Source organism: Xenopus laevis, chromosome 3S, assembly GCF_017654675.1.
Source record: "Xenopus laevis strain J_2021 chromosome 3S, Xenopus_laevis_v10.1, whole genome shotgun sequence".
In the NCBI taxonomy this organism is placed as follows: domain Eukaryota; kingdom Metazoa; phylum Chordata; class Amphibia; order Anura; family Pipidae; genus Xenopus; species Xenopus laevis.
In genome coordinates, this window is record NC_054376.1 from 11,673,201 (window position 1) to 11,817,379 (window position 144,179).

A 144,179-nucleotide genomic window follows, 5' to 3' on the forward strand; every position below is an offset into this window, starting at 1 on the left:
GCTTATATTAAAATATTTTTTTTATATTCAAATATTAAAAAAGAAATAATTAAAAATGTAAAAATCCTGCAAAGAAGTGAATGCAGCCGTGGGCAGGCAGAGAAACAACTTGTCCTTCAGTTTGCTGCATATTTACATTTTTCTAGTTCTATCTTCTGTCTTGTATTCCTTCCATGGTTTTCAGAAAAAGGTATTCTCATCGATTGTTACAAGAGACGAGGTTGTTCGCAGGTTATTTTCCAGCTGCACTTAAAGGAGAACTAACGCTTAATTAGCTAGAAATGTTCTACCCAAGGCAACCACAGCCCTTAAGCAGGGAATATACGCCCCAAAAGATGCCCCAGTAGCTCCCCATCTTTTCAGCGGATTCACTGCACATGCACTGGGTTGCTTTCTCTTACTGAGTTTAGGGACCAACACAATATACAGTACACACAGAATATAAATATAAATTGCTACACTTAAAATTGTCCCTAGCGTGTAAATGTGATCAGGATTGTAGACTGTAAGCTCTACTGGTGCAAGGAATATGAGCTATGAACAAATTCTCTAAAGCACTGCATAAATGTGCCAGCACTATATAAACAAAGGACAGCAGGTAAAATAGTAATAAAATAATTTATAACCCTTCTTTAAAGAAATACGGACCCATTCATATAATCATGAGAAGTAGGCTTGTACTCTTAGGGCAGAGACACTGGCAGATTTGGGTACATTAGTCGCCCGGCAAGAATGATAATCGCGGGCAGGAATGCACCCGGAGCGTTTCGTTTTCTGAAGTCAATCGAAGTTGCCTCATGAGGAAACCAGGCAACTTCGGAAAATTAAGTGCTCCGAGTGCCTTACTGACAGAGATTTTCATTCTAGCTGAGGGAAGGCAGTTCAGGGCGATTAGTCGCCCCGAAGAAGAGGAGATTTCTTGCCGGGGACTGCACCCCGAATCTGCCAGTGTGTCTCTGACCTATTTATCAAAGGTTGAATTTCGAATTCATGTGATTTTTTTTTTAATCTCCCTTAAATTCGAATATACTTGAAATTCGACTGGGGGGTTATTTAAGAACAATATATAATATCTAAAACTCGTACGAATTTTGCAGATCCGAAAACTCGATTTGAATTCGACCAAACTCCGAAAAAAACCTTGAATTTTAGAATTACTACAAACATCTCCACATTGGTCACTGGACCTCTCCCATTGACTTATTCATGAATTCGGCAGTTTTTTGGGTGGCAAATAGTCAAATTCTTAAAGGACCAGAGTTTCCTTAGTTGAATTTGACAGTTTTGACCTTAGTAAAAATTCGAATTTTCAATTCAACCCTTAAATCTGCCCCTTAGTTTCTTTACAAGAGTGCTCTAAAGCTTCCCCCAGCCCAGCAGTACTTACCCCATTCCCACACTTAGACCAGGCTAATGTTTCCTTAGCACAGAGAGCTGGATGTCTATCATTCTGGGCTGGATGCAGCATGATCCTTCCATTGGTTGGACTTCTGTTCCAGATTGTGGAAACATTATTCTACCCACTGCTGAGCGTAACTGCATAGGGTCCATCTTTCGTCATAGAAGCAGTGTACATTGGGAGCAGGTAAGTGCTGCTTGGGGTACTTTTGTGACAAAATCACAATTTTTTTTATTTATGAACTAAATACTAAAAGTGAACATTCTGAGACAGATTTATCAAGGGTCGAATTGAAATCTTTTACGGTCAAAACTGTCAAATTCAACTAGGGAGTTATCCAGATTCAATTACAGTTTTTTTTTAAAAAAAAAATCGAATTGGATTTTCGAGATTTATCATACTCTGGCCCTCGACTATTAGCCATCTCCAACCTGCTGAATTGCTGATCAATTTGGAGATGTTTGCAGCCTTCCTGACTTTCGAGTGTTTTTCAGAGAAAAAACCTGAATCGAATTTGATCAAATTCGATTCGAATTTTCGGGTCGTGTAAATTCATCCGAGATGGGAAAAATTCAATTTGATTAATACATTTTGATTTGTCGAATTTATGGGAGTTTAGAGGAGTTTTAAAAAAAAAAAAGAAGCGTGAAATTGAAATTCGACCCTTGATAAATGTGCCTCTCTTTGTCAATCGCACTTGACAGATTTCCTTAGTTTAACTGCTTCTAATGAAGAAGGTATTCCGATGCGGAAAAAGAAACCTCTCTCATGTCTTACCCCTACAGTCCCATAATGTGTTGGTTTATCAGCATCTGTTTACAGGGGCAGAGACTCTTCCCTGTATTTTTATTATGCTATGTTCGTATATACGGTAACTGTATGCAATTGAGTAATATTTGCCATTTTTGGCTTCCCTGTCAGAGATAATTACTTCTCTGCTGTGAAGAGTCCTTTACGTTTTTGGAAGTGCCTCATCTGTGATATTAATACCTGTAAGTAGATTATACCTATAGAATAATTGATGTGTTCTAAACATTTCTAAGAAACAGACCTAAAGTAATTCGAAAGAAGGAAAACTCAAATGTTGGGCGATTTTATAGCCCCAAACAAAGAGCACCTTGACCAAATTCTTGATCTTTGTCATCTGTATCTTGCAAGGTATTGAAAATCTGGTGCAAGGAACCGGCAGCTTCAGGAAAACCCTATATAATTACCTTAGCAGTTCGTAGAGGGCTCTACCCATCCTGTATGCAATAATTCATTTAGAGCAGTGATCCCCAACCAGTAGCTTGTGAGCAACATGTTGCTCCCCAACCCCATGAATGTTGCTCCCAGTGGCCTCAAAGAAGGTGCTTATTTTTGAATTACAGGCTTGGATAAAATTTTTGGTTGCATTAAAACCAGTTGTACTGCTAAAACAAAACCCTCCTATAGCCTGCCAGTCCACATAGGGGCTACCAATTGGCCAATCACAGCCCTTCGTTGGCATCCTCTGGAACTATTTTCATGCTTATTTTGCTCCTCAACCATTTGAATGTTGCTCATGGGTGAAAAAAGGTTGGAGATCCCTGATTTAGAGACTCTAAAGTCATACTGATTGGGGTCACAACAAATTTGGACAGGGTAAAAACCTTGCAACTTTTTTTTTTTTTTGGTAACTGTGATTTGTAGTATATGTAGGTATTGGATCCTTTATCCAGAAATCCATTAATCAGAAAGCTCAGAATTACAGAAAGGCCATATCATATAGACTCCGTTTTATCCAAATAATCAAATCAAAATTTGTAAACAAGATTTCCTTTTTCTTTGTAATAACAAAGCAGTACCTTGTACTTGGTGTAATCAATCCTTATTGGAGGCAAAACCAGCCTATTGGCTTTATTTAATGTCTACATGATATTTAAGTAGACTTAGGGGCACATTTACTTAGCTTGAGTGAAGGATTAGAAGGAAAAATACTTCAAATTTCTAAGTATTTTTTTGGCTACTTCGACTACGACTTTGACTTCGAATCGAAAGATTCGAACTAAAAATCGCTCGACTAGTCGACCATTCGATAGTCGAAGTACTGTCTCTTTAAAAAAAACTTCGACCACCTACTTCGCCACCTAAAACCTACCTAGCACCAATGTTAGCCTATGGGGAAGGTCCCCATAGGCTTCTTAGGCAATTTGTGATGGAAGGAAAATCGTTCGATCGATGAATTAAAATCCTTCGAATTGTTAGTTTCGAAAGATTTAATCGTTCGATCGAACTATTTTTCCTTCGATCAAACGAATTGCGGTAAAGGATTTAACTTCGATGGTCGAATATCGAGGGTTAATTAACCCTCGATATTCGACCCATAGTAAATGTGCCCCTTAAGGTACGAAGATCCAAATAATAGAAAGATCTGTTATCCAGAAAACCCCAGGTCCCGAGCATTCTGGATAACCGGTCCCGTACCTGTACATATTACAATACATGGAAAATGTTGGACAGCACAGATTTAGAACGTACTCCGAGAATCCCATTTAATTATGAGGACTTCCAGACAGCCCCAAATAATTATTTTAATCCAAACAAAAGACTTCATCTCTCTGAAGAAAATGTCTGAAAACTTTATTTTTAATTTGCCATCACCGCATGTGGGATAATAAATATACTTTATGTATATATACAATTACAACAAATGTTTACATTCCATGTACAAACCAAAAAAAGATATATATTTTCTTCTTTAACAAGCCAAAATAAGAAACAAAAAATAGTTGCCATAACGTTTGCTTTTGTTTTTTTTGGTTTTTTTTCATGCCAAAGATTATATGTTTTAATTACAGCTTTTGTCTGTCTTTACACTGCCATTATATAAAATAATTGCATAAAGAAAGCAGTTTGCATGGTTCTTCATTGAGCTGGAGTATATGGAAGCACTTGGCAATACTGACATTGAGCAATTACAGATAATCCTGACCAAAAATGCTAGGACTATAAATGTCTCTCCCGCAAACACCAATGGCGTTACACTGTTGTGCTCCTGCATTTGGTCTTTTTTTATTCTTCTCTTGGGATTTTCTGATGCCATCAAGGGGGATGCAGCCTTGTCAGCCTAACCTGGAGTCACAACCAAAGACAATATTTATAATTTTACATGGTCACAAAAAATATGGAATCTAGGTTATTAAGTGGTTTGATCCTTATACTTGTATCAAGCTTATTTTACCAATATTCTTGTAACCACTAGCCGTTAAAGTGAGGAGTGTGCTTTTTAAAAACAAGGCTGAGGTCAGAGGTTCCTGTTTAATAATGCTAATGCAAGTTGAGTTTCCCCCTACAAGTCACTTGCTGAGCAATGTTAGACCGTTCTAAAGGTGGCCACAGACGTAACAATTACGATCTTTCTTGGAAAAGATCTTTCCAAGAAAGATCATTAGTTTCAATACACACGTGTAGAGCTGAGCTGTCAACAGGTAGAAACAATAGAATTCAGCACTAACTGCCCCATTTTTTAGTGCCTTTAAATTTTCTGTCCAGCCTGATGAGCCGACTGATATCCAAGTCTTCTGCCGATATTGGTCGGCTCTTTTCCCACCATACACGCACCAAATATCGTATATAAATTAGTATTTTCTGTGCGTCTATGGCCACCTTTAGATTTCATGACCATGAAATCCTGATTTTCCAGATTGATGCTATAACAAACACATGGATTATAAACTTGATTTCTAAAGCTCATATTTAAGGAGTTACTAATGTCGCTGAAATATGGGAAATGAGAATCGCATTTTGTACATTTTTCTTTTTTTTGTTGTGTCTTGAAAATTCAAGACTTTTTCAAAATTTTGCCTAAATTTTCATATGGCTGTAGAGAATTCTTTTAATACTGGGATCCAAGTAAATTACATCTAGGGAGTTATTTACTAAATTCCGAATGCAAAAATAATGAAAAATTCGAGATTTTTTTTCAATAAAATCGTACTTTTAAAACAGTTTTAAAGGAAATGGAAAAATCGGAATCTGAAAATCCGGCATCTCAAACCTGTCGAGGTTGCATATAAGTCAATGGGAGAAGTCCCAATGATTTTTTTGATGGGCGCTGGGTTTTGTGCAATACCCTGAAGTTTTTGGGTGGAAAATCGGATGAAAAATCAGAAAAAAATCTTGAAAATCCACCCAAGTGGATTTGATCGGAGTTTGTAGCAGAAAATATTGAGATAAATTCGGACTATGATAAATAACCCCCAAATGTTGCTGTTTTTATTTGATAAAACATGACCGAAATGAACGCAGTCAGGCACTAGGGAGAATAAGCAAACTAAACACAACAAAAGGATTTTCGATAGCTGTTCTTCGGGCAACAAAAAAAGGCAGTATTCCATAAAAAAATAAAATAACTTTTATTTAAAGTTCCATATTAAAGAAACATACATACAGACCCAATGTTATTTTGCCTTATGTGTATCATACCCTCTGGTACTGCCTGTGAGGGTATGAAACAGGTAAAGCAGAATACTACGGGGTCTGTATGAATAGTCTCTCTTTAATATGGATATTTAGATATTTTATGTATGTTTTTTGTTATTGGATACTTTTTCTTTTTTGTTGTTTGATGTGCCCTGGAACTTGGAGGCTGTATCCTGTTAACTTTGTCCCTTTTTCACTGGCCATTTATATCCCCCGCAGAAAATAAATAGAAATATTCTTCAGTACCATTAAAACCCACAGGGGTAATGAATATGTAGATTGAAACAGGGTGTAATGAATTTCAAATTACTTGTAGAGGAGGGAGGGCAGAAATATGAAGTCTTTATTCCTAAAATAGTGTTGTCAGAGGCTTTTAGTCAACAGAAAATGCTTTTTAGAATCAAACCTTTATGACCAAAATCTTTTACTCCCTGGTATTCACTTTAGATTTATAAACTATAAATTTAGTTCTGTATAAGTAAGTATAGTTCTAAATATGCACTAATGTTGTGTTATTAAGTGAGGATTGAAGGGAACACCGGTTTGCTTGTTGAACAAACTTTTTGTTATGTGAATACAGAGATGTACATATAACGAATGTTATGATAATGGCAATAAAAAAAAAATCGAAATATATATAACGCTCTAGGAGAATATAGTAAATCTGCTTGGATAGGAAAAACAACTTAATTACTAATGCACCAATATCAATATTCTTTTGCAAGCGGGTATTCACAATCGAATTCCTAATTGCAATTGAGAAATAATAAAGATATGTAAAGGTACGGGTTAATATGCGTTTTAATTCAAGCTCTCTCTCTCTCTTTATTTGTGTTACTGTTCCTTTAAATATCAACCTTTTTGATAAATTGATTACTTAGAAATCAATTTAGTATTTTTTTATGATAACCATAAGTCCTGTGAGTGCGTGCCTCTACTGAAATTCTACAGGAAACTTGTGAGGTTGGGCTGAATTCCCCATAAGATTGCCGGGTCGTGAACAGGCTTGGATTGAGCTCTTCCTTCCACTCTCCCGCCTGCGAGCTTACACTGATGGCTTCTAACTGGGGCAGCCTCTATTTATTGCTGCACACTTGCCCCACCCCCTTTGTGATGTCAGAGATAGGCAGATCTATATATATAGCTGCTGCATGGGGTTGGTTAGGGTTAGGGTTTGGGTTGGGAGGAATCATTTGCGGGTTCTATTTTTTTCCCCCGCATATAAATAATAACTACTGCTCAGGGACAGTTAACGTGTACCCAACCAGCTCCTACTAAACTGCTACTGAGGGTCAGCCAACCTGTTTCCCAATTATGCACCATGACCTAGAAACATGGGTGTGATGTGATTAGAACGGCAAGGGAAAGGCAAAAAAAGGGAAAGATCTGATTCTGCGGAAGATGGAGCAGACCGCTTGTATGACACCCAGGTAATTCAACCTGTACATACATACTATATACTACCCACTATATATCGACTACACCCACTGCACTGTGGGTCTTTGCTTATCCTTTTATTTCACTGAAAGTATTCTATACCTGAAAGAGCCCCGTCATTGGGGTAAAGAAATGCAGTCTAGATCTTTAAAACGGTTTTGTTCATTTTGCTTGTAAGAATAAAACACTAGCTTTGCACTTTGCATTCCGCTGGAAACATGGGTCATTCATGTTTGCCATGTTTGGATTATTAAATAACTGCATATATGTAAAATACTATAAATTATGGCTTAGTTGTTTTTTTATGCTCATACATTTTTTTTCCAGACTTCGCTGTGCAAAGACATCAGCTATTGTGTTTAAAGGAACCTGCAGTGCCCGGTGATACCATAAGATGGCAGAGCTGTATATATTTGACTTACTACTATACACAGACAATACAGTGAGAGCCACAAACATTTGCACAGTATGCAAGATCATTAAAAATTGCAGAATAATCCATTTCATTCTTTCCATATGCAAAAATATCCCTGCCGTAGGTAAGTCCATCAAATTAAACCAAAAGTATAAATACCAATGACTATTTTAAGTAGAAGGCTTTTGGCGACCCTAGTAATATGATCCTGCTGTTGCTCACTGGGAGTATCTGTAGGGTTGACAACTGGTTAGTATTTTACCAATCTGGCTGGTAAAAATTATGTTTGAAGCCAATCAGGGGAATGTAATAAAAGTCGCAAAGAGCAAAACAATTCGCACCAATAAGACTAAAAATCCACATCTCGCAATGTAATATGTTCCTCAAACTGTTATTGCATTGCGAATTTAATTGCGCACTCATAAGCAGTGCTTGAAGGTGACGTAATCTTTTGGAGCAAACATAACGACTTTTTCAGTAAGAAGTTTTATTACATTGACTGCGCATTGGCGCAAACTATAAAATTCGCAAACGGTCTTTCACTGTCGGAAGTGGTCGCTAAACAGTTTCCGGGCAAGCAAAAGCTATATTAAATTCGCACAAAGCAAAATTTGTTCGCGCAAAGGCATAACTTTTCGCATTGCGAATAGTTTTTCCGTTAGTGATTTTTATTACATTCCCCTAAATGTTTTTAATGGGGAGGAAGTTAACAGTGACATAACAATAGAAGGGATAAAACAGAGCTTGCACACAAGGTGCTGTGGGTCTTGCATTGTTTCTTTTTCTTGAAATAGTGACAACCCTAAACATCTGCCAAGCTGCTTAGCAATAGAGTCCTGCGCGGAATCAATTTGTTAAACCAGACCTGCATACTTACCCGCTACCTGACCCAACCCGCAAATACCTTATCCGCGACCCGATGACCGTCAAGAAACAGGAAGTGCTGTCATTGTAAACCAGAAGTGACATCATTAGAAGTAGGCGTGATCAGAAAAAAAGGAGTAAAACTCGCTATTGAGAAGACCTGACCCGCAAACCCGTAGAACTGTCGACCCGCGCCTATACCCGCTCCCGAAACTTCTACCTGCAACCCGCAGGGTACCGCAGGTTTTTGCGGGTACCCGGCCCCCGGCCCGCTGCAGGACTCTACTTTGCAATATAGTGGTACCACAAAATGGTAATTAAATACTGCTGTGAAGTAATTGGTGAAAATGCCAAAAAAAATAATTGATTGACACATTGCTTGAATCTATCATGATACTTATGAAGTTTGAAATTGTCCATAGCAGCATGGTCAGATATAACCATAGCAAGATCAATCCATGCAGGATAATTGCAGTTCACCATCCACCTCTTAAATATTGATTTGAAAAGTTGTTCTTTAATAATAAACGATCCATTTAAAGTCACATTACATACAGTCTAAAATGTAACCACCTGCAGTTTCAGACCTGATTTGCTACTATTCATTGCTCTGCAATATCCCTTCTATGGACTGTTAAAAGGTTACTTAATAGACCAGGAGGTGCATGGTAGTATTCCAATTATTAAGGCTTTTAGCAGAACAACATCGGATAATGTTATTACTCAAATTAAAAAGGGGAGGTGAAATCTTGTAGAACAACTAATGAACTCTAATTGGATTAGGTGTGTCACCTTCCCTTCTTGTCAGCACAGGGAAGCCGAGTCTGGTTTTATGGAATGGATGAAAAAGCTCGGGCTTAGAAGGGCAACAGTAGGTCTAAAAAAAAAGATTCCAAAATATCTGGAGGGTAGGGTGTGGTGATTAGTGAAATTTTTTGCCAAGGGTGGATTCTCTGTGAAAATGGTGGAAATTCATGAACCATGGCAAAATGTCACTTCAAAAAACAACACTGACTTCAATAAATTTTGCTAAGTTTCTCAAATTTTCCCTTGGTTTCGCTAATTTTTGGTACAGATTTGCTTCTCACTATAAGGGTAATATAGACTAGAAATAGAACTTAAAGCCCTGTTCTAAAGCCCTACTAAAGCCAAGAGTGGGCTTAAATACTGTATGATCTGTGACTTTTACCCTTTAACTATAGATGTTATTCAAATTTTACCTCCTTAAGGGCAGTACAGAGTAAATATTGGGGCATTATCTTTTCTGCTAAAACCACAAAACATAAATGTTTGTCATTTAAAATTATATTAAATAATTCCTGATCTCAATTTATTCCCTTAAGAAGTTAATGTAGGAGCATTAAGGAGCACCCTATGTGTCTTAATTCAGGAATAAAGAAGTTAATAGGAAGGAAGAGGAAGGCATTTCAAAACTACAAGACCGATGGGACAAAACATGTATGTTATGGTATTTATATGCATTAAACACCTGTTTAAAAGCAGCAATCCGGAAAGCAAAGATAGAAAATGAGGAGTGGAGTTCATCAAAGGCTAAGGCTTAACCCAAAACATTTACGGTTTTATATTAATTGTAAAAAAGATGATAGGGGTTTAGAGCATAGCTTCATTAAATAATGGTAATAATGCGGTTACACCAGATGCAGAAAAGGCAAATATACTAAATCAGTTTTTTTCTTCACTGTTTACTATTGAGGAGTCAGGGTTTCAAGACTCACCTGATATGGGCCCTGATGGCTCAACTCAATCTATTTAGTGGTTGTGGCAAGATATGATCGATAGAGGTTTAATCAAATGATGGAATACACCCTCAGGTACTTCGAGAGCTCGATTAAGTTTTTAGTCAGGTCTCTCTTTTGTATTTTCTGATCTAATTCCTATATTTACAATCTCAGCCTGACCGTTCTATGCCAGTAAGTTTGACATCTGTGGTGGGCAAGTTATTTAAAGGCTTGTTAAGGGATCACATTCAAAATAATTATTATTGGACAGTGGGGTTGTTAGTAGATGTCCAAACTAAGGTCTGTCAGGCTTAGTAAAGTTGTTTGTACATAATAGTAACCTGGCTACAGGATCAGTTGGGTGGTTGTTACTCTACTTGGAGTAAAGTTCTCAGTGGGTTCCCTTTAGGTGCAATTTTAATGAACTTCTTCATAAGTGACTTAGGGGAGGGTATTGTAAGTAATGTATCAGTGTATACAGATGACACAAAATTAATGCCTTCCAGGATATGGGATCCTTGCAGCAGGATCTAGAAAAAGTTACACTAAGGGGCAGATTTACTAAGCTCGAGTGAATAGTTCGAATGAAAAAATATTCGAATTTCTAAGTATTTTTTTGGGTACTTCGACAATCGAACGATTCGAGGTAAAAATTGTTCGACTATTCGACCATTCGATAATCGAAGTACTGTCTCTTTTAAAAAAACTTCGACTTCATACTTTAAACCTACCGAAGCCTATGGGGACCTTCCAGAGCACTTTTCGAAGTTTTTTTTGATCGAATAAAAATCATTCGATCGATCGATGTAAAGGATTTTACATCGAGGGTCAAATTCGAGGGTTTTTAAACCCTCGAAATTCGACCCTTGATAAATCTGCCCCTAAGGGTGGCTAAACAGCAGATGACATTCAATGTTTATAAACGTAAAATATGCAAGTCACTTATACCCTTAATGGGACTACACTAGGCAAATCCATAATGGAAAAAGATCTTGTAGATAATAAACTTGGCTGTAGCAAGCAATTCCAGTCAGCAACTACAAGAGTAAATGAGGTTTTGAGCTGAATTAAAACAGGCATAGATTTATCTGTCCAGCGTACAGAGTCCTGTATAATTTTGGGTCTCAAAAAGGATATTATTGAATAAGAGAGGGTCCAAAGAAGAGCAACTAAGCTGGTAAAGGGTATATACAGTCTCCATTATAAGGAAAGACTGGCCAAGTTGGGGTTGTTTATGCTGGAAAAGAGGTGCCTAAAGGGGGATGTGATAACTATAAGTATATAAGGGGATCATATAAAAATCTTTCTAATGCTTTATTTACTAGTAGGTTCTTTCAGCTGACATGTGGGCAAGGAGTGGTTCCATTTAAATATTCGGAAGGGTTTTTTTACAGTGAGAGCTGTGAAGATGGGGAATCCTCTCCCTTAATCAGTTTTACTGGCCAAACATTAGATAGCTTTCAAAAGGGTTAGCAAGTGAGAAAATAGAAGGTTATTGAAAATAACTAATAGTACAATTGACAGTTGATCCAGGGAGTTGGCGTCAAGAAGCATTTTCCCCCCTGAAAGGCCAATTATAGAGGCTTCACAAGTTTTTTTTTGCCTTCTATTGGATCAACTAAGTTAAGCAGTTTTGAATAGACCTGTCCATTCTTTTTTCAACCGAACTTACTATATTACTATGTTACAATGTAATTCCACCCTGTAGGTGTATTATAAAGGATAAGGCATGTTGTTAGAATCTGGAAGACCTTCTAACATGCTCTTCTAAAACAGAAAGGACTACAGTATGTGAATGCAAAACATCTCCGTTAATATGGAATTTGTGTCATCAGGTGAGAGGTAAGTAGGAATTCAAATGAATATGTGAATGCTCGGTTCAGATACAAATTACTATATACAGTAGCTAAACTACTGGGGGTGCAGGGCCCATACCCCCTCGGGGCGAAAATTGGTTTTGGAGGAGGGGAGGTGGGCCTGCACCCGAGCCCGAGCGGGTTAGTTACGTTACTGACTGTATGGGGCTAAATCTGGGATAAACATGAACATGTACACCAGTGGGATGTAGTGGGGCAGGCTGGAAGGCAGTGGTGGGTAGAGATGTATGTATGTGTGCTGCCCAAGGTAGGAATACAAGTACAATGGTCTGTATGCATACATTGTAGTGAGAACACCCAATGTATATATACAGATGATTTTGGCCATTGATAAGGTTTACCTGAAAACTTTGAGAAAACCAATTGATTCTTTTCTCCGCCCCTTCCTGTCGAGATTTTTTTAGTATTTCATTTACAGTCTTCTTGTAGATAATAAAATTCTTTTGTTTGGAAGTCAGGTGTTGGGGGGGGTCAAGTTTCTCTGATTTATTAAGGTTTATGTCAGTAAGAATAATAATAATTATTATTATTATTGAATAGTTTAAATGATAAGGTGCATCAGCGTTTTTGTGTATATATCTCCATAAACAATGGCTCACAGAGCCCAAATATCTCCTCTTAACCGCTCACTAAATGGAACAAGTATTATTACATGTACATATTAGATTACATTAACATATGACAGTAGGTTGCATATATATTCTCAATCACTGTGCATTCCAATGTTGCGGTTGCTATTGGGATACACAGCTGATATACAGTATACAGTATATATATATACATATATATATTAGGGTTGCACCGAATCCACTATTTGGGATAGGGCATATCCCCGAATCCTTTGTGAAAGATTCGGCCAAATACCGAACTCCGAACTGCATCCGAATCCTAATTTGCATATGCAAATTAGAGGCGGGAAAGAGAATGTCTTTCTTCCTTGTATTGCGATGAAAAGTCATGTGATTTCCCTTCCCACACCTAATTTACATATGCAAATTCGGTTCGGCCACACACAAGGATTCTGCCGAATCGGTGGAAAAGGCAGAGTCCCGAACCGAATTGTGGATTCGGTGCATCCCTGATATATATACTGTATATACTGATTACATGTATGTGTGTATGTATATATGTATATATGTATATATGTGTATATATATATATATATATATATATATATATATATATATATATATATATATATACATAATTTTTTTTTAAATACAATTTATGGACTGAGAACTTCTGTTCAGCTAACTACATGTATTATATATACATTTTGGAATACACTAAGGTATGACTATATAGGTTGTGTGTGTGTATGTATATATATATATATATATATATATATATATATATATATATATATATATATATATGTATATATATGTATATATAATTTAAGGACTGGGCACTTCTGTTCAACTTGCAAAGACCTAGTTGGACGCATCTGATTCCCAGCATGCCCCCTCAGAAGGCCTAGAAGCATTTATACTGCTGATCCCCAGCTTCATGGATTGAAAACCCAGATCCTTGTGATTGGATATAGATATTGCCACATTCTTAAAATCATGCATTGCTGCATTGCTATTGCACAAACTAAATACAGAGGGTTTTTTTCTTTTTTTTTTTGTCTATAGAAAGTCTTTTATTACTTTTACTTTTTTTAGCCACTTTCAGTTTATCGGGTCGCTCTGATATCTCTTCTTCCTCCCTTCATTGTCCCTACCTTGTATATCAGGCAGATTTCTGATCATGATATACCATACCCTCCTAATTTTTCTATGTCTTTAACTGCCTTTCAGAACAGTTGTGTCTTTTTTTTTTACTTCTGCTTTTTCATATTAGATACTCCACCTTTCTCCCAATATTTAAGACCATTTTGTCCCATTCCCTTCCCATCCCCACTACCATCTCATTGCTTGTGGACATCCTCACTCCGCACAATCTTGTATATGATCCAGTAGAATGTGTTGAATATCAGGAAAACCAAAGGAAAGCCAATTCTTGAAAATTTATCGATCTTCTTGGCTCGGGCAATGAAGAGCTTACGCATCTCATCTGAGGATTTGGAGGCTGGCTGGGTGGAGCTTGCAGGGTTGTTGTTGTTGTTCCCCTTCATGGAAATCCCATCCTTGGCTTGGAGACATGCAGGACCCATTCCATAGGCAGCAAAGCTGAAACGCCCTTCTGCATTTTCATCTTCCTGCAAAAGATTGAGATTACTAAAAATAAGACAAAGACGCTACACCCTCTCCAACAGGCTCCCACCTAATCTCTTTCTGCATATATATTTTCTATTTTGATTATGCAACCACATACCAAAGACTCTGCCACAGAATTATTTTTTCTTTGTATTTGTCATTAAGAAGGGTTCAGATGAATGTATACTTATATTAATTTTGCTTTGCTTTTCCTAGCATATGTAAACTTCTATTGACTCCACCTGCAGTTTCACTCTTGTATAGGATCCCATTGTCTGAAACTGGTTGGTTACAAATACTAAATACATATGTCAACAAAGCCCGGCAGATTAAGTATCCATATATCCAACTGTTTCTGAACGTGACATATTGAGTAAATATGGATGGGTGATTTAGCCACTTGGGCAACGCCAACAGAGTGCGTCAGAAGCCTCTCTGGAAAGAAGGCTAAATATTCCTGGTATAATCAGAATGAATACATCCACTTTTGCTGCTTTCAAGGATTTCAATTGATACATCTGGTGTTGTCTGTGATATTATGTCTTTAACGCAGGATAATAACTGAGCTTGGATTTCCTCTGTTGTTGCCATGGTACACTCTGCAGCTTTAGGAATTACTGGCATTACAGAGCAAATATTACAAAAAAGATTACAAAAACGTCAAAAGGGATAAGTCCATGAATTTTAACCAGTAGTTCCTGTTCTTTACTTGCCCGTCTTTCATGCTCAAGTTCAAGAGTACCAATATAAAAAGGGAGGCTTGAATTTCAAAATTCAGGCAAATAATTTTAGCACATATCCATTTAAATGTATTGCTGATTAAATGATTTTTTTATATAAACATAAATTTGTATGGATGACTGGAGGCACCTTTACAGATCCCATGATTAGCTGTATGAGTCACCTCCCATTGATAGCAGTATCTCAGAGCAGAATAACTAACCGATCCTTCCAAACAGGGCTGCCACCAGGGGGGCACATCGGGTACAATTGTACCAGGCCTCAAGGGGGCTGTGCTGCACTTTTTGAATTAGCCAGGCCCCCCATACCAGCGAGGAAGTGATGCGCAGCCGAAAGAGCAGATCCCGAATTGCCAAAGGCCGAAGTCCCGGACTGGCGAAGTCCCGAACTGGCAAAGAGCCGATGTCCCAAAAAGAGCCGAAGCCGCAAAAAGAGCCGAAGCCTCTAAAAGACTCAGAGCTGTGAAAATAGCCGAATCTGAAGACGTGAAAAAGACCCAAAGCCACGAAAAGACCCAAAGTTGAAGTCTTGAAGCAACGAAAAGACCCGAAGCCACAAATGTAGCTGAAGCTAAAGACCTAAAGCCACAAAAGGAGCCAAAGAAGCTGAAGAAGAAGGTAAGTTCCACTGAACAACAAATGTTTTTATTTTATTAAACCCCTGGCCACCAGTGTTTTTTTTAAGATAGTCTATGACCACAAATAATTTTTTTTACTTGTTTTTTAAAACTTTATGGGGGTCCCTGGCGCCAATGTTTTTTTAAAAAACTTTTATGGGGGGCCCTGGCTGTCATTTTTTATTTTAAAGGGATCCTGTCATTGGAAAACATGTTTTTTTCAAAACGCATCAGTTAATAGTGCTACTCCAGCAGAATGACAAGGGGCAGCTGGGAAATTGACAATATGTCTAGCCCCATGTCAGATTTCAAAATTGAATATAAAAAAATCTGTTTGCTCTTTTGAGAAATGGATTTCAGTGCAAAATTCTGCACTATTAACTGATTCATTTTGAATTTTTTTTTTTTTCCCCATGACAGTATCCCTTTAACTTATAAGGGGCCCTGACCACCAATGGCTTTTTTTAACTTGTGAGTGTGGGGGGGGGGGGTGTACCATTTTTAGAACTGATGTCTGTGTGGTCTTTTTACTGTGGTGTGGGGATGGGAACTGGGGTGGGGCGGGGACCAAACTGTTAGGGTTGGCTCAAACAGCCTGCCAAACTTAGTAATTGTTTGGGCCATGACAGGACCCCTTTTCAGGCTTTTAATTTTTTTTTTTAAACAAATCTATGAGCTCCAGCATTTTGCTTAACTTAGTAATTGTTCGGGACATGACAGGACCCCTTTTCAGGCTTTTAATTATTTTTTTTAAACAAATCGATGAGCTCCAGCATTTGCTTATGACCGCCCTTAAAGCAAAACATCGTTTTCAAGACTAAATAATGTTTTCACCCCAACGTTAATTTTTACCCAAAATGTAGCCTTCCCAGATACTATTCCACGCACATGAGTCCAACAAGCCTCACATCTTGAACTTGACTTTAATCTGACAAAGAAATTATGCCCACTTTAAATTATACCGATGAAATGTTCTTGTTAAGGGCCCCTTAACAGAACTATAGTAGTATGGGTGGTATTCTGCTGAAGGGTGTCACGATTGCCGCCCAGAGCAGGTCCTGGAGCTCCGGGCGGCGCGTCCCTCCCTGCCGGCGTCGCTCCCAAAATGGCGGCGCCCATGGCCGCCACGTGGGTAGCGGCGCCGGCGCGATGACGTCAGCGCGTCGACGTCGGCGCAAGGACGCCGATGACGTCAGAATGGCGCCAAATTCAAATATAAAAGCCTTACTAAGACGCCAGAATGGCGCCCAAGTATAGGAATCATTTCCTGTGAGAATCCTGGGTTCCCTGTGAGCTTCTATAGCTATATCCTGTTCCTGATTGTTATTTTGACCCTTTGCCTGGACTTTGGACTTTGTTGTTATCTGCCTGCCTGTGAACTCTTGCCTGGATCCTGACTACCCCTTTGATTAACCCTTCGGACACCGCGACCTTGCACCCTCAAGAGGGCTTCCTCCTCGATCCTGACTACCTCCCTGGAGGGAGCTCCCGGCTCCCTGACATTATACTTGGGCCATGGATCCTACTGAGGAAGCTACGCCTGATGTCGGACGAGCACTTCGCGGACTGGCATCCCGCATGCAGGAATATGAAGCCCAGCAGTACCACATAGGACAGGCACTCGATACCCTTCTCTCCCGAGTGCCTCCAGCGCCTCCTGCTTCCCAAGCGGCTGCAAATCCTCCCATGGCGGACGTCTCGTCTAGCACAGGTTTCTCGTCTGGTGAGCCTCGTATTCCGCCTCCTCCTCGCTTCAGTGGGGACCCACAGGCCTGCAGAGGTTTCGCTACACAGTGCCAGATCCAGTTCGAGTTTCAACCCTCGCACTTCCCCAATGAACGTTCCAAGGTGGGGTATGTGATGTCTCGTTTGGTGGGCAAACCGCTTGAGTGGGCAACATCTCTTTGGGAGAAGAATTCTCCACTGAATTTTGATGCCAAGGCTTTTCTTCAAGCATTTCGTACTGTGTTTAATGCCCCGGGTCGGGTCACTAATGCCCCTTCTCGTCTTCTGCAACTCCGACAGGGAAACCGCAGTGTCAGTGACTATGCTATTGACTTTAGAACTTTGATGGCTGAAACTTCCTGGAATGACGATGCCTATAAGGCCGTATTCTATCAAGGTCTGTCTATTCGCATTAAAGATGATCTTGTCTCCAGGGAGTTCCCTGATCTGCTGGAAGATTTGATTGCACTATCCATTAAGGTGGACACTCGTCTCAGAGAGCATCAAGTAGAGAGGGAGCGTTGTAAACGATTTCAACCCTTGTTGGCACCTCGCTTCCAGAGACCTCTCTTGCAAACTCCAGCTGCTCAAGCTTCTCCTTCTCCTCCGGAGGAACCGATGCAGGTTGGAAGGGCTCGTCTCTCCGAACAAGAAAGACTCCGTAGACGAATGGCTGGCTTATGTCTGTATTGTGGCGGACAGTCTCATTTTGCGAACTCTTGTCCGGTGAAGCCCACGAGTTCTGTTCCCCGAGGTATATCTAGGGTAACTCATGTAGGGGGCACTACTCCGAAGTCTCGAGAACACTCACAGGTTTCTCCTTCCTTTACAGATTCGCCTAGCCACTAAGACCATTGTCGGCTCAGCTTTCATTGATTCTGGAGCTGCTAGGAACTTCATGGACGCTCTTTTCGCCAAACACTTGGAAGTTCCCTTATTTCCGTTGTCTACTCCGCTTCGAGTCACTGCCATTGACGACAGACCCCTGGAGGCTGAATTTCTCTCTAAAACAACGGGTGAATTGCCTGTGCAGGTTGGGACGCTGCATAAAGAAAGACTATCGTTCCTTATTATTTCCTGCCCGTCCGTTCCTGTTGTTTTGGGTCTCCCTTGGCTGCGCCTGCATAATCCCACCATTGATTGGTCCGCAGGACAGATTTCCCGTTGGAGCCCATTTTGCCAGCAGCACTGTCTTTCTGCTGAACCTCTCCAGAGGGTGAATATCTCTATGTCTGATCTGAAGACTCTACCCTCCTTCTACAGGGAATTCTCTGATGTATTCTGTAAGAAATCCGCAGAATTCCTTCCTCCACATCGACCATACGATTGTCCGGTCGCACCTATCCTCTTTCTCCGGCTGAGGCTTCTGCCATGAAAGATTATATTCAGGAAAATCTCCAGCGGGGTTTATCCGTCCCTCTACTTCTCCTGCCGGGGCAGGTTTCTTCTTCGTGGAAAAGAAGGATGGAGGCCTACGTCCTTGCATTGACTACCGGGGCCTTAATAAAATCACTGTTAAAAACCGGTACCCCTTACCTTTGATTGCTGAACTCTTTGACCAATTGAAAGGGGCTAAAATTTTCACTAAGTTAGATCTCCGTGGGGCGTACAATCTCATCCGCATCCGTGAAGGGGATGAATGGAAAACGACATTCAACACTCGGGATGGGCACTATGAATATCTCGTGATGCCCTTTGGCCTCTGTAATGCCCCCGCTGTCTTTCAGGAGCTCGTGAATGACATTTTCCGGGATCTCTTGGGAAAGTCTGTGGTCGTGTACCTGGATGACATCCTAATCTTCTCGAAAGACCTCGAATCTCACCGCTCCCAGGTGAAAGAAGTACTCTCTCGTTTGAGGAAGAACTCTCTCTTCGCCAAGTTGGAGAAATGTGTCTTTGAAGTGTCTAAGATTCCTTTTTTGGGTTATATCATCTCCCCAGAAGGTTTCGAGATGGATCCCGTTAAGGTGTCAGCAATCCAAGAATGGCCCCTTTCCTTGAGCACCAAGGCTATACAAAGGTTCATCGGATTTGCCAACTACTACCGGCAATTCATCAGGGGGTTTTCTTCCCGCATTGCACCTATCCTTACTCTCATCCGAAAAGGGGGCAATCCCAGGTCCTGGCCTCCAGTTGCCGTAGAAGCTTTTCAGTCCCTAAAAGACGCATTTTCTTCTGCCCCAGTCCTCCGTCATCCGGATCCTAAGTTGCCCTTTTGCATTGAGGTGGATGCATCTGAGGTAGGTGCAGGGGCTATCCTATCCCAGAGACATTCTACCGATGGGAAATTGCACCCCTGTGCCTTTTTCTCCAGAAAGTTTTCTCCTGCAGAACAGAATTACGATGTAGGAAATCGAGAACTCCTGGCTGTCAAACTTGCTCTCGAAGAGTGGCGTCACCTCCTAGAGGGTTCTTCAATTCCGGTCACGATTTACACTGATCATAAGAACTTGGAGTTCATACATTCTCTCAAGAGACTGAATCCTCGTCAGGCCAGGTGGGCTCTGTTCTTCTCCCGCTTCAACTTTGTCTTGACCTTTCGTCCTGGCTCCAAAAATCGGAAAGCCGACGCTCTGTCTCGAAGTTTCACTCCGGTGGATCGTACTCCTGAAAGACAAGAGCCTATTATTCCTCCTGTCAAGATCATCGCTTCACTGTACCCTCAGTTTGCTGATCAAATCTTGGCTGGTCAATCTTCTGCCCCTCCTGATACCCCCATCGGATTGGCTTTTGTACCTCCTGCGCTTCGTCTGCCTATTCTGCAACAGACTCATAGTTCCAAACAAGCGGGACATCCTGGTCCTGTTAAAACTCTTGAACTTTTACGGCGTCTTGTCTGGTGGCCGACAATCCGTAAAGATGTCAAAGACTTTGTTTCTGCCTGTACTGTTTGTGCCACTTCCAAGTCCAGCCATTCTCGCCCCAGTGGGTTACTACAGCCGTTGCCTGTTCCCTCTCGTCCTTGGACGCATTTGGCAATGGACTTCATTGTTGAACTTCCTCCCTCCTGTGGGAACACCGTGATTTGGGTTGTCATTGACCGCTTCAGCAAGATGGCCCACTTCATCCCTCTACGGAAGCTTCCATCTGCAGTGGAGTTGTCACAGTTGTTCATCCAGTTCATTTTTCGCCTGCATGGCTTCCCAACTGAGATCGTTTCTGACAGAGGGTCTCAATTCACGGCTAAATTCTGGCGTTCCCTGTGCAAAGATCTAGGTATTAATCTTCAGTTCTCCTCAGCTTATCATCCCCAGACTAATGGAGCGGCTGAGCGAGTTAACCAAGCCTTGGAACAGTTCTTGAGGAACCACGTTTCCCTTTGTCAAGATGATTGGTCTGATCTCCTCCCATGGGCGGAATTTGCTCATAACAATGCCTGCCACACTTCCACTGGAAGGTCTCCATTTATGTCGGTGTATGGTCAACACCCTCAAGCCTTTCCACAAGACTTTGTGTTGTCTGATGTTCCGGCCGCGGATGACCATGCAGCCCACATGTCTGCTGTTTGGGCTGCAACCAAATCAAACCTGGAGAAGAGTGCTCTGGTTCATAAGACGTTTGCAGATCGTAGACGTAGACCCTCTCCTCCCTACAAGGTCGGTGATAAAGTCTGGTTGTCTTCCAGGAACATTCGGTTGAAGGTACCATCTCCTAAGTTGGGTCCGAGGTTCGTAGGTCCATTTTCCATCTCGGAGGTGATCAATCCTGTGGCCGTCAGACTTTAGCTTCCCCCTGAGATGCGAATTCCCAACGTGTTTCATGTCTCCTTGGTGAAACCTGCTACCTCCAACCGCTTTTCCGTTGTCCAGCCTCCCCCTCCTACTATCTCTGTGGATGGCCAACAAGAATATGAGGTGGAGAAGATCCTTGACTCCAGAATCTCCAGGGGTTCTCTTCAGTACCTCATCAAGTGGAAAGGCTTTGCCCTGAAGAATGCTCCTGGGAAGGACGCTCTGATGTCCATGCTCCTCGTCTGGTGAGGGAGTTCCACTCTAAATTTCCCCAGAAGCCCAGTCCTGGTGGTCCGGAGGCCCCCCGTGAGGGAGGGGGTACTGTCACGATCGCCGCCCGGAGCAGGTCCTGGAGCTCCGGGCGGCGCGTCCCTCCCTGCCGGCGTCGCTCCCAAAATGGCGGCGCCCATGGCCGCCACGTGGGTAGCGGCGCCGGCGCGATGACGTCAGCGCGTCGACGTCAGCGCAAGGACGCCGATGACGTCAGAATGGCGCCAAATTCAAATATAAAAGCCTTACTAAGACGCCAGAATGGCGCCCAAGTATAGGAATCATTTCCTGTGAGAATCCTGGGTTCCCTGTGAGCTTCTATAGCTATATCCTGTTCCTGATTGTTATTTTGACCCTTTGCCTGGACTTTGGACTTTGTTGTTATCTGCCTGCCTGTGAACTCTTGCCTGGATCCTGACTACCCCTTTGATTAACCCTTCGGACACCGCGACCTTGCACCCTCAAGAGGGCTTCCTCCTCGATCCTGGCTACCTCCCTGGAGGGAGCTCCCGGCTCCCTGACAAAGGGCAGGCCCAGCACCAGAGATGTTCTAATGGATCTGCCACAATCTGCCCTTTTTTAACACAATCACTTCATTTCAGGGGCTCAAAAGTAATTGTGCCATTGACTCAAAGGCTATTTCATGGGCAGGTGTGGGCAATTCCTTTGTTATGTCATTATCAATGAAGCAGATAAAAGCCCTGGAGTTGATTTGAGGGGAGTGCTTGTATGTGGAAGATTTTGCTGTGAACAGACAACATGTGGTTAAAGGAGCTCTCCATGCAGGTGAAACAAGCCATCCTTAAGCTGCAAAAACAGAAAAAACACATCTGAGAAATTGCTACAATATTAGGAGTGGCAAAATCTACAGTTTGGTACATCCTGAGATAGAAAGAAAGCACTGGTGAACTCAGCAACGCAAAAAGACCCTGATGTCCACGCCAGACAACAGTGGTGGATGATCTCAGAATCATTTCCATGGTGAAGAGAAACCCCTTCACAACAGCCAAACAAGTGAACAACAGTCTCCAGGAGGTATAGTATACATATCCAAGTCTACCATAAAGAGAAGACTGCATGAAAGTAAATACAGAGGGTGCACTGCAAGGTGCAAGCCACTCATAAGCATCAAGAATAGAAAGTCTAGATGGGACTCCATGAAATCATTGCAATCACTGCAACTGTGACACATGTAATACTTGGAATAATCCCTGTCTTACTTTATAACTAGACCTCCCATGGGCATTCCACTGCCCTGTGATACTTGATGGTGCAACCAATCATCAAGAGCATCCATCCTAGATAATGCCATGCTAGACAAACAAGTCACCCATGCAACCCCAGTCTTAGGTGCAGCATTAGGTGCAGGTGCAAATTACTATGAATCATAGTACATTTTTGCAACTTTGGTTGAACTTGTGCATTTCTTTTTCCAAGCACAACCACCATCAGACGTCTACATTTTCCTATTGTATAGTGCAGGTGTAACCCAATGACGCTGAAACTGTACTGCCACCACTACCCTAAAGGCTGCCATACATTCTACCATTGCCCAAAGGTTGCTACTGATTGACTGAATGTCTTAAAACATTTAAGTGTGTATAAGTGTATACAGTATGCAGCTTAGCCTGCTCTTGATAGCACGGAATAGGTTACCTTGTGGTGTCGCCTCCTCCTCCTGAAGCGCAGAAGCTCCTTATGCTGACGAGATACAAAGTTGACAGCTGCATATTCCAGCAGAGCAGAGAAGACAAAGAGCAAGCACACGGCCATCCAGATGTCGATAGCTTTGACATAAGAGACCTGGTGATACGACAGCCAGGAATAGGAATGATTTATACACAAAAGGCACAAGACAGAAAAGCAATATGAAATGGAAATGGAAAGTTACTATGAGAAGACATCAAAACAGCAGTTATCTCAAAAAAAGAAAGAAGAGAAAAGGAGGAACCTCTGAAATACGAAGGAAGTAAATTAAACTAAGCTGACAACGGTGGCAGAATAATCTTACTCAAAAGAAGATATATAGAAAAGAGAAGTATAAACGAAGGGTACCCTGTTGGGATCACCAAATAATGCTGTCTAGCTGTTGGGATCTGTCCCTCCCCTTTAGATATCAACAAACTGTTTCTGACAAAGGGTTTTCCCAAAAGCACAACAGTTGCACCAAGCAATGTGATTTTGGTGTAATAAGTTGATTACAACTCCCCAAATAGATCCACTCTGCCCGATCCCTCAAGTAAAGTCAACAATTCTGTAGGGAAGCGCAAAAAACTAACCTCTGGTGCAATACTTCAATCAAGTCAATTAAAGTGCATATGTGCCAGTATTATTGCTTCATTTTTTTAAAAGTGTATGTGCAAATCTTTCCTACGCGTGTTTGTATGGAAAAATCTATTGCACCAGAGGTTTCTTTTTTGTGCTTTTCTACAGAATTATATTCATTTTCAAGGCTGCCATTTTCCCAAACCAGGAGATCGTGTTTTTAGACCATTGGGCAAGTTTAGTTTTAGTTTTTTTTGTATTAAGTCTTTGAGCTTTTTTTTTATCCCACAATCAAAAAATCACTCAAAAGCTACGAACATCTTAGTGAAAAATACAATAACACGGATATGTAGTGCAATTGCAAAGTCAATAATATTGTAGTGATTACACCGCACACCCGGAATTTTACTCACTTTCGCTGCTCTAGTGGTGCTGGTTATCCGCTGACCCGACAAGGCCCCTCAGCAACAGCAATTCAACAAATATGGATCCGCACACACCAGTTTTTCTGCAGTGGGGAAACCCCCTTTCTTTTATTTATATTCACCACCAATATCAATGTTTCGGGGGGTACAACCTCCCTTCGTCAGGATATAAGTCCAAATGTGAAAAAACACCTTTATAGGCTTAGCTCCGCCTACAACATTACATGTGATCTAATTAGCATTTTATCTTAATATCCCCTTCAGGTTTCAATCTTTATACAATATTCATAGTGTATAGCCAATAAATAGTGAATTAAATTATCTAAAAAAAATTTTTAAAAAAGTTTTCGTATATTACTATTTGAAATATTGTGACTATACCCTCAATTAATATACTCCTGTGCTAAAACCAATACCATTTGTTTTCATACAATAAAATCAATTTTTACAATAACGTTTTTTTCTACCTTTGTTGTTTAAGGGATACTGTCATGGGAAAATTTTTTTTTTCAAAATGAATCAGTTAATAGTGCTGCTCCAGCAGAATTCTGCACTGAAATCCATTTCTCAAAAGAGCAAACAGATTTTTTTATATTCAATTTTGAAATCTGACATGGGGCTAGACATTTTGTCAATTTCCCAGCTGCCCCATGTCATGTGACTTGTGCCTGCACTTTAGGAGAGAAATGCTTTCTGGCAGGCTGCTGTTTTTCCTTCTCAATGTAACTGAATGTGTCTCAGTGGGACATGGGTTTTTACTATTGAGTGTTGTTCTTAGATCTACCAGGCAGTTGTTATCTTGTGTTTGAAGTTTATCAGAGCACAAGTCACATGACTTGGGGCAGCTGGGAAATTGACAAAATATCTAGTACCCCCCGAAACGTTGATATTGGTGGTGAATATAAATAAAAGAAAGGGGGCTTCCCCACTGCAGAAAAACTGGTGTGTGTGTATCCATAATTGTTGAATTGCTGTGCAATTGCAAAGGAAAGATTGAATGGTTACTGTATATGTCTATGTTGTATACACAGATGGCAAACCTTTGGCAATGAGGCTCGAGATCCAGAGCTCTGTGTGGTCATGGTCAGCACAGTAGTAATACCAAGCCCAACCCTGGCAGGAGCAGCATCCATGTTAATCCAGAAGGACACCCACGACAGGATGACAATCAGCAAGCTGGGAATATACATCTGGATCAAGTAGTAGCCCATCTGTCTCTCCAAGTGGAACCGAGCCTCAATGCAAGTAAATTTACCTAAAGAAGACACAAAACTCGACATTGATATTGAATAATTATAAGTATAGACTAGGTTATTGAGTTTAATCAGCTTGCAAATTCTTAAAGAAAAGAAAATCTAATGTCAACACAGGTCTTTCTAGATCTACTGTAGCAGGACTAACTTCTGGAATCTTTAGCTATCTGAACAAGATGAGTGTAAAGATCACCTTGGTTACTATTTCCCTTACTGCAGGTTGGGATAGAAGGTGGTAACAGAATAAGCCCCCCTTCCAGGCTTGAGTACTGACCACCCTTTATCTATCCTCTTCTATAACTTTCCTGTACTCGGACAGGCCAACCCAAAAAAAAAATGTTTTTTGCCTAATAAAAGAAAACATTTCTAAGCAACTTTGCAATATACATTCATTACAAATTTTCTATGTTATTAAGTTATTTGTATTGCTATTGCAATAAGCAGTGTTTGTCTGTCCCTTTCTATTCTCTGCCCTGGTGGCTCCGGCTTTTGAAACAATGTAATATAAAACAATAGGTAAACAGACCTATCTTGCTGGAGGAGACAGGCTTTCGCCACATTGTTTAAAAAGTAACAACTAGAGGGTATATGTATCAAAGAGTGAAGTTAGAGATCGTCACAGTCCGCTAGAGTGAAATTCCGCCACTCTCCATTCATTTCTATGGGATTTTTAAAGGCATATTTATCAAAGGATGAACTTTCACTTTCACCCATTGTTAAATATTCTTTTAAAATCCCATAGAAATGAATGGAGATTGGCGGAATATCACTCTAGCGGACTGTGGCGATCTCTAACTTCACTCTTTGATAAATATACCCCCTAGGAGTTGAGCGAATGCTGCTTTCAATAACAATTGTGTTTACAAATAACTTGCACTGCCAATTTTTAAAACATTCCTATTGGAAAGTTGTTTATAATTGTATTTTCTTAGGCAAACATTTTTTTTTTGGGTTGACATGTTCTTTAAGATACAGTTTGGTCAGTTGTGGGTCTAACATGCAATATGTACTTCCGGCTATAATCGGAGTGATGATTAGTCAGAAACCCCATGATGGCTACAAGCACAACTAGAATGATCACTATATTAAGAAAAATGTTGTAATAAGGGTAGCCTTTGTTGTAATAAGAGTAGCCTTTGATGGCCAAGGGTCCAATAAAAAGGGAGTCTGTTTTAAACAAAGTACTCCAGCCTTTTTTAAATTTATTGGAATGAAATAAATTGCAGAGGGGGCTCTTGTCTTGTAGATGTATCTATCTACAAGACCAGTTACATGTACGTAACTTTCCTTGTCATTCATACACTAAGCCACAAAATGTAATGCATTGCCTCTTCATTATTGTAATACATCAGCCACCAGTGTCGGACTGGCCCATCGGGATACCAGGAAAACTCCCGGTGGGCTCAGCTATCAGTGGGCCCTCGTGCTGCTAAAGATTTGGCCTATTTTATGGCCATTCCCTATTTCTAGGAGAACAATACGGCTAATTATATGGAATAATAGATTATAGTATGTAATGAAAAGAGACTAGGAGAACAGAAGTTGAGTGAGAAGAGGAAGAATAATAGTACGAAGAGTGGGCCCTGGTCTAAGGTTTTTGGGTGGGCCCCTGGTGTCCCAGTCCAACACTGTCAGCCACTGAAGAAGCTCTTAAGATTTATTTGGTTGCTAGGCACCCAATTATGCAGAGCATGTGATTTTATTGGAAGTACAACCCTTATGATAATGCATGCTCTTTGCCTATATACTGCACGCTGTTTTTCATGGCAACGGATGCTTACCTTTCATAGATTTATGCTTGAGGTGAACATGGTTGCTTTCCACCCTCAGATGTATCATTTTGGATAGAATTGGCTATCAGCATGCAATCCTTTTGATACTGCTACTGCTGAACACCTAAATATGGAAGCCTATGCAGTTAATGGTTGCCCGACACTTGACTAGGGAACCCTTTTGTGGGCAAAAATTGTGGCCTATCGTAAATGTATAACCTGTTTGATGGCAGTGTCTGTCTATTACCCAGCATAGAGCCATTTTTGATGACAATAACTGCTTAACACCAACCAATGAAAACTAGAGATAAAAATATTTCCGAGCAATTTCCGAGCAATGATACCACCCAGCTAATGCACCTATATAGAGTCCATGAGATGAAAATGGTTGCCTACCACCCACATAAGCACTCCTTGAGATGAAAATGATTTCCGGTCACAGGTGGGGATGGCGAATGGGCTGTGGAGTATTGCTGCTTATATAGATGACCACTGACCGGTACTATAGTGTTTGGTGCAGTATCTCAGATCCTTCTCTTCCTTCAATTTAAACTGAGGCAAAGTCAGACCATCAGCAACCTGCACAGCCCCCACCTCCTCCCATTCAAATATCAAGTCGTTCATTGTGTAGCCAACTGTGAGAAGAGAGCAAAGGTTACCACAGGCAAGTAATTCAGAATAATAGTTGTTAGCGGTTCTCTTCCACCATCAATCTTTTTCATACAAAAAAATACAGATACCTATGACATTATGAAATGTACTTGTGGTGGGTCAGAAACGCTTTCCCTTCATAACAATCATATTTTACTAGGCAGTGATGATTTCGTTAAGAGCATTACCATGGACTGTATACGTTTTAGTAATATTTTCCTCCAAATTTAAACAATAACATCAGCAAATGCTTTGACAACCATCCAATCTTAACAGAAACCATTTGATGTTACAGGAAAACATAGTGTTATTGTAACTTAAGTAGAAAAAGACAGACGTTCATTGAGTTCAACCTTTTAGGCCTATATAAAACCTGCCTAATTGCTAGATGATCCAGAGGAAGGCAAAAAAAAAAAACTTCTGCAATCTCTCCAATTTGCCTCAGAGGGGGAAAAAGTCCTTCCTGACTCCAAGACCTGGATCAACTGGTACTATGAGGTATCTTCTATAACCCTGTATTCCTTCACTTGCTAAAACACCATCTAATCTAGCGATCCCCAACCTTTTGAACCTGTGAGCAACATTCAGAAGTAAAAGAGGTTGGGGAGCAACAACAGCATGAAAAATGTTCTTGGGGTGCCAAATAAGTGCTGTGATTGGCCATTTGGTAGATTGTCAACCTACATTGAGGCTCTGTTTGGCAGCACACCTGGTTTTTGTGCAGCCAAAACTTCCCTCCAAGCCTGAAATTCAAATATAAGCTCCTGCTTTGAGACTACTGGGAGCAACATGTTGCTCATGAGCCACTGGTTGGGGATCACTGATCTAACCCCTTCTTAAAGCTATCTAACGTATCGGCCTGTATGATTCAGGGAGAGGATTCCACATCTTCACAGCTCTCACTGTAAAAAAATAACCTCCTTTCTTCTAATCAGAATGGGTGACCTCATGTCTGCTGGAAGGACCTTCTGCTAAATAAAGCATTAGAGACTTGAGAATAGGGATGGGTGAATTTGACCCGTTTCGTTTTGCCAAAAATTCACCACCGGCGAAATGTCGCAGACGCCCATTAAAATCTATGGGCGTTAAAAAAATTTTTGTCGCGGGTCTTTTTTTTTTTGACGCACGCAGACATACAAGTCTATGGGTGTCGGTGAAACGAGGCGAAAAAAATTCGCCCATCCCTAGAACTCTCAATTGTTTACACTGATCAAAAGAACTAATTAAGCCCAGTATCCGTTATAAAACCTCATTATTCTCATTATTTAATTGAGCCACTCTCTCAACCTGTATCTTTTTTTTTTTTAATATTTCTATATTTAAATATTTTTTGGAGGGGTTAGCCTCTGCTGCAATCCTTAACCTTCCTTAACAACCGCACATCTACTTCTTAAAGAGACATTATGGTCTCCCAGGGGCTTCAGCTACTTGCACATTTGCTATATGTTCTGGGTCTGAGTCATAAAACATTACTGTAGAATTATTTCTGGTTGGTTCCTCAACAACGACATAAAATTGTTATGCAACAAGTTTATAAACTTGTTCCAGTTAACTGACCTGGCAGTACTGTTGCTCCAGTCAATATCTGGGTAATTAAAATCCCCCATTATCATTACTTTACCCAAACTAGCAGCCTTTTCTATTTGCATCAGGAGCTTAGCCTCCTCCTCCTCACTTACATTAGGGGGTCTATAGCATACTCCTACAATTAATTTGCTGGACTCTGTAAAAAGCTCCACTATAAGGTCTCAGCTCCCTCATTTTTCACCAACATTTCTTCCTTTATATTAGCTTTAAGCTCCTGCTTAACAAACAGACATAGCCCTCCTCTTTTCTATTTTCCAGGGCCGGCATTAGGGGTAGGCCTGTACAACTGGTGGCTCTCCCTGCCATTACCGATAATAACATAAATCCATATTGTCAGCTCCCTCAGTTGCCAATAAAATACAGATATGGGATCTGTTATCCGGAAACCCGTCATCCAGAAAGCTCCAAATTACGGGAAGTTCATCTCCCATAGACTCAATTTTAAACAAATAATTTACATTTTAAAATATGATGTATTTTTCCCCTGTAATAATAAAACAAGCCCTTGTTCTTGATCCTAACTAAGATATACTTAATCCTGATTGGAAGCAATAAGTTTATTTAATGTTTAAATAATTTTTAACAGATTTTAGGTATGGGGATCCAAATAATGGAAAGATCCCTTATCCAGAAAACCCCAGGTCCTGAGCATTCTGGATAAAAGACCCCATTCCCAGTAACTTACAACTCTCTAGCTGCATGATGCACGTTTGGACATCCATTGGGAAATTTTTCAGGTCCATGGGACAAGCCAATGTCAGAGTCAGCCTGAAACAGAAACATAGGAAACAAGCCATGACCTGCAGTTCAGGAATCATATATAAATAAGAATTTATGCATAAATATGAGAGAGGAGATTAAATTTCATCAATACCTTATGCTATAAAGAACATTTCCAGTCTTGAAGATTCTCAACAACTTGTTGTCAGTTGTAATTTCATGGAAATTGGCCCCCTTTTCATTAGCAAAGAACAGATCTGGTTTCCAGATCGAGTCCAACATAGAAGGATCTAGGTCCAGTGAGTCATCTGGATATTCGCTATAAGCTAAGCGAGGATCATTCCACTGCTGACGCAGGAAAATATTCAGCCTGTAATCCTGGAAGCAGAAACACATATAACATTCAGGATGTGTTCAATCATATTTCATTCATCACAGTTTCCCTTTAAGCGCTTTTCTTCTTAAGACCCTTGCAAAGTTGCTTTGATAAATGAAGAGGATTAAATTCATAGAATTTTAAATCATTTAAATAATTTTTACATTTATATAATTGTATAGAAATTAAATATTTTGCATAGATGCTTATAGAATATCCAGCCCCATTTAAAAATCTTCTTACGGGGGAATGTAATAAAAGTCGCAAAGAACAAAACTATCTGCACAAATAAATAAAAATCTGCATTTTGCAATTTAATACTCTTCCTTAAACGGCTATTGCATTGTGAATTTTAATTGCGCATTGCCCATTTTAAAAGAAGTGCTTGAAGGTGTCGTAACAGCATTTTCAGTAAGAAGTTTTATTACATTCACTGCACGCTGGCGCAAAGTATAAAATTCGCAAACTTTCTTCCTCTGTCAGAATTGGTCGCTAAACAGTTTCCGGGTTCACAAAAGCTATACTAAATTTGTGCAGAAAATTTGTACCCACAAATGCCTAACTTTTTGCATTGCGAATATTTTTTTCCGTTACCCACTTTTATTACATTCCCCCATTAGTATTTTGTATATGCATTCAAAAGAACCAGCACTCCCATGTAAAAATTATCATTTATTTCTGTTGCATCAATGTCCAACGTTTCGGTCCTTGTTAGGACCTTCCTAACAAGGACCGAATTTTTACATGGGAGTTCTGGTTCTTTTGAATATTATGTTATATATACCTTAACCGTGCACCCCGGCTATACAAGCCGCAACAGTGTGTGCCTTGGAGTGCGGATACTCACTGGACTGTGATTTGGGTACCCTTGTAATTTTGCTAATTTGAATGCATGTAACTGCTCAATACTGATTACTGGCTACACCAAATTGATTGGATTAACTCGTTAAGCTTTGAACCTCCTCAGGTGTGTCCAATCATGAGAAAAGGTATTTAAGGTGGCCAATTGCAAGTTGTGCTTCTGTTTGACTAGCAGTGACAGCATGGGATCCTCAAAACAAAGATTGTTCAGTATCATGGTTTAGGAGAAGGCTACAAAAAGCTATCTCAGAGGTTTAAACTGTCAGTTTCAACTGTAAGGAATGTAATCAGGAAATGGAAGGCCACAGGCACAGTTGTTGTAAAACCCAGGTCTGGCAGGCCAAGAAAAATACAGGAACGGCATATGTGGAGGATTGTGAGAATGGTTACAGACAACCCAAAGATCACCTCCAAAGACCTGCAAGAACATCTTGCTGCAGATGGTGTATCTGTACATTGTTCTACAATTCAGTGCAATTTGCACAAAGAACATCTGTATGGCAGAGTGATGAGAAAGAAGCGCTTTCTTCACTCACTCCACAAACAGAGTCGCTTGTTGTATGCAAAAGCTCATTTAGACAAGCCACAGTCATTTTGGAACAACGTGCTTTGGACTGATGAGACAAAAATTTAGTTATTTGGTCATAACAAAAAGTGTACTGCATTCCAAGAAAAAACACCAGCTACCTACTGTCAAATTTGGTGGAGGTTCCATAATGCTGTGGGGTTGTGTGGCTGGTTCAGGGACTGGGGCCCTTGTTAAAGTTGAGGGTCGGATGAATTAAACCCAATATCAACAAATTCTTCAGGATAATGTTCAAGCATCAGTCACAAAGTTGAAGTTACGCAGAGGTTGGATATTCCAACAAGACAATGACCTTAAAACACACTTGGAAATCTACAAAAGCATTTATGCAGAGGGAGAAGTACAATACTCTGGAATGGCCGTCACAGTCCCCCGACTTGAATATCATGAAAAATCTATAGGATGTTTTGAAGCAGACTGTCCATGCTTGGCAGCCATCAAATTTAACTGAACTGGAGAGATTTTATATGGACAAATTGTCAAAAATACCACCAGCCAGAATCCAGACACTCATCAAAGGCTATAGGAGGCGTCTAGAGGCTGTTACATTTGCAAAATCTCTGTTGGGGTGCCCAAATTTATGCACCTGTCTAATTTTGTTATGATGCATATTTACTGTTAATGCAATAACCTGTATGTCACTGCTGAAATACTACTGTTTCCATAAGGCATGTTATATATTAAAAGGAAGTTGCTACTTTGAAAGCTCAGCTAATGATAAACAAAACTCCAAAGAATTAAGAGGGGTTCTTAAACTTTTTCATATGATTGTATGTGTATGTAGCCTGTTACTGTCTAAGTACAATAGAACAAAACAAGGTGATAATTTAATATTTATTTTTAATCTAGTGTTTAAGTATTGAAAGACTTTTCTCCAAAAAATACTAGATGAAAGATGAAAGATAGTGAAACAAGCTTGTCACACTTGGGACAATACGACTGAGGTTTGGTAGAATTGTTTTTAATAAAGAGTTTAGGTGCTTATTTTTGAATTCATGACTTGAAGGCAAACTTAAGTTGCATAAAAACTAGATGTACTGCCAAACAGAGCCTCCTGTCGGCTGCCAGTCCACATAAGAGCTGCCAATCACAGTTCAAATTTGTCACCTCAGCGTTTGTACACAGCGTTTACACTGCATTTTGGGGGGGGAGTTATTATTAATGGAATTAGCAAAACTTTCACCCATCTTGCAAAGTGGTGTAACCCCTTTTTGGCCACCCCCTGTGCCAAAGGTTATACATAACATATTTCTTATCAATACAGGTCCTGATTCCCTTTTGCTAAGTGAAAGGGTACTGGAAATTAACTCTCATGGCAGTGCCTCCACCTAATGGGATCTGGGAATACACCTGCGGGTGGCTTCATTAGGAAAACATTCAAACAACACAAATTGCTTTAACTTTATGTAATATTAAAGGCAAAGTAAAATATTGTATGCATTCACATAGCATGACCCACTACCTTGGGGAGCCTGTGACAGTCACATCCTGGCACCTCCCACACTACTCCTTTTGCAGACAAAGAGTCTCAATCCCTTTTCCCCAAAAAGCACCATTGTCCCCAAGTATCGCTACCTGCCTAAATACCTTTCCCACTGGACAAAGGTATTTGCTCCCACATGGTAGGCTCACAATCAAAGCCTGTTTTACAACAGAAGACATGCTGGATCCTTTCTTTTTCTACCCTCCATTGGGCACAACTCACCCTGGGGATTCACTCAGATGGGTAGGCTCATCCAGAGCTGGAACAGGCATCCACAGTGATGATTCAGTGAAGCACAAGCAGCTTGCTTTAACTCTTCAGGGTAATGCCCCCAACACTATCAACAGTGTGAGCATGACAAAACCCCTTTATTCCTCACAGCGCAGCTCCCAGCATTCTCCATAATGCGAGCACACACAGGCCTCCTCTGCTGAACTACAGCTCCCAGCACTCTCCATAGCACAAGTACACAAAAAGTCATCCAAGCTCTAAACCCGCATGGTTGAGCTTACCAGGCTCTGTAGTACCCTGCATCAGCCCCACAGGGCTATCAAACTCCTTTTAGCCCCTACATGTTTGCAGCAGTTTCTGTCCACTCAGTGAAAGTGAAATCAGCAATGGCTGTGAGCACATGGCTCTACCTATATAAAAACAGTTACTCAGCAGCAACACCTTCTAGCATCCTACGGTATCTGCCAGACAAGGGCTCCTGCCCCTCCCAATTCTCTAGGTAGACCCTGTAGCTGGAGAAGCAGGGGATTTCCACCATGTGGTTTCAGACCGTAGGGGAATTAACCCTACGGGACTCTCAGTGGCATAAAATCACTCCTCATGCCAATGAAAAGTGCACTCTAAAACACAAGGGTGCCTTGTGTTTAATGTCTGTCATAGACAAGTTAAAGGAAAACTATACCCCACAAATGTAGGTCTCTAATGCATAAACAGCTCATATGTAAAACCCTGCTTCATTTAAATAAACCATTTTCATAATAATATACTTTTTTAATAGTATGTGCCACTGTGTAATCATAAATAGAAAATTGCCATTTTAAAAAATAAGGGCCACCCCCTGGGATCGTACGATTCACGGTGCACACAAACAAACCAAAGATATTGGGTCACATGAGCCAATTAACAGACAGAGTTCTGTCTTTTTGCTTCAACACTTCTTCCTGTTACCGTTAGAGTTGTAGTATTTCTGGTCAGGTGATCTCTGAGGCAGCACACAGACCATCAAAAAATGGTGGTTCAGTTTGGTAAGATTCTTTAATATGCCACTTAATATGATGTAAACTATCTGTTGCTTAAGTGTTCATTTTGGGGGTATAGTTTTCCTTTAATTAGACAGCTCCCTAACTCCTTGTGCCCATTGATGCTCCAAAGCTTTGCTACCCCATATAAATACAGTGCTGCCGAATGCACTTGTTTTTGCAGTTTGGATGCTACCCACAATTAGTTAATGTGGGCTCCATTTATGGAACAGATACATTAACCACGCACAGTGTTTTGGTAGGTAATGAAACAGTAAATGCATTCCCCCTTTAAACTTGTGTGAATGCATGGTACCTCTGTATAAGTTCTAATGTACATCAGCCGTAGGCAACAACAATTCTAACAAGAGAGACGCAGCCAATAATGGCCGTGACTCACGCTTCTCTCATTCCATCCCATTTCCCTGCGCTGACTGGTCGGACATTGCTGGTGTGGGTTTGGCTTCAGCCTGCCACTCTCTCTGCAGTATGAAAAACTATAGGAAGAAAGGGGGAAGAAAAACAGTAAACCGTCTACAAATTGGCCTGCGTTCAAGGCAATAAAGGAAAGCAATTACACAAAAAGCCGCAAGGAGTGAAATCTGAAATGAGGAGCCAATTCTTATAACAAACAGACGTTTATTTTTTCCGTTCAGCTACGTAAATAATTTATCCATTCGTAGATACAAACATGAAAATAAACAATCCCCCAAATGTAATATACTTCTATAGATATCTGGATGGGGGCGTCTCGGAGAAAATCAAAATGTGCAGCCAAGTGCTGTGGGTTTATGTCTGCGGGAGGGGCAGCCCTGATAGATTTAATGCTGTATACACTGCTTGCTGCAGATATCTAAGCCAATATATAATCCAAGAACTTTAACATGCTGCTAATCAATACATAGAGGGTGGGGGCGAGGGCTAAAGGCTGCCGGAGAAACAAACTGCTGCGGGAGCTCAGAACGCTTTGTCATTCATCTATGCGAAACCAACTAACCAAATATATATTGGTATGGGACCTGTCATTTGGATCTTCATACCTTAAGTCTTCTATAAAATCATATAAATATTTAATAAACCCAATAGGATGGTTCTGATTCCAATAAGGATTCATTATATTTTAGGTTGGATCAAGTACAAGCTACTGTTTTATTATTACAGAGAAAAAGGAAATCATTTTTAAAAATTTGGATTATTTGGATAAAATGGAATCTATGGGAGATGGACCTTCTGTAATTTGGATCTTTCCAAATAATGGATCCCGTACCTGGATATACAGTATAATCACAGGGAGCTTTGATTTAATTGGGGGAGGGGGGACCTGCAAGGGTGATTAGCCCAGGTCTCAATTTTTTGGGGGGGGGGTCCTAGACAAGATGGTGTAAGGAGACAAAAATACTAGAATACATGTAGGGCAAATTTATTATGTGGTGTAAAAAACAGAGGAATAGTTCACCAGCCATCGCCATGTAAAAAAACACTGTACAATTTGTGTACATTTTTTGCTCGCTTTTTCTTTGAGCAGCTACTGCCGGAACTTACTTACAACAGTCTGAAGCAATGTAAAATAACAGCAGAAAATCTGGCGTTTGCATGGCGTAAAATATCGCTCACCTTGATATGTTCACTGTTTATTTTACACAGATTTTACTGTTTTTCCAGCAAATTTCGTCATGAATGTAGCATATAAATGCAGCATATAAATGTAGCATATAAATGTAACATATTAATGTAACATGTAAATGTAGCATATAAATGTAACATGTAAATGTAGCATATACAGTAAATGTAGCATATAAATGTGATTTATAAATGTACCATATAAATGTAGCATATAAATGTAGCATATAAATGTAACTTATAAATGTAGCATATAAATGCAGCATATAAATGTAGCATATAAATGTAGCATATAAATATAACATATAAACGTAGCATATAAACGTAACATGTAAATGTAGCATGTAAATGTAACATATAAATGTAACATATAAATGCAGCATATAAATGTAGCATATAAATATAACATATAAACGTAGCATATAAACGTTACATGTAAATGTAGCATGTAAATGTAGCATATAAATGTAGCATATAAATATAACATATAAACGTAGCATATAAATGTAGCATTTACTGTAAATGTAGCATGTAAATGTATCTTAATAAATAGGCGCTGTGTCTAAAATTGGCAAGGTTCTGTCAGGGAAAGGACTGGTTACTGTGGGATAGTGTATAGCTTAAGGCAAGACTGTACCAGGGGCAGGGTGGTACAGTGTGTATAGCAGGGGTGCCCAGGACGTCGATTGCAATCTACCAGTAGATCCCTGTCATGCTCCTGGTAGGCCGCAACCTGGGACCCGAAAGTAAGCAACGGCTGGGCTGAGAGCAGAGGGGAAGGACACGGGAAGGAGGACGGACTGCCCAGAGGGGAAGGACACAGGATGGGAGAGCACAGAGGGGAAAGACACAGGATGGGAGAGCACAGAGGGGAAAGACACAGGATGGGAGAGCACAGAGGGGAAGGACACAGGATGGGAGAGCACAGAGGGGAAAGACACAGGATGGGAGAGCACAGAGGGGAAGGACACAGGATGGGAGAGCACAGAGGGGAAGGACACGTGAGGGAGGGCAAAGAGGGAAAGGATACTGGATGGGAGAACACCGAGGTGAAGGACACAGGACGGGAGAGCACAGAGGGAAAGGACACGCGACGGGAGAGCACAGAGGAGAAGGACACGGGAGGGAGAGCTCAAAGGGAAAGGACACGGGAGGGAGAGCTCAGAGGGAGAAAGGGCTGAGAGCAGGGAAAGCTGAGAGCAGCAAGCATGGAGGGGGAGGTAGTGTGTTCAAACTTTCATAACCTGCCAAATCTTGTAAAATGAACTTTGTAATCAGGGGGTGTGGCCACAAAAAATGGGTGTGGTCAAAAAATCTGCTGCGCGTTATTAAAGTAAATCTCCTGATGGGGCCAGGTGTCGAGAGTAGTTCCCAGTGTAACAAAGTCTGGGCACCCCTGGTGTATAGTAAGCAGGCCTCCATCAGGGAGGTAACACAATTAGGGGTCCCATGGCATGGGGTGGTCCGCCTTGCAAAGGGAGTGAGACTGGTGGGGACTGGGTGAGTTTAGGAGGATTGTGGCCAAAATGTATATGTAATTGGGCTGTGGCCATGGCAGATCAAAAACATGACTACATACATACAGCAGGGTAACAACTCCATTTCATTGAGCAGCTATAAAGTAAGCAGGTCCCATGGTCCGCCCCCCCCCCCCCCACCATTTTCCCTGGCAGGGTCATGCTTCCTCTATAGTTACACCACTGCATAACCCCCAAAATATGTGATGGTGTGTCTAGTAAGGAAAGATGACAATTAAAAGTTTGCAGTGTTGCATGGCAAGATGGTACTGTACGTGGGCATATGACTAGGATAGTTTTTGTAGCAAAGCAAAATGGAGTCATGGGATGGGGCTATAACCCCTGGGACAGTGTGTATTGTAATTGATGATCATTTCAGAGGAAGAGCATGTACCTCTGGAGTTGGGAGTATTGTAAGGCAAGACTGTATCAGGGAAAGCACATGTGAATGTGTGATAGTAAGTGGTAATATGGTAACTGCTGGTTAATGTGTAAAGTCATGCAAGATATATAAGGGCATGGGGGTTTAGATTGCAAGCCTTCATAAACCTACTGTCTAAAGCTGACCATGCATGTGATGATCTGCCACCAATATGCCCAACAGAGGTAACTAGGCAGAGACAATTGTATAACTGGATTATAATTTGAGCCATGCAGGTCATTGGGATGAGGACTACATCACCACACAGATGTGGTTCCCAATCTGATGTGAAAATTAAACCTGCCCGATCCATATCTGCTTGATTTTTCACCAGATTTCAGTCGGGCAGGCCTGTCAGGTGGCACTTTACATGGACCAATAAGCTGCCCAGAAGGAAGCTTTCATTTTCTCATGTATGGCCACCTTAAAGGGATACTGTCATGCATTTTTTTCAAAATGCATCAGTTAATAGTGCTTCTCCCGCATAATTCTGCACTGAAATCCATTTCTCAAAAGAGCAAACAGATTTTTTTATATTTCCTTTTGCAATCCGACATGGGGCTAGACATATTGTCAGTTTCCCAGCTGCCCCCAGTCATGTGACTTGTACTCTGATAAACTTCAGTCACTCTTTACTGCTGTACTGCAAGTTGGAGTGATATCACCCCCTCCCTTTCCCCCCAGCAGCCTAACAACAGAACAATGGGAAGGTAACCAGATAACAGCTCCCTAACACAAGATAACAGCTGCCTGGTAGATCTAAGAACAACAGTCAATAGTAAAATCCAGGTCCCACTGCGACACATTTAGTTACATTGAGCGGGAGAAAATTAACAGCCTGCCAGAAAGCAGTTCCATCCTAAAGTGCTGTTTCTTTCTGAAAGCACATGACCAGGCAAAGTGACCTGAGATGCACCTACACAACTAAAATACAACTATGTGTTACAACTAAACTAAATATTACAACTAAAGAAAAGAAACTTATTGGTTCAGGAAAGAACTTTTACCTGGTAGAGTGAATTATTTGCAGTGTAAACAGAACAGAAAAACTACATAATAAAATCATGACAGAATCCCTTTAAGTTTGCTTGTATAACAATTGTTAAGAACAATATATATGCTTTATATATATACTGTATATACAGTAAGCTATACAACATGCAGCCTCTAGCCATTGTTGCACAACAACTGTCAGTCTTTATATGCCTGGGGATAGAGGGATTTGCATCAATAAGATCAGAAGTTGGATTACCACTAATGCCCCTTATCTGCATTCTGTGCACTGAGCCCAACAGGCTACCAGATAATGCGGCTGGGCCCCAGCACTGCGAGTCGTGTGATGTCACCTTGATCTCTGTACAAATCTGCTGACACATCAGCCTGTCATTGGCAAGAACTGCATTAAGTAAATGTAATTATCTGAATGCCATTTCCCCATTCCTCATTAGGACCCTGCTCAATATGCTATAAATAAAGGCGCATCCTTCATCGTTTGGAATGGTTCCGCTTTATTCAAATGATTTACACGAAATTCTTCTCAGACGTCAAGACAATGTCGCTGACTCACTGCATAGGAAACTCAGCCTCCGGGCCCAGTTCTCCTGAATTTTGCTGAATGGAATCATTTATGACGCAGAAAGCCAAATTGGTGGCTGAGAGACAAAGTATCAAACTGTTAAGGTGGCCATAGACACACAGATCCGATCGTACGAATCGAGGATTCGTACGATTTTCGGATCGTGTGTGGCGTGTCCCGACTTCTTTCGTCCGGCGGAGATCGGTCGTTTGGTCGATCGGTCAGGTTTGATTTTGACCCGACCGATCCCGCCGGAACCCAGGGCACATCGTAATCGGATCGTTCGGCCATGCGGCCGAACAATCTGATTACACCCGATATAGCCATGTTTGTTTAATGGCATATCGGGGAAAGATCCGCTCGTTTGGCGATGTTGCCAAACGAGCAGATCTTTGCATCTATGGCCACCTTAAGGGTCACTACTCTAGGTTACAGGTACTTCTTATACAGTCTGTTATCTGGAGACCTGCTATCCAGAAAGCTGCAAAAGACTTCCCTACCATGCTCCTTAGGGTCCCATTTAAACAAACAATTCTTCTTTTGTTACTGGTCTGCTTTTTAGCTGCACTAAAACTGGTGTTCAATACCACCCCTAGCTTCATGTGCTCCATCACTGAGCTATAATTATTTCCCAGACTAATTGCTGCCATTTGAGGCTACTTATTACTCTCCATAGGGCCACTATGAAGAATCATATGGCCTCATGCTATATAGTTGGAAAAGGCCAACCTACTGCCTCTCTGGATCCTGCCACCTATTAAGAATACAGCCCAAGTTTATAACCAAAATGCCTCACATCTGCTCAGAGTAGAACCAAAAAGAATATTTGTAACCAACACAAACCCCAACCTCCAATACACATTGTATGAAGGAGGCCACAAAGCATCCGCAGTACTGTGCTGCAAAACTTTTATTCCAAAATACTCAAGAAAGGGTCCTTGCTGACTCGAAACACATTGTGTATTTTGGAATAAAAGTTTTGCAGCACAGTACTGTGGATGCTTTGTGGCCTCCTTCATACAAAGTGTATTGATGAATCTTTTGTTCTTTATCTTTACGATGTGACCCAATTAAGAAGGTAAGCCCACTTACTAAAAGCTAAGGGAAGTGCTAGGAAAATTGCATAGGTTTGAAACCCCAACCACCATTGGTCTGCATGTCAGATCTGTCCACAAGTTACCTTACATACCACCCCCTGCTCTACATGTCACCTCCAACTTTCCCCGGTTGGTGTGCATGTCACTTTCCAACCGAGCTGGGTCCATCTATCTCACCAAGGACAATCTCTGCCGCTCCCCTTCTACTTATGCTCTCTCATCATTGCACCCAAAGCAGCATTCCTCTTTTGCCTACCCCTAGATTCCCATAGATCCAGCCCTGAATCTCCCTTTAATCCCACAACAAGCCTTACATAGTCCATGACTTCTATATTATTTGGCACATCTCTTTCTAATAGCTGTGAGAGTGTGTCCTGGATGCTCTGCAAATTCTCTGGTGGGTCCTTGGGGGCATAGACATAGAATGACTCTTCATCTTGAAGATTGGCAACGTTTGACCAAGATTTAATAGTACTTAGGAGTCTTAGAAACCAAGTAAAGGGTCAGACAGTCAAACATGTACAAATACTGAAGTTGCATGAAGACAGAAGGAAGAGAAACAGATGCTGAGAGAGGGATAGTGAAGATAAACTTGATTATTTCAGAGACAGTACAGAATTTATTGGTTGTTTTTCTAAAGTTTCTCATTTCAGTATGCTGAAGCTTATATTAAGTTCTCATTTTTGCAAAATTCCCCTTTAAGTGATTTAATGGTTTAATGGAGAAAAGGGGAATCAAATCCTAGACACTTATAACCTTAGCCCAAGAACAATGCACACTAAGAAAAGCGCAGTAAGTACCCCAACATAATAACTTATCTTATTAATATCAGTTAATTGCAAGGAATTACATATCCGAAACGATTTTTGTGATCCCTCCTTATCCCTCCGTCTACTCAAGAATAATGTATGGAACTTTTATAGACTTTTTATATTTAAATTTTCCCTTTCTAAAAATCTACCCTTCGGCCATATAATCCCCTGAAACTGACCAGAGTCATTCATCTGAGATGTTCTGTTTGATGAGCTCTAATAGGTCTAAGCGATACTGGCTTCTCTGATTAAACTACTAAACATGGAGCCAGTGAGAGACTGTATGTCAGCTTTCTTTGTTAAACGAATTATCCCATGTGCCACTCTTGAGTCTTGTCATGGTATAAACAGTGTGTAAAGTGAGGACAAATCATTTAGAATAAGTTCTATCAGTAGAGAAGTGATTATATATATATATATATATATATAAACAATCCACCCAATATATATCCTCATCTTTGTAGTGCATATATATCAGTCATTTAGCAAGGAATCTAATATTTCATCATTATAAATGCTTATTAGCGACCCTGAAGTGTTGTTGATCTCAAGGTTTTCTCTCCTGGGGATGGATTTTCTCCTAGGTTGTAAAAATCAATAATTGATTTTGTTCAATTCCTTAACAGGATACAGAAAATTTAATTTATTTTGCAGTCACAGATATAAGCAATGTAACTCGGGTATAAGTTCAAGTATACCAATGGAATATACTATTGCTTTTTTTTTGCCAATTCGCAAAGAGAACAAATTTGCAAATAAAAATTCACAAGCAATGCGATATTCTTCATTAGGCTTTTATTGCATTGCAAATCTTAATTGCGCATTGCGAACCTTTAACACCTGCTTGAAGGTGGGGAAAACTTTCATTAAAGGGGTTGTTCACCTTCCAAACACTTTTTTTCAGTTCAGTAGTTTTCAGTCTAAACAAAGACTTTTTTCAATTTCTTTCCATTTTTTATTTTTTTAACGCTTGGACATCCAGGAGCATTCTTGAGCTGTTACAATTTTCTACATTTAGTTGATGCAATTCTCAGCAGTATCTGTGGAATATTAGCTTCTATTGTGTCAATTCTAACAGCTGCCTTTAATGAAACTCAGGGATTCTGCTCAGCAGGGACAAAAATAACAAATATATCAACTAAAGGTATCAATTCAAAACAGTTAAAGAGTCGGCGACCCCACCCCTCCTCCCAGAGCTGCTTCAGTAGATGAAAAATGAAACTTTACACTTCAATATTTAGAAAAATAGTCACAAATAGAAAATACAAAGTAATTGGAAAAAAAAATCTATATTTCCGGTGATCTATCCGAAACCAACTGAACTGAAAAATGTGTTTGAAGGTGAACAACCCCTTAAAGGTCTGGCCACACAGGAAGATTCGGGAAGATTAGTTGCCAGGCGACAAATCTCCTCTTCGTCGTGTTGACTAATCTCCCCGATCTGCCTTCCCCCGACCCCCACCTTCCGCCGGCTAAAATGTAAATCGCCTAGAAGCAGGCACACGGAACGCTTTGTTTTCCAAAGTCGACCGTAATTGCCTCACGAGGAAACTTCGGGTGACTTCGGAAAACGAATCGCTCTGTGTGCCTGCCCACAGGCGATTTACATTTTAACCGACGGAAAGCAAATCGGGGAGATTTGTCGCCCGATGACTAATCTCCACAAATCTGCCCATGTGGCCAGACCCTTCAGAAGTTTTATTACCTACACGATGCACCCGAACTTTAAAATGTGCAATTGCTATCCTACTGTCTTGTGAGGGGCAAAGTGTTCAAAAGGCACAATTGTTCACTTTGCAAACATTTATTCACTTTGCGAACTATTTGTGAATGATTTTTGTGTTAGCGAACAAAATATTACATTCCCCCATTAGTGGTCAGCTGCATTGAATCAAAACCTATAAAGGACAAGAAAAGGCTTATTCACTGTCGGTGACAAAATATAAGCGATAAGAGATTGAATTATTTAATTTTTTTCCCCTGGCCGGTGATCCTATTTCCAAAAATGCTCTAAGCTGCAGAACAGACTGCATGTCATGGTTGGCACCCTGAATTCAGAACCGATGCCAAGCACCCTGGTATCGGCTCATGCTTCTGCCTGTAGCAGCCGCCTTTGACCTTGGGAAGGAGCCCTCAGCTACTCAGATGCCGCCAGGTCTTATATCGAGAGGTGCAAGGCGAGGGGTTCTGAACAGGCAAAGGGGCTCAACGGTATGCAAAGTCTTTGGGCAGAAGACAGAATCATAGTCGGGGCAGGCCGGGTCGGGGCAGGCAGAGTACAAACGATGTCAGGCAGGCATGGGTCAAACCAGGAAGTCAATCCGAAGGATTAGGCAGAAGAGGTAGTCGGTAATCAGGCAGGGGTCAGGATACTAGAGTTCAGAATCATCGAAAGCCAGGCAGAGGTCAAAAACAGATAACAGGAACAGAATACAGATTTCAGCAAAAAGCTCAGAAGCAGTCCTGTAGCTTTAATAAGCTATTTATACTTTCAAATTTCTGGCGTCATCATGCCAGCACGCCTGCACCAATAAATCTCGTAGAAGCGTGCCGCACGCTACCTAATGAACCGGCGCCGGATTAACAGAACTACGCGACGGGCATCCCTGCCATCCCCCCACTAGACCACCAGGTACTATTGTTACACTGCTGCACAGAGATCATACCCTATATCCAGGCATCCCCTATATATGTTCTAGAGCAGGGGTCACCAACCGTTTTTAGCCCGGGGATAAAAAAAAGAGCCAATTTTTTCCCAAGGACCGGGAGGGGGGGGTCGGTGTTTTGGGGTCAGGGAGGTTGTTGGAGGGGGTCAGAGGGGTCCAATTTGGGAACGCCGCATTCATTGTTGGGCGGCCCATTTAAGAACTGTCCGCAACCTGGTTCTAAGGTTTGCTGCTTTTCATAAAACAGACCTGCAGGATTTATGTCCACATTTTCCATTATCATTACATTAAGGCAAAGTACAAAGTTAGTTATATGACATTCCCAAGTCACAGAAGAAAAACGTTGCCTATAATTTAATAAGTAATTTGTGATCATTTCTTGAATGCCTGCAGTCTCAATTATACTTGCCATCATTATATCTTTACTTTTGGTTCTTGGGGGAATTCTGAGAGTTTGACAAAGACAAAAAAAAAAAAAAAAGTTTCCTGTGCAGAAGAAAGCGACTTATTCATTTTATTAATGGGGCCTGAAGAATAATTTTGTTTCTATTAATTGTTCTTTTGGTGCCGAAAACGCCATGGTGCTCCTGCACTTCAAATATTTAATCAAAGAAACAAATCCAAATCGTTTCTAAAATGTGTGTTCTGAGATTTTAAATCATTTGGCATCATTAAAAGTCATGTTCTGGAATCGTATTCACAGACAAATCTGTTTCCTTTCATCTTGGTGTCAGAAGGAGGTATCACTGGGGGGCCCAGAACTATTGGGTGAATGTAATAAAAGTCAAAAATATTCGAAATTTCAAAAATGATGCCTTTGCGCAATCCAATTTTTCTTTGCATGAATTTAATATCGCTTTTGCAGACCAGGAAACTGTTTAACGACCTCTTGTGACAGTATAAGAAGGTTTGCACATTTTATGTTTGCGCCAGTGCGCAGTGAATGTTCTTCTTTTTGCGACTTTTAATAAATTTCCCAAAATATGCTAAAATGTATTTTCTCTCATGCAGCATGGAATTCTTGCTTTGCAACTTTTTTTCAGACCTATGTTCATTTGGGATTGGTAACTTTCTAAAATGTCCTACTTCAACCTCTATAAGCAGCCATTAGAGTGCTCTAGTCAAGCCGACTGACTGGGTTTAAGACTCTTGAAGCTGCTTTTAGAAGGGTCTAGTCCAGCAAACTGATAGAGCTTAAAGCTCCTTAAACTGGACATACCAACAAACTGGAACACATTGGTATGATCCTATTGATTTGCCCCATGGCCCATCAAAATTGGAGCCTAGGAGAGCTGTTAGCAGAAGATCACATCAATGCGCTGGTGCAATCCCCACCTGACAGAATTTTTATACCTGCCCAATAGATTATTCTAGTTTATGTTTGGACGCAGTTTGTTGGGAGGGCCCCCCACATAGACTAATAAGCTGCCAACTTTGTCTGGAAGGGCCAAGTCTGCAGCTGTTTTTGGCACGTTTATGTCCATATAGCTGCAGATAGAGTGGTCTAGTCTAGCCTACTGCCCGAGTATAGAATTCCCTACACATGTCCTGTTGTGAGCTACAGTCTACCATATTGTTATAGCTTAAACGAGAACTCAACCGTAACATTAAAAAACCCCTACCCCCCCAAAAAGAAATACAAATAAAAAAAAAAACACCCTACCCCCCTACTCTACATAGACCTCCTCCCTCCAGCCTAAGTGTTAGCCTGGACAAATGCCCCTAACGTTTTACTTACCCCTCGATGCAGATTCAGGCATTGGAGTTCATGGGCACCATCTTCTTCTTTTCCAAAAACTTCAGAGTGAGACCGGCGTGTCGGTGCATGCGCAGTTGGAGCAGTTTTCTGTTTCGCGGCAACTTCCATGCGCTGAAACTCACGAAAATTGCCGAATCGATGGTCTCATTCCGAAGTTTACCCAAGCGGCTGAAGATGGTTCCCTTGAACTCCGATGCCTGAATCTCCACCAAGGGGTAAGTAAAATGTTAGGGGCATTTGCCTGGGGTAACACTTAGGCTGGGGGTGGAGGTAGGGGGGTCTATGGAGGGGGGTAACGTTAGGGTTGAAATCTCCTTTAAAAATGAGCACCGTCATGGTGGATGACTTCTGGACAAAGTCAAAGATGCATGGACTAAGATAAGTACAGCAGTGTCTCCTTTGCCACTCAAACCTAGGTGGTAATTGAGTTGAGAACAAAGGCCAGTAATTTATAATTCCCCTAAATTTTCCACCTTTCTGTCCAATTTTTTCTGTAACTTGCATTTAAATACATTCGCATCTCTTCCGAATCCACTACAGCTGCCCACTATATCTGCCCAAATAGTGTCATAACCCTGTCCTGTAACATAATCACCCCACCAGTAACATGATTCCACCTCCTCCTCACCTCCCCAAATGCCCCAATAAAGGTGGCAGCCCTAGATACAGGGTAGGGGCATAATTGTAGGGCCCTCTAATCCTATTGTACTCTGTAACCACTTGTTTGTCATCCACCATGTATTCCCTGTTTGTTATAACCAAGGTAAAGCACTGTGTATCTTGTCGGTGCTATATATATAAATGATGATGATGAATTACAGAGGGAGCAGACCCGTGACTGCTTGGTGGTTAAGGCCCAGTGAGGCACTGACTGATGATTATATGTTTCTGAATAATGTCTTATTACCAGTCTTTAGGGTCCCTTATATGATTTTGCTCTAGGGCCCAGTAATGTAAAATCCAACAATTTTGTCAAAGAATATGAAGGGTTAACCGGTGCCTAAGTTCTTCCAGCACAAGGATATATTGACAGCGTTTCCATTTAAACACAATCAGGCCACATCATTTAATCAGCAGCTCAATTAACACACAAGCCGCTATTTAGCGCATAACAAAAATCATAATAACAATAAAAAAAAAAAGGATTCAAAGGGCTTGATTGATTTTTGTCTCAGGCTTCCATAAACTTTCCTTTTTTAATAACTCTCCTCCCAGGGAGTCAAAGTTAGAACAGAACGTTCATTTTGTTCCTGTCTCCAAATATCAATAACATTGTGATTTCTTAGCAGGTTATACAGCAGCTCTCTCACCCACGCACAAACTCTGCTCTAGGGGGGCAGAGAAAGCAAGCGACTTCTATCTCATAGGCTGAAACGCGTGAGATGGAATTTATTTTCCTATTTCATCTTATATATATAATATAATTATAAATATTTAAGAGGGAAATATATTTTGACATTAAAGGGATTCTGTCATGATTTTTATGGTGTAGTTTTTATTTCTAAATGACACTGTTTACACTGCAAATAATTCACTCTACAATATAAAATTTCATTCCTGAACCAGCAAGTGTATTTTTTAGTTGTAATATTGGTGTGTAGGTGCATCTCAGGTCATTTTGCCTGGTCATGTGCTTTCAGAAAGAGCCAGCACTTTAGGATGGAACTGCTTTCTGGTAGGCTGTTGTTTCTCCTACTCAATGTAACTGAAGAAGTCGCAGTGGGACCTGGATTTCACCATTGAGTATTGTTCTTAGATCTACCAGGGAGCTGTTATCTTGTGTTAGGGAGCTGCTATCTGGTTACATTCCCATTGTTTTGTTGTTAGGCTGCTGGGGGGGGGAGGGAGGTGATATCACCCCAACTTGTAGTACAGCAGTAAAGAGTGACTGAAGTTTATCAGAGCACAAGTCACATGACTGGGGGCAGCTGGGAAACTGACAATATGTCTAGCCTCATGTCAGATTTCAAAATGAAATGTAAAAAAAGTCTGTTTGCTCTTTTGAGAAATGGATTTCAGTGCAGAATTCTGCTGGAGCAGCACTATTAACTGATGCATTTTGAAAAAAAAAACATTTTTTTCCCATGACAGTATCCATTTAAAGGGTTTCCAAACATTTAATATGGGGAAAAATAGTAAAGGTTATCCATCTAAACATTGTAAGTGAAACCGAGTATTTGACACTTGCAGTTCAGGCTCCAGCCAAATTTTCTAGGGTGAAGACTTGGATCTTTCCAAATAATACAGCGCTGTATTTATGAGGAGCTGACAGCATGAATGTGCAAGGGCCCTAAGGGATCTAATTTTGCTTCTCCTTAGCCAATACAGGAGTTAGTTTCTTTTCTGGTGTTAAAACACAAGCAAAGAAACTGATTCATTTGCCATTAAGGGGCATATTTATCAAGGGTCGTATATCGAATTGAAAATACTTCAAAATTCGAATTCAAAAAGACCAACCGAAGTGAAGCGGAAGGTTTTTTGGGTCGAAGAGTTCCATATTCAGCCATATTCGAATCGGATGATGGAAGGAACAGCGCATTTGATCGAATTCAATTTGAAGTTTCCCCCCCCAAAAAAATTGATTTAAGTCCACCAATTGATTCCAAATAGGTTCTAAGCGGTCCCCCATAGGCTAAAATAGCACTTCGGCAGGTTTTAGATGGCGAAGGGTCGAAGTCAAAGTTTTAAAGAAGTACACAAAAAATAGCTTGAAATTCTAAGTTTTTAAATCCGAAAATTCACCTCGACCTTTGATAAATCTGCCCCTTAGTGTAGTGCTCTTGAACTTGCACATTGGCCAATGGCCAATTGTAACTGACCCAAAAAAAATAAACTTTTAAACATACCAGCAGCCTTATGTGTAATGTAATGGTTGCTACAGGTGTGCTGTACTATACAACTGCCTTGAGAATGTTGTGTAAGTAATAGGCAATCCGATTTGCACCTAACTGAATCTGCCATTACTCTGGAATGCCCACATTGCCGCAACAGTGCCAGATTTACAAGACAAATGCAAATTCTGTGTCTGTTTTGATAAATCCGGCGCAAGTTGTGCCGTGTAATTTTTCAGTGTGAATGCAATGATGTGGGGGAAAAACATGGCCATTTGAGCGTATATTTAAGTTCTTTGCACACATCACAAGACCGTAGAGTATCTAGACGTTTTTTGGACTCCACTGCGGAATCATTTTAGGGTCCCAATAAATAAGATATTTCCCAGAAATACACTGAAACTGCTAATCAGTTCAGGTTGACCTGAAACCTGAGGGTGACCTAAGGGTTGAGCACCAGTTGGACAGGTTCAGGTTGAAAATTGGCCAACCATTGTGGGTTAGATTTGGGTGCGGGTCAGACTGAGGAATCTTGAAGATTCCTTGGGGCAGATTTACTAACTGGCAAATTTTTGCCGGCATCCGTTTCTCACCCATCGCAACACTTGCACCAGGTGCAAATGTGCTCAGACTACACCAATTCACTAATATGTGGAGTTTCGTCCTGGGCTTCAAACGCTGGCGACTTTTTGCTAGCGTTACTTCGGCAGTGCGAGCATTTCAAAGTGAAGATGCGCTAGCATTTATTTCTGCCTACCGAAAATTCACTAGTGATCTTGCGCTCAGGTCAATTTGCATAGTGCGGGAAATTTAAAGTTTTATGGAAGTCTTTATGTTAAATGTCAGTGCAAATACTTAAAAATTCCACTTTTTAAAACACATGTCCAGGGAAAATCTAATATAAGCAATTATAAAACAACTGGATTTGCTGAGTAATTATTGAAGACGTTTCACTACTCATCCGAGCAGCTTCTTCTTCTTCAGTTTGAACTGAAGAAGCTGCTCGAAGTGGCAGAAGATTGAGGAAGATCTGGCTGCTTTGTAGCACTTCATCTGGTCTGAGGTGGCGAAGGCAACTCTGGCGAAAGTGGTAACGTTCAGTAAAATCCGCATTTCAGTGAATTTGCGGAGTAACTAGCGTTCGGCAGAATGGAAAGTCGCCTGGCGATAGAGTTCGAATCACCGATAGCGCCTGTCTCTATCACTAGTGAATTGGCACCCGTGCCTGTTAGTAAATTGGCGATGTCCCTGCGGGTGGCCAACCCTAGCGAATTGGCGCTAGTGTTCGCCACTTCGCACCTTAGTAAATCTGCTCCTTAGTCTTGGAACCAGAGCTACACACAGAAGTAAGGTACAGAGTGGGAAGATGCAGGTATTGGTCAGGTGCGATCCTACAATGGCAACATTTTGCGGATTAAGGTTAGTGTGAGTTAAGGTTTTCCTGACCCGCTCATCAATACTTCTGAGCTCCCAGCAAATTTAGGTTCTGTTTCTTGTACAAATACTATATTAAACAAATAGTATATGAATTTCGAGGTGTGTTTATTTGCTGTTGTATGGATGACTTTGTAGATTTAGCCTGAAGGACCTTTTACAAAGTCAACATTAACAGAAAACTGTGGGATGGATTAGAATAAGAAGTGTAATGAAGGTAGGCACCTATGGAATTTCCACATGACGAATTTCAGCTTGTTGACTTTAAGGGCCTTAATGGAGAAGGAAAGGCTTTGTGCACTTGGGGGTGCCAAATGTTATGCACCCCCAAGTGATTGTATTGACTTACCTGAAACCCCGGGCCGGTGCTCCTATCAGCAGAAAACTGCACCGGGGTTATACCAGTGAGCACCACGGAGCGATACTCTTCCGTCTTCTTCTTGCTTCAAATTTCCCGGGTCAAACACATGCGCAGTTGAACGAAAAAGCCAACTTTTTAGTTAAAGTTGTGCTTTTTGTACTACTGCGCATGCAGAAGAAGCCGGAAGAAGATCGCTCTGTGGTGATCACTGGTATAACCCAGGGCCGGTGCAGTTTTCTAGTAAATACAATCACTTTGGGGTGCCTAACATTTGGCACCCCTAAGTGCACAAAGCCTTTCTTTCTCCTTTAACGGTCAACTCTGAACAGGTACAATAAGTGCCTTGGATTTATCTGTATAGTTTTAAAGAAAAACAATATTTTAACATCTATATAAATATGGAAAATAATTTTCTTCGATCAGATTTCTTTTTGTAATCAATTGTAATCATGATCAAAGAAAGGAGTTGTGGGCCTAGAGCTATGGGTGGTTGGGGAGCAGTTATAAAAATAGATGGGATCTCCTCTTCACATCCTCATAAATCCCATATGGTTTATGAGATCACATGCTCCCAAAAAGTGCCAGGCCCTAGGCAACCTGGCCAACAGGACTGGGCCAGGTGCCCCAGGCAACCATATGTTCATGCACGAACAAGCACGCGCATCCAGAATAGAGGAATTGCTGCAGCAGATGGGGGACACAAGGGTCCGAACTAGGGGTACGTGGCAGAAGAGGTACAGTGCCTGGCATCCCTTCATCTTTGCGCCCTAAGCTTGTGCCTCTTTTGCCTACCCCTAGTTCTGGCCCTGCTTTCAAATGATGCCAAACAGGGCCAGCCTATATCTACCAGTTAGGAGTTATGGTTTCTGGGGGACTGGAACATCAGACACCCCTCATGTTTGGTATTATTCTAATCACCCATTAAGCTTGCAGCATACCTATATTTGCATTATAATATTGGTTTCTGGCAAGTACCAATATTCAATTGCAGAAATCTGGCCTGAAAGTAACAACCATCTGTAGAGGGCTGTAGATGACAAATGCCTGGGCACCTCCCCCCCATGCATAGGTAATGGGAATAGTAAATAAATAGTGGAATAGTAAATAAACCCTTCTGATGTTTGATTATGGAATAATATTCGAAAGTACAACTTGCCCAGAACTCTGCCTGCAGACAATGGTAAGCAGGAATCCCCACTGCATCAACAATTGCAATTGGCCACCTACTATATGGTGTACTAGCAGAGATTCAGGGAAGGTTTATATGTCCTTTAATATATATCTTTTGTTTAGTTTATTCGTAAGCAAACCCAACAGTATAAAGCTATTTATTCTAGAAAATAGTATATCCCCTATTATCAGGAAATAATGTTTCTGTGACCTGCATGTGGTCATGAAACTCTGAATACTCATGTCATATAAAGTTGGAGATTATATTATCCCTTATCTATAGAAACACATTCATAGTGAGCTGCATGTGTCCAGTCTGTGCCCGGCAACTAAAGGAATCAGAAATGTTCAGCAGTGTTATTTGCTTTTGAAGCTAATTTCATTTACTTGTCAGGTCTGTTTATGTCTCAGTCTTTCCCTAGGGACTGGGTCTGGAATGTCCATTTCAAGGTCATAAAGGAGTTCTGAGCAAGGAACAGTAATTCCAAAAAATTAAGGTGTTTTAAAGTAATGTAAAATATCATGTACGGTTGCCCTGCACTGGTAAAACTGTTGTGTTTGCTTCAGAAACACTACTATAGTTTATATAAACAAGCTGCTGTGTAGCCATGGGGGCAGCCATTCAAGCACAGGATACACAGTAGATAACAGATAAGTACTACTATAGTTTATTTAAACAAGCTGCTGTGTAGCCACGGGGGCAGCCATTCAAGCACAGGATACACAGTAGATAACAGATAAGTACTACTATAGTTTATATAAACAAGCTGCTGTGTAGCCACGGGGGCAGCCATTCAAGCACAGGATACACAGTAGATAACAGATAAATATTACTATAGTTTATTTAAACAAGCTGCTGTGCAGCAATGGCAGAAATTCAAAAAAGGCTATATGGCACAGGATAAATAATGGATAACAGAAAACATTATGTTCTACAGAGCTTATCTGCTATCTGCTGTGTAACCTGGGCTGCCCCCATTGCTACACAGCAGCTTATTTATATATACAAAAGTTGTGTTTCTGAAGCAAACACAGCAGTTTTACCAGTGCAGGGCAACACTGCATAATGTTTTATTTTTATTCTATGTAACTGTTCCTTTAAGATTAGTATAATAAACTTCCTATTCTGCCCTTTTTCACCTAGCAACTGCAAATGCTGTTCAAACGTTTGAACTATAAGCCTGTAGTTTTATGGTTTACAAATTTTTTTGTTATACACAAGCCTCTTCTAGTTTTACTTCTAACCTGCTGTCTAGTTGTTAGGGTAACAGCGCCATAGCAACCAAGCCTGAGAGTCACAGAAAGAAATAAAACAAAAAAACAGTTTTCATAGGTTTTTGAAAAACTGCTATATACATGCACCTTAGTATACGTTTACTATCCTTTTAAAGGAGAAGGAAAGCTACGGAATCATATTATTGCCAATAGATTAGCTGCAATAGTGCAAGCTAGAATGCTATTTTTATTCTGTAGAATGTTTTACCATAGCTGAGTAAAAATCTCTAGAAGCTTTCTGTTTGTTTAGGATAGCAGCTGCAGCATTAGCTTAGTGTGACATCACTTCCTGCCTGGGTCTCTCCTTGCTCACTTATAGCTCTGGGCTCAGATTACAGCAGAGATGGGAGGAGGTGGAGAGGAGCAAACTGAGCATGCTCACGCCCGGGGCAAGGAGGTTTAAGCTGAAGGCAGGAAGTCTGATACAGAAGCCCATGAGTACACAATAGAAGGAAAGAAATGCAGTGTTTCTTTTGACAGGGGACTCAAAACAGCTGAGCTAAGTTTACTGGTATATTTAGGTGGACCTTTCTGATAAGGAATATTTAGTTTTAACCTTCCCTTCTCCATTAACCAGTGATAAAAAGTCTGAAATACATCAATTATCAATTATCAATAAACTCTATGTAATACAGAAAAGCCCTCAGTATTAATCACATATCACCCAATTTAATCAAAGCAAATTAAATTAAATTCAAAGTAAATAAACTGAAAAACAAACGGCTCACACAGTGTTGAGAAAAAAAAGTATTGGGGCTCATTTATGGACACTGGGCAAATAAGCACATGGGCAGTAACCTATAGCAACCAATCAGTGATGCTTTTATTCTATTTGCTGCTGGCTGAAAAATGCTGATTAGCTGCTAAAAGTTTGGGCTAGTTTACCCATGCTGCCCCTCCCATGCCCTCCATTCTTACAGTTTTGAGCAGGTTGGGGGGCGCATCGCTAGTGCAGAGAGAGCTTTTATGCTTTTTATGGGGTGCCCTTTGTACATTTACAAAAAATACATTCTGTATTCAAAAATATCCACGGTACACAGCCAGGCACATTTATCAAGGATCGAATTTTTAATTCATGTGAGTTTTTTTAAACTCCCTTAAATTTGAATGACTTCGAAATTCGTCTTGGGAAGATTTATTTTAAAAAAAATCAAAGTTAGACATATTTAAACGACCAGAAAATTCGAATAGAATTCGATTCGAATTCATCCAAACTCGATTCGTGTTTTTTCGAAAATTCGACCCTTAATAAATCTGCCCCGTTTTGAATCTGGCCCAATGATTGATAACTATTACAAGCTGGCATTATTACATTAGCACATTCAAAAATGTAAATACAGTATCTTGATTCATTTCACTTGATTCAATATAATGGGCCAAATTCAATATCGTGAGAAAAAGTTATCTCATGGTTTATCATGTGAAAACTCATGGACAAGATTCAATTAGAGGAGAAAAATTGTCTCTCTAAATTCAATTTTCTTTTTTTCCCCATAGAGTTTTCATGAGATAAACTGTCAGTTAACTGTTTCTAAATTGAAAAGCATCTCAAATTGAATCTCGTCCATGAGTTTTCACGTGATAAACCTTTCACTAAATTAAATCTGGCCCAATGAGTGATAACTATCACAAGCTGGCATTATTACATTAGCACATTCAAAAATGTAAATACAGTATCTTGATTCAATTCACTTGATTCAATATAATGGGCGAAATTCAATTTCGTGAGAAAAAGTTATCTCCTGATTTATCACCTGAAAACTCTTGTACGTGATTCAATTCGATGAGAACATTTTTTTCTCCAAATTCATATCTAGTGATGGGCGAATTTGCGTCTCGTTTTTGACGCCGGCGCCCGTTTTTCGACGAATTTTTGCCGCGAATTTTTGCCGCGAATTTTCGCGGGCGTTTCGCGAATTTATTTGCTGGCGGCGAATCGCGCAAATTCGCCGCAAATTCGCGCCTGGCGAATGAATTCGCCCATCATTATTCATATCCGTTTTTTCCCCCATAGAGTTTTCACAAGATAAACTGTCAGTTAACTTCTTCTGAATTGCATTGTATCTTAAATTTAATATCATCCATGAGTTTTCACGTGATAAACTTTTTTCTCACTGAATGGAATCTGGCCCAATGTTTCATAACTGAGATGGCTTTGTAACATCACTCCCTACCATCCATACCATTCACTTAATCCATGCTAAAATCTATGTAGTCGTGGTATACTGCATAGTATACAGTGCATTAGGTGCTAGTAAGGAGCCATGTGTCCATATAACGCTAAAAAAAAATGTAATTATCCATGAGACCCATAATTCTCAATTACAAGCACCTTCAACATAAAATACAAAATATATATAGGGCAACCATCATTTAAGAACAATGTCAGATAAGTGGATATTTGGCAAGTTCACCACAACTAAAATACCGTGCAACATCTGATGCCCCTTAAAGGGTAAATTGGGATGCCCCTTAAAGGGTAAATTGCACCTTGCATATGTAAATCATTGCATCACAGTGATGGAAATATAGGTCAGCAGGGCTAATGAGACAATGTGGTCCTACATAACAGGATTTTTTAACCAGCCCGTTCAACGTGTGGCTAATTGTCCATCAGATATCATTCAGCAGGCCCGTAGGAGGACCCCAGACATGGGTCAATAATCTGCTAATTTGGGCCGCCTGCATCTTTTATTGGTCTGAATATGGTTATGTAGATAGGTGTAGTTTTAACAAGATTCTCACCTTGCCCCATGGCAGGAGCAACCCTGTACAGGTTACTGCCCAAGTGTGACTTTGCCCAGTGTTCTTTAACTCACATACAGTACTTCCCAAAGTAAATGTTAAAAACTAAGAAATTTTAAACCCTGCCCCATCCATAGGAACTCACATACATGTCTCTGCACAAAAACGCCACTTATTTTCTAGTAAGGCTTTCTTTTTGATTCTGAGATCCAAGACTGCTTCTTGGGACAGCTGGGCTGGGAGTATGTACTCACCATGGTGGTTTCTGCAATTGATCCAAAGCTGTTAATGAAGATGTTGCAGCTCACATTTACGGGCGGACCTGTAACCAAACCACAATGAGGAATTAAAAATAGCAAAAATACTCAAGATCCTTGTGCATCGGTAACTCACCCACCCAACCCAACTTTTAGGCTAATGCTACATGGGGCTGATTCCCGGCCTTCAGAATAAACAAAGGCTAAGAATCAGCCCCTTTATTAGCATCAACCTTCTTCCTTGCATGCACCCTGAACCGAAGTGTTGGTCCGGGTGCAGGCACTTGCATTTCTGTGCTAAAATCTGCCCGAGTGGCATTTGCTTAAAGGTGGCCATACACTGGTAGATCCGCTCGCTTGACGATGTCGCTAAACGAGCGGATCTCTCCCCATGTGCCTACATTAAGGTGGGCGATATTGGGATGATCCGATCATGGGCCCAACGATCAGAATGGAGGCGATACGGTCGGTCGGATCATGGGACCACATCAACGCACAGATGCGGCCAAAATTCGACGGGATTTGCCTTTCGGCCAGATATCGATCATGGAAGCCCGTCGGACTCAGTCCGTCAGCAGCTTTAATCGGCCCGTCTATGGAGGCCTTAAGGAAGGAAACTTCAGGCAACTTCACGCTGTGTATGTTTCCCCCATGGTTATTTGTATTTTAGCTGGTGAGAAAGCATTTGGGAAGACTAATCTCCTTATCTGTTATTGCCTGTAAAATTGTGATTAACCAGTAGAGTAGTGGTGGGTATACATTTAAAAAACAGTTACATCAAAAAATAAAAGCATTTTAAGGTAATTAAAATATAATAGACGGTTGCCCTGCATTGGTAAAAGTTATGTGTTTGCTTCAGAAACACTTCTATAGTTTTCTATAAATAGGCTGCCATGATAGCAGCCATTTAGGCTTAAAAAGAAGAAAATGCACAGGTTACTTAGCAGATAACAGATAAGCTCTGTAATAGAATACAATAGAATACTTATTCTTATACATGTTGATTAGTGATGTCACCAGCTATAAATAAAGCTCAGCTTGGTCAACTCCTTTGTGACTTCTAATATCTTCATAATTTGTAATAGGAGTGCAGAATGTATTCCGTACACATGTGCATTATTCTGTATAATATAGGGAATGGAGTACATAGTCTACATTGTTGTTGCCATAATAAAAACAAATCCAAGTGAAACCTTTGAAATTGGGTCGAATCCTGGCGTCGTATCCTGAGATCTTTCCCATCAGCTTATCCAGGAAGTCGGACGGAGACATTTGCTTGGCAGAAGAACGGGCCGATGCACCAACTTCCTTGGAAGCTGCTAAACTGTAATGGAAAGAAAGTAAATCAGGCAAAGGATTCACAAAATCATGGGGGAGACTATAGGAATGACGGCTTCTAATATGAGAGCGGGTCTCTGTAGGGGGCCAACACACAAGGCAGCAAGACAGATTTCAGTTGAAAAGGCACAGCTGGCAGTGAAAAGCAAAACCATTTTTGTAAAGATTCTATGGAAGAAGTGTTGGAAACCCCATAAAATAATCATTCCCTTCTCCAGAGAATAACATTGTTTCTCTTCTCTTAGTGACTCATGTTTGTTTTAAGGTTAAAGGGGAAATAAAATAAACACAAGCCTACTGGAATTTGGGCTTTGTCTGGGTCAACATGGGCAGGGCTGTACAAAGGCTGAAGTCGGTATATTTTTCAGTCTCAAAAACACATTAGCATGATTCATTTGTATTTTTTAGGTGCTGCAGATTCACCGATTCACATTTGCCTGATTACCTTTTAGTTTAAACAAGCTGCTATCCCACAGTCCTAGTCTTTTCCCAAGGTTATTATTGTACTGTTACTTTATGCACTGTCTCTCCCTACTATACCTGCTATCCCAAAGTCACATTTCCTTCCCAGAGACTATTATCCACTGTTACTATAGGCACCATCACTCCCTACTATACCTACTATCCCACAGTCACACTCCCTTCCCAGAGACTATTATCCACTGTTACTATAGGCGCCATCTCTCCCTACTATACCTTCTATCCCACAGTCACATTCCCTTCCCAGAGACTATTATCCCACTGTTACTATAGACACCATCTCTCCCTACTATACCTGCTATCCCACAGTCACACTCCCTTCCCAGAGACTATTATCCACTGTTACTATAGACACCATCTCTCCCTACTATACCTGCTATCCCACAGTCACACTCCCTTCCCAGAGACTATTATCCACTGTTACTATAGGCACCATCTCTCCCTACTATACCTGCTATCCCACAGTCACACTCCCTTCCCAGAGACTATTATCCCACTGTTACTATAGGCACCATCTCTCCCTACTATACCTGCTATCCCACAGTCACATTCCCTTCCCAGAGACTATTATCCCACTGTTACTATAGGCACTATTTCTCCCTACTAAACCTGCTATCCCACAGTCACACTCTCTTCCCAGAGACTATTATCCACTGTTACTATAGACACCATCTCTCCCTACTATACCTGCTATCCCACAGTCACACTCCCTTCCCAGAGACTATTATCCACTGTTACTATAGACACCATCTCTCCCTACTATACCTGCTATCCCACAGTCACACTCCCTTCCCAGAGACTATTATCCCACTGTTACTATAGACACCATCTCTCCCTACTATACCTGCTATCCCACAGTCACACTCCCTTCCCAGAGACTATTATCCACTGTCACTATAGACACCATCTCTCCCTACTATACCTGCTATCCCACAGTCACACTCCCTTCCCAGAGACTATTATCCACTGTTACTATAGACACCATCTCTCCCTACTATACCTGCTATCCCACAGTCACACTCCCTTCCCAGAGACTATTATCCCACTGTTACTATAGACACCATCTCTCCCTACTATACCTGCTATCCCACAGTCACACTCCCTTCCCAGAGACTATTATCCCACTGTTACTATAGACACCATCTCTCCCTACTATACCTGCTATCCCACAGTCACACTCCCTTCCCAGAGACTATTATCCCACTGTTACTATAGACACCATCTCTCCCTACTATACCTGCTATCCCACAGTCACACTCCCTTCCCAGAGACTATTATCCCACTGTTACTATAGACACCATCTCTCCCTACTATACCTGCTATCCCACAGTCACATTCCCTTCCCAGAGACTATTATCCACTGTTACTTTAGGCACCATCTCTCCCTACTATACCTGCTATCCCACAGTCACACTCCCTTCCCAGAGACTATTATCCACTGTTACTATAGGCAACATCTCTCCCTACTATACCTGCTATCCCACAGTCACACTCCCTTCCCAGAGACTATTATCCCACTGTTACTATAGACACCATCTCTCCCTACTATACCTGCTATCCCACAGTCACGCTCCCTTCCCAGAGACTATTATCCCACTGTTACTATAGACACCTGCTATCCCACAGTCACACTCCCTTCCCAAAGACTATTATCCCACTGTTACTATAGGCACCATCTCTCCCTACTATACCTGTTATCCCACAGTCATACTCCCTTCCCAGAGACTATTATCCACTGTTACTTTAGGCACCATCTCTCCCTACTATACCTGCTATCCCACAGTCACACTCCCTTCCCAGAGACTATTATCCACTGTCACTATAGGCACCATCTCTCCCTACTATACCTGCAATCTCACAGTCACACTCCCTTCCCAGAGACTATTATCCACTGTTACTATAGGCACCATCTCTCCCTACTATACCTGCTATCCCACAGTCACACTCCCTTCCCAGAGACTATTATCCACTGTCACTATAGGCACCATCTCTCCCTACTATACCTGCAATCTCACAGTCACACTCCCTTCCCAGAGACTATTATCCACTGTTACTATAGGCACCATCTCTCCCTACTATACCTGCTATCCCACAGTCACACTCCCTTCCCAGAGACTATTATCCCACTGTTACTATAGGCACCATCTCTCCCTACTATACCTGCTATCCCACAGTCACACTCCCTTCCCATCGACTATTATCCACTGTTACGATAGGCACCATCTCTCCCTACTATACCTGCTATCCCACAGTCACACTCCCTTCCCAGAGACTATTATCCCACTGTTACTATAGGCACCATCTCTCCCTACTATACCTGCTATCCCACAGTCACACTCCCTTCCCAGAGACTATTATCCACTGTTACTATAGACACCATCTCTCCCTACTATACCTGCTATCCCACAGTCACACTCCCTTCCCAGAGACTATTATCCACTGTTACTATAGGCACCATCTCTCCCTACTATACCTGCTATCCCACAGTCACAGTCCCTTTTGAGGGGCAGTTTTAGTGGGTTATAGAGTTTCTGCTGACTCTTCGCGCTTTCAGAAGTTGCTCTATCGACCCCCAATGTGTGCAGTCAGAGAATTTGCTCATGCTTGCGGTGAATATTAAGAAATATGATAAATTGTGGTAGTACAGTTGCCTGATAACTAAGTATAGATTTTAAAACAGTCAACAGCAGCACTAACAAAAAATCAGCACAGTGTCACTAACTGCATATTTCATGAGCGTGATATCATCATCAGGTGATCTGGTGACTGTTGTACATACAAATGCTCCTCGGCTCTTTCAGGTCTAATGGCTGCTGCTTGCTATTGAAAGAGAATCATTGTCCTTGAATTCTGTAATGAGAGTCCCTGTTAATTCTACTTATACCCCCAATGAATATGCTATTTATGCACATAATATACAGTCCATCACACAGTGTTATCTACACGAAGAAAAATCATGAGAATTGCAGAACATTTTTGGTGTCCTTGTATAGAGGTCACAATTTGCAATCCCATCACAGAAGCTGCCATGCTGCGTAACCATTTTGTGTATTGTATTTGGAATAATCGTCCTTTTAATGGCTAGTGGGTTCTCTTTATTGAACTCCCAGGGACAATTGCTGAGCAGTAATCAATAGCACTTCATTGTGACTCCTTCCCATTCATATATTTGCCAAGGACGTCATATCAGTTGATTTAATTTTTTCCTGCAGAAAGAGAAATGTATTCTGGGAGAGTATCAACGTATCTCACCCTGTCCTTCACTCTTCCAACTGGGGGAGCCAACGTCAGAGGAGGAAACAATATGGTAGCTTCCATATATATTTCTACAATGAATGCAGATAAATAAGTGTTGGTGCAAACAGCCTATTCACATTTTCACTGAACATTTACAGTACGTTATAATAAATGCAAATTATTGATAAACTAGAATCTCCTTTGAAACCCATTGGAGAAGAATAGGATTGGGAAAGAGGAATGCATTTATCATGCCAGCAACCCATTACTTAATTCTTGCATCTGTTTCCCCCGCACACATAGAGCACTGATGTATAAGACCTACAAATAGTTCAGATATAAATGAGTATACAGGCTGTAGGACTTGACTGAAATATAACAAGTAACACAGATTTGTATAGAGGCTGTCAGGTGAGGGATTAATAGAGGTTTTATCTAATTAACAGGTGATTAATCACTTAGAATTAATCTCTGTACCAAAGAAACAGAAATTTATTATAGGGCCATTTATTTTGCAAGAATACACACTGCATTGCCTTAACCGCAAAACTTCCATAAACCATACAATTAATGGCACTTTCCTTTACATTCCTGGCTGCCAGCACCCCACATTCTATGTTATCAGTATCTTCTTTTATCCATAATGTGATGCAGCAAAAGCAAAGATGCCAGCAGGGTTAATTTAAACTTAACAAAGTATACCGGTCTTAGAACTATAGTTGGTTAGATAGAGGGACAGATAGATAGACAGATGGACAGATAGATAGCATGTTTGATAGATGATAGATGATAGATAGATAGATAGATAGATAGATAGATAGATAAGATAGATAGATAGATAGATAATTGATAGATAGATAGATAGATAGATAGATAGATAGATAGATAATTGATAGATAGATAGATAGATAGATAGATAGATAATTGATAGATAGATAGATAGATAGATAGATAGATAGATAAATGATAGATAGAGGATAGATGATAGATAGATGATAGATAGACTAATAGAGAGATAGATAGATAGATAGATAGATAAGATAGATAGATAGATAATTGATAGATAGATAGATAGATAGATGATAGATTGATAGATGATAGATAGATAGATAGATAGATACAAATAAAAAAAAAAAAAAAAAAAAAAATATATATATATATATATATATATATATATATATATATATATATATAATAAATGGTTGATATTGGTGATAGATAATCGATAGACAGACAGATAGATAGCAAGTTTGATGATAGATAGATAGACAGACAAACAAACAGATAGATAAAAAGATAGATTTAATATATGATTGATGTTGATGATAGACAGACATATAGATATGGCATATACCACAGATGCTGGCATATCTAGATGCTTTATTTATAAAATTGTAGTTCAGCGATACATGCAGAGTTCCTGGCTGACCCCAAGGCTGCTCACAGAGCTACAGAGAAGTGGTTGAATCTTAGTGAAGGCATGGTTCATTAGAAGTGACAGCCTGTGGCAGGACCATCAAACTGACTGTCCCACAGTCCCGGATGTAATATAATGGAAAAAGTACAGGTACAACAATCAAATTAATATGGGGCTTAGATAAAAGACAACTACAACTGATATTAGTTACATTGTATGGATTTATCAAAGTTCAGTAAACTCACTTACCCCTGTTCTTGGTGATTGATAAATGGGGTTGGGGAGGGGTTGCAGGTCAGCCTAAATCCCCCATAATCCGCTACTGAATCTCGCTCCATTGACAGGCAACAGTCAGAGCAATTTTTTTTAACAATACATTTATTTTTCTACACAAGAATCCGATAGATACCCACTAATGCTTCTGCCCTACGCACATGCCCTCGGTGCCTTTATAGAAAATATGGCAGGACTTAGAACCGCCCAAGAGTAAAGGATAAACTAGAAGTGAACACCGCACCTTATGGTCCCTCAATATTCAAACAGACTTTCATGTTAAAGCTACATCACCCCCATTGTACACAGTTTGGCAGCTCAAGGCAGGGCTGTTAGTGTTTATGAAAGCTATATAATGTTTATGTTTTGTACAATGGACCTTTTGGCCCCTTTCTGCTTCTCAATGTTCCATCTCTCCCACGAGGCATTGTTTCTGGGTTACTAACTATTAAGCAGCAATGTTCAGTGTGCCACTTCCATCCCTCAAAGTCATTGTGGCAAGAAAGGCCTTGCACATCTGTAGCTTCTTTGGGTGTCATTAAATGATCGGTGGGAGCTCTCAGTGTTTGACTCTGGTTTTATCACCTTAAAGGGATATTGTCATGGGAAAAAAAATGTTTTTCAAAATGCATCAGTTAAAAGTGCTGCTCCAGCCAAATTCTGCATTGAAATCCGTTTCTCAAAAGAGACAGATTTTTTTATATTTAATTTTGAAATCTGACATGGGGCTAGTCAGTTTCTCAGCTGCCCCCAGTCATGTGACTTGTGCTCTAATAAACTTCAGTCACTCTATACTGCTTTACTGCAAGTTGGAGTGATATCACCCCAGCAGCCTAACAGAACAATGGGAAGGTAACCAGATAACATTTCCCTAACACAAGATAACAGCTGCCTGGTAGATCTAAGCACAATACTCAATAGTAAAATCCAGGTCCCACTGAGATACATTCAGTTACATTGAGTAGGAGAAACAACAGCCTGCCAGAAAGCAGTTCCATCCTAAAGTGCTGGCTCTTTCTGAAAGCACATGACCAGGCAAAATGACCTGAGATGCACCTACACACCAATATTACAACTAAACAAATACACTTGCTGGTTCAGGAATGAAATTTTATATTGTAGACTGAATTATTTGCAGTGTAATTTAGAAATAAAAACGACATCAGAAAAATTATGACAGAATCCCTTTAAACTTCATGTGTTCCTTTGCAGCTTGTCCATATGGAAGCACCATAAGAAGGTAATTAGAACAAGCTTCGTCAGGCTACTAATGATTAAATAATAGCACGGTCATCTGAGGTGCCCCCATGCAGATTGTGTAGGACGGAAGGACAGAGTTAATTCACATGCAGACTGGTCACATGTGATGCTTTAGGTATTAATATATCTTTATTCCCTTTATAATATATTTAGATTAGTCAAGGATGAAAGGTTATTGGGTATACAGAACAGGATGTATTTACTTGTGCAGCAACTGCCATATTGCTTGCTCTGCCTAAAGCTGGGTTGGACATGTTGGAGGCTCATAGGATTTATTATGGTTCCCGGTTTGCTCAAAGATTTTTAAAATGTCCTTAACACCATCTGGCCCACAGAAATGTAATATATTGGCTGAAAGATACAATTTAGACAACACTGCGTTAAAGCATTCTCTCTAAACATAATTAGTGCTCTTGATATTGGTCCCTATGGGAAATGTCTCACTTAATACAGGTATGGGACCTGTTATCCAGAATGCTTGGGACCTGGGGTTTTCTGGATAAGAGATCTTTCTGTAATTTGGATCTGCATGCCTGAAGTCTGCTAAAAAATGATTTTAACATTTTAAATTTTGCCTCCAATATGGATTAATTATATCTTAGTTGGGATCAAGCACAAGGTACTGTTTTATTATTACAGAGAAAAAGAAAACCATTTTTAAAAATCTGATTCATTTTATTACATTGGAGTCAATGGGAGATGGCCATTCCATAATTCGGAGCATTCTGGATAACGGGTTTCCGGATAATGTATCCCATAAATTCTACTTTAATATAAGGAAAATATGCAGAAAAGAATCTGCTGGTAAGAGGCTCTACCCTTATACTGAAAGTGTTTAAGGAACCTTATAGTAACTTATGTTGCAGAAAGACACAGCTCTGTGAAGTTAATGTCTTATTGGACTAGAGCAGTGTTTTTTCAAACTGTGGGGGTGACCCTCCTGAGGGGGTCTTGGATCAGGGGATATGGGGCTCAGAGTGAAGGCGAGCTAGGTCAGAACTGGTTAAAATGGGCATTGGCTCACCAAATATGCCTGAAAGCTTATCTTAAAGGTGAGGATTGGTGTAAAATTGTATGTGCTGCCTTAGATGTCTTTAGAACTATGGCTGAATGACTGATACAGCAATATTTCTTTATGCATTTCTGATTCCATGAGCTATGGGGGACCCTAACCAAAGGTGGGACCCGGGCAAAAGGTTGGACCTTTAAGCGGGTCCCTGACCAAAGGTTAGACTTTTAAGGGGGATACTGACCAAAGGTTGGACCTTTAAGGGGGACCCTGACCAAAGGTTGGACCTTTAAGGGGGACCCTTACCAAAGGTTGGACCTTTAAGGGGGACCCGACCAAAGGTTGGACCTTTAAGGGTGACCCTGACCAAAGGTTGGACCTTTAAGGGGGACCTTGACCAAAGGTTGGACCTTTAAGGTGGAATCTAACCAAATGTTGGACCTTTAAGGGTGACCCTGACCAAAGGTTGGACCTTTAAGGGGGACCTTGACCAAAAGTTGGACCTTTAAGGGGGACCTTGACCAAAGGTTGGACCTTTAAGGGGGACTTTGACCAAAGGTTGGACCTTTAAGGTGGAATCTAACCAAATGTTGGACCTTTAAGGGTGACCCTGACCAAAGGTTGGACCTTTAAGGGTGACCCTGACCAAAGAATGGACCTTTAAGGGTGACCCTGACCAAAGGTTGGACCTTTAAGGGTGACCCTGACCAATGGTTGTACCTTTAAGGGGGACCTTGACCAAAGGTTGGACCTTTAAGGGGGAAACTGGCCAAAGGTTTGACCTTAGAAAATGTCTAATAATATCTTGACTAGAGGTTGGTCAGTGAGGCATAACAGTTAAAAATCAATTCCTTAATGGCGATCAACATTTTGAAGCAATTCAAAAACCTCTCAAAAAGTACACTGGGTGCTACCAGGCAATGGAGAGGTGATTGGGGGTATCGTTCCCCCTGCTCACAGTATTACAAAATGCCTGAAAAATAAAACATTCAAGTGTTCCCTTGCCCTATGGGGCCAAATATATGCCTCTATGCACTTTTTAACATAAACTAAATACAAATGATGCTTAATCTGCCTTTTCTTTTATTAAAAAATAATTACTTTTTACATTTTAATTATAAAGTACTAATGTATAATTGTTTTGTTTTTATACTTACATCTGCCTATAAAGGGCCCTGTGTAAACAACCTCCCTCCCTTCCAACCCATTGTTTTGTCCTATAGACAAGCAGAAGTCCATTAGGCTGGGGGTTTATCTGTACATTGGTAATCTGATAATGACGTTGTAATATAAGGCACCTTCAAAGTAAACAACAGGGATGTTATATTTTTCCTTTAAACACTAACAAAAAAATGGTTTCCTAATTGAATAGGTTCATGGAATGAAGATATAATTGCTTCCGATCATAGCGGTAGAGTAAAATTAACAGGACAACCTGCAGATACAAAGGCTCCCTTGGGTTTGTCATTTCCGCAGATGTATAACAACCTGTTCATCTATTTTAAGAGCATTCTGGGTTTTTCATGCATAGACACTATGAGGGGTTGCAATTGTGAAGTGTAGAGAATTACCCATCCCATTCTGCCTCTACAATGGAATAATGTATTTAATTAGCTGGTAGCACATTCCCTTGGATACAATTTTCTAGAAAAGATTAGTGTCATCAACTAATCCTTTTTTTTTTTTTTTTGTAATTTTGATATGGTCGCAAGTTGGATATGGGGCTTTTGGGAGCTGAAAAACATGATGTCAATCTATTTCATTACTGATTTTAATTTTTATGCCCTTTCTTATTTACTCCGCCAATAATTGTTGTAGCGTTTGGCCGCCACGTTAAAATCAAAGGGGAGGTGAATGTGTCCGGTAATGTGTAACATGATTAGGGGATTGTAGTAACAAGCAAAAAGTCGATGAAACATTCCTTTTCACCTGTCATCACTCTTAATACTAATGCAAAAATATGGAGTGGGAGGCAGACCTTGGTGCAAAATTCTCAAGTGAGTACTTCAGATTTCCTTTCTTTTAGCTTAAACCTCCAGGGCATGGGCTTGAGCATGCTCAGTTTGCTCCGCTCTCCCCCTCCATTCTTCCTCCTCCCTCTTCCCCTCCCTGCTGTAATCTGAGCCCAGAGCTATGAGTGAGCAGGGAGAAACTCAGGCAGGAAGTTATGTCACACCAAGCTAAAGTGGCAGGTGCTACCCTAAAAAAACAGAGAGTTCTAGAGCTGTTTACTCAAATACAGTAAAACATTTTACAGAATAAATATAGTGTTCTAGCCTGCAGTAGTTGGCTAATCTGTTGACAGTAAACTGCCTCTGTAGCTTTCCCTCTCCTTTAAGTGATTATCCCTTTATAACTCAGCCTACTTTCTTGTGCCTTTACATTGTCAAAATATTCCATAGTGACTGCTAATATCCTTATAATTTAAAATAGCAGGTACATTATCCTTTACAATACATGAGTGATACTCAGTGTTCCTGTATAACTCAGCCTGCAACCTTGTGCCTTTATATGGTCACAGAACCCCTCAGTGACTTCTAATATCCTTATCATTTACAGTAGGGGGTACATTATCCCTTATAATACATGAGTGATACTCAGTGTTCCTGTATAACTCAGCCTGCAACCTTGTGCCTTTATATACAGAGCCCCTCAGTGACTTCTAATATGCTTATCATTTACAGTAGGGGGTACATTATCCTATATACTAACCGAAGGCCTATCTATGTCCCGAGTGGAGGGGAGGCAGATGCGCACGCAACTTCGGTTAGGATCTATGAGATGCGCGCGCAACTTCAGCCGAAAGACATAGATGCGGCCTTCGATTAGCAGATGTGCTGGAAGGTTAGGATCAGAACAGGTTAGGATCGGGGAGGCAGATGCGCTGGAAGGTTAGGATCTAGGGAGGCAGATGCGCTCACCGTCTCCTTCTGCCTCCCGCCGCCTCTTCTTTCCTGCTCACTCAGGCGGCGACCGCTGGAAGGTTAGGATCTAGGGAGGCAGATGCGCTCACCGTCACACTAGGGGAACCGGTTGCGTACCTGCACGAAAGTCTGTATAAGCGTCGGCCATCTTGCTACTCCTCTGCGACTTTGTCATCCGCCCACTGCCAAATCCGCCCACTAAAGTCTGTATAAGCGTCGGCCATCTTGCTACTCCTCTGCGAGTTTGTCATCCGCCCACTAAAGTCTGTATAAGCATCGGCCATCTTGCTACTCCTTTGCAAGTTTGTCTAATGGCGGCGCTAGCGTCACTCTAGGAGGGGAACCGGTTGCGTACCTGCACGAAAGTCTGTATAAGCGTCGGCCATCTTGCTACTTCCTCTGCGACTTTGTCATCCGCCCACTGCCAAATCCGCCCACTAAAGTCTGTATAAGCGTCGGCCATCTTGCTACTCCTCTGCGAGTTTGTCATCCGCCCACTAAAGTCTGTATAAGCGTCGGCCATCTTGCTACTCCTTTGCAAGTTTGTCTAATGGCGGCACTAGCGTCACTCTAGGAGGGGAACCGGTTGCGTACCTGCGTGGGTGGCCATTTTTAGCAAAACGGGCTATATTATCTCCAAAAAATATTGATGTTGACATGATAAACAACCAAGTGATTGCATTACTTCCTGGACAAAGCTGTGTCTTTCTGAGTACTGACTGTATTGATTCTGAAGACGAAAGTGAGAAACTTAACTTCCCATTAGAATATTTAAACACTATCAACAATGCTGGATTACCACAACACAATCTTATACTCAAAGTAGGAACAATAGTCATGCTGTTAAGAAACCTTAAGGGTAGGGGCACACGGCGCGATTTCGCCGCGATTCTGCGCTAAGCGAGTTGTCGCTGCGTTTTTTAAGCCGAAATAGCTTTGCTAACTTTGGCGCTGGCGTCAATGCAAATCGCGGCGAAATCGCTGCGCTAATTCACACGCGGCGATTCGTTTTCTATTGTCGTCCGAAGTTGCCTCGCTGAGCGTTTCCGGGCGACAGTAGAAAAAGAATCGCCGCGTGTGAATTAGCGCAGCGATTTCGCCGCGATTTGCATTGACGCCAGCGCCAAAGTTAGCAAAGCTATTTCGGCTTAAAAAACGCAGCGACAACTCGCCCAGCGCAGAATCGCGGCGAAATCGCGCCGTGTGCCCCTACCCTAACACTAAGCAAGGTTTATGTAACGGTACACGGTTGGTTGTGAAGAGCATGAGACAAAATGTTATCAAGGCAGAAGTGCTTACAGGATCCCATAGCGGTGATACTGTTTTGATTCCCAGAATTGACCTTACCAGTTCTGACCAGGAATTACCTTTTAAACTTAAACGACGACAATTCCCCATTAAGGCTGCATTTGCCATGACAATCAACAAATCACAAGGACAAACATTGGATAAAGTCGGCATTTACCTATCTGAGCCTGTGTTTGGTCATGGTCAACTTTATGTTGCATTTTCAAGAGTGCAGCGTTCATCTGATGTTAAAGTCAAGATTTTAAGTACAGCTCACCAGGGAGAACTCATTCAAGGACAGGAGAACATTTTCACAAAAAATGTTGTTTATAAAGAAATTTTTCAGTAACACTTTACTACCAATAAACTCAAAATTTAAGAATTCTAATAGCAGATAGGTAATAACAAGCAATAGGCACAGATTCACTCTACATCCCCACAAATTAGCGTCGCCAGTTGCTGCCTGGGGATGCCGAGTGAATCAGCACCCATCGCATTTTGCTGCCTCACTGTTGTTACCATTCTTTCATTAACGATTCTTTAGAGAATCGGGGGTTTACTGGTCCCTTATAATACATGAGTGATACTCAGAGTTCCCTGTATAACTCAGCCTGCAGCCTTGTGCCTTTATATGGTCACAGAACCCCTTAGTGGCTTCTAATATCCTTATAATTTATAGTAGGGGTACATTATACCTTATAATACACGAGTGATACTAAAAGTTTCCTGTAGAACTCAGCCTGCAGTCTTGTGCCTTTATATGGTCACAGATAGGGATGTCGCGGACTGTTCGCCCGCGAACTAATTCGCGCGAACATCGACTATTCGCGTTCGGCGAATGTTCGCGAACGTCGCGCGACGTTCGCCAATTTGGGTTCGCCTTAGCTGGCGCTTATTTTTGCCCTCTCACCCCAGACCAGCAGATACATGGCAGCCAATCAGGAAGCTCTCCCTCCTGGACCACCCCCACACCCCCGGACCACTCCCCTTCCATATATAAACTGAAGCCCTGCAGCGTTTTTTCATTCTGCCTGTGTGTGCTTGGAAGAGCTAGTGTAGGGAGAGAGCTGTTAGTGATTTGAGGGACAGTTGATAGTAACTTTGTTGGCTAGTAATCTACTTGATACTGCTCTGTATTGTAGGGACAGAACTCTGCAGGGATTTGAGGGACATTTTAGGTTAGGTAGCTTTGCTGGCTAGTAATCTACCTTCTACTGCAGTGCTCTGTATGTAGCTGCTGTGGGCAGCTGTCTGTCCTGCTGCTGATCTCTCATCTGCATCTGTTCTTCAAACAACTGCCACCTAGCTGTCTAAATATCAATAATAATACCGTCTCCAGAAACACCACCCGAGTGACGTTTTTCAAGCAGCAATAATATATTCCGTATCCAACGGCTGTAGTGTATACGTTGCCCTTGCAGGCATTATTTGCCCAGTCTTTAACCAAGTGCCACCTAGCTGTGTGAGCTTTTTCACATTCCGTGTCCAGAAACATCACCTGAGTGACGTAGTGTGATTTCTGCCCTTTACAGCACAAAACGCAGCGCTGTGTCAACAATGGATTTTTCAGATACATTTTTGCCCTTGATCCCCCTCTGGCATGCCACTGTCCAGGTCGTTGCACCCTTTAAACAACTTTAAAATCATTTTTCTGGCCAGAAATGTCTTTTCTAGCTTTTAAAATTCGCCTTCCCATTGAAGTCTATGGGGTTCGCGACGTTCGCGAACTATTCGCATGTTTTGTCGCAAGTTCGCGAATATGTTCGCGAACATTTTTTCCGCCGTTCGCTACATCCCTAGTCACAGAACCTCTCAGTGACTTTTAATATCCTTATAATTTATAGTAGGGGGTACATTATACCTTATAATACATGAGTGATACTCAAAGTTCCCTGTATAACTCAGCCTGCAGCAATCACAGAATAAATCAGTAACTTCTACTTTCCTTATAATTTACAGTAGGATATATTGTTATTATCCCATATAATAAATGATTGATATTCAGGGTATGATCACAGAACACCAAGTCACTCCTAATATATAGATTTTCAAGGGCTATGTGTTCCACTGGCAGCATTTATGTTTTAGTACCTGTATAATCTTCAAGACGCAGTCCTGAAACCTGTCCTATAGAAGGTCAGTACTAAAAAAGCATTGCATATCAACATGGAGACGTACAGCAGTGCTACACAATAGCAATGAAAAATTTCTCTGCTCTGTCTGTTCTATTCATAGTACTCATTATATCTGAGGACTCAGCTTCTAAGGTGCCCTGGAATGAGATTTGTGTTTTTGCACATCTCATCTAAGGGAAAGTGCTTACATTGCTTACTGTTTTATTTTCCCTGCTAAAGTGTTTGTCCTTTTATTTCCTAGTGCAGGCCTGGCTTTCGACAAAATGATAAATGACCCTTCTGCATAGAATGAGGAGCTTGTGCTTTCTTGAAGATTAACAGACAGAATGCCAATCTTCTCTTATTGGGAATCCACACACAAATTATATGGTATTGCACTTCCAAAGGACTCTCAAACAGTTCTGAGGGCAAATCCATAGTTTACACTGAAGAGATCTAATTGGATCGAAACAGGCTGTCCATGAGCTGGTGGACGGACTCTTCAATTTCATCTATGTCAGTGCTGTTGGTTACCTACTAGGTAAAAAGAATCCGTATCAAGATTGCTTCTATAGGTAACACTTAGGAAACTGAGCAAATACAAGGGTGTACCTACAAGGGATTAATGTAGACATGATTGCATCAAAGCATTAGAACCTAAGGGGTCCATAAACTACAATGTGAAGCACCCAAAGCTCAATTCTTCAATGCCGAAGGACCTATAGATAACCATTAAAAAAAAAAACTAATGTGACATCATACCATGGACACCATTATTCAGTTGTCACTAATGTGTCACCCAATTTTTCACTGATGATAACTTACATACTGTCGGTCTCATAGGCTTGAGCATGTAAATAATGCTAGAGGTGGTTAAAGACTGTGCAGCTTATTGACAATGGTCTAAAGCAGTGACTGGATAGGTAGCAGTGATAGGCGAATTTGTCCCGTTTCGCCGAAAAATGCGCGAATTTCCCACAAAATTCACAAAATCCAAATTTTGACGTGAGCGTCAATTTGCGGATAGAATTATGATGCCGGTGACAATTCAGACGCCAGTGACAATTCCAATGCGAATTCGCACCTGCCAAATAAATCCGCCCATCACTAGTGGGCAGCTTGAAGACAAATCAGAACGAAACGTGGGATTGAAATATTAGTTACATATAAGCTGTATATAGTAAGTGGGCACAAAATGCACCAGGCTTGTCTCTTTTTGCATTTTTTGCAAGTAGGGGGACTGTTATTACCTTGGTTTCAAGGGGGGGTGATAACATTTTGGTCCTCACAAGGGCATAAAAGGTTTCATAAGCTCTGATTTAGGCGGATTAAATAATGGTAGTAGGTATCATTCATGCCGAGCAGCTGTAACTTGTACAAGAGAAGAGATCATTCACTTAGCAGTGAACTTGAACCATCTGCGGGGTGCTAAATTGCAAGATGAATCACTAAGTGTTTTTTGGTGCGGCAGCCTTCCCCAGAGTGCAAAGATCTCAGCATAAACATTTATCCTCTCTCCAAGGAGATCCTTTGCAGAACCATTAACCGAAATGCCACAGATATTTAAGGCAGCGCTAAACTACTCAACTGTTTCATGGTCAGAAGGACCTTCCTAGCCTGGGGGATACTAAAACTTCACATTTCGCCTTGCTGTGACTTATGAAGAAAGTTGCAACATCCAAAACTGTACTCCATAATGACTTTCATTTATTATTGAAAACCTCCAGCTCCCTTGTTACTTGAAAACACATGAACAGCCACCAGGCCAAATGACAGCTAAGTTATAAGCTTGTATTATCCAGTTTAATAAAGGGCATTCATTGCACTTCACCTTGTGATTGTAAATGAGCCCTAGGAGCCTTATAATGACGAAGGCAGGGTTACTGCGGTGTTCTGTACCTGTTGGTAAATTCTGTTTACGTTGGTCATAAATGATACATTTAATAATGCTCAGTGTCGGACTGGGATACCAAGAGAGCCCACCCAAAAACCTAAGACCAGGGGCCCACTCTGAGCACTATTATTCTTCCTCTCCTCACTCAACCTCTATTCTTCTAGTGTCTTTTCTTTACATATTATAATGTATTATTCAATCTATTTAGCCTCTTTGTTCTCATAGAAATAGACAATGACCATGAAATAGGCCAAATGTTTAGCAGCATTAGGGCCCACTGACACCTGGGCCCACCGGGAGTTTTCCTGGTATCCCGGTGGGCCAGTCCGACACTGATAATGCTGGCCTGATCAACAGTAATCAAAAGATGAATGGGTTATGTATTCTGTTGGAAACTTAGGGATACTGTAAATCTGCTTCCAAAGGAGGTTATACACTGTAAGATTTATCGAAGTCGCTAAACGAGCACACCTTTCCCCCACTAAGCCCACCTTGGGTGGGTGTTATCTTACTAATGAGATCATTTGCCCCTAGGGTAAAGTCAGAGAGAGGACCGCATCAATGAGCTGATGTTGTCCTCAATCCAACAGAACAATCAAGCCGGCCTGACCGAGATCTGGACAATTTTTGGCCAGATATCAATTGGGGAGTCCTGTCTATGATAAGCCGAATCAACCTAAGGGTTCCCAATGGGCAGCTTAAATCTAAGCGTACATGGCCACCGTACATGGCTTCTTGATTAGCCAATCTGTAGAGGTATAAAAGTGTGGGACAAATCCAGAGCAGCAACTGGATACACATCTCTACTCCCCAATAAAGAACTTTTGCAGTCCAGTTGCTGCCCTGGATTTGTCCCACACTTTTATACCTTTACAGATTGATTTAATTGGGATTATCAGACACAGGATACCCCATGGGAAAAACCGACAAATACATTCGATGAGCTTCACTTGCTCTTGATTAGCATTGCTAATTAGCATCGAAGAGACGTATTGGTCATGAAACGCTTCTAGCTACACTCCCTGCCCCCTTGAACTTTTATTTTACATTTGGTTCCACCTTGTATGATTTTTACCCGGTTGCCACCCTTTCGCTTGAACCTCATGAGATGTGTGTCTAATGCCGCACCCAGGGCAGCCATCAGGGGGGGACAGGGGGGAGAGTTGTAGGGGGCCCCGAGGGTAAGGGGGGCCCTGCCACTCCACACTTACTTGATTAGCCGGGCCCCCCATCTTTCTGAGAGCTGCTGACTTCAGGAAGGCATGGATGTTTAAGGGGCCCTGGCCAACAATTTTCTTATAATGTGGGGGGGGCCCTGGCCACCAATTTTTCTTTTCTCATGTGGGGTCCTAGCCACCAATATTTTTTAATGGGGGGCCCTGGCCACAAATGTTTTTTTTATGGGGGGCCCTGACCACCAATATCTTTTTGTTTTCTATTAACATGTGGGAACCCTAGCCACCAATATTTTTTTGCTTTTTTACTGTGTGGTGGGGGGCGGACCTGTGGGGGTGGGGAGGGTGGACCTGTAGATGGGGCTAGCGGTGGGTGCAGCCCAGGGGGCCCAGGAAATTTTGCCGTATGGGGCCCTACGATTTCTGATGGCGGTCCTGGCCGCACCAGACCGGCACTGGGCTTTGGCGACCGGAAGCTACATCTTCCCCTCTGTAACGGCGTTCCCCACTTTTGCTTGATTAGCATTGCTACCTGGTTGCAGTGGAGTCCTAGGTTTAATTCCAGCCAGGGGACAATCTGCATGTTATTCTGCAAATTGGAATGCAGAGACCTGAGGCAATTCTTCTGCGTGCAGGACAGAAAGGAAAGTACAAAAACATGATGCATTACAAAGGACTGAATAGAAAGATAAGTAACATTATCCATAAAACTTTAGCCTAACAGAGTAAAGCTGGCCATGGACACAAAGATTTGATCGTACGAATTTCCGTTTCGTTCGATTTTCAGGCCATGTGGGACATTCACTAAGAATCGTAGTGGCACTGGCGTCCGCTTCGCCGCGCTTCCCCGCGCTTCCCCGCACTTCGCCAGGCATATTTTTCGCCAGCGCTCAGCAAATTCACTAAAATTCGAAGTTGCGCTCAGGGGTAGCGTGAAGTTGCGCTAGCGTTGATTCGCCAAGCAAAGTGAAGTTATGCTAGCATGGAAGTATTCGTAGCAGCACTACACAAGCCTGGGAAACCTTCAAAACATCAAATAAAATTTTTATTTTGCCCTACACATGTGCCCACTGTATAGTTAAGTTGCCATGAGTCAGGAAATGTAGGGGGGAAGGAGGGGAGCCCCAAAAATCTTTTCAATCTTTTTCAGCCTATCACCCATAATAAAGAAAAAACGCCAGCGTTTTTTTAACTTTTTTTGAAGCAATCCCTATCTACTCTATTGCGCTTCGCCTGGTCTGAGGTGGCGAAGGAAGTCTGGCGTAAAAGGTAGCGTTCAAAACAATGCGCGTGTTAGTGAATTTGCGTAGTTACGTCCGTTGCGCAAATTGCGTAAGGGTGCGAAGTAACACTAGCGAAGTTACGCCATTCATTGTTAGTGAATTTGCGAAGTAACGAAAATGCCCAATGCTAGCGAATTCACGCTAGCGTTAGGCGCTCTGGCGCTTAGTGAATTTGCCCCATGTGTGGAGTGTCCCGTCATTTTTCATGAGATGGCGATTGGTCGTCCAGTTGAATGGACAGGTTAGAACATTTCTGTCGGCTACTGATAATATCTCTGCATGTATTGCCGATCTGACAATATCAGTGAAAGACTGTCACCAGCTTTTGTCGGACATAATTTTCGTACGAAAATTTTTTACGGTTAATGGCAGGTCGGGAGATGGCACCGAACGATCGTTCATCCGATATGAAGGTAAATCTACACATCTATTGCCAGCTTAATAGCTTTTTTGATTTAAAAGCTGGAAAACATAAAAGAAGGATATAAATATTCCAAATGTATACAAATTGAAATATGAAGACCAGTTTAAATGTTGCTAAGAATAGGACATTCTGTAACATACTAACAGTTATTATAAAGATAAGCGACCTAGTTTTGATTGAATAATTTAGACACAGAGCCACAACAGCTTAGCATTATAGTTCACCTATAAAAAAAATCCTACTGAGTATCTATTACCGGCCCTTTGAAATTTTCCCAGTGCTAAAACATATGCTCACCTGCCACCCAGAACATAAATCCACATTTTATAAACTAGCCTGAAATGGCACACTCGTTTTTACTGCCCCGTACATTTAGTTAATAGAAAAATCACTAATAAGTACTCAGACTTCACTATAAAATCAAGTGGCGCAGGGTTAAGAGGTTTCAGAAGAAATGTGGCCCTCACGTAAAAAAATTAGAAATAATGTGCCCAGTAAACTACTGGTTGAATCCAGAAACAGGCCAGTAGATGAACTAAAATCCTCATACTTCATTGGACAAATACAACTAAACTGTTATTCGTCTCTCTACACAAATGAGGATCCAGCTTATGAAGGTTTCCTTCTTAATAGTCCCCATTCTAGTGATACAACTAATGTTGCATGGTTAACACACAAGGAAATTCAAAAGAGACTAGAACATATTAAGGTAAGCAAAGGACCAGATGGTATTCATCCCAGGGTAATAAACAAGTTTAGCTCTATGATTGCCAAACTTTACTTAATTTGCAGGATTCGTTGAGGTCTTGCAAAGTGCCAAGAGACTGGCGAATTGCTAATGTAGTGCCGCTATTCAAAATGGATGCAATTCTCAGCCTCAAAACTATAGGCCGGTTAGTCAGTGGTAGGAAAGCTTTTCAAAGATACCCTTTAAGGTAAGCAATGACCTTGACTCTGGGATGGCAGTGGAACTTTGCATATTAGTGAATTAGCGTAGTGGTAGCGAATTTGTGCCTGGCGAAGTGGTGCAATGTGTTCACCCTTTGGTGAATCTGCCCCCAGGAGAGCAAAGAGCTGTGCCTTTAGACCTGCAAAGTAGGTTGCAATGTGCTAAAAATATGTTTTTTTCGTGCTCATTCTTTTTGCATTTTGCACCTGCCCTATGATTCATAAATAAGGTCACCTATCTGAAGTAGCCCAGTACCTACTGGATTTCAAGTCCTTGGCATAATTAATTAGAAACATTGCCACTGATTGTTGATGGATGCTGGGAAATGTGGATGGACAAGAGGTGGATATTAATGCAAACATCCCATAAACAGAAGTGAAAAGCTTTTCAGGAGACAGACAGCTCTGCAAAATAACGTGAACTTAAACTATAATGGTCAGCCAAAGGGACCAGTAATCCAGAAACAGGCGTATAGGTTCCAGTTACCAGCCAGATCTGATCGGCACAGCAGGTAGAAAGCTGAATGTTCCTTCCACCAGTTTCCCCCCTGTGGCTTTCTGTAAAGGGACTGAACATTACTGTGATGTAGCTCTGCCTCTTTAACTCCTGTCAAGCCTCCTGCATTTAGTGTCTGCTTTTTATTCTCCAGATCTACATGGATTCCTGAACAATTTTACCCTTTACAGAACATCCTACATATCTTCTAGTCTGCGTCTTCTGTCCTCATGTTAATCTCTGCTTCTTCTTGTTAATATCAATGGCTCCTCTGTCTTCCTCTAGTTGGTGCCCCACAATTGCACCTCAGTTCTACACATTTTTCCAATTTATTACGTTCACGTTCAGTTGCGGTTTAGACTGGGATCCGAGATCGAGTAGACGTATGGTCATGTGTTTGCTCAAAGGAATTCTGTCATGATTTTTATGATGATTTTTTTTATTTTTAAATTACACTGTTCACACTGCAAATAATTCAATCTATCATATAAAATTTTATTCCTGAACCCATAAGTGTATTTTTTTTTTAGTTATAATATTGGTGTGAAGGCAGCCATCTCAGGTCATTTTGTCTGGTCATGTGATTTCAGAAAGAGCCAGCACTTTGCGATAGAACTGCTTTCTGGCAGGCTGTCATTCTGTGGCTACTCAATGTAACTGAATGTGTCACAGTGGGACCTGGATTTTACTATTAAGTGTTGTTGTTATATCTACCAGGCAGTTGTTATCTTGTGTTAGGGAGCTGCTATCTGGTTAGCTTCCCCTTGTTATGTTGTTAGGCTGCTGGTGGGGAAGGGAGGGGGGGATATCACTCCAACTTGCAGTACAGCAGTAAAGAGTGACTGAAGTTTGTCAGTAGGGATGTAGCGAACTGTTCGCCGGCGAACTAGTTCGCGCGAACTTCGACTGTTCGCGTCCGCCGCAAGTTCGCGAACGTCGCGCGACGTTCGCCAATAGGCGTTCGCGTCAAAATCGGTCGCCCATTCGACCATTCGATCGCTAAAATCGAACGATTTTCGTTCGATTCGAACGAAAATCGTTCGATCGAACGATTAAAATCCTTCGATCGTTCGAATCGAACGATTTTCGGATGATCGAAGTTCGCGAACAGTTCGCGAACAGTTCGCAAATTTTGCCGGTGTTCGCGAACGGCGTTCGCGAACACATCGGCGGCGGTTCGCTACATCCCTATTTGTCAGAGCACAAGTCACATGACTTGGGGCAGCTGGGAAACTGACAATATGTCTAGCCTCATGTCAGATTTCAAAATTAAATATAAAAAAATCTGTTTGCTCTTTAGAGAAACGGATTTCAGTGCAGAATTCTGCTGGAGCAGCACTATTAATGATGAGTTTTGAAAAAAAAATTTTTTTCCCATGACAGTATCCCTTTAAACTTAAAATAAGATGTAGGTATGGGATCTATTATCCAGAATGCTTCAAAATTCAGGACTATTTTTTGTTTTCTGGATAACAGGTTTCTGGATAACAGATCCCATACCTGTAGTCAGAATGAAAGGACAGTGACAAATCCTGAAATTCAATAACAGCAACATGAACACACAGGAAAAGGGCAAATAGTGACGGCGAATAAATTCTGCAGATGCAAATTTGCAACGAATTTACGCATTTCCCTGCTGGCAAATACATTCGCGAAACTGCAGCGAAAATTCCCAGGTGTCAAAAAAATTGTGGAAGCACGTTGGAAAAGTCGCTCTCTTCAAAACCGTTGCACGACAAAATTATTCGCACACCCATTGATTTTAAAGTCAGCGTCAAAATTGACGCGAGCGTCAGAATTGATGCAGGCATCAAGATTTGCGTTTTGAGAATTTTCCGCCGTTAAGCGAATTTTGCGGGGAATTTGCAAATGCAAAACAGGACAAATTCTCCCATCACTAAAGGAGAACCAACAATCATGCCGAGGCATTAGGAGCTGAGTTGGACCACACACATTAATGCTGATGACACCACTACTCACAGGTACCTAAGATGTCCTACTAGTATAGGTGTTGGGTGGGGAGTGCAGGAATGTTGGCATATTGTTCTACATCTAAATACAAAGACTCCTAATCATAGGTAAAAATAATGAAGATTTAAGGAGGTTTGTACAAGACAAGAGATCATTATCACCATTATCTAACAAATTGATTCATGGTTAGTAATACAGTAAGCGTTGCCATCTCCCCCTTCCCCATAATGCACCTACCTTGTTGTACAAGAAGATCCTTCCTTTTGTTGATTAAACAAGGTCTTATATGGTCAAACATGGGGTCATTTCCGACAAAACTGGCCTAACTTGTCTCCATGTTTGCACCAATGATGAACTCATTCAATAATTGAAATCTGAATATGGTAATAATGATCACATTTACTGAATTTTAGTTGCCACCAATCCCAGTGAAAAACAGAAAATGGCTGGAGAAAAAGGCAAGTGTAGGGCATAAACATACAGCTAAAAAAATCTCTCCATTCCTAAGGATGCAAATAGCTATATTTATTAACCAAAAACCTGAATCCCCAAGCAAAAAGCATCAATAATCCTCTTCATTGGGACTTAACACTCAAATTATGACCCTTAAAAGATCTGCAGATCCTAAGATGTTTTACCAAGATCAGGTACAGGGAAGGCCATCTCCCATAGACTCCATGTTAATCAAATAGCTCAGATTTCTAAAAAGTAATTCCTTTTTCTCTTTAATAATAAAACAGTACCTTGTACTGGATCCCAAATTAGATATAAATAAACAACCCTGTTTATTTAGTGGGTCATTTCTAAGTTAGAAATCTGACCAACTCCGAATGGACCTTATTTATGAAGAAAAAAGCCCAAACAGGCAAACTTTGGAGCTTTCCCCGAAAACTCTGAATTGTTAGTGGTTTCTGCGTAAAAAACTCAGAAAAAAACGTAGTTTTCGGAGGTTTTTGCGCAGAAACCACAAACTCATTGGATATCGGTACGGACACAGGGACCTTCCCCATTGACTCATACAGGACCTCGAGAGCTTTTAGATGCCAGGGTTTCGGATTCTGAGTTTTTGAACCATCGGACTTTAATAAATCTCTAAAAATTTGTAGTTTTTTTTTTCCTTCAAAAACTATGCATTGTCTTAAAGTTTAATATTAAGCAGATTTAAGGTATGTATATCCAAACAAAGGAAAGATCCCTTATATGCCAACCCCAGGTCCTGAGCATTCTGGATAATAGGTCTCATACCTGTACAACACCAAATCCACATTTAAACAGATGGACTATTTAGCACAACGTCACTAGCTATATAAACATAGGGTTTTCCCATTGAAAACTATGTTTGGTTCATATGAACAAAGCCCCTATTGGTTGGGTAAATGCTGGCAGCCAGTATTCCACAAATCCTATATTAAAGGTAAATTATGGCTACATTAAGTGCCTATCTCTTTAGAGCCAGTTGCAGCCTTTTTTCCTTCTTTTTTTTTTATTACACTGATTTTGCACCGTTACAACATTTTCCGGCACAAATTCCAATTCTACACTCGCTTTGCATATTTATACAGGTTTCGATTTCTCTTTCATTACATTACACTGTACTTTGACAAAAATCAATGATGTCAAAGTCTGACTCTTGAGAACCCAATTTCAGTCAAAGAGGTTTTAACTCGCCTTTATTCACAAATTAAGCTGCCCTTAAAGGGATACTGTCATGATTTTTATTATGTATTTTTTATTTCTAAATTACAGTTTACATTGCAAATAATTCACTGTACAATACAGGTATGGGACCTGTTATCCAGAATGCTTGGGACCTGGGGGTTTCTGGATAACGAATCTTTCTGTAATTTGGATCTTCATACCTTAAGTCTACTAGATAATCATGTAAACATTAAATAAACCCAATAGGCTGGTGTTGCTTCCAATAAGGATTAATTGCATCTTAGTTTGGATCAAGTACAAGGTACTGTTTTATAATTACAGAGAAAAGAGAAATCATTTTTAAAAATGTGGATTATTTGGATAAAATAGAGTCAGCCTTTCCATAATTCTGAACTTTCCGGATAACGGATCCCATACCTGTATAAAATTTCATTCCTGAACCGGTAAGTGTATTTTTTTTAATTTATAATATTGGTGTGTAGGTGCATCTCAGTCATTTTGCCTGGTCATGTGCTTTCAGAAAGAGCCAGCACTTTAAGATGGAACTGCTTTCTGGCAGGCTGCTGTTTCTCCTAAACAATATAACTGAATGTGTCTCAGTGGGACCTGGATTTTACTATTGAGTGCTGTTCTTAGATCTACCAGGCAGCTGTTATCTTGTGTTAGGGAGCTGCTATCTGGTTACCTTCCCATTGTTCTGTTGTTAGGCTGCTGGGTGGAAAGGGAGAGGGGTGATATCACTCCAACTTGCAGTACAGCAGTAAAATGTGACTGAAGTTTATCAGAGTACAAGTCACATGGCTGAGGGCAGCTGGGAAACTGACAATATGTCTAGCCTCATGTCAGATTTCAAAATGAAACATAAAAAAATCTGTTTGCTCTTTTTAGAAACTGATTTCAGTGCAGAATTCTGCTGGAGCAGCACTATTAACTAATGCTTTTTGAAAAAAAACATTTTTTCCCATGACCGTATCCCTTTAAGTAATACATATCTGCCAGGATTCTGTATGGGGAAAGGAATCCATTACACCATTAGTTTCTGTAAATATGTTATAAAAGCATTTTCCAGTAATATGTAGGAAAAGAAACACTCGGGCACAGCTATTGTTAATATTATAATATTTCTTATCTCTGTTTTTTTTCATCATCTTAGCCCAGGAAAAACAAAATCCAACTTAATTAGCGGCGCTAGATGCAGGACGGAGAACTGGGAGATTTATAGCATTATACCACATTATGGATCCTTTTAGGGATGCAGAAAAATGCTGCGGCTCATGGATTTTTATAGAAATGTCTATAGCTAGGAAGGGGAAGAGAATTATTTATTGCCCTGGATATACAATGTCAGATGATATTTAAAGGAACACTACACCTTAATTTATTTTCCCTATTATTAGATTCTGTGAAATTGTACTTTGCATTTCAAGTTAATATTTCTTTCTAAGCACAAACTTTCCATGGAAGTCTTCTGTGAGATTTATTTATCTTCTTTTCACTTTTTCAGCAATTTTTGCTGGTGATTTTCACCCAACAAACTTTGGCAGAAAAATCCGTGTTCAAATATAAAAACAAGGGTTTATTCAAAAGTAGTGATGGGCGAATTTGTTCCGTTTCGCTTTAGCGAAAAACGTATCGAAGTCAATGGGCTTCAAAATTATTTTTGACACGCATAAATTTTTGACGGCAACGACAATTATTATACACGCGCCTATAGTTGCCAAATGCATTAAAGTCAATGGGCGTCCGAAAAATTTGGACGCGCGTCAATGTTTATGCGTGCGACTATTCAGACACGCCAAAATTTTTTTTAGCAGGCGAATTTTAGCGAATTTATTCACAGGCGGCGAAAAACTGAAATTCTCCGCTCATCACTATTCAAAAGGGTAAAAATATTTCCTATGTAAAAATAACTGGATGTTGGAATTTAATAAAAAAAATACCAGCAGGAAACATAGAGGGGGTAAAGGGGTGGGGGGAGATTTTTTTGTGTTTTTTTTTAAATCTGTGGCTGTGCACCATCTACCACTTCTACTTGGGTTAGTGGCTTGTATATAAACTGGAAGCATTAAGAAGGCTAAACTTAGTTATTAAAGGGCCATTTTTACCCTAAAGTTGATCCTGCAGAAATGTTGGGCACTGCCTATATTGGTGCAGTTCTAACATACCTCTCTATATAGGCTCAGAGCTAACATAGGCTGTTCCAATATGGAAACCATTATAGAATACTATAGGGGTTATTTACTAAACTCGGAATGCAGAAAATCTGAAAAATGTGTGTTTTTTTTTAGTATAAAATCGTAATTTTAAAAAATACCGTTTTTTTAAGAATTTACTATACTCCAAGGATGGAAAAGTCAGAATCTGAAAATCCGGCATCTCAGCCCCTGTCGGGGTAAAAATCTGAAAAAATTCAACTTTCAGATGGAAATTGCGAAAAAAAAAAATTAAAATTCCATTTTTTTTCCTGCAAATAAAATTTTCGGGAAATGTATTAATGAATAAGACAAATAAACCCATGCGTATTGGGTTTGGGTATTTTGAGTTTTTTTGCAGAAAATATTGACATTAATTGGAGTTTGATAAATAACCCCCTTGGTGATGGTTCCATCCTTAATAAAGGCCATGCCCCTGGAATTAAATATCATTCTCTTATCTAGATACTAGTAATGGAATTATAACACAATAGGAGACCGTATGGACAACAAAATGAAGGCTGTGGCTTAAACATTCAGTGGATGGAATTCCGACTATAACTACAACTTATTTATGAGGTATGCTCCTTCTGACTCAAAGTAATAACCACCACTATATTTGTCCCCACCATACTGCTGTTTATCTGCTTCAAAGATAGTACTTTTATCTAATAAAACCAGTGTCTGAATAGTTTGGGGCATGAGTTACAATGTGCCATTGTGATTTTATTGTATATGCCGAGAAGTTCCCACACCAGTCAGTTGAACTGAAGAAGCTGCTCGGATGAGTAGTGAAACGTCTTCAATATTTACTCAGCAAGTCCAGTTGTTTTTAGATTTACCTATACTAGATATACCATGACCTGGATGAATGAAAATCTTCATAGTCACTTTGGGGCAGATTTATCTAGGGTCGAATTTCGAAGTAATGGGAGTTTTTTTGAACTCCCGTAACTTCAAAATTTATTAAAAAATCAAAGTTTTTTTGAGGGCGAAGAGCGCATTAGAGTTTGATTCAAAGTTTTTCCAAAAAAACCCTTCGACCACCCATTGACTCCAAATATGTTCTAGGAGGTCCCCCATAGGCTAAAACAGCAATTGGGCAGGTTTTAGATGGTCGAAGTCGAATTTTTGAAGAGTCAGTAAATTTCGATATTCAAATTTTCAATTTTTTTTCAAATTGTAATCGAATTTGGACTATTCACTAGTCAAAGGACACAAAAATTTGCTCGAAATTCGATTTTTTTTTTATTCGAATTTTCACTTCAACCTTTGATAAATCTGCCCCCAAGGGTGCCAGCACCCACTTTCACTGTATTCAATGTGCTTAGGGGTTCAGCATTTAATTTTTTATAATGTGCTAGAGATGCATTTCTAGTGCACACGTTGCACAGTGCTTTTGCTGCGACTGGATGCAAAAAAAAGGGGTGAAAAGAGAAAAGGGGTGCGGATCTGGGCCGGCAGGGCCCACAATAGACAGGGCCCACCGGGGGTTTTTCCGGGTGTCCCGCCTGCCCAGTCCGACCCTGGTAGTGCATGAATGTGGTGCCATTACTCATTTCTTTCATGGTATATTGACTGACAGCTTACACTAGGGGGCAGATTTGTTAAGGGTCGAATTGAAAATTTAAATTTTCGGTCAAAACTCTTAAATTCGAATTGTGAATTATCCAAACTCGATTAAAATTTTAATTCAAATTTGAATTTCGAGATTTATCAAACCTACACCCTGGGAATAATTCGAATTCAACCAATCGCCAACTAAAACCCACAAGTTCATGTATACGTCAATGGGAGAGGTCCAGTGACTAATTTGAAGATGAATAGCCTTCCCACAAGTTTTTTCGGAGAAGATTCGAGTTTAGTCTAATTCAATTCGAATTTTAGATATTAGATTTTATCCTTAAATAATCTCCCAATAGCATTTCGAGTACAAGTATGGGATCCCTTAACCGGAAACCCGTTATCCAGAAAGTTCAGAATTACGGAAAGGCCGTCTCCCAATATTCCAAATTTTTACAAACGATTTCTTTTTTCTTTGTAATAATAAAACTGTAGCTTTTACTTGATCCCAACTAAGATATAATTAATCCTTATTGGAAGCAAAACCAGCCTATTGGGGTTATTTAATGTTTACATGATTTTCTATTAGACTTAAGGAATGAAGATCCAAATTGAGGAAAGATCCGTTATCCAGAAAACCCCAGGTCCCAAGCATTCTGGATAACAGGTTCCATACCTGTATATTCGAAATTTATTAGAGTTATAAAAAAACTCACATGAATTCGACCTTTGATAAATGTGCCTCTAGCTGTAGGCCTGCAGTTATGTCCTATATAAACAAACTGCATATCAATATTGGGTACCAGCACCCATCGATATGCTATGTAAGTGTGGCTTTAGAATCACTGTATCCCTGCCATTGCAACCACTTTCTCACTAAATGCTTGTAGCTGAATGGCTGAACCAAGCAAGTACGCTAGCAGGGATGCAATGATTGCAGTGCTGGTGGTTTTGGAAACTGCACTTCCACTTGAACTTCTGCATTTCCACTGAAGTTGGAACTGCGAAAGAAGTTGGGCATATTAATATTTACACAAAATACATGAGTTAATAGTGTTGCTCCAGCGGAATTCTGCACTGAAATCCGTTTCTCAAAAGAGCAATCAGATTTTATTATATTTAATTTTGAAATCTGACATGGGGCTAGACATATTGTCAATTTCCCAGCTGCCCCAGTACTGCTGTACTGTTGTACTTTCCCCCCAGCAGCCTAACAACAGAACAATGGGAAGGTAACCAGATAGCAGCTCCCTAACACAAGATAACAGCTGCCTGGTTGATCTAAGAACAACACTCAATAGTAAAATCCAGGTCCCACTGCGACACATTCAGTTACATTGAGTATGATAAACAATAGTCTGCCAGAAAGCAGTTCCATCCTAAAGTGCTGGCTCTTTCTGAAAGCACATGACCAGGCAAAATGACCTGAGATGCACCTACACACCAATATTACAACTAAAAAACAAATACACTTGCCGATTCAATAATAAAATGTTATATTGCAGAGTGAATTATTTGCAATGTAAACAGTGTCATTTAGAAATAAAAACTTCACCATAAAAATCATGACAGAATTCCTTTTAAATCAGCCAACTTTAGCATTTGTGTCTTTACCACCAAATATTCATGGAAGTATTTTCCCCTCCTGAAGATTTTCTGTCGTCGCTCATGTGTTCATTAGGTAAGTACAAAAGAAAACAATTGAAGGTACAAAGAATCAGAAACTGGTGCCAACATTTCTGGATGGGGAGGTTATTATAAATCCTTCATGGCAATGGAACTGAGATCATTTCCCTATTTCTGAAGTGACCTCTCAAAGACTTGTTTTTTAATCATTTGCGTTCCTTCAGGCTCTTAACATTCTGATAAATGGACTTTTGTGAGATCATTTTAGTTTCAGTACATTAAGAGCATTAGATAATTACCAAGCCCCAGATTAGAGCCAACATTTCATTAAATAGAAGAGATGCCATCTATTAGATCTGTTTAGTTTGAAAACACCATGGCATAGAGAAGTGGTGTATTTGTTTCATGCTGTTTAAATACAAGTTCATCACCTGCACCAGCAAATACACATTTCAGTTAACGGGCGTTTATTTATGAAAGGCATAAATTGGGACTTACGCAGCTCAAAGGATATAAGGGAGGAATTTCATATGTCCATAAAACTGCCAGATGCCTTTTTAATAACTCGTATGTTGTCCTCTCGAGGACTTGTTTTTATATGTGAAGAGGTTAAGCCTGAATTACTCACAAGTCCAGTGTGAATGGAAAAGTCTGAGCACATGGGTAGTTTGTATTATCAGCGACTGTTCCACTCTCAAATTTAATGAAAATATGATTTTATGTATGTATGTATAACTTTATTTGTAAAGAGCTGTTAAGGAGCCGCAGCGCTGTACAGTGCATAAAAGTGCAATATATATAAAAGTATACATGGGGAGACAAATCACATTATTAATATATACAGAATCATAGGACAACGTGCTATGTGATAAGAGACGTAGTGGGAAGGAGGTCCCTGCCCCATAAAGCTTACAGTCTAAGTGGATGGGAGGCTAACATACAGGTACAAATTGGAGATGAAAAAGTGAACAAGATAAGGCATAGTCAGTAGGGACAGGTCTAGGCTAATGTTCTAGTGCTCCAAAAGGTAGGTTCTTAGTTTTTTCTTGAAGAGATTAAGAGAGGATTGCTTATGGAGGAATTCAGGGATGGAATTCCAGAGGTAAGGAGCAGCAAGATAGAAGGGTTTGAGACGAGAGGTGGCAGTGGATGTGGATGGTGTGAAGAGAAGGTGACTCTGAGAAGACCGGAGAAGACGACCAGGAACGTATAGTGAGACAAGAGAAGAAATGTAGTGAGGAGCAGAGGAGTGAAGGGCTTTGAATGTTGGCAGAAGGATTTTATATTCTATTCTTTGCTTAACAGGCAGCCACGCTAAGGATTTTAGTTGGGGTTGAGCAGGTTACCTTTTAGGAGAGAGCAGAAGGATCCTGGTAGCAGAGTTTAAGATTGATTGGAGGGCAGAGAGATGGGAAAACCAGTTAGGAGGAGATTGCAATAGTCTAAATGGGATAAGGTAAGGGCATGGATTAGTGTTTTGGCTGTTGCTTGTGAAAGAAACGGGCGTATCTTGCCTATATTGCGGAGGAAGAAACGACAGGTTTTGGCAGTATTATTAATATGATTAGAGAAGGAGAGGGACTTGTCAAAGATGACCCCTAAGCAGCGTGTTGAGTTGACCAGGTTAATATCCATGGCATCAATAGTAATGGTGAAAGGAAGAGAAGGGCTTGGTTTGGGTGGAAAGACCATGAGCTCAGTCTTGGCCAAGTTGAACTTGAGGTGGCGTTGGTTCATCCAGGAAGAGATAACTACTAGGCAGTCTGCTGTCTGGGTTTGAACATCAGAGGTTTTATGAAAATATAAATATGCATATCTGAATGCTGTGAAAGATAGGGGACTAGCGTTGGGTGAATTTATTCACCCGGTGTGAATTTGTGGCTAAATTCCTCATTTTGCCGTGGTCAAATAAATTTGCTGGGGAAAATTTCGACACTGGTGACAATTAAACGCACGCCATTGACTTTAATGTGCGTTGGAATTATCACGTTTAACTAATTTTTTCCCGTTTCTTAAATTTCACAGGAAATTCGAGAATTTCGACAAATTCGCCCATCACTTTAGGGAACTGGTTGGTGGCTGGAAAAAGGGACTCCTATGTGCCTTCCTTATACTGGCGCTAGTAAATACAGCACTGCTGAACACATGCGGCACTGTATTCATGTATGTGTGTATGTATATTTTATTTTATTTGTATAACGCTCCTTGAGGGCAAAGCACTGTACAACAAAACAATAAATTAGTAATAACAAACAAGGGGTCGTTGCATTAATAAGTAACAATAAATGCATTATTAAAGAAAACAATTCACATACATTTAAAATATAATTACATTACAAATATAGATATTTATCAAGGGTCAAATTTCGAGTTTATGGGAGTTTATAAAACTCCCATAAACTTGAAATTTGAAAAAAAATTATTAAAAATGTATTTATATTTTTTACCGGTGAATCTGCCGTTTTTGTTCGAATTCGAATTGTACGAATACAAGTAGCATCATATTCTAAAAAATGTCTCAAAAAAACTTCCATCTTTTAAAGTCCACCAATTGACTCCAAATAGGTTCTAGGTGGTCCCCATAGGCTAAAACAGGTTTTCTTGGATGGCGAATGGTCGAAGTTGTATTTTTAAAGAGACAGTACATGATAAATTTTGATATTCGAATTTTCAAATTTTTTTCACATTCAAGTTTAGTGTGTGTAAAGATGCAGGACAAAGAGGGAACCTGTGAGGTTACCATGGTGGACTGGTGATCTGTGGGCGTTACCATGTTCTCTATGGCAAGCGCGCCGGCACGATTCCAGGATTGGGCGCCGCGTGTCATTACGTTATCGCGTTTTGGCGCATGGTTTAAATATTTAAAGGGGCCATGGGCAAATTCACATTGCACGAAGTAAAGGTCTTTTCTGAAGTTCATGGGTGCTTTCTACTTTGTTTTGACTTATTCCTGACCCTGCCTGTTCCTGGTTTTTCGTATAGTCTGCTGTCCTGACCATTGCCCGATTTGACTACTCTCTTCAACTCCTGCCTGGTACTCTCTCTCTCACTCTGGTCCTCTCACACTAAGACCTGGTGGCGCTTGAGTAGCGGAGGGCTCCTCCTGAAGCAAAAGCTGGTTGTTATAGCTGGAAGACTGAGCCACGACTGGGGCCTTGGGCTTTGTTCTGGGTTTGGGATACCAATCTTAACAGAACCATAGAATTACAGCAAGGTGGTTGTCGCTCCAGGGTTCCCCTGCGTCATTTGGTTCACCTTTGCACAATTCAGAACAGGAGGTCGGATAGACACACCGGTGCTGAGCGCAACCATAATAACCAGGTAATATTAAATAAAGTTGCTATAGGTGCAATGAATGACATCAATACATTCACTTAATTTGTAGTTGCAGTGGTATATGAGCCCTCATGATGTCCAGATTACAAATAAAGTTTTTGTATATTGAATATTGCTAGCAGTCCTCCTACTAACATTATCCTGTCTCTAGTTTATGATGGTGAATAAAACTTATTAGCATGGGATAAATCCTTGCATTCCACCTTGTATCTGCAACTCATGAAGCTGGGATGAACACCATCTAAATATTAACATAATAAAATGTTTGCCATCTTGCTGATTTCCTACATATCAAATAGGGTCAAACTTAAAGTGCATCTCCTCACTAAAAAACATTTTGTTGTTGCATAATTAAAGAAAGTATAATTCTAAGCAACTTTTGCATAGAAATTAATTTCAGTGATTTTGAACCTATTTGTAAGCGATTTTCGGCCCCTTTCTGTTCTCCTCCATTAATGGACCTTGCACATTAGACAAATCAATAATCTAAAAAGAAATTGTTCTGTAAACCAGCTCATTTGGTGTAAAAAGGCATAATAGCATAAATAAAATAAACTGTCTTAAAAATACAAATGCAAATTCCTTTAGGGAATCATGAAAAATAATTAAAAGAAGCCAGGCATAGTCCTCAATAACGTAGCTTCCTTCTGGAAGTCTTATAAAAGATGATATACTTGCTAGCAATAATGCATTGGGGCAACTTCATCAAAAATAGAGGGTGCAGAGCAAGGGGACACATTAAAGGCAACGACCAACCCCTACAGAAATCTGTGTTACACTGTGAGTATAACCTGCACCCTTGTTTTAATACTGACTGTTCTGGAAGCATCTCATGTGCCCTAACTCCTTTCAATATCTGAGCACCTGAAACATCTCGTGCTTTGGAGTTTCCCTGGTGGGGGAAAGGAACTAGCTTAGGACCATCAGATTCAAGGTCCCTAGTTGAGAATTTAGGATGCAATGGGCATGCACATGTAAACGGTGTCATTTTGTGCTCTTCCTGCACTGTATTACTACAGCTACTCATTAGGCAAGCAATTACTCATACGTCGGTCTGTAAACTTTTAAAAAAGTCTAGCACCCCATCAGCAGGTAATATTAAATAGCCTGCACTTGAAAAACAAACACCTAATTGAGTGATGAATTCCTTCTAATTTTCGAATTCATAATTTCCTCTATTGCCAAGGTGTAAGCTATGATTTATTGATAGACACTTGGGGGCACATTTACTAAGCTCGAGTGAAGGATTCGAATGAAAAAAATGTCGAATTTCGAAGTATTTTTTTGGGTACTTCGACCATCAAATAGGCTACTACGACCTTCGACTTCGATTCGAATGATTCGAACTAAAAATCGTTCGACTATTCGACCATTCAATAGTCGAAGTACTGTCTCTTTAAAAAAAACTTTGACTACATACTTCGGTAGTTTAAACCTACCGAGGCACAATGTTAGCCTATGGGGACCTTCCTAATCACTTTTCTAAGCTTTTCTTGAAAAATCCTTCGATCGATCGCTTAAAATCGTTCGAATCGTTCGGTCTGAAGGATTTTATCATTCGATCGACCGATGTTAGGATTTGCGCTAAATCCTTCGGATTTGATATTCGAATTTAAATTCGAGGGTCGAATTCGAGGATTGATTAACCCTCGATATTCGACCCTTAGTAAATGTGCCCCCCGATCAACGCACCTCTGCTTGAGATGCCGGCTCCCTATACCTCCCATATAATAATGGTAGAATGTTATTACAGGAGAGATCAGTGGCTCACTGACAGCTATGTTTATAGGGTGGCTAATTAGCTGCTAAGTCTTAAGATAATCTTCATCATAACTAATTTCCCTGGAGGCATTCTACGAGTTATGTTTAATAGTATCAGTAGAAAATTGATTTTCTCTCATTTATAAACGTACAGTATGTGGGAAAATGTGAATGTGTGGATAATCTATTAGTAGCGGCTAATTTAATATCATATAAGTTTAAGATTTTCTTAAATAATTTAATTTGATGGGAGGGGAAATTAACTTTCTTCTGAAAATTAAAAATGTTGTCTGAAGGCGGCGGTCTTGTCTAGAAAAGTATTCGAACTTTTTCTGTAATAATCCTGCCCTTCCCTTATTAAAACTCTTGCATAGGTACAAGTATGGAACCTTTAATCCTGAATGCTCGGGACCTGGGGGTTATCTTTACAAGGGATTCTTCCATAATTTGGAATTCATAATTTAAATATTAAATAAACCCAATAGGCTGGTTCTGCTTCCAATAAGGGTTAATTATATCTTAGTTGGGATCAAGTACATGCTACTGTTTTATTATTACAGAGAAAAAGCAAATCATTTTTGAATTCTTTTATTAAAATGGAGTCTATGAGAGATGGCCTTCCCATAATTCAAAGCTTTCCATGTAACTTGTTTCTGGATAACAGATCTCATAGTCTTGCTGCTTGACATGCCTAGTCATAAGGCTAAGGAGGATATTTAAATTAAAATGTATTACATTTGCTACAATTATTGTTTTTGTCCAGTTAATGTTTGTTCAAGGGATCTTGTGGAGCATTACACTGCCAGGTTCAGATCTAGTAAGCAAGAGCAGCTGTTCAGATATTTACATTTGCACTTAAAAGAACAGTAACAAGAAAAAAGTGCTGACAATGACAATATAATGTTCTGTTGCCCTGCTGTCACGGTCGGCACCCAACACCAGAACAAATACCAAGCACCCTGGTCTCGGTTCATGCTTTACCTGTAGTGTGACCGCCGTTGGCCTTGGGAGGAGCCCTCAGCTTAGCCCTAAAAGCTAAAGGCACCAGGAACAAACCTATAAAGGGCAATGAGAATCTGTACAATGGCCCTTTAAATTTTCAAATTTTCGCGCACTGACGTCATCACGCCAGCGCGCATGCGCCAATTTAAACAGCAGAGGCGCGCCACACATGCCCTAACAGTTCGGCGCAGGAGGAAGAAGACGCAGCGGGCGTCTCTGCCGAGGGTGCGACAGGCGTCTCTGCCGTCCCCCCACTAGACCACCAGGGTAAGTTCTTACACCTGCACTGGTAAAACTTGTGTATTTGCTTCAGAAACACAACAATAGTTCATATAAATAAGCTGCTGTGTAGCCATGGGGGCAGCCATTCAAGCACAGGATACACAGTAGATAAGAGATAAGTACTACTATAGTTTATATAAACAAGTTGCTGTGTAGCCATGGGGGCAGCCATTCAAGCACAGGATACAAAGTAGATAACAGATAAGTACTACTATAGTTTATATAAACAAGCTACTGTGTAGCCATGGGGGCAGCCATTCAAGCACAGGATACACAGTAGATAACAGATAAGTACTACTATAGTTTATATAAACAAACTGCTGTGTAGCCATGGGGGCAGCCATTCAAGCACAGGATACACAGTAGATAACAGATACATTCTGAAGAATCCCATTGTATGCTACAGAGCTTATCTGTTATCTGCTGTGTTTCCTGTGCTCTTTGCCCCCTTGGTTACACAGCAGCTTGTTTATATAAATCATAGTAGAGATTCTGAAGCAAACACACCATTTGTACCAGTGCAGCACAACAGTACATTAGAAACTGACAACAGTACATTGGGAAACTGACAATATCTCTAGCCCGTGTCAGATTTCAAAATTAAGTATATAAAAAAATCTGTTTGCTCTTTTGAGAAATGGATTTCAGTGCAGAATTCTACTGGAGCAGCACTATTAACTGATGTGTTTTGAAAAAAAACATGTTTTCCCATTATAGTATCCCTAAGTGTGTCTCTTCCCAAATGTCAATAGAGGCATTTGGGCACAGGTAATATACAATGGAACCAAGCACAGTTATGCAGAAGTGAATGGAGCGGCTTTGGACTCAAGTACCTTTAAACAACGGCACCAATTCATTCAATCACTGCACTGCAAAACACAAGGCTCATAACCGATCGCTATATTTTGCAAATTCATATAAAATACAAATTGCTATTCAATATTTATGCCTGTTTTAACTAAAATTGATGCTAAAAATGAATGATAAAAAAATTAGCTGAAACCTGGGATAAAATTGCAATATCTTTTGCATTCCGTGGAAGTTCTAATTGTTAAACCCAGGGAGACGCAGAATGGAATACAGTGCTGTATGATAATGGCTCTGCTGTAAGTCTTTCCTTCTTATCTTACAAAAGAGAGAGGATATAAAGGATAAATCTGGATTTGAGATGTTTGATGATTGAGGGAAAACTGCAGAGGCAGAACTGCTGTGCTTTATAGTTAGAATTGCACTGCTTAAATATCAATTTGAAGTCTCTAAACAAACTATTAACCCTTTATTTAGGACACAGAACCTGGACAATATACATAAAACCGCAGTAAGAGTTGTTATAATGTAATCCTACCAATATAAAGCCTTCTGTGATCAACAATAGAGCACAGGGTACATTTAGACACCCTAAACCCTAGATGGGCCCTGGATATTTATAGAGTTTGGTGCAGTAGCATACAAGAAGCATTGTAGGGCTTATTCACAATATGTCAAGTGTCCGCCTTTAAGTTGTTAAAGTCCTGGACTGGCGCTCCTCTTCTTCAAAAAATGCCGTCCAGGGTACTGTTAGAGCAGTACCCTAGATAGCGCTCACACCACTATCTTGTTCTGGAATCCCAGGCTTCCCCTGAGACTACTGAAGGTGGGTGCATGTACATTACAGAAATAGGCGATACCCAACAATCATTTTAACATTCACTTCTCCGATAAAACAAAAACTATATTGGCACCAGTCACGTATAGTATATGTTATTCAGTAACAACTGCAATATTGACAGCACAATTCCTGATCTTTGCATAATGTATATTCATTTTAGGTCCTACTCTATTACCACTTGGGGGTATTAACCAAACTGAATCTCCTGGGTGGAGTGTAGGGTTTGTCAACTACTTATCCCTATCTACCTAATGCTACTCGACTCAGTTTGACTCATTAATCAGGTGCTCTACCCTTCTATTCTCTTAATGGGATACCCATTTTTATCCTATTTTTGGTATTTTGGGTCCCTATTTTCTCATTGTTGGAATGTATGGTTTCTCAACTACTTATCCATATTTACCTACTGCTGCTGAACAGAGTCATTAGTTTAGCTCAGTGATCCCCAAACAGTAGCTTGTGAGCAAAATGTTGCCCTCCAACCCCTTGGATGCTGCTCCCAGTGGCCTCAACGCAGGTGCTTATTTTTGAATTCCAGGCTTGGAAGCAAGTTTTAATTGCATAAAAACTAAGTATAGTGCCAAGTAGAGCCTCCTGTAGGCTGCCAGTCCACATAGGGGCTACCAAATAGCCAATCACAGCCCTTATTTGGCAGCCCAAGGGACTTTCTTTTTCATGCTTGTGTTGCTCCTCAACTCTTTTTTACATTTGAATGTGGCTCACGAGTAAAAAGTTTTGGGACCGCTGGTCTAGCTTCAAGTTATCTACCTAACCCAGTTTCTCTGCTTCATTCCCCCCCACAGCTCCACTACTATGCTTGGGGCATGAAGAGAGAAAGAGATGTTCTCATTTAGAATGCAAGATGGCCATAGTATACATAATGCAGTAGAACAGTGCTTGCTGGGTAAGATACCCAAATAGGAGAGTATTTGCCACCAGTAGAGCAAATTGAGTGCAGGCAGACCAATAAACAATACTCCATGACAACATACTAAAAGGGAAATAATACAGGCTGGGGATTAGGGCAACTAATAGTTGCTCCTCTACACCCTTTTAATCTAAATACTTTGCACATCATTGGCCAGTTATGCACTATTTCAGATACAGAATACCATAAAGCAGTGAAAGTATAGATATGATGATAACTGCATTGGGGCAGTTTAACACTTATGCTTTTTAATTAGGCCCATATGCTCCTAGCCTCCTCTCATGGTGAGTATATATCTTCAATAAATGTTCAGGTTCAGTGCGCTAAAAATAAAATGCTGTATTCACCAGTCCCTAAGAGAGAAAGATGCACTAGGATACTATCTAGCGTATCCTTCTCTCTTAGGAACTGGGGAATACGGCATTTTATTTTTAGCGCACTGAGCCTGAATGTATCTATACTTTACACGTGGACAAGTGCCTAGCAAATGGGCATGGTCTTACAACCAAAGCAGCATGGGTCACATCACAAAAGCTGTAGTACTTGGTTGGGGTATCATACAGAAATTGCTGCAGCAACCCCCCTAAATTTACTACTAGCAGCATTAGTAGTAGAGAGTAGTGATGTGCGGGCCAGCCCGATACCCATGGAACCTGCGAGTCGGACAGACCTCGTACCCCCCTTTCCGAGTTCCCGGCGGGTGCGGATTGAGCTCTTCTGACTGCTCTCCCCACCCGCGACTTTACAAATACCAGCTTCCGACTTCCGGGTTGAACTTTTATAGATGCGTGCCTGCTCGTATTGCCCCTTTTGTGACATCATCAGTGGGGCGGGTCGGCTTGGCTTGGGTCTATAAAAAGAACCTGGAAGTCGGGCTCGAGCGGGCGCGGGTGGAGGGAGAGGAGGTGGAGGTCGGGGAAAACCTGAGACGCACATCACTAGTAGATAGATAGCATAAAGATAGCAAGTAGGTATACTGTAAGTAGTAGACTCAGCATAACTAGTACTCATTTGGGGCCATTTAAGTAAAAAAGCAAAAAAAAAAAAAACCCTACAGAATACAGAGAGGAACCTTTATTTTCCAATGTGTTGATAAGCCATATTATTAAACAAGATGCTGTTATAGCTTAGTTTATACCAAGATGAGTTGCAGAACATAAGTAAGACAGAATGCTGGCACAATGCTTTGCTTTTTGGCACAGACACATAGATATCATACAAATGTACAGTATATCTCCATCTAATAAAAATCAGAGAACTCCTGGGACTTATATTTATTATGAAATTATGTATTGGGGGTTAGCAACATTTCAGTCCCAGCAGGGGGACCTTTCTCAAAATATAATGTTTATTAGATGGATAAACTTTTTACTGGATGCATTTTATGTTTGTTTGGGAGTGTGTTACTACTACACTACGTACAGAATGTATATAGACAATGCTTGGCTGTTTTAATGGTGTATATTCATAACAGATAAAGACCTTTTTAATATAAGTATGGGACTTGTTATCCAGAATGCTCAGGACCTGGGGGTTTCTGGATAATGGATCTTTCCTTAATTTGGATCTTCATACCTTAAATCTGCTAGAAAATCATGTAAAAATGAAACAAACCCAATAGGCTGATTTTGCTCCCAATAAGGATTAATTATATCTTAGTTGGGATCAAGTACAAGCTACTGTTTTATTATTACAGAGAAAAAGGGAATCATTTTTAAAAATTTGGATTATTTTTATGAAATGGAGTCTATGGGCTCTATGAGCTTTCTGGATAAAGGGTTTCGGGATAACGGAACCCACCCCTGTATTACTCATTTTATTTAACATTTCAGCAAAGATGGGAGAAAAGATTTACACTAGATTCCCAGCAAATCAATAGTTCCTTATAATATTATATTTTCCTGGACTGTCAGGACAATGAAAAATGTATTTAGTGAACTGGCACATTCATCACAGCCTTTGTTTCTTTTTCAGGCATGGCAACATGCAGAGAAGCATTCGAACTCTATTCTGAGCTATGGAGCTCCAAAATCAGACCAAATTGTTACGCTCCATGAAATTAAACCAACACAAAATAATGGGGGGGCTTAATGAAAAGGGAAGCCGATGGATTTTGTATGTACTGTATGGCATTTACCCTGCCCTCAGTCCAGTCACTATTGGTGATCTTCCTCAGGGAACACAATATCTGCTTCAAGAGAATATTCGCCAAGCAAAGTCATAATGCTGAAACTACCCTCTAAATAAATATAATTACATTACTAGAGAGACCTGTTGAGAATAATCATGAACTGCACCCAGGCAGGGTGGCATGTGTTATGGAGAGTATGTACAGTATACCACATACAGGTATAGGATCTGTTATCTGGAAACCCGTTATCCAGAAAGCTCCGAATTCTGGAAAGGCCATCTCCCATAGACTTCATTTTATCCAAATAATCCACATTTTTTAAAATGATTCCCTTTTTCTCTTTAATAATAAAACAGTGCCTTGTACTTGATCCAAACGAAAATATAATTAATCCTTATTGGAAGCAAAACCAGCCTACTGGGTTTATTTGACGTTTAATTGATTTTCTAGTAGACTTAAGGTATGAACATCCAAATTACGGAAAGATCTGTTATCCGGGAAAACTCTTTGTCCCGATCATTCTGGATCCCTGTCCTTAAATGAAATATTGCAAATGATATTTTATAACCTTCTAGGATTTCTTGTAGACTCCAGCGACCATTAAATGTCAGAGGATTTTGGGACTACAAACTTACTTACACTGAGATAGACAATGGTTACAAAGTTAACATTTCATCAAATTAAATCTGCCCTATAGCTTACACTCAGGCAGCATTAGCCAGAGTCAACTGGGTCAACAACAAAAATCTGATTTCGGACTCAATCGCAAACGTTAAAACCTAACGTTTATTGAAAGACTCAACAATATACACATTAAATGACCTTATCTTAAAGATATCGTTCTGTTCTGGACTTTCCTCGACATACAAAGGAATGGGCTTTTGTTACTTGAACATTGCTGCCAACTAAGTGGTTCTGACTCTTGAAAAAGCTGATTAATAGGCCAGTGTGGGCAGGAAGCAGGAGACTGGAGTCTTGGTTAAAGTAAAGTTGCCTTCTGCAGCATTGTTTCAACAGTTAGAAGCAGCAGTGCAGGAAGGCGTGAACAAATACTACTTTCAATAGCAATTACATAAAAGCTTATCTATAAAACCACTGAAATTTTCATTTTAATTAACCCTCGATATTCGACTGCCGAATGTAAATCCTTCGACTTCGAAGTCGAAGGATTTACCGCAAATAGTTCGATTGAACGATCGGACGAAAAATCGTTTGATCGAACGATTAAATCCTTCGAATCGTTCAATTCGAAGGATTTTAATCCATCGATCTAACGATTTTTCTTCGACCAAAAAAACATTAGAAAGCCTATGGGGACCTTCCCCATAGGCTAACATTGAACCTCGGTAGGTTTTAGGTGGTGAAGTAGGGGGTCAAAGTTTTTATTAAAGAGACAGTACTTCGACTATCGAATGGTTGAATATTCGAACGATTTTTAGTTCGAATCTTACGATTCGAAGTCGAAGTCGAAGGTAGAAGCAGCCAATTCGATGGTTGAAGTAGCCAAAAAAAACATTCGAAATTAGAAGTTTTTTTTATTCTATTCCTTTACTCGAGCTAAGTAAATGGGCCCCTGGATGTAGCTGTATGTTGGATGAATGGGGAGTTCCCTATTTCTCTGAATTGAAAATGAATTTTGCCCTGTTAGGATTAATACATGACTTTTTATATCTACAGCCAGACCATTAATAAATGCTTGCAAGATCCTGGCCCAGTACTGACTCTATAATACAATATTAGTTACTTTCCAATGTTGAAATGCTCCAACTACTTGCTGTGTGGCCTATAGCTCATTTGATTTCATAGGTGATCTGTAAAGTTGCTTTCTGTTTCACACTGATGTATCACAGTATTTTAACTGTTGCATATGCTCATTTCTTATTTCACTGTACTTTATAGCACTGAGTAATTACAATAAAAACAGTTTCTTCAAGGCTGTTATTTTATTTATGAAGTATTGACATTTTGTGCAGCTCTGTACAACAAGAACAAACAATGCAGCAAACTGGAACAATGTGCAACTAATGACCAAAGGGCCCTGCTCTGGAGAGATTACAGTACAGAGGAAGGATTGTTGCAGTGCTGCTCAAGGAAACATCAGGCTGATAGAGATTGATTGTCTCAGTGAGATTAAGGAGAATGTAGAATTGGTTAAATGAAGGCTGAAGTGATACTTTATTAAGGAACAAACCAGGTACACTGTAGCACACCACACTTGAAGATCAGTGCATCAAATTTTCTTTATTGGCCCCAAAAAGTAGATACATGCAAGGCAACATTTCGGACCCCACTGGGCCCTTTCTCAAGCCTCTACTATTATTAAGGATGGCGGTTCTACTTTCCATTTATTTTGTTTTTTAATGTATGATCATACTGCACTCTGTACATAGGATGTTCCTTCTCTGTGTACTCATGGAGTACTTTAGTGGGTGCTGTCATTCTCCTTGACTTGGCTAAGGCATTCGCTATGCACACTTTTCCCACAAGAAATAGCTCATTAATTCAGGGGTAGGACAGGGGGCCCAAATTCAACACACACAGCAGCAAATCCCTGCCAATCTTCCCAACTTGTTGTAACCAAGGATCAATCCCTCTTATTATGCCAGCAAACATTTGGAAACATTTTTCAAAGAGACATTTAGCCTCCCTGTCCCTTCATCACATATAAACACAATCAGGAATCACAGGGACCTATAAGTTAGCAGAACGGTCCCTCAAGAGGCCTCAGTTATTAATCCATTATTTACTTGAGGGCCCTGCAACAATGCAGAATGGCATTGGCAATGGGACAAAAATGTCTCACACTCTTGACCATGCCACTAATGCACCCCAGACATTATACCAAATCCCACTCATGATCCACCCAAACCCTGTCTACTGTCCCACAAGTCCCACCCCTTTACAACCCATGAACAACACTATTACATCTCTGCCATGGGGACCCTGCTTACACCCCAAGATGGTGACCCTGAATACAACTGCAACACCATAACTCAGTGATCAAAAATAGATGTTGTCATTGCTATAAATATCTGTGGAGCAGCAACAAGCCTCCTTGCAAAAAGTCTTTAGAGAGGCCTGGTGCACAGACACTCTTACCTGGCCCACTGCACAGACATTCTTACCTTGCTCCACTCCCTGCTCACTGGTAAGAAAGTGGCTGTGGAGGTGGGGATTTCTTTACTATCCTCTTTAATTTCTTAACTATAGAGGAAAAGTGCCCCACAGTCTGCCCTGCCCCCCGCCCCGACTGCGGGGTCTGCTTTCTCTATCGTTACCCCAGTGCAGTAAAGAATGTCTCTCATAGTTTCTAGAAACATTTTGTATCTCTGCAGATGAAAATAAAGAGGTGCACAGCGATAATACACTTGCTCTGACCCAGTTGAGAAGGAGGAATGAAATGCAATGGTTAAGCACTGAAAAGAAAACCAATGATGTTCTGTGGCCCAGTCAAGGTTTAAGGAAACTCAAGGCATTGAAAACTCACCTGGCGGATGTCCAAGGCATTAAAATAAAGGTTACTACTTATTGGTCCAATGAGTGTAATGCAATAAACCCAGCATGGAATCCAGAATGGATTTACAGTTGGTAAGATAAGATTGGGCTGCTTATAATGCCACTAACTAGGGTCCCTTGTGCCATATGTCCTAAACAAATACATTTTTCAAGCATAAGACAGATGTAGTAGAGTCACTCACCAAAGTAAAGACGTGGTCCAGGTGCTCCAGCCCCAGGCTCTCAGCTCAGGTGAGCGGACAATTCGTATAGAAAAAGCATAAATGTTGGTGCCGGGCACACTCGCAAACTCACTTATTGATAAGACCAGAAGAATAGTAAATTAAAAATTGAAGCTTTATTATATAGTCATCTCTTGCCTGACGCGTTTCGTGTCACTAGGACACTGAATCATAGGTTTATATGATTAGCCTATGATTAATTGTCCTAGTGTCCTAGTCCTAAAAATTCAATTTTTAATTTACTATTCTTCTGATCAATACGTGAGTTTGCCAGTGTGCCCAGCACCAACATTTATCCCTTGTGCCATATGGACAATGCAAATATTTGTAATTTGGGGCACCAACATGTTTACTGCCAGTGCTGCCTTGTGGCTGTTAATCCTCAATTTTAACAAAGGGATGTTCCCCGAAAATTTTGCTGTTTTCCACTAAATAAACTTGCAAGGGATCTCCCTACTGCACTTGTTCTCTGTGCCAGTGAATTTGTTCTAGTTATCTCATTGGATATCTTTAGCCCATAGAGTAAATATAAAAAGTCAGGGCAAATCCTATGTATGCATTTTTTTTGTCAGATAAATTACAGCACAAATAAATCCCCACATAATCTGTTATCTCATGTGGACACAATTTAAACCTTTGTATAACTGGAAGCTTTGTTTGCCCCTGGCTCGTACACTGAATATCACATTGCACAGACACCAAAACAAATCCAACACATATTCACATATTCCTTCTATTCTAGATTTACCATTTGTTTGCATGGATAGGGTTTCACTGTCCCTCTAAAAGAGGATTATTACCATATGTTCAAATTATGAAAATTATATTTGACATAATTTCAAGATTTGCAGTTTGAAGCACTGATATTGTGTCTTCTTTGCATTCCATGCATACACCAGTAACACACTGCATACGGCATCTCTGCAGAACAAGAGAATGGTTCCTATGTGGCTCTTATAATGACTAATTATAGCTAATTACTTTTGGTTTGCATACCTGAATATCTGCCCTCAAATTCCTGCAAAGGGATCTTGACATCATTAAGAAAGGACACCTTAAGGATAAAATCACTTAAATATGCGATACTACTATTGTGAGTTTTCCTGGTCATAGATCATCATTTACCTTTCCCTCTCCAAAGGAAAATAATCATTTTTTAATCCAGATTTAACATTATCATAAACAGTAATTTGCTTCTGCTCTAGATTAATCTGAGATAGAGTTGGAATTAGCAAAGAAAGTGATTAAAGCAGACTTGGAAGCAGAAATTTTCTTGGCGATACCCTACTCACTGCAGAAGGACCAGCCGCACTCAGACCTGCATTGCGTTGCTGGACAAATTAACAGGGAAAAAGTCATCAACTAACAGAAGTCATTATGAAACCCAGTGTGTGTTTTCCCTTATCTCTGTCTCATTTGATGATAAAAAGATGCCTTAAGCCTTAAACAAACACACTCAAATCTAAAGCAGCAAAAATATGGGAAAAAAAGTTTTATCCTTTTATAAAGACTCGATTCTTATTAAATTCACTAGCAAAATTATGTCTGTGGAATTGCAGCCCCAGGAAACTTGATAATTAAACCTACCAAGGCTATCTATTAAATGGTGGGTTGTATATAAATAGCACTCAATTCATCCAATAAACAAATAATGAAATAAAGAGCCAAAACGAGGATTTTCCCTTTCTGCCATATGGCGCCATATTTTGAGCCAAAACTTAAAAAAAAAAAAAAAGAAAACAACTACAGTAACTGAGTTGATTGCCGTCTACTGGCCTACATTTGTTCAGGGGACAAACCAATCATTTAGCAATGCCATCTATTAAATGGTGGGTTGTATATACATAAATAGCACTCTATTCATCCGATAAATAAAAAATCAAATAAATAGCCAAAACGCGGATTTTTCCCTTTCTGCCATATGGTGCCATATTTTGAGCCAAAAAAAAAGCGAACTAGAGTGACTGAGTTGATTGCCATCTACTGGTCTACATATATTCTGGAGACAAACAAATCATTTAGCAAAATTAAAGAGAAATGAAACAAAAACAAAAAAACTCCCGAACTTTATGAGGCTGCAGCTGCTTTGATGTGTATAATTTGTTGTCAAATGTGATAAACTGCCTTCTAATCATTCAGAAGGGCTTTTAAATATTCAGAAGGGCTTTTAAATATTGGGAAGGGGTTTGTTACAGTGAGAGCTGTGAAGATGTGGAATTGTCTCCCTGAATCAGTGGTACAGGCTGATACATTAGATAGGTATAAGAAGGGGTTGGATGGTGTTTAGCAAGTGAGGGAATACAGGGATATGGGAGATAGCTCATAGTACAAGTTGATCCAGGGACTGGTCCCATTGCCATTTTGGACTCAGGAAGGAATTTTTCCCCCTCTGAGGCAAATTGGAGAGGCTGTTTTAACCGGCCTAACTGCTAGTTGATCCAGAGAAAGGCAAAAAAAGGTAACATTGTACCGGAATCAAGATTTATTGAAAAAAAAATCAGATGTTTCAAACACCAACTGTGCTCTTGTTTAATGATAACTTTATCCTTGAGAAAAAGCACAGTGTTCGAAACGTCCGATTTTTTCAATCAATCTAGATTTTTTTCACAAGTATTCCCGTTGAGTGTGGTACTATGTTACTTAGACCAGGAGTCTTTGGGGGTTAAGTCCCAATTTTAGCTTATTTACTATGTTACTTTATTTACCTTATTTACCAGCACCCGGGCAAGTTGCTAAACAAGTTTAGGGTGTGCTCCTCGATGTTTATATATATATATATATATATATATATATATATATATATATATATATATATATATATATATATATATATATATATATATATATATATACATACAACTCCAACGGCACTCTCCATTCAAAAATATCACGGCTGGGTGCTAGACATAGAAAATATAGTCAAGTAGTTGAAAGCACTCACAGCTCATTCCATCAGTTCAAAGTGGTAAAAAAAAGGAGTGTGGAATAAAGAATTTTACCACTTTGAACTGATGGAATGAGCTGTGAGTGCTTTCAACTACTTGTGTATTAATGTGTGTATACATACTTAAATCGGGTTGAAAAAAGTCCATCTTGTTCAACCCCTCCAAATGAAAACCCAGCATATATATACCCATACCTATACTAACTATAGAGTTTAGTATCACAATAGCCTTTGATATTATGTCTGTCCAAGAAATGATCCAAGCTATTCTTATAGTCATTAACTGAATCAGCCCAACAGCCTTCCCCTTTGTTCAAGTGTCTAGCAGAGTAGCAATAGCATTAACAGCATATCAATCTGTATTCATAATGATATATAAATCCCTATGATCACATTTGGTATATACATATATATAAACGACAATAGTTGTGTATGCTGCTAGGGATATGAACCTAACCCCCCCCCCAGCCCATAAGTAATCCCTATTTAATAGGATCACACCAGTCACTGACAGTCAGGCTTAATGACAGTCAGGGATAGAAATATATGTTATGTGATATATGTGTGTGTGTTAAGTCCTGGTGCTTCTAAAGGTTACCCTGCCCACTGCTGAGATTCGTTTTTGCCGGTAGGGATCATATAGTAATAGGTTGGAGGCGGCTGTGCTTTGAGTGTAACATTAAGGCATGAGTCACATACAAATTGTGAGACAGTACGAGACAGCGGGGTGTAGTTACCCCAGACTATCGCTAGTGGCCGCCAGAAGCCTCGCCGCTTTCATCAGCACTGCGGTTGCAGATTTTGCAGCACTAATAACATCAAGTCCTTAGATGCGGCTGCTGAAACCCGTGCCGGTTACAAATCACACACAAATGTTAGAGATTAAAGGTGTTAAAGTGCTTCCCCTGTACAAACGCTTCCCTTTACTTAGAGAAATAGAAATATCTTTACCTGAAGAAAAGCACCGTCTCCCATAGGTAAATGCCGAGTGCGTTGAGGCTGCACATGGTTTCGGTTCAGGTGGATACTGTAGATTTTGGGAAGCTTTCTGGGTAGAAAGAAGTGCGCGTGTTGCTTCAGGTCTGCCTCCGGCGCTACTTTGGAAAGACTGGTTCTGTAACAGCTCTAATCTGCTTGTGCTGGAAGCTTGGGTCAATACCAACACACACGGCTTCTCTGAGATCTCGCATTAGCCAGGGCTGCTGCTGCTGCAGAATCGTACACACACACACACACAGGACGCACTTCACTGGTTCTGATGGGGCGCTCGGCCTAATTCAGGTCCATAGATCACAGCTCTTAGGACTAATGATAACGGTTCGGACGGCAGAGCGTTATCAGCCCCTCATTGGACAGTCCAGTTCAGCCAGGAATAAGTAGGCAAGTTCAGCGCAGTTGCGCCTGGTGCAGCTCTTTCAGCAGCGCTCTGTAGAACTGCATGGATCAATCAGGGCTCAGTAGGCAAGTTCAGCACCTCGGACAGCGCAGCGTTTATCTATCCGGGCTCTGGAAACGCAGCTAAATCAGCACCGCTCTGTAGAACTGCAGGGATCAGACACGTTCAGCACCTCGGACAGCGCAGCGTTTATCTACACAGGCTCTGGAAACGCAGTTTAGTCTGTAGAACTGCAGGGATCAGCCACGTCTTTAATAGGCAAGTTCAGCACTTCGGACAGCGCAGCAACGTTTCTCTACACAGGCTCTGGAAAACGCAGTTTATATCAGCACAGCTCTGTAAAACGTCATGGATCAGCCAAGAAGACAAGTTCAGCACCACGGACATCGGCTTTCTACATTGACCCCCTGCCAGAAACATGCCCATACCATAGCGAAGTTGCTGCTGCTCTCCACGTTACTCCCCACTCATCCTAAAATAAATGGCACATCATCCAACGCGTGCAGTCTGTTTCCGGGGAGTATCCCTTAAAATAGACCCCCTTTCCAACCCCCAAAACGTTCTTCTGAGCTGTCTGCTACAGTTCCTGCGTTTCTTTGCTGTTTACGAGCGTTCAGTGGCGCGTCTGAAGTCACGAAAGGGAGACTTTAAGTTTCACAGTCTTGCGGCATCTTACGGTTAAATCGACACGTCAGTAATGATATACGGCACTGCCTTTCTCTTCTTGTCCCATATTATGCGTGAATGAGCCTTCACTTCTAAGCATATTCCTTTGCTGCAGTCATTTACTAAACTAAAAAAGGCGAAAGAGGAAAAAAAAAATCTATCTGGCAGGTCAAGTCCCTCCCTCTGGCTCAGCTCACTGGATTAGCAGGGTTTAAAATGCTTTAAATGCACGTTGATTGGCTAAAGATCACATTCATCGTTGGAATGTGTTAACCCTCGATATACTGGACATAACATTGTCATAATGTACCTCGTCCCGTAACAGTAAATCTTGCTCAGTGCAGTTGCTGTTTAAAGGAGAAGTAAAGTCTAACTAAAGAAGTCGGTAGAAATGTTGTACATGATGTTTTGTGCTTCTGTACCAGCCCAAGGCAACCACCACGCTTTAGCAGTAAAGATATGTGTCTCCAAAGATGCCCCAGTAGCTCCCCTTCTTTTCTGCTGATTCACTGCACATGCTTTGTGCTGCTGTCACTTACTGAGCTTAGGGACCCACTCACAATATACAGTATACATAGAATAGAATTGTCACAATATAAGGCTGATTAGTAATTAATACAGATAATTACTACATGGCAGCACAGAAACCAGTGCAATTAGCAACAGTATTTAATAATCAGCCCTGTAGCATCAACTTATATTACAGGAGAAGCTCATTTTCCTGCTGGATAATTCGTGACGACCCCTAAGCTTAGCTTCTCAACAGCCAATCAGAGCCCACTGAGCATGTGAGTGTCACAGACACTTTCCAAGATGGTGACCCCCTGTGACAAGTTTGAAGTCCTGGATCATTGCTGCTATTGACAAGCTGAAACTTTAGCCTCGTGCAATAAATTCACTATATAAAATATGACAATGTTAGCCCTATTCATTTTTAGAGATTAGTTCTCTTTTAAGTGAACAGGCTCAAATAGTATATGTCCTTTATATGGAAGAAGTGCCCATCTCCCTAACAGATGTAGCTAAATGGGATTTATCCAGCTCAGATGCTTGAAATCAGGGGTGTAACTACAGAGGAAGCAGACCCTACGGCTGCAGGGGGCCCAGGAGCTACAAGGGGCCCCATGAGGCCTTAATTCATGTTCAATTTCAACCATGCACTTTATGAAAGCTCTTACACCCCACCGGGACCGCTGTCCGTGGCCCCCCTCCGGCCTCCTCGCCCACCCCCTCCTTAGGCGCCGATTAGGCGCACACACGCATCAAGGCGTGAATGGCGCATGCACAAATTGCAAATTTTTTTTGGGGGGGTATTTAAAATAGGGGGAGAGGGGGTCTGGCCCAGTGGGGGCCAATGGGAGCAGGGGCCCACTGGCTTTTTTCCCGGTGTTCCGCCGGGGCAGTCCAACATTGACACCCCCTATATCATAGGGATACACCAAATCAGTGCTTTTTGGGTTCAGCCAAATACCAAAGCCAAAACCTAATTTGCTCCCTGAAATCTGAAGCTAAACAAGAAAATAATCATCTGGGAAAATGTCCAGAAATGGAAAGATGCAAAGATAAAAATCTTTTACATAGGGAATGTGAAGAACCCAGGATTCAGCTGAATCTCCTCAGTTCCAGCAGTTTTTGGATTCTGCGAAATCCGTTATACTTAGTTAAATTCTTAGGGTTTAGCTATACCCAATCTAAATTCCTAAAAAGTGTGGCTTTAAATCACTGAACAACTCAAAGGGTATCTAAATCCAAAAGGTTCACTAAATTGAAGAGGTTCTCTGACCACTTTCTCAAGTTACATTAATTTGTAGCGGTTTCTGAGATATTTGTAGTTTTAAACTGCTACTACCAAGCTTGTGGCTACCAGTTATGGTGGTGCATAGACTGGGCCCTTGATACTATGACCTTCAAAGACAAACAAAAGCCGTTACTAGCAGTCTAAAACTGCTAATTCATCTCTTTTCTGAAGGTTACAAGTTAAGAGATCCTAACTGCCTACACACATCCTGTATTCATATAAATATTGGGTTGCTGACTCTTAGTCAAGCCAAAAGCTTGGTAGTAGCAGTCTAAAACTGCAAGTATCCCAGAAACAGCTGAAAATAGAAAATTAATTTAAATTGCAAAATGGTTAAGGGAAGAACTCAATGTAAACTCAAAGTAAATCTGGATTTGTATTCAGTTAAATCCAGAATGATTTGTAGATTCCGGACATCCCTATGTTTATTTGTGTATCATTCCATGTTGCAGTTATAATGGAAGCTTGCTTCTATTTACAGTAAGTATTCTGACCATGTTCACTTGCAAAAGAACTGAGGGATTGAATTATAAAAATTAATTATGGCACTCACCTCAGCTTTCTCGTAGCAATACACAGTTTCCTTTGATACTTAGACAGTTTTATGTATGTGTAAGTAGTCCATTGAAATGAATAAGGATTTAGCTGGCTGCCTAGTGAAGCATGTGAAATTTATTAATGACCTAATTCACATGAGTAAGTCAAAGACTGACTCTAGGGGGGGTTACAGAATATATATCAGGAGTCTCTATGTCATTCCTTTATATAGGAGGTGGCCAGGGAGAATAAAGGTTCTTATGGGATCCAGAGTGATGCTCAGTCACCTTCAAAATACCTTCACTTACTGCAGCCAAACTTATCTGACACCCCATTTAGTATTTGGATTGACCATTTAACTGACAAGGAAAGCTGAATCCACACATGCTTCACAGTAGAGTAACATTTTTAGACTAGTCTCTGCTAGAGATGATTGGAAAAGGTAAGAAACCTGGTGGCTGCATTAGTTTTTCTTGGAACTAAAGGCTGGGGAAAAACTGATGTTAATAATGACAATAATAATAATAATTATAATAGGACAATTTTTCCTACTTTGCAACAAGCCAATTTCCTTTGTCAGCAGGAAAATTCTCCCATGCAGAAAGTAACATAACGTGTGTAGAGCTGGGAATGTTTTGTGTATATATATATATATATATATATATATATATATATATATATATATATATATATATATATATATATAAAGTCAATTGTGGTGAGCGCACTCTTACCGGATTTTTTAGATGATGGGTGCGTTGGTCAAGTTTTTTGCATATGTAGTAAAGAATGGACCCGCACTCCAATGTTCTTAGTGAAAAAAATGATGTGTTTTATTCACAATGCATATCCAACGTTTCGGTCCACGCTGGGACCTTTCTCAAGGATCCTTGAGAAAGGTCCCAGCGTGGACCGAAACGTTGGATATGCATTGTGAATAAAACACATCATTTTTTTCACTATGAACATTGGAGTGCGGGTCCATTCTTTACTATATATATATATATATATATATATATATATATATATATATATATATATATATATATATATATATATATATATATATATATAGTAATTCCAAAGGAACCTGCACTCTGTCCACTAGTATGTTTTTGTGGGTGGTTGGTCAATAATAAATGTATAAAAGTTCAAGATGGACCAGCACACCAATTTTTTCTATCACCAATATTTTATTGCAACATCACTGGGCATCCAATGTTTCGGCCCACATTAGGGCCTTTATCAAGGATTATAAAGGCCCTAATGTGGGCCGAAATGTTGGATGCCCAGTGATGTTGCAATAAAATATTGGTGATAGAAAAAATTGGTGTGCTGGTCCATCTTGAACTTGTACATCACGTAACGTGACCTATATAATCAAGTGTCCCTGTGGACTTATATATTGTGGTAAAACCGATTGCGGGAAAGAATTAGTATGCACTGCGCAACAATTAGGGCTGTACTGGATCCCAAACCTAAACCGAATGTTAAACAGGATTATCTAAGCAACCTGTGGCACAGGATTGGTTTCAGGCTAAACACCTGGCATCTTCATTTAAAGGAGAACTAAAGCTCAACTAAAGAAGTAGGCTAGAAATGTTGTACATTATTTTTTCAATTTCTGTACCAGTCCATGGCAACCACAGCCCTTTAGCAGTAAAGATCTGTGTCTCCAAAGATGCCCCAGTAGCTCCCCATCTTTTTTTCTGCTGATTCACTGCACATGCTCTGTGCTGCTGTCACTTACTGAGCTAAGGGACCCACTCACAATATACAGTACACATAGAATAGAAATGTCACAATATAAGGCTGATTAGTAATTAATACAGATAATTACTACATGGCAGCATAAAAACCAGTGCAATTAGCATCAGAATTTAATAATCAGCAAACCTGTAGCATCAGCTGATATTACAGACCAACCTCATTTTCTGCTGGATAATTAGTGACGAGCCCTAAGCTTAGCTTCTCAACAGCTGCTCAGAGCCCACTGAGCATGTGAGTGTCACAGACACTTTCCAAGATGGTGACCCCCTGTGACAAGTTTGAAATCCTAGATCATTGTTGCTATTGAGATGCTGAAACTTTAGGCTGGTGCAATAAATCCAGTATATAAAATATGGCATTTTTAGCCACATCAATTTTTAGGGTTTAGTTCTCCTTTAAATGCATGCCAATTGACTTTATACTAGACCTCCGTAGAGCTTTTTGGACTTTTAAACTTGACTGTGTGGCCCCTAGGGGACTGAACAGTGCTTTACAATTGGGTTGTTTTTTATCTACAGATTGATCTATGTAATACATGCTAGATGAGACTAGATAAGAGATGCCTTGTATATGTTTTCCTATGCTGACTTATTGCATGATTTTTTTTATAATTACATATAAAGTCCTACATATAAATTACTTTGACAAGCAGCTAGGCATAGATACAGGGGGCCCCAGAATATTGAGCTAGAGAGTTAGGATACTAATGATATATGTTATATGCTCATGCTTTTAAACATCATTCACTATTTCAACACTGTTACTAAATGCTGCACAATTATATGTGGTAACAAGGCATCGAATTGTGTCTTGAATAACACTACATTGTATCCTTATCACCTATGACTGAGATTTTTTACGTAACTTATTAACCTATACTTATTTATAGTGATAGGCGAATTTGTCCCTTTCGATTCCCCGAAAATTAGCAAAACTCAAATTTTGACGCTGGCATTCAAGTCAATTGGCGTCCGAATAATGTTGACATGCCGTGGTTTTGAGACAATCGACTTTTCCGAGGCGCAACCAAAATTTTTTGATGCCGCCGAATTTTCGCAGTAGTTTTGACAAATTTATTCGATGGTGAGCGAAATGCTGAAATTCGCCGTGAATTTGCTCCTGGTGAATTTATTCGCCCATCATTACTAATTTATATTGCCCTAGTCACTTTTATAATGGTGACGCCATTCTCTCAATGACCTGATTATCATTGGCTATTTATAATTGATGAGTTGTGGGGTGTGGTTGCCTTGAGAAAGGTCCTAGAGTCATAGTAACATAGTACGTAAGGTTGAAAAAGACACATGTCCATCGAGTTCAACCTTTTTTTTTTTTTTATTAACTACCTGCCAGTTGATCCAGAGGAAGGCAAAAAAAACCCCATCTAAAGCCTCTCCAATTTGCCTTAGAGGGGGAAAAATTCCTTCCTGACTCCAAAATGGCAATCGGACTAGTCCCTGGATCAACTTGGATTATGAGCTATTTCCCATAACCCTGTATTCCCTTACTTGCTAAAAAGCCATCCAACCCCTTCTTAAAGCTATCTAATGTATCAGCCTGTACCACTGATTCAGGGAGACAATTCCACATCTTCACAGCTCTCACTGTAATAAACCCCTTCCCAATATTTAGGCGGAACCTCTTTTCTTCTAATCGGAATGGGTGACCTTGTGTCAGCAGGAAAGACCTACTGGTAAATAAAGCATTAGAGAGATTATTATATGATCCCCTTATGTATACATATTCATCACATCACCCCTTAAGCGCCTCTTCTCCAGCGTGAACATCCCTAATTTGGCCAGTCTTTCCTCATAGCTAAGATTTTCAATACCTTTAACCAGCTTAGTTGCTCTTCTCTGTACCTTCTCTAATACAATAATGTCCTGTTTGAGTGATGGAGACCAAAACTGTACGGCATTTTCTAGATGGGGCCTTACAAGTGCTCTATACAGTGGACTCTATGCCCCTTTTAATACAGCTCAATACCTTATTTGCCCTTGATGCTGCTGACTGGCATTGCTTGCTACAGCCAAGTTTATCATCTACTGTCAAGGATTAGGTAGGGGGAGCTGTGGAGACTGAAGGGAAAGGGCGAGTCCTTGAGGCAGGAGCTGTATGTGCCTAGGGAACACTTGAAGGGAAAGCAGGAACAGGTTGATGAAGGTGAAGAGTCAGTCTGGATCAGGTGCAGAACGGGACGGAGAGGGCGAAGATCAGGACTGGACTAGGCAGGAAGAAGAGGGCGACGACTCAACAGGAACAGACTGGACGGGGCAGGAGTGGAACAGGAACAGACTGGATGGGACAGGACAGTGCGGGCGTAGATCAGATCAACCTGGGGATAGAGTGCAGAGGGAGACTGGAGCGGATAGCAAGACAGGAGCAGAAGGAGATTAGAGTGGATAGCAGAAGGAGACTAGAATGGGTAACAAGAGAGGACTGGAGCAGGAGAGCAAGAGAGGACTGGAGCAAGAGAGCAAGAGAGGACTGGAGCAAGAGAGCAAGAGAGGACTGGAGCAAGAGAGCAAGAGAGGACTGGAGCCGAGGATATCAAGACAGGACTGGAGCCGACGATAGCGAGAGAGGGGTACAAGGCAGGGTCGGAAAGCAAGAATCAGGAACAGGCAAGACAAGGTCAGTACAAGGTGAAGTCAGGACAAGGTACAAGGTGGAACAGGAAGCAGAAATCAGGAACAAGCAAAGCAGGGTCGGATCAAGGTCGGGAAGGTACAAGATAAGGTAAAGCAGGACAAGACAAGGACAGGCAGAAAAGGGAAAATGGGCAAGAGCTAGAACTACCTAGTTAGGGGCGCTGCCGCAGTACTAGGAAAACCGTGCAATGCTCTGGCAAGGAGTGGTCTAAGTGCTGCCCTTAAATAGGAAAGAGTCAGCCCTGATTGGCTGATTAAACTAGGCAGCAGCTGGGTTGGGGCTGTAGATGCCAAACAGGCTGCAGCTGAGATGGGGCTGGAGAGGCCAATCAGGCGGCAGCTGGGCTGGGACTGCAGAGGCCAGGTTACACATAGCGAGCAACCCTACAGGCTGCTCACCTGGCCAAATGGTTAAGGTATCGAGCCAGAAACCCAAAGGTCCCCAGCTCGAATCCCAGCAATACCTGACATCTACAAGGACTCCAAGGTCCTTTCCCATAATGGATTTGCCTAGTGCAGTCCCATTAAAGGTATAAGTGGCTTGGATATTTTTACATCCCAGGTGCATGACTTTACATTTATCAACATTGAATCTCATTTGCCACTTAGCTGCCCACATTGCCAGTTAGTCAAGATCATGTTGCAAGTGCCACATCCTGGATGGAATTAATTGGGCTGGATAGTTTTGTGTCATCTACAAACACTGATACATTACTTACAATACCTTCCCCTAAGTCATTAATGAACAAGTTAAATAAAAGTGGACCCAATACTGAGCCCTGGGGGACCCCAATAAGAACCTTACTCCAAGTAGAGAATGTCCCATTAACAACGATCCTGTAGCCAGTTTCCTATCCATGTGCAAACTACTTCATTAAGCCCAACAGACCTTAGTTTAGAAAGCAGTCGTTTGTGGGGCACAGTATCAAACGCTTTGGAAAAATCCAAATAGATCACATCTACTGCCCCCCCACTGTCCAGAATCTTACTTACCTCATCATAAAATGCAATCAAATTAGTCTGACATGACCTATCCTTCATAAAGCCATGCTGATTGTTGCTCATAATGCCATTCATTAGGACAAAATTTTGAATGTGATCCCTTAACAACCCAACGTGACCGAAACGTCACGTTGGCTAAGGTCTAAGCTCACATAAATACAAGATTTTTGTTTTGCACTAATATCCTGGAGTTGCTGGTCTTTTGAATGCTGTATGAAACTTTAAAGTGCACCTGGGTGATGAACTGAAGCAGTGTGCCAACCTCCTGAAAAAAAAATATATATTTATATATAAGCTCCCAGTAGTATTTTTTTGCTTTAGAAAGATCAGGGCACATGCAGGACATTTACTTCCCACATCACAGTTGCTTTGTCCACACATTTCCACAGGCAGTTGCGTCTATTGATGCGAGTTGCTGTGGGAAACCTGGAGTTACTGCCACCTCTAAACTGGCGGTTTATCACAGCAGCCTGAGCCATGTTGCCGCAGCTATAAAAGAACCATACACCTTGCAAAATGTAAATTATTCTCACTAAAAAGTTCCAGATTGAAGTGTTCCTTAGGGAAGAGCCTAGCTTTATCTATCCATCTCCCAGTAGCATTCAGGTCACAGATTCTACACATTTTTAACCTACTCTAAGTTACAAGTTTATTTAAAGTGACACATGTGCCGAGTCATATACCAATTACCTTCTGTGAAATCGAATGCAGGTTACACTTTTTGCATAATTAGACTATATAGGTGCAGGTTTCAGTGGGGCTCTTCCTACAACATTATAATCACCGCAGCAATTCGCATGGTGCTATAGGGCATTTAAGTTTTAGGCTTCCATGGCCTGTTTACTTAATTGGGACTAGACAATGAATACAGTGTATGGCTTGCAGGGAATTATACAACAACAGTTAAAAAATAATAACCATACATTAGAAAAGTAGTTTTTCTAAAAAAACAAGGTTTGTAATTTATTGTACTTTATTTCCCCCTCTAGCAATGATTGGTATATATTGTTGCAATGCTTGGCAGTCCCAGGGAAGTTCTTCCTGCTAATTACAGTATTGCAGGGTGAGTGGTAAAACAGTGGATTCAATGATTGCAGCTCTCATCATAATGGCCAATTGTTCCTTAGTAATGAGATCCCAATGGACATGTGATGAGCAGTTTCATTTCATAGGAGTTGTGGAATTCGAGCAAAAGTATCGTTCCTTGCTGGGCCCATTCTATAGGGGTTGATCAAACAAGCCAAAGCAAAGACACGGGAATCTCTGTTGGCCTGAAAATTCTATAAACTGTGCCCATCTCTTTTTTACAACCACGTCTAGGAAGGGGGGAAGTACGTAGGTGTGGAACCACAAGTTTAAAAGCAGAATAGGAGCTGCCTTCACCCCAGATGCTGCATTTTGGGCTGAGCACTGAACTTGTTAAATACAAAGGTGCACACTCTTGCTCCCCAGGGAAGGGTAACTGGCCCTAAATTGTATATAACTGTGTTAGCTGATGCTGCTTATGTCTGCCTTCTGTCTTATGTCTTAGGTCTGCCTTCAATTATCTGACCTCAAAGACACTTTCTCTCTAGAGCTTCTGAGTTAAAGGAGAACTAAAAAATGAATATGGCTAAAAAAGACATATTTTATATACTGAACTTATTATGCTAGCTTAAAGTTTCTTCTTCTCAATAGCAGCAATGATCCAGGACTTCAAACTTATCACCGGGGGTCACCATCTTGAATAGTGTCAGTGGGCTCTGAGCAGCTGTTGAGAAGCTAAGCTTAGGGCTCTTCACTAATTATCCAGCAGAAAATGAGCTTCCCCTGTAATATAAGCTGATGCTACAGGTTTGCTGATTATTAAATTCTGATGCTAATTGCACTGGTTTCTGTGCTGCCATGTAGTAATTATCTGTATTAATTATTAATCAGCCTTATATTGTGACATTTCTATTCTATGTGTACTGTGTATTGTCAGTGGGTCCCTAAGCTCAGTAAGTGACAGCAGCACAGAGCATGTGCAGTGAATTAGCAGAAAAGAAGATGGGCAGCTACTGGGGCATCTTTGGAGACACAGATCTTTACTGCTAAAGGGCTGTGGTTGCCTTGGGCTGGTACAGAAGCCCAAAACATAATGTACAACAGCCTACTTTTTTAGTTATGCTTTAGTTCTCCTTTAAGGGTAATGCACTGTGGTCTTACTACTCAGTCACACTGATTGCTGGGGGACATGATTTTGAATGCACTACAAACTTAGATTGCTAACGGATACTGTAGGACTCAAGTACAATTAGGGGCCTTGACGTGGCACTTGATCTCACATATTTTGGCCAAAGTGTGGTACTAACACCTCTTTTTTTTGTAATAACAATTTTTTAAGGCAAACCGTGGGCTGGCAATTTTTATCTTTTTCCTCTTTCTTTTACAAACCCCTCTCCTTGGAGGTCCAACCTTTAGTTAACTCAACAGCTAATTGAAAGATATAGCAAACCATACTTAGATCAGCCTTTCAGACATAGGGCCTGATTCCATTCAGTGAGAAAAAGGTTTAGAATATGAAAACTCATGGGTGAGCTTCAATGTGAGATGCAATTCAATTCAGAAAAACACATCTCATGGCTTATCGGGTGAAAACTCTATTGACTTTGGAGAAAACTTTTTTCTCTTCGAAACTGAATGTCATCCATGAGTTTTCATGTTATAAATCATGACATTCCTTTTTCTCACTGAGCTGAATTTGGTCATAGTTAGTGATGGGCGAATTTATTCACCAGGCGTGAATTCGCAGCAAATTTGTGCGATTCGCCGCCAGCGAATAAATTCGAGAAACGGCCGCAAAAATTAGCCCGAAAAAATTCGTCAGCGTCAAAAAAAAATTTTGCCACGTCGAAAAAAAACAACCGTCAAACAATGGGCGCCGGCGGCAAATGAAGGTGCCGGCGTCATTTTACGAATTTCTCGCTGCTTCGAGAATTTCGCGCGAAATTCGCAAATTTTTTGGCGAAGCGGCGCAAATTTGCCCATCACTAGTCATAGTCTTAGGAATATCCAAGAGAGTAAATCTATGTTCATCCTAAATCTCATCATAACTGACTTTAAAGCTGGCCTTTTAGATGTATCTAGTACAACATTTTCTTCCTACTACGCACTGCTCCAGGCCCATCCACCAGTCTACTGCTGTAAGGTGAATATTCTATAGCAAAATGACAGACAGCTGATTATTGTTTGCTTGTCCAGACTCCATATGGAAAATGGTTTTCACTGTCTTTTTTTCGGTTTTGCAGTTTCTTGCATTGTGCCACTCAGATCTGCTCAGACTCCTGCAGACTCACACAATTTGATTTCATGGTTCCCCACCCCTCTGCTTTGCAGTCAACAGTTCATAAAACAGAATAAATGGATATCACAGCGCAGTAATCACACCCATTGCTCTTATATCGGCTTTTTTTTTTTGCTGCGTCTAGAATACTTTGTGCCATACGCGTTCCTCCTGGAGACTGCTCATAAAGTCACAGCTAATGTCAGAAAGCATCTTAGGATGAGAGAAGCGAAATGCTTTTTGCAAGAATATCTTTACACCACTGAGACAAGTATAGAAGCCTTAACAAGGGAGATCTGGGTTTGTAATGTAGAAAAAATAGAGCACAGATTAGTCATGTACCTCAATCCTGTTTTGCTTTCATACAGCGTCGTTTTATTGTGCTTGAAGACAACTTAGACATAAACCCAAATGACTGTCTTCCCAAAATGGGAAAATCTACGAAATAATGGGAAAGATGTGAATGGGTGGACTGACTTACCAGGAAACTAAACCAAAAGCAGGAAACCCAGAGTTCCCATATTTAATCTTCTTAACCAATCCCAACAGAAACTAGGGTTGTGACCGAGCAAGGTGTTATACCTATAGGGGCAAATTTACTAAAGGGGGCGAAGTGACTAACGCTGGTGAAAATTCAGGACTTTGCCAATTTACTAACGGGCGCTGGCATAAATTCGCTAGCGAAAAAGGTGCATAGCACCAGAGGACACAGGTCTGCTTATCAGTTGATGACCCTTTGTTGCTTGAGGACTAGTGATGGGCAAATAAATTCAGCAGGCGCGAATTTGAGGTGAATTTGCACATTTCAATGCAGGCGAAAAAATTCACGAAACTGCCGCGAGAACTCACCAGCAAATATTTTGGATGCGCATCAGAAAAGTCGATCAAGTCAAAACCCTTGCTCGTGAACATTATTCGGACACCCATTGACTTTAACGTTGGTGTCAAAATTTTTTGCCATTTCACGATAAATTCACTCGTTTTTTGCCGAAGAAAAAGGGACAAATTCGCCCATCTCTATTGCTGACTATTAGGGATGTACCGCCGTTTTGGTGTTCGCGAACGCCGTTCGCGAACACCGGCAAAAAATGCGAACGGTTCGCGAACCGTTCGCGAGCTTCGAACACCCGCAAAATCGTTCGATTCGAACGTTCAAAGGATTTTTCGTTCGATTCGAACGTTTGAAGGATTTTCATCGTTCGATCGAAGGATTTTCATTCGAATCGAACGGTCGAGGGATTTTAATCGTTTGAACGAATGGAAATCGTTCGAACGAATGGAAATCGTTCGATTTTAGCGGTCGAATGGTCGCGAACTCAAATTGCGAACGTTCCCAAACGTTCGCGAACATTAGGCGGACGCGAACGGTCGAAGTTCGCGCGAACAAGTTCGCAGGCGAACTGTTCGCTACATCCCTACTGACTATTCTATAAATTATATTCTGGTACTTCACCTGATCTTCTGCCTAAAAGTTGCTGACCGTTGCTGTTTGCTTGATAACTCTATGGATTATTCTTTATTACATTGCCTGATCTCCTGCCTAAAGGAATTCTTTCATGGTTTTTATTATTTATTTCTTATTTCTAAATTACACTGCAAATAATAACATTATAACATACAATATAACATTTCATTCCTGAACCAGCAAGTGTATTTTTTTTCGTTGTAATATTGGTGTGTAGGTGCCTCTCAGGTCATTTTGCCTGGTCATGTGCTTTCAGAAAGAGCCAGCACTTTAGGATGGAACTGCTTTCTGGCAGGCTGTTGTTTCTCCTACTCAATGTAACTGAATGTGTCTCAGTGGGACCTGGATTTTACTATTGAGTGCTGTTCTTAGATCTTAGATCTACCAGGCAGCTGTTATCTTAGGGAGCTGCTATCTTTTTACCTTGCTATTTTTCTGTTGTTAGGATGCTGGGTGAAGGGAGGGGGTGATATCACTCCAACTTGCAGTACAGCAGTAAAGAGTGATTGAAGTTTATCAGAGCACAAGTCGCATGACTGGGGGCAGCTGGGAAACTGACAATATGTCTAGCCCCATGTCAGATTTCAAAATGAAATATAAAAAAACTGTTTGCTCTTTTGAGAAATGGATTTCTGCTGGAGCAGCAACATTAACTGATGCATTTTAAAAAAACTATTGCTGACTCTTGGCTTGTCTTTGACCTCCATAATCCTGCTCCACTGTTGCTGACTACTGCTGACTCCTGTACCTTGCCAATTCTAATCTACAGCTTATTCTGTCTGATCCTGAGGTGTCCCATGAATCTGTCCACCTTCTTGAGTTCCTACACCTTGCCTTCACTAGCTCCCCTCCTGTGTTTAATTGAGGGTGTATTTGTGGGGAGCTGTAAGTCCTTCTCAGCATTTCGGTTCCAGTATTTGGTAAGACTGACACTGCTCACTGCCACCGGAGACAAGGTTGCCTCATAGCAGGATCAGTCCTACTCTTGTCCGTCTTGAATAGAGTGCTGCCAAACACAGACAACTTTCTATCCAAGCCACCATAATTATTGGAGGCAAAACAATCCCATTGGGATTATTTAATGTTGATGAAAGACCCCTTATCTGGAAAACCGCAGGTCCCGAGCATTCTGGATAACAGGTCCCATAACTTTTCTTTGAACGGAATCCAATCAGGATGTGAAATTTTAACATAAATTTTTCGAGCACCAAAATATGTTTTTCTAGTTTTAAACTGAAGGCAGAACACATTTACATGATTCATTTTCTTGTATCCAAATTTATTAGACATTCAGTTTTTGTATCTCCTTATACTCTCATAAGTGTGAGACAATGTTTCCCTTTATAGGGTGTTTTTTAAAGAAATGAACAGACAAACAAGTGATATTAAAATGTAATATCGTGCCTGTGTGTTGCAGTGATTCCAAGAGCTCTTCCCTAGGGGCTCCTTATTAAGGAGACGGAAGAAAAGCACATAGGTCTGCATAGGGCAGGAAAGTAATTAAAGAAGCAAAGGCCTGCAGGGAATTCAGTACCTGCAAAATAGAACGTGCAGAGATGGAACATTCCGAGGCAGGTATATATTTGTGCTTAACCCCTTTCTGTCACACACTGATTCCAATGCTAACGTTGGTCTCCAAAGCTTTCATGTGGATTCAGTGTTTCTTTTGGGTGCTCCCATTAAAGAGAGGAAGAAACAATGAAAGAGAATATTGAGCTGACTTAGAAATGCAAGTGCAGTGTGCAAAGTGCAATTCTGGACACAATTCGTCAGGATAATACAATGTTTCCCCCCCACAATTGTGTCTTAATTGCAAATCAGATGCAATTTTGTGTCCAAAGTTTGCCAACTGCAGTTTCATGTTATTTATTGGGTGTAAATCTGCTGTGTCTAGTGATGGTTGAATTTGTCCCGTTTCGAATCACGAGTTTACCACGAAATTTGAGAAATGGCGAACGGCTATTTTGTCCAATTGCAATAAAGTCAATGGCTGTGTCCCCGGCGTCCAAATTGTCGTCGGTGTCAATTTTGATGCCCGCAAAATTGACGCCGGTGTTAAAATTTGTGTTTCGTGAACCATTACGCGAATTTCGCTGGAAATTCTCACATTTTTCGGTGAAATGGGACAAATTCACCTATCACTAGACACAGCAGATTTACACCCAATAAATAACAGGAAGGGGCCCATTTACTTAGTTGGAGTGAAGGAATAGAGGAAAAATAGTTCGAATTTCAAATGTTTTTTTTGGCTACTTCGACCATAGAATGGGCTACTTCGACCTTCGACTTCGAAACGAATGATTCGAACTAAAAATCATTCGACTATTCGACCATTCGATAGTCGAAGTACTGTCTCTTTAAAAAAAACTTCGACCCCCTAGTTCGCCACCTAAAACCTACCGAGGCCAATGTTAGCCTATGGGGAAGGTTCCCCATAGGCTTGCTAACAATTTTCTGATCAAAGGAAATCCTTCTATCGATGGATTAAAATCCTTCAAACCGTTCAATTGCGCTAAATCCTTCGACTTCGATATTAGAAGTCGAAGGATTTCAATTCGGCAGTCGAATATCGAGGGTTAATTAACCCTTGATATTCGACCCTAGGTAAATTTGCCCCAACAGCTGTTGGCAAACTTTGGATACAAAATTGCACCTGATTTGCAAAACACCCACAATTAAGACACAATTGTGGGGGGAAACATTGAAAAATTTTCACGGCAGTTATGCAAATATATCCACTGGTGGCGAAATGCAAAAATTTGCTGTGAATTTTCGCTTGGCGAATAAATTCGGCCATCACTATCTGTGTCTATTGATGTTACCCAAAAAGGGAATCCTAGAATTATCTCCAGCTGGAAGGTGGTAGTAGCTGCAGGGTTCTTGAGCATCAGTCGCACAATTGCAAGCAATTCAGTGTAACCTATCCAGAAAGGAGATCTGTCACATCCAATCAACTTTATTTTAACTTATTCCTATACATTAATAAGGGGATTTTCACCTCCTGTCAGTTTTTATTGAGATTTTAACATTACATTGAAATCATTTGACAAATATAACTTGAAACAGGGTTTCTTCATCTTGCTATACATTATTTGTTTATTAAATATTATTCAGACAGTTACAAATACATTACTTTGGGGCTCTCCTGTTAGAGGCTAAAATGAAGCTCTATATGGTTTTTATAGCCACTGGCTTGCCCAAGATCTTCATATAATTATTTACATGGTTATTATCCTTTATATAATTTAACCCAGTTTATCAACATGAAGGCATTTTAGATAACTTGCTTAATACCTGGAATACATTGGGCAAAGCTGTGGGTGTGATGCAACTCCCAGAAAACTCTATCACAACTCCATCGGTATAGAAATATCTAACAAGTGCACCAGTAGCTATGAAACAATTGATTACACTTAGGGGGTTATTTATCAAAATTTAATTTTTCTCATGTTTTAAATAAAAAAAAGTCCGACCAAACCAGAATCCACGATTTACCCTTATTTTTCATTTAAAAAAACACAAAAAAATCAGATTGGGAAAAAACATTACTTTTTTGGATTATCGCACGATAACTACAACTTTTTCAGACTGGTGTGTGAAAAATCAGAATTTCTCGTATTTGACGCCAGAAAAGTCAGAATTTTTCATAAATCGGAGGAATCAGCGGAAAAGCCCGAAACGTTTATTGTACGAAACCCAGCGCAGACCATAATATCTTCAAACTGCAAAAAGGACCTCTGCCCAGGGGGCCAGTGAGCACACACGCATCGGCGTGCACATGCTCGGCGGCGCAGGCACGCCACAGGGGTCCGGAGGAGGGCCCTAGAATGCAGCCCCTGGCCCCCCAGTCCAACCCTGCCTCTGCCATTGACTGCAGGACCTTGACAGGCTAAAGATGGAGTATTTTTGGGTCTGACGTTTTGAATCTTCAGGGTATAATAAATCTTGAAAAATATGATTTTTTTCCACTAAAAATTCGTCTGGCGAAAGAGGTAACGTTCAGTAAAATCCTCATTTTAGTGAATTTACAGAGTAAAATCCATTCGCCAGAGCGAAAAGTCGCCTGGCGTTCGAGTGCAAATCACTGCTAGCCTCTATCTCCTTCGCTAGCGAAGTGACGCCTGGACACGTTAGTAAATCTGCGAAGTTCATGAAAATGGTAATGCTGGCGAATCGCCGCCAATGTTAGTCAGTTCGCCCTTTAGTAAATCTGCCCCTTGTGTATTCAGTTATCCCAGTGAACGTAACCTAGGGGATTTTCTGTGTATGATCCGGCCTGACCTTACCTTGTTTTTGTTTAAAGGAGAAGGAAAGGCTAAAATTAAGTAAGCTTTATCAGAAAGGTCTATATAAATACACCAGTAATCCCTCTAGGTAATGTTGCTTTTTGAGTCCTCTGTCAAAAGAAACACCACATTTCTTTCCTTCTATTGTGTACTCATGGGCTTCTGTATCAGACTTCCTGTTTTCATCTTTAACCTCCAAGCTAAAATGGCAGCTGCTATCCTAAACAAACAGAGAGTTTCTAGAGCTGTTTACTCAGGTATGGTAAAGCATTCTACAGAATAAATAGTTTTATAGCTTGCACTATTGTGGCTAATCTATTGACAATAAACTGCTTCGGTACCTTTACTTCTCCTTTAAACCCTCTGGTATTGTTTGCCTTCTTCGTTATTGCAGCAAGAGTACAGCATAACTAATTAAAAAAACTATAAAAAATGAATAATGAAGACCAATTGAAAAGTTGCTTAGAACTGACATTCTATGACGTATTAAAAGTTAACTTAAAAGTGACCCACCCCTTTAAAGGAGAAGGAAAGTCGTTTCACACTTCGGGGTGCCAAATGTTAGGCACCCCCAAGTGAATGTATTGACTTACCTTAAATCCCAGGCCGGTGCTCCTTTTTAGTGAAAAACAAACAAGTGTTTCAGAGCTCTGGATAATGGGTTTACATAGAATAAAACATATACAGTATTTAAGCTAGATCTATTGTACAGTATGCAATTATGGGCTGTATTACAATACAACATTGCCGTTGGCTGGTTGTAGTGCAGCACTGTGAGCATGTGTGGTTATCGGACAGAGCCCACTGCTGGGAGTTCAAGTCTCGCTCTACAGATGATGCTCTGCGTTTTTTTTCTGATCAGTCCCTGAACTCATTCTAATTACATAATTATTATACTGCAGAGAAATCCCACTTCACCTACAAAATGCTTAATGTAACAATCCAATTATGGCTGGCTGATGTAATATATTTATTTATTAATTTCAGGCTGATTTTATAGTGTATGCCAATTTTATTTTTTTGATGATGAAGTCAATGGATGAATTCTGTGGCTTACAGTTTGTAATCAGGCTGATGAAGGAAATGAAGGGCTTGATTTTGTGGCTAATTTCTGGGGAAGATGTGCTTGGAACGTGGATTAGAAGGCCCCGATATCAAGCTTTGAGCTCTAAGTGACCAAATACCTTAGCGAAGTTGAGAGGTAGGTACCCGGTATAGAAGGTAACGGTAATGGTAGACACACTATCATAGCACAATCACTCATAGGGGCAGATTCCCTAACTAAAAAACCCCGTTTTGTAAGCACATGCACTTGCATTTATACTCAATTACTTATGAGATAGGGGACCAGGGAAGTGCATTGTAAGTAGCACTTCCATTATACTTAAATATACTTTAATTTAGCCTTAAGAGTGCTTCCACAACCCCCCAAATTTTGTAGATTCCCTAAAGGGCAAAGTGACTAACGGTAGTGAAAATTTGCCATTTCGGAACTTCGCCAATTCCCTAACAGGCGCAGGCATCACTCGCTATCTAACGCCAGGCGAATTTTCGCTGGGGCGAATGGACAGAACTCCACAAATTCAGTAAGATGCAGATTTTACTGAACGTTACCTCTTGTGCCAGACTTGCCTTTGCCACCTCAGACCAGGCGAAGTGCAATGGAGTGGATAGGACTTACTCGATTTTTTGTTTAAAAAAAGTCCCAAAAAACGCTGGTGTCTTTTCCTTTTTTCTGAGTGATAGCCTGCAAAAGACCGTACATTTTTTTTTAGGTAACCAGGTTCCCCCCAACATTTCCTAACATATGGCACATACACTGGGCTCATGTGTGGGCTTGTGTAATGTAATTGCTGCAACATATACGTCCATTCACCTTTCTCTTCCCAACATAAGCAAATTAGCCAATGCTAGCGCAACTTCGCTTTGCTTGACGAAGTAACGGTAGCGCAACTTCGCCAGCATTAAGCGCCCCGGACGCAACTTTGCATTTTAGGGAATTAACGTTGTCATAGCGAATTTATGCCTGGCAAAGTGTTGCGAAGTGGTTGCTAGCGAATTTGCGCGGCTTGGGAAATTTGCCCCATGGAATTGTACATGCTGTACATACAAAAGTCTAAGTACTATATACTATTTCTCCAAGTACCCAAACAACACTAATGGGCAGATTTATCAATTAAAAATGAGAATTTTCGAGTTTTTTTATGGCCAAAACTGTCAAGTTCGACTAGGGAATTGTTAAAATTCAATTCGAGTTTTTTAAAAAAAAATTTAATTCAATGTTCGAGATTTATCATACTCTGACACTTTAAGAACTCAAATTCAACTATTTGCCACCTAAAACCTGCCGAATTTCTGTTTTAGTCAATGGGAGTCCTGGGATCAATTTGGATTTGTTTGCAGCCTTCCTGACATTTGATTCTAATTGAATCTAATTCGATTCGAGTTTTTGGGTCAATCCTATTCACCCAAAAAGTTTAGAAAATTCGTTTTTTTAGAGAAATTTCGATTGGTTGGATTTCAAGTTCATGGGAGTTTATGGAAGTTTTAAAAAACTCCCATGAATTCAAAACTCGACCCTTGCTAAATCTGCAGGGTCGAATTGAAAATTCTAATTTTCAATTTTTTTTTATGGTCGAAACTGTCAAATTCGACTAGTGAATTATCCAAACTTGAAACAAATTTTTTAAAAAAATGTAATTGGATTTTTTGAGATTTATCAAACTCTGGCAATTTAAGAATTCAATTCAACTATTCACCACCTAAAACATGCGGAATTCATGTATAAGTTATTGGGAGTGGTCCAGTGACCAATTTGAAGATGTTAGTAGCCTTCCTGACATCGAGTTTGGTTGAATTTGATTTGAATTTGATTTGAGATTTCGGGTCATTAAAATTCGTCTGAATTTTAGATATTGGAATATTTTAATACATAAGCCCGAATCGAATTTAGAGTAAAATATTTATTTCATTAGAGTTAAAAAAAACTCACATGAATTCGAAATTCGATCGTTGATAAATCTGTCTCTAAGAAAATCAAAGATTATCCCCTTATTTAATTAAATTAGGTCCCCATTGGCCAACAGGAACATACGTTTCATCATCAATGTGGCCCCAGCATCCCTCTCCACAATATTATATTTTGGTCAACAGTGTGGGACAAAAAACAGAAAACATATTATTCAATGACTGTTGATTAACAACAAATCACAATGTCAAAATATTTCCCCTCGTAATAAAAACCATAAGGATCAGTGATTACACCCCCTCACTAATCCCTTTGACAAGATAAACACAGTTGTGACACCAGCTGTTTAACAGCAGCTTCTTGCAAAGAAATGGAGAATATGTTCTGTGCCTTAAAAGTGAACAAATCCATCTCATTTCCGGTCTCATTCTCCCATGAACCATTGTAACATATGGAGTAGGTTTTGCTGAGTACAGGTCTGGGATTGGTTATCCAGAAACCTGTTATCCAGAATGTTCCAAATTACGGGAAGGCCATTTTCATCAAATCATTCCAATTTATAAAAATACTTCCTTTTTCTTTGTAATAATAAAACATTAATTTGTACATGACCCTAAATGAAGATATAATGAATTCTTATTGGAAGTAAAATAATCCTGCTGGGTTTAATTAATGTTTAAATCTTTTTTATAAGACTTGTGGTGTTTATACAAAGGGCCTGTAGTTGTCACTGTGCACACGAGTTATATTGTGTACATAGTACTTTCTATACTGCTTAAAAGTATTAGAGTTCAAGCTACTGTTGAAGTGTAATGGCTGCATGCTAATAAAGCACTGTTATACTCATTCTTGGCTACCAAAACACAACACATGGCAGACAGATGCACACTAAGTTACATGTTGCAGACATCAAACTTCCACAAAATACTATGCTTACAAAATCATCTACTGCTGACATTGTCAAACGTCAAAAAGCCAAATGCATATAAGCCAAAGGCTTTTATGGACAGAAAACGTGGTGCAAGAGAAGTGCACTTTCAGCCTGGATCTTTAGTCAGAATTAAGAAACCAGGAATACTGAAACTAGGACAATATAAATTTACTACACCACTTGAAGTGAGACACCAGTGAGGACCATACACATATGAACTGTTTGATGGTTGCATAAAATGCAAGTCGTCTTGCTCCTGTTATATATGACTTTGGAGAAGCTCCATTTGATGAAGGACATTTTCCTACTCCTGATCCCAACTGTAATAGACCTGAAGAAAGTGAACCTATAAGGCGTAATGAGAGAATCAGAAAACTACTTGCATGCAAGGACTATGTGATGTGAATAATGCATAATATTGCTTTGAGATACATACTGTTTAATTATTGTTATTACATTTGTCAAATGCTTTCCTACTATAGGGGGAATATGTGGTGTTTATACAAAGGGCCTGTAGGTGTCACTGTGCACAAGAGTTATACTGTGTACACAGTACTTTCTATACTGCTTAAAAGTATTAGAGTTCAAGCTACTGTTGAAGTGTAATGGCTGCATGAACCTGCTAATAAAGCACTGTTATACTCTACTCATTCTCGGCTACCAAATCACAACAAGACTGAAGGAATGATGATCCAAATTACAGACGAATCCATTATCTAGGTCCTGAGCCTTCTAAATAATACGTCCTATACCTGTATAGGCTCAAATCGGAAAGAGTCAATGTTTCAAAAGGAGGAGGTTTGATATTAAAAAGTCAACAACAACAAGTACAGATTCCTTTGCATTGGCAAGCCAGCCAATCCTGTTTAGTGCTTGTATAAAAGTCCTGGCCTTGGAGACGGCTTCCTTCCATATTGAAGGCACAACAAATCCTGCAACTGCACTGCTCAATCACACTTTACTTGTTTGTCTCTGAACTACAAATCCTAGAATACTTTAAATTAGTAAACCCTAGGAGCTGTAATCCAGCAGCAAGAGGACTGTATTCTTAAAGGAGTACGAAACCCTAAAAATGAATATGGCTAAAAATGCCATATTTTATTTGCTAAACTTATTGCACCAGCCAAAAGTTTCAGCTTGTCAATAGCAGCAATGATCCAGGACTTCAAACTTGTCACAGGGGGTCACCATCTTGGAAAGTGTCAGCGACACTGAAAAGCAGGAAGTTGTATTCTGTTCTGTTCTGTTAGACATCCACACACTCCAGCCTATATAGATTACATTTTTTGGCTAACTAACTACTGTATATTAGAAACATTTTTTATTTTGTACAACCTATCTATTTACCTAGTTTTTATTTTTAAATTGAACTGTTTCTTTAAGCACATTTTCCAAGCAGGTCATCAAGTCTTCCTACAGGTCTTCCAGTCTGTTCTTCCTCCCCATGTCTGATTCTAGTGTATTATAATGACAGAAAAATGGCACCATAATCTTTGAAGATTTGAGATAAAAGCAAGATGGCTGACATTGCGCTGGGAATCATTGGTACATTATCTTGCATCTGTGAAACATTTACATGCAAGAGAACCTGGGAGAGACTGCTGATATAGTGCAGGTATGCAGCAAATCAATCATTTAATTTAGGCCTCACAACCATTCACAACCATTTTTTTATCATTTACAATTAAATGATGGAAACATAATATATGGTTTTGTATAAATCTCCAACTGGTTATGTAAGAAGTGCTACTTGTGCTCTATCAGAAAGCCTGGATTAAATATAGAGACAGCGTCTGTTTGGCCCTGATATTGCCCTATCTCTAACCTACTTCTGTTTGAAGCATTGCACCTTCACACAATTTTCATTTGCATCTCAAACAAAGCAGGAGCCATGGCCTTCTCAGCTTTTCCACATTCACCTGAAAGTCAGCTTGGAATAATGAAATCATTTATAACCATTGTGTATTTGCATTTCTATTAGGCCAAGCACATCTTGCAGTTGGGGGACCCGTATTTGCAAATGTAATTTTCCCATATCAGGATGTTCCCGCTATAAAACAATGTGAATGGAAATGACTTCAACAACAGACATTATTAATGCCCTGATAAAAATAACAAAGACAAGAAAAAATAGGGAGGGTGACTGCTTTCCTGTTATCTTTCTAATTAATGTTTTGGTGTGCTTTGTCCTTGAACATGGAGGTTGAATTATTAGTATGTTTTGCCCCACATTTAAATTGCTACCAAAGAAATGTGGTACCTTAAATAAAGAAAGGTTAATGAGGTTCTGAGCAATTTAGAACAGTATGTTTTATAATGTTGCTGATCCTAGAGATTTCCAAGAGATTATAATGGTGAAAACACAACAAGTAATAATGTCTGGGTTTGTGGGGCCCATTAACAGATGAACTTGAATGCACTCCCTTTCCTAATTACACAATTAATACTGTATGTAGGCATTATCCCATAAAACACAGTCCCTTCCAAGCTGCGTTCTGTGAGTTGCGACCCAAATGAGCCACATGCAGTTCTTTCTAATTAGGCCTCAAGAGCTAAAAATTTGTTGTTGAACAGAAACTGAACATTCTCGATGAATCATGATACAATTGAATAAATATCATGTTTATCTAAAATCTAAGCCACCTAACAGCACAACCTTCCCTTCCTTTCATAATATTAACAAATGATTTTATTAGTGACTAGGAAAATGACTATCCCCTAATTTAAAGAGGCCATAAAACTTCCAGGGAAGTTTTACAAATGTGAACAAAAGTTCCCAGAATTTTTTTGTATTATCAAAGGTTAGAGCATGATGGGAAGCAAAGTCCAGCAATTATTTTGTCTTTATCTAGAACAGTGATCCCCAGCCAGTGGCTCGTGAACAACATGTTGCTATCTACTCCCATTTGTGTTGCTCCCAATGGCCTCATATTAAGGCCATTTTGAAAGTCTTAGCTTAAATTTAAGTTTTGGAGCCATAAAGATACAGGTTTACTTCAACAGAGTCTTCTGTAGGCTAGCAGCCCACATGGGACTATCAATGAGCCTATAACAGCCCTTATTTAGCATCCTCAAGGAATTTTTTCTTGCTTGTGTGGCTCCCCAACAGCTTTTAAATTCCAGTGTGGCTTACATGTAAAAATGTTGGGGACCCCTAATCTAGAATGCAAATGGTCCAAACTCAATGAAAGATACAAGAAGACTTTTCAGTTGGTAACCTACAAACTTCAAGGTTTAATATAAAATCCAAATTTTTTGTGGAAAAAAAACCTAGAATTCATTATATCCCAAGGATCGACAAAGTCTGAATCCAAAAACCCTCCATCTCAGACCTGCTGAAGTTATATCTAAGTCAATGGGAGAGTTCCATATCCTATTGGGAAGTTTCTGTGGTCTGTGGAATTAGCCAGACAATTTCGGGCTTTTTGGGCAAAAATATTAAAAAATCATAGGATTTTTTATTTTTTTTAATAATATTTTTAATAATAAATAAAATCCAATTGTGGATTCTAGTTTAGACAGACTTTGATAAATAAGGTGTTAGGAACGGAGTCCCAAACCCAGAGCAAACTCCAAGGACTCGGTCACGGCTCACTTTCCCACCTTTGGCTTCGGGAGGAGTCCTCCGCTACTTGGGTGCCGCCAGGTCTTAATATGAGAGGACCAGGGAGAGAGCTCTAGGCAAACAAGGGAACCGAACGTGGTACTGGAGTGGAGAACTAGAAGCAAAATCAGGGCATGCAGCACCCAGGAACTAAGTAAGTAGACCTTTACATTGGGCAATCATTTTAATACAGAGAGCCCTTTAAATATTTAAATTTTGCACCAACCAATGACGTCATGTTCAACACTTTCTGGATATAGGCGGAAATAACCGAACCCAGAAGATATGCACATGTACACAACAGGCTCTGAAGGAGATGCCCGTCGCACCCCCACTAGACCACCAGGTGAGTAATTACACAACCTCCCCCTTTAGAGGGGGCCATCAGACCCCTAGGCTTACCAGGAAACTTAGCATAAAATTGTTGTTTAAGATGGTCCACCTGAACATCAGATGCTAGGACCCAAGACTTCCAATGAACCAAATATTGCAACCTATAACCTATGAAGCAGGAGTCTACCAACATTTCCACCAAATATTCCTGCTGACTCTGGGCAGATACTGGAGAAGGAGGAGACGACTGTCGAATATTCTTTGCAGGCTTTAATAAAGACACAGGAAAATTTTAAACTCAGGAGGAAGTTCTAATCGAACCGTACTAGGGTTGATAATTTCTGACACAGAAAACGGACCGATAAGTTTAGGCCCTAATTTGGCAGAAGGGACGAATTGTAGAAGTGATACCTATATTGGCTAACAATAAAAATAGACTGCAAGCTTTAGGAGCACCAAGGCTGCTTCTTCAGGCTAAATACAAATGAAAGCTGAAAAGACACACATATATACTGTTAGATCAGTGAAAGGTATTCATGGTAAATAAATTAGGAAGTTACAGATAGATAGAGATAAATTGTACATAATAAAATCAATTAGGGTGAGTTGAAAATAGTCTAGGGGGTCTGGATTCAGTCAGGTCACATGGACCTGGACATTTAATAGCAAATACTGTATGTGTATATAGATTACATTTAACAAATGCTGTAGGGGAAAATAGGAGGAAGAAACACTTCCCTAACTAATAGAGAAAAGATATTAATTTCTTTATTCTTCAATAACTCAACTGATGGTTAAAAGAGCCGGTGAATTTGGAGCCCCTTGCCATCTGCACTGAGCTCTGATTGGGGGCCTCTGGCATATGAGGTCTCAGTCCAGCTGTTTTATAAGCTCTAAGCAACAACATCCAAAGCTGTGTAATAAACAACTAATACTCAGCAGATTTTTTTTTTGCCTACAACATCCCTGAAAAATCCAAATTTTCTCAGACGACCGAGTACAACAGACTGGCTTCAAATGTACATTTTGTTTCACTTGACATAAATTAGACAGTATTTGCAAATAGGAATCACAGCAAAGGCCATGTTCATCTATAACATATATAACATATATATCATATTTAACATATATAACATTTATAACATATATAACATATATAACATAACATATAACCCCTCATCAAATTTGCTGTTATACAAATGAATGTAAGCGGCCATCGGACCAATAGTTAAGTATAGTCTATATTTACCCGAATGCTTCTTCCATGGCACGTAGTATGTTAATTTTCGTTACAAGTAAGAATTTTCATGAATTTGAAAGAACTCCATATACTCACTGGGGTTGATTTACCAAGTAGGAAGTGCTCTTTCCATCCTTGCATCCAATGAAGTAGGGGCGCCAAACACGTTCCTCTTCTTTCCCCTACACCTGGACAGGACCCTTGTTCTCTCACCGGCACTTCTCTCTGGTTCACCTCCTCCCACATCATATTGTCCCGGGGAGTGGTGAAGTAGACGGCCGAGTTGCCTAGTTTGCCTGTCCGGCTTGGCCCGGGCCTGATTCTCCAACATAGAATCACGGGTCAAGGCCTTTTGTGGGTTGTATTGTGCAAAATCAGTATAAGGTTTAGAAGTAGGGTTATAGACAATACAAAATACATCAAGATACTCATAGATTAAGTCATTTAACATAATCCTTCAACTCCTGTCTTTCCTTAGGGCAGAGAAACACACCCCCTACATGGTTCTAAACACACCATAAAAGTATTTTTCACATGTGACACCAGTGATGTGGTTTACTGCATTAAATGCCCATGTGGGTTGGCATACGTGGGGCAGACCTCTAGACCCATAAAAGTGAGATTAAATAAACATAAATCTTCAATAAGAAATTACCAACCATCACCCACGCCAATTGAACCTATGGTAAATAAAGAAAACAAGGGAAAGGAAAAATTCAAAAAAGAAACTTTATTAGCAAAACATTTCCATACACAAGGACACCGGGTTGCACAATTGCGTTGGCAAATCTTGGAAAAAAAGTGATGGTAATACAAGGTCAGGACAAAAAATGTCGACTTTATCAACGGGAGTGTTTTTGGATTTGGCTACTTCAATCTAGGTGTCCTAAAGGTCTTAATGAGGAATATGACTTATCCTGCTTTTTATAAAATTATCCTGTAAATTATTTCTATTAATATTTATCTGCTGGCTAACTATGCTTTTTTCCTCTTTAACAGACAACAAAACTTTTCTGAGTACCACCCAGGGCTAGATAATTATTCCCTTTCCCATACATGCAGCAGGGTGAGTTATTTTGTAACTTTTCATAACTATTAATTGCCATTATGTTTCTAGTTCTACTGACTGCCGCTTTGTGAGTTCATTCTTCATAAGAAACTGTTACTGTGTCAATATGTTGCCCTGTATGTTTACACCATTGATTTGTCAAACAGACTTTAACACATTTTTTAAGGATTTTTAAGGATTTTTATACCTTCATTGGAAGCGTGATCTTTTCACTATTTATGGACATTGTTTGGATACATCACTACGTGCACATGAAAGGCGATATGTGGACTGCTACTGTTTTAATGTGTATGCACTTTTGTATTTTCATTCACTTTTAAAGGAAAACATTTTTCTAATTATGTATGCAAATATATAATTGTTTTACCTACATAATCTTTGTTCACCAATGATTCCGTATGCTTGAGAAAGGGGCTTGTCCCCGAAACGTTGCACTTCCGCACTTTTGAATTAAAGAATGGGTTTCCCTGCAAGCAAGCCTTGTGTGCCGGTATCTTTTTTTTCTCGACTTAATTTGGAGGTTGCCGTATCCTCTATTACTGAGCACCTGGCGTTATCTCCAGGAGGTTGCCGTGGGTGTGCGCTTGCTCTACCTTGTTCCAGTTTCCTTAGGGCAGAGACAGACGGTGCTATTTCGGTAGATGAGTTGCCCAGCGACAAATCGCTTCTTCTTCAGGCGACTAATCTCCCCGAACTGCTTTCCCGTCGGGTAGAATGTAAATCACCGGCGGGATTGCTTCGGCTTTCCGAAGTCGCCCGAATTTTCCTCGTGAAGCAACTTCGGGCGCTTTGGAAAATGAAGCGTCATCCTGCTGATGATTTACATTCTAGCCGGCGGGAAGGCAGTTCGAGGAGATTAGTCGCCCGAAGAAGAAATGATTTACAGCTGGCTGACAGTTTGGGGAGATTAGTCGCCTGAAGAAGAAATGGCCGCCTAATCTCACGAAATAGCAGCATGCGTCTCTGCCCTTAATCCAACCATAGCCCTCCCCTGAATAATTCACCCTAAATCCAATTATCACTTCCAGTTGGTTACTATTGTGAATTTAATATATTTAAATATATGTCTGTTCAGAATTTGGCCCCTAGATGTTCAACTTAGATCTTTAGACACTGTTTTACTTCCCTAACCCCCGACACACCTCCTCATATTTGACCTCCATCTCATTGTTTTACTGACATACCGTCTATATGGGCAGTAGAAATACTCTAAAATAACAAAATTGATGCAAATTGTCAGTACCAGCACTGCTATAAATTAGTGTCTAATCACAGGGGCAGTGAACATGGGCGGAGAAAGGTATACTCACAGTTCACCCCAGTCCACGGGTGCATAAGCAATTAGCATTGGTCACATGTTTTTTCAAATAATGGATTTTCAAATAATGGATTACTAATGTCACTTAGAAGTTATAGAAAACCCATTAATATTTTAATCTCCTATATCATCATTTTTTAGAGACTTTTATAGTCTCTGACCATATTACTCAGATGTTACTAAATGAGACCAGCTAATATTTTGGGACTATAGTTTATAAATTATAAATCGACATATTCAAGTTCCCATTTTCTAGATGTATACCATATCTTGTTCCCTTAGTATCGTCCTCTAGTGAATCAAAAAAAGAAAAAAACAGAAGAAAAAACCTTTTGGTACTTGTAGTACTTATTTCCAATGATTTTTGCTATTATTTTTCATTCTATACTTTTCATTCTATATTTTGTATGTTTTGTATTTTACATTTTTGTATTATTTATTTCTATATTGTGTACTGTATATATTTTCTGCGTGCCTTTTGTTTTTACTCACATGCAGACACTTTTAAGTGACATTGTTGTGTCCACCATTGTGATTGGGTCAGTCTGTATGTAAATAGACCCTTGTTTTGTCGATTGTTTCTTCAATTATAATTGGCTGTGGTATACACTGTTTTTTGATTGGTTACAACGACTTTAAAAGGGAAGTTTAGAGGTGGGCTCATTAGCCTATGAGTAAATGCCCCAACAGGCATGAAACGCATTAGACCTTCACCTGTTTGTCCTAATAAATGGCTTGAATTTTTAATTATATTTTTTGTCACTTTAATTTTCTTGAAGGAAAACTCACTACTTTGTTTGTTAATAGAAATACTGTCCTTTATAGTCCCAATTCCTGGTTGGTTCATGTTCATATGTTTATCCTTTCTACCCTTCCAATTATTGCTCACTGATGAGAACCATGCAGGATAAAGATTTCTGTATTATTGAAACGTATCTGATTACTCATGCTTATATAACTTTAGGACTGTTTTTTGTCTTAATACTTGGGGGCAGATTTATCAAGGGTTGAATTTCGAATTCGAATTTTTTGAGTTTTTTTTTATGGCCAAAACTGTCAAATTTGACTAGTGAGTTCGCCAGATTCGATTTGAGTTTTTAAAAAAATTCTAATTCGATTTTTGAGATTTATCATACTCTGGCCCTTTAAGAACTCAAATTCGACTATTTGCCACCTAAAACCTGTCGAATTGCTGTATAAGTCAATGGGAGAGGTTCCAGGATCAATTTGGTGATGTTTGCAGCCTTTCTGACATTCCAGTTTTTTTCGGAGAAAAAGCTTGAATCAAGTTTTCAAAACTCAAATCAAATTAGATTGGAATTCGTTTTTCTGTTTTCTGATTGATCCTATTCACCCGAGTTTAAAAAATTTGATTTTTATAATAGATTTTGATTGGTCAAAGTTTATGGGAGTTTAAAACTCACATGAAATCTAAATTCAACCCTTCGACCCTAAAATGTATAATCCTCATTTCCCAACCTAGCAGCTCGAATTTTTCTTTCTGTCTCCAAGGATTAAACGTGTGATCACTTCAAACTTTTGTACGCCACTTTCTTACACCTCCTGTAATTTATTTACTTTCTTCTATATTATGTTGTATGCATATCTTCTTCTCTGTTAAAACCCAATGGAATATAAATTAAAATAAAAAATCTTTACACACCTAACCTGGTCATCTACAGTAACTGGGCAGTCACCTGATTCCTGTAATTGGCAGTTGAAAAACAGATATCCCCTAAATTAAAGCTGGTAACTAGTGATGGGCAAATAAATCCAGCAGGCACAAATTTGCTGTGAATTACCATGTTTCACTGCCAGTGAAAACTACAGTGAAAATTAGCCTGTGAAAAATCCGCCACAAATAAAAAAAAATTTGCACATCAGAATAGTCGCGTGCATAAAATTGTCTGCACCAAAATTATTCGGAAGCCCATTGACTTTAATGCATTTGGACAAAATAGTCGCACATCAAAATTAGTTTGCATCCAATACGTTTTTCGAATTTTTTGCCATTTTGAAATTTTTTTTGGTAAATTCATGTTTTTTTCGGTAAATTTGTGAATTTTTTGGTAAATTTGCAAATTTTTCAATGAACCGAAACGCCACAGATTCGCCCATCACTTCTGGTAACATGTTCATAACAGAGTGTGGCTAATATGAGTTGGCTGTTGCTTAGAATAGGAATCCTTTATTATGTCGGGTACCCACAGAATAAAGTGTAACCTGTGCATTGCAAGTAAGATTTGCAGATGTGGGTATGGGCTCAGGTTGACTTCTGCAGGTAGAAGATACAAGATATTTAATACAAGAAAGTTTTACTACTAAAAACTGTTTTTCTGTTTTATTTCACACATGTCACAGGCAGTGAATAAGCTCAGAAAGAAACCGTTGTCTTGTGCTTTATGACTGAGACTCTTACCATCTTTATAACACACTCAGATGACTATATTTACATTACTATAGAATTTTTACTACTATTATTTTCAGAGAACTGAGCCAAGGGGAACAGCCCACATGATTTTATATTTAAAGCAAACTAGATATATTTAGCAACAGCTCATGTTGTTAGGTTTCTGCCTTTCTCTGGTGTATCAGATTTTTAATAGAAGATTTAAACTGTTACTTAATGCAATACCCTAATGTTACTGAATAATGTCTTCCAGCATATGCCAACATATTATCAAGTTGGGAGCTGCAGTTTCTTAAAGGAACAGTTCAGTCTAAAAATAAAACTGGGTAAATAGATAAAGGCTGTGCAAAATAAAAAAAATGTTTCTAATGAGGTTAGTTAGCCAAAAATGTATAAAGGCTGGAATGACTGGATGTCTAATATCAGAACACTACTTTTATACTGAACAATTTATTTAAAACAACACTGCTTAATAAACCTTTTCTACAGTTTTCCAGGGCCAGGGGTTCACTTATTGCAAGAGGTTCCTCCAATGAATATCCTGCCTGCTCTTTGTACAACTGAATCTTTGGTGTTTGTTCCTGCAATTGCTACTGGAAGTAGTGGTGGGCGAATACATTTGCCAGGCGCGAATTCGTGGTGAATTTCCGCAGCCGGCGTTTAAATTTGCAAACTGCGCTGAAAATTCGGTGCACCAAAATTTTTTTTGAAATCGCGGCAGAATAGTTGTGCACATATAAACTGTCGCACGTCAAAACTATTCGGGCTTCAAAATTGACACGGTTGTCAAAATTTGCACTACGTGAATTTTTCGCCACTTCGGGAATTTCGCAGGAAATTCTTCGGAGAAACCAAAGGGGACAAATTCACCATCATTAACTGGAAGCACTTCTTTTCCCCCCTGGTGTCGAAAATATAAAAACATTTTGTCCACCCTTCTAATGTTTGATTAGAGCATTGAATTGGCAAGAAAAAATGTCATTTTAATCCCCCTATGTTAGATAACAGCAAGATGGCTGAAAGCACTGGTACAGAATGGAACATTTACCTCTAGGACAGAGACACATGCTCAGATTCGGGGAGATTAGTTGCCTGACGACAAATCTCCTCTTCTTTGGAGCAATAATCTCCCCTAACTGCCTCCCAATGGCTAGAATGAAAATCGTCAGCTTTTTGTTTTCTGAAGCCGCCCGTAGTTTCCTCGTCAGGCAACTCCGGGCGAATAATCTCCCCGAAGTGCAGCATGTGTCTCTGCCCTTATCTGTAAATAAGTCTAAAGTGCCTATTGTAGAAAGCTACACATTGCAAGGTTTTATGAAAGGTTTAAGTTCCCTTTAAATGATCGGACCACCAGTTGATTTGCATGCTCTTCCTTCTGCAGCGTGAAGTGACATTTTTCGTTTCAGCAGAGTTATAAAGGGCAGAAGAGATAAAACCATTGAGACAAACGTAAAGCCGAAGCAGCCAGATGGTAAGACCTTGCAGAACTTTATCTGTCAAAGAAGAAATAAAAACAGTGTTTCGGCTCAGTGGCATTCAATATTTGAAAAAAGCTGCTTCTGCATATTAATTAGCCAGGTAAAAAAAAAAATTCATATGAGAAAAAAATGACAGACTAAAGTGAAACAACCTACAGTATTGGCTAATGCAAAATTTGAAGTCTGAAGAATGGTACAGGACTAGGGATGTAGCGAACTGTTCGCCGGCGAACTACTTCGCGCGAACTTCGACTGTTCGCGTCCGCCGAATGTTCGCGAACGTCGCGCGACGTTCGCCAATAGGCGTTCGCGTCAAAAATCGTTCGACCATTCGACCATTCGATTCCTTCGATCGCTAAAATCGAAGGATTTTCGTTCGAATCGAACGATCGAAGCCATTGGATTGAATGAAATCATTCGATCGAATGGCTTCGATCGTTCGATTCGAACGAAAATCGTTCGATCGAACGATTAAAATCCTTCGATCGTTCGAATCGAACGATTTTCGGATGTTCGAAGTTCGCGAACAGTTCGCGAACTGTTCTCATTTTTTGCCGGTGTTCGCGAACGGCGTTCACGAACACATAAACGGCAGTTCGCTACATCCCTATACAGGACCGGATTTAAAAATAGTGTTCATCTAGGCCAGTAATCCCCAACCAGAGGCTCGGCGTGAGCAGCATGTTGCTCACCAACCCCTTGGATGCTGCTCCCAGTGGCCTCAAAGCAGGTGCTTATTTTTGAATTCCAGGCTTGGAGGCAAGTTTTGGTTGTATAAAAACCAGATGTACTGCCAAACAGAGCCTCCTGTAGGCTCCCAGTCCACATAGGGGCTACCAAATAGCCAATTACAGCCCTTATTTGCACCACTCTGTTTTTATTCTCATGTTGATCCCCAACTCTTTTTTACAATTGAAGGTGGTTCTTGGGTTCAGCCTTTGTGGCCTTCCCATAAATCCAGGTCTGAAAATATAAAAATCGTCAGTGGAAACCAAACATTTCTACTCAGCCTTGTACAGAAGGGGTCCCCAACCACCGGGCGGTGGACAGTCCTGAACTGGGCCGCAGAGCCTAGCCCACAATTAACGATGGCATGCCGGATTGGACACGTAGTTGCCACTGACCCCTGCCCCGACCTTGCAAAAAATTTTTCCTTTACACCGGTCCCTGGGCCATAAAAGGTTGTACAGGGACTTCACACTCCCATCTGCCTATTCAACCCAACTGTCAAGGAGACATTTCATTGGGCACTTTTGTTGGACAGACTGGTATCTTATTGGGTAGTGAATGCCTTGACCAATTCAGTCAATTATTGGTCTCCAGTATGGGGCATTAAAAGCTGCACAACACAGAGAATGACACACCAAAATGCACAGTTTTCAGATGCCAATTAAGGACGGGAACGTGGGCCAAATTTCCAGTTTATAAAACAGAAATTCAGCTCTTAAAGTTATCAGGATCAACTTTTTGAGTTTCTCAACTCATTGGTGCAGCACCCCTGGTTCTGTCCCTATTCTGCCATGTCCATGACCCCAGACCATCCACCTGTCATCCTCCTGGTTCTACTGCTTAGGATGGATATTGAAGGATTTCAGGTGACAATTCTATTCATGTAAGTTTGGATGTAAATTACTGACAGGAGATGAGTTGACATGTCTGACTGGTGCATTGCTTACAAGTTGCAATACTCACAAGTAAGTTTACATCTGCAATTGTGTTTTAATTCTGGGGAAAATGCTGCATTGTGGGTAAAAAGCATGACAATTGTAAACAAGTCTTGGAGTGTACTTTGCACTGCACCATCAGTAGGTACGGGTATGGGATCCTTTATCTGGAATTCCGTTATCTAGAAAGCTCTGAATTTTATCCAAAATAATCCAAATTTTTAAAAATGATCTCCCTTTTTAGTTGTAATAATGAAACAATAACTTGTACTAAGACACAATTAATCCTTAGTGGAAGCAAAACCAGCCTATTGGGTTTCTTTAATGTTTACATGATTTTCTAGTAGAATTATATGAAGATCCAAATTACGGAAACATACAAAACCCCAGGTCCCGTGCATTCTGGATAACAGGTCCCATATCTGTACAAGAGCAAAGGTGAATGGCATCCCAGAGATGGCTATAACCTTTAATACTGTAATGTTGTTCTTTATACATGTCTTATATTTACAGAGATGACGCTCGCATACTATTACTATTGAGTCACCTATGTTGTACGTTATAGGATTAATGCAGAACATGTATTATGCAGATGGTTATATCTACTTGCTATTAAAAGTGTTTTATTTTCCAGTAGCATTCTGATGATCCAGTTACAGTATAAATATAAATGTCCTTCAGGGCATATCAATTCTGCATTTATTTGTAGCTCTGTTCCATTATGTATAAATTCAGTGCTTTGGTTTAATATCACAGCTACGGCTCCATCCCTGCAATGACGCATTTGCATAAATAAAATACGGCAGCCCCGCTGCTTGTTCTGTATCCCCAAACAGAGCATCAAACTTAATTGTAAATTCTTACATCTCAATACCGCCCTGCTAGGTACTTAACATTCTGATGCAGCCTGGGAAATTCAGTCATATACATATTGCATGTTTCATAAGCCACGGAATAGAAGTCTCCAGCCCTATCTGTAGCACACTCGCCTATCTTGCGGCACTATAATGAGTTATTTCCACCAGCACTGCACAAAGCCTTTATCTGTAAGAAGAACGAAGCAAAGAAAAAAAGAAACCTGGCAGGACAGAGATACTGTTTTTTTTTTTTTAAATTTATTGTACTTTCTAAGCTTTCTGCATTTCGCATATTGTTTAGAAGGAAAGGTATGTGGTATATATGATTGTGTCATATATGTATTGGGTTTCAATTCTCACCTGGGGAGGTTTCTCAGGCACCAGTTTTCTCGTGAAATGTTGAAAGCAGAATAAAATGACAAGGATATAGTTTATATTACTTAGAAATCCATATACTGCAAGATTGCTTGCTGGAACACCACATTTCTTGCAGCAGATTAGGAGGCAGCGCCATCAATTCATTTCTGGAAATTCCCTCTGAGGTGTCTATATGTCAGGAGTAAAGCAACGACACAGAGATAAAACATAAATATAAAGATGTGGATATTTTCTTAAAGGACAACTAAAGGCTAACTGAAGTAGCTAGAAATGTTGAACATTATGTTTTGTGCTTCTGTACCAGCCCAAGGCAACCACAGCCCTTTAGCAGTAAAGATCTGTGTCTCCAAAGATGCCCCAGTAGCTCCCCATCTTCTTTTCTGCTGATTCACTGCACATGCTCTGTGCTGCTGTCACTTACTGAGCTTAGGGAACCACTCACAATATACAGTACACATAGAATAGAAATGTCACAATATAAGGCTGATTAGTAATTAATACTACTACTGCTACTACATGGCAGCACAGAAACCAGTGCAATTAGCATCAGAATTTAATAATCAGCAAACCTGTAGCATCAGCTTATATTACAGGGGAAGCTCATTTTCTGCTGGATAATTAGTGACGACCCCTAAGCTTGACTTTGAAGATTTTCATTCATCCAGGTCATGGTATATCTAGTATAGGTCAATCTAAAAACAACTGGACTTGCTGAGTAATTACTCAGCAAGTCCAGTTGTTTTTAGATTGACCTATACTAGATAGACCCCTAAGGTTAGCTTCTCAATAGCTGCTCAGGGGTGTCCCCTCTGACGGTATGATGGGCGTCCCGGGCGCATTCCCCCCTAGACCACCAGTGAGTAATTACAGTACACTTACCCTTTTCTAATGGAAGACATTATGTACAGCACCTTTGATCACTGCACTTAATGCCTTGTGCTGAGTTATCAGTCTGTAAGGTTAAAAGGTGAGAAAGGACAAGAGAGAGACACAGAAGACAATTGTGATTAGTTGACAGGGAGAAAAGGCAAAGAGTAATACTGTTAATATAAGTTCACTACTGGACATATTCCATTTGACATATCCCTAAACAGTCATGGCCTTGCACTACAGGTTTGCACCAATATATTCTACAACATACTCCCATATAGTTCTAATATCCATTATCTGAAATGCCCTGAGCCTTTTTTTAGACATTGTACTTGCAGCATGCGCCATGGACCTTCTCACAATTACAAGATTGCTTGCCACTTAAACCAGGATGCATATAGTTACATAGTTACATAGTTACATAGTTAAATTGGGTTGAAAAAAGACAAAGTCCATCAAGTTCATCCCCTCCAAATGAAAACCCAGTATCCATAAACACACCCCTCCCTACTTTTAATTAAATTCTATATACCCATACCAATACTAACTATAGAGTTTAGTATCACAATAGCCTTTGATATTATGTCTGTCCAAGAAATCATCCAAGCCATTCTTAAAGGTATTAACTGAATCAGCATCACAACATCATCCAGCAGTGCATTCCACAACCTCATTGTCCTGACTGTAAAGAACCCCCTACGTTGCTTCAAATGAAAGTTCTTTTCTTCTAGTCTAAAGGGGAGGCCTGTGGTACGGTGATCCACTTTATGGGTAAAAAGGTCCCCTGCTATTTGTCTATAATGTCCTCTAATGTACTTGTAAAGTGTAATCATGTCCCCTCGCAAGCGCCTTTTTTCCAGAGAAACTCCCAACACACTGCCATTTAGTGTATAACTTGCATTTATCAACATTGAACCTCATTTTCCAGTTTACTGCCCAGTTTTCCAGTTTAGACAAATCACTCAGACAAAGTGGCAGCATCCTGCATGGAACCTATAGTTCTGCACAAAAAAAAAATAGAAACAAAAAAAATAGAAACAGTACTTTCAATGCCCACCACCAGGTCATTAATAAACAAGTTGAAAAGCAAGGGACCTAGTACAGAGCCCTGCGGTACTCCACTAACAACACTGGTCCAATTAGAAAATGTTCCATTTACCACCACTCTTTGTAGTCTATCTTTTAGCCAGTTCTCTATCCAGGTACAAATACTATATTCCAGGCCAACATTCCTTAATTTAACCAGTAACCAGTAACCTTATATGAAAGCCACAGCTTTAATTAGCCATCTATTTAGATGTATTCTGCAGACTACACTAGCTTTTGAGCAGCTGCTTGCACATAAAGGCAGATTGGACTTTACTGAAGCATCTGGCACCAGCACAGGGTCGGACTGCTGTCCAGGGCCCCCCTCTCCCTCCGCCCCCTATTGTGACACGCATGCATGAAGTGAACGGTGTCGCTCGGCGAGCATGCAATGACGTCGCTGCGTGGCGCTGAAAAACAACATTTTTTTCCTACAAACTGAATATCGGGAGAGGGGGTCTGGCCCGGCAGGGGCCCATGACAGTTGGGGCCCACCGGGTTTTTTTCCAGTGTACCGCCAGGCCAGTCCGA

The 144,179-nt window shown here is 40.3% G+C and overlaps 1 protein-coding gene across 2 annotated transcripts; it reads right to left on the minus strand.

Annotated features, from left to right (window-relative positions):
- Window positions 1–3,988: 3,988 nt before the first annotated feature.
- On the minus strand, window positions 3,989–106,801 carry glra1.S (glycine receptor alpha 1 S homeolog). Of its 2 annotated transcripts, none has more exons than XM_041588004.1 (10): window positions 105,519–106,801; window positions 57,422–57,552; window positions 56,226–56,293; window positions 30,286–30,509; window positions 30,097–30,179; window positions 27,671–27,808; window positions 25,189–25,403; window positions 23,115–23,261; window positions 14,110–14,377; window positions 3,989–4,492 (listed from the first exon to the last, which is right to left on the minus strand). In XM_041588004.1, exons 1-10 carry the CDS (start codon window positions 105,572–105,574, stop codon window positions 4,488–4,490), a joined length of 1,335 nt encoding a protein of 444 aa, XP_041443938.1. In that variant the 5' UTR covers window positions 105,575–106,801; the 3' UTR covers window positions 3,989–4,487. The 2 variants fall into 2 exon arrangements, with proteins under 2 accessions (XP_041443938.1, XP_041443937.1); XM_041588003.1 differs by having other exon boundaries at window positions 14,083–14,377.
- Between the last annotated feature and the right edge of the window lie 37,378 nt (window positions 106,802–144,179).

Bases quoted from the DNA above. Each gene is read 5' to 3' on its own strand.
- glra1.S (XM_041588003.1), bottom strand. From the start codon at position 105,574: ATGTGCAGCCTCAACGCACTCGGCATTTACCTATGGGAGACGGTGCTT. The intron at 56,294-57,421 runs GTTTCACTTGGA...GTTTGGTTACAG, and splicing joins GATTCGACCCAATTTCAAAG to GTCCGCCCGTAAATGTGAGC. The intron at 30,180-30,285 runs GTATTGATGAAA...TTTCTGTTTCAG, and splicing joins AATGTTCTTTATAGCATAAG to GCTGACTCTGACATTGGCTT.